A 136,294-nucleotide genomic window follows, 5' to 3' on the forward strand; every position below is an offset into this window, starting at 1 on the left:
CCTTTCTCAAATAAAAGTTTGGTTAATAAATTATTTACCTAACCACACGGACCACTAGATAAAGACAAAATGAGTATGTGTATATCCAAACTGGAATTTAAACAAAAAGTCAATCAGATAAAAATGTGCAATATAAGTGCTGCATAATATTGATTGATGTAGGTTCTCACTGAACTAGAACAGATATTAGAATGAATTGCATTAAATTAATGTGCCAACTCCGTTTTTGAGGGATCCCTTCCCTCCAGAGTAATATCAAACTGTACACTTACAGGGGCTGCGGAACCGTTTTTTTCCAAAACCGTGTACAAAAACGTAAAAATGACCATATGATTGTGATTTTTAGCGTGGTCAGCCCCCCCCCCACTTTGAAAACCGTTAACATTAACAAAATACAAGTAGACCGTTCACATTCACAATCAAGTCTTTTCTCCTTTTTTATTATAATTGAAATGCCATTTTCAACAGTGCTCACAATAAAATTACAGGTGTATTTATTTCAACGCAAAACAATAATAATATAATGACGATACATTTCACATCACGTACAGCATGATCGAACTGCCATTTCCCGGCTTTGAAACAAGGGTAGAATGGCACAAGAAAACCAAAAATATATTGCTATTTTTTACATTAGAAAAAAAAAACCAAACCCCTCCCCCTACCCAAAGTCCAAAAACAATCAAAATCACAAATGCATATTAAGACATAAATACACATGCAAGCTGAAAACAAGGCATGTTACATGTTATATAACAGTTACGCGGATGATATTGGTTGGGTTTTATCTTTCATTTTTGTGCGCGGATCATTCAAATGTTACAGACAATACTCGGTTTGATTGCAAAACGGAACGATTTTGGTTGCATGTTGATACTAAAATATGTACAAATAAAAAAAATGTACCAATGAATGAATCACAATAAGGACAAAAGGGTATGGCTGTTTCTTTCAACATGGACAGGAGACTGGTCTGCTTATTGATTAAGAGTTCACAAGTTGCAGTTACTTTTCATTTTCATGCATGTTAACGACCAATCACATCGCAGATGTAAAGAGGAATGGATGTTAATATAAGCGCTATTAAACAACTTACAAATTTTTATTGCCTAAATAAAACACATTGCATGAATGCAAGTTTGGTGCTGGTGGTAGTTATCAAAAGCTAAGATCAGGCAACCGAATCAAGCTTTAAAAAACTTAAGGGGTTAAGAAAATTATCCCAACACAATAAATAACTAGGGTTTAAAATAACAAACCGATCTCGTACCGTAAGAAAGTATTGAACAAAAGCCCAAGAGTTACAATTTTTTAGTGATCATAGCCATTGTAAATTGCAATCAAATGCAATGAAAATACAACTGAACAGGAGTAGGAAAATTATAAATAAAATCTTTCTTTGAGGGGGTTGCAGGGTATGTACAAGCTACAGGATATTACTATGCATATTTCACATCAAACTATCGTCGGCGCACTCATGGAATTGTTGATGTTACAAGCGCATAGTGAAAAGACACCAGCAAAATACAAAACGGGGTCCTGTATCATCAGGCGCAGTGACTGATCGTGGGGCTCGACTTCAATTACTGATTGCATTGACTATTGTGTACGATCAACTGCAAACATCAGCCTTACGATCAATCACTAAGCTTCATGATACAGGCTCAGGTAAAGAAAAGGCGTAATGTGAATGACAACACATAAATAGCACTGCAACGGCAAAAGAGAGGACAAATAAAGTATACGTTGGTCACTCTGCAACAAAGTATGCCATGTTCACAAGACAATAAAAAGTAAATGCAGCAAAATAATTTAAAAACAAAAACAAGCAGAACTGACACTGTGAGACCAGGTCTAAACATTTCATGTACATGTACAGTAAACTCTTAGTTCGCTGGGGGGAATGTCATGTTATTGTCAGACTCCGAAAAGGCAGCTGATCCAAAGTTATTGTTTCATGATTTTCTTTCCCCTTTTACTGCATCTTTATGGGAAATTGGACAAGGAGCCATCACAAGGTCAAAGCTCATTTTGAAATGGCATGTCAGATTAAGAATCTCTTTCCATTTTTTCTTTCTGGAATTTGTGCACCAATGAAAGAAAAATACTGATTTTCATAAATTGCACGAAACACTGTAAATTTTATATTTCAAGCCATTGGACTCGACATTCTCATTTAAATTTGAGCAACATTAAATTCTATAACACATTCAGTCATAAAACCAATGTAAAAGAATATAGAACAACGAAATAAATCAGAAACCAATATAATAATTTACAAAAGAATTACTAAGTTTGACATTGTTTTGTAAACAGTAATGTTCAAAATACTTTCCATCAACTTTTTGGTAAAGATTTGGCATCTAGACACTTAAATTTAGGGGAATTAACCCCCCCCCCCCCAAAAAAAAAAAAATTGTATAATTGAACAAACTAAAATACAACATAACAAATTTTCAGCAAAAAAAAAAAATCTGTTTCCTTTACAATTGTTTTAACATCTCAGGGAGAGGAGGGGGTCTAAATTAAGCTAAAGCCAGAAATAATAGTATGTTGCAGATGATTATCATTATCATAACTGGAAATGACTACAGATAGATTTACTGTAGTAGGTGAAGCCATAAATTCGAGGAGAAATGAGAGGAATGACTGTCCAAAATAAATCATTTTCGAAGGCTGTCAAATGTCCCATCTGGCTCTTGACAAATGAAATCACATTAACCCCTTCCCTGCCGAAACTTGGTATATTCTATCAAATGTGCATTAAGATTTCAGAATGTTGAAAGTGAACGGATTTAAACAAAACACTGTGAATACACAAGCTTGCACAAGATACACAAATGATGATTTCCACACAAAAGAACCATCACTCATCACTACACAGCGTACATGCGCAGCCATCCAAACACACACACACAGGCAAACATGTACTACATACATGACCAACGAATATATATATATACATATATATCTATATCTCCACTCCTTTATTTCTCCAAAATATATAGTACTTGGAAATATAACTCTCTCCCTCACTTTTTTTTCATCATAGATTTTGCATGCAACTGTACATTATGATAAAATCCTACGAACGACAAAGATCAGACTGCAGCATTTAATAGCACAGATAAACTAAACATGATCCCGGTCAAGCTGACGATCTTTGGTTTTTCGTAGAAGCACAAGTTATCCCAAGGAATAATGCACATCTCTCGTGCGATAAATACTGAGGGAATAGTTTGAAAGTGATCTTTTTCTTTCCACTTTAATATGGGGAAAAGAAGAAAGGTGCAACCTTGTTCATAACATTCACTGTAATAACGATAAAAAGGCATGGAAGTGCAAAGCTGTGATAAGATTTGACCGAGGAAAGGAGCTTTGGCAAATACAACAGAAGGGAAGATCTGCTGTAACTTACTGACAAAATCATTACTTTTTGAATTCCTTAAATTGGCAACTTCAAGATTTCTTTAAGAGATGTTGTACCCGCATTCATCTTTCATAAACATAGATATTTCACTGGCAATGGTACTGACACAGTGCAACTACCATGTAATCACTTGCATTTGATTTACTTCACAAACAGGGGAATTTTTGTCTTTGCGCACATTTTCATTTCCAGGGGTGTGAGTGGTCACAATAAAAAGACCTGAAAAAACTGAAAAGTGTCGAAAAAGTCTAAAATAGAAAGAGCTCCCATACTTTTTGTACAAAGGAAAGCCAAAAATACACTGAAATTAAGCTGAAAATCAAAACAAAACAAAAATCTGAATTAGAGTTGATCTATTGCAACTCTTTGTAAGAAAAGTCACAAGAGTATAGATGAGGTAAAAAAATCAGTTAGCGTTGTTGCTTTTACTTCCACCCCCTTGGACCCTGACAGGTTAGATTTGGGTAAGGGCTCTAAGATTCTCTCAAACTCAAGGCAAATATCTTGTCTGAAACATACCTGTATTAGAACCTCAATTATTTACTTGACGCAGGTGATCTTGGACATGATATCGTCTATTCACTAGCTATTTACCTATAATAAATGCACGATGGGTTTGTACCTTTTATATGTATGCAATATTTGGGTACAATGTTAAACTTTGGGCTCCTATGCAGTGGAATTGAAGTGAATTCTTTTCAAGAATATAATGTCACAGTAATTTTTTAACGTCGTCTTGTGCAGCCCTAGTAAAGATTATGGTAGGTTGATCAGGAAGAGATTCAGTAATAATAGTGATTTGAAGAGCATGAATTACCACAGGTCGTTATTTTGTATTTTTTTCCAAACAAAATTTTAACTTCTCATAATCATCTATTATCCATCAATACAACATGGGTTATTTATTATGAGATAAGACCAAAAACAAAAGGAAAGCCAGCATGATGATCCAGCCCCATCATCTTTTCATCGTTGTTTTGAAATAAATTTTCCCAATTACGTGACTGATGATCATATCCATCCACAACGGAATTAAACAAATACCACATCCAATGGAAATACTTCACGATAAGATCATATGCATTCCATATGTTATTATTTCTTCTCAAAATTTTACTTAGGTAATAACTGCTTAACTTCCCTATTCAACGATGATAGAACACGAGATGAAGAGACTCAAGGTAGATCACCCTCCTGCTGTGTACATGCAAGAGGCATAGATTAGAAAATATATTTGTGCTCTCTCAATGATGATCATATCTCAGAATGTAATTTCCAATGTAGTGTCACTGCGGAAGTTCATCAATCATCGATAAAAAGGATCACCAATCTCTTTGGGTTCATCTCACGGATACAGAATGAAAAGGTTCATCTGCCATACTATGCAAAAAAAAAAATCACTCAAGCATCGTCTCCATTCTTTTCTGGCTGCAGCATTTCTTTTTTATAAAGTCTAGCACCCTCTCGTGGCACAAAATATATAGCTCTCCCTCCTTGTGGTGTACAGGCATTGCAAAGAGGAAGAACCCGGGGGCCGTTTCGTAAAGCTGTTCATAAGTTAAGAGCGATTTTAAGAACGACTGGTGATCCTTTCTTATGCGCTTAACCATCTCCAATGGATATACCACATACCAGAAGAAAGGATTACCAGTCATTCTTAAAGTCGCTCTTAACTTACGAACAGCTTTATGAAACACCCACCTGACATGGAATTATAACCCGTTGACAACTGAATCCTTGGATTCCCATAGGCTTTATACAGGGATCACTCTCTTCCAGCATGCAATGGTTTAGTAGCATATATTAAGTCTATCTAGCACTAAAGCTACGTGGGTAGTTAATATCATGAGTGTTCCGAAGAGGGATTCTCGATCTCCTTCTTGATGATCTCGCGCACTTCCTGCGGCAGCTGGACGGGATTTTGAAGGACCGAGGTCCGGGTGCTGACTTGCCTGACAATAGTGTATACCACTGCAATGACAGAAGATATAAGGGGAAAAGAGAGAAACATTTCATTAATATTGGCACTTGCCCGATGGTCCAGACCGGTAAATATTTCTGTCAGGCCAGTAACTTTTCAGAAATAGCCAGATTTACTGGTCCAACATGACCAATAGTATTATATCTAACTGATACAAAATATATTTTCTTCTATTTAGTAAATTATGAAAATGGCTCTCCTGACCTATGTTGTTGGTGTTTTTTTTTTTTTGGGGGGGGAGGGGGTAACAAAGACAGCAAAATAACTTAAGTCTTTTTCATATTTTTCTTTATTTTGGGGACCAGTGAATTTTAGGTTCGGTCCAGTAAAAAATAGAAAAAATGGGTATGTACTGGTCCGACATGATCAGGTCGAACCAGTAGAAAAAAGGATAAGTGTGAAGCCCTGAATTATTGGTAAAAAGATTTTTGTGAGAAACAAATAAACTTCTCAGTATTGGGGACCCTCGCCGAGTGGTTTGCGATCAAATGCAACTCTAAAAATCCTATGCATCTGACTTTCAACTAATCACATGCCCGCATTTGGGTCTTGTGTTTATTCAATTGCATTTAAATGCAAGTCTTCCTGCACAAGGCCCCAGATAGAACAAATCTAAAGAGGATTTTTTTATCCATTTTTCTCAGGATGTCAAATGATTAATACTCATAATATAGCAAGAAATTTTCTGTAGATTCATTTCGAATTATCCATTACCAAGAACTTGTGGCCATATCAAACAAGTCCTATTGAGGATGGGAAATCCTTTATGGCTCAGTTATAAAGATACAGGTAAGGATCACATGACATGGAAAAGCAGTCATATGATGTTGGTGAGTCACATGACATGGACAAGGAATCACATGATATAGGCAAGAAGTCACATGAAATGGACAAGGAATCACATGATATAGACAAGAAATCACATGGTATAGACAAGGTGTCGCATGATTTTGACAAACACTCACATTTTCTAAGTGGCTTGAGTCGACAACTTTCCTCAACCCAGTCTACAACTTCTTCATCAAAGTTTGCCCCTGGATTGGTGCACACTGCGGCAACGTACGAGACGAACAGTGGTTTAGCTATCATACTGAACTGTAAACAAAGTGCTAAGGAAAAGTAGAACTTCAGATATGGTGCAACAACCATCCTCGACTGTTGATGCACTGCATACTTGCATATTGATTCACGTGTATTTGTGCCAGGCAATCCCCAAAATGACTCCAGTGACAGAATGTTCCTAAGCTTGATTGTACTATGAGATTTGACTTCTCTGACCCAGAAATGGGGATTATTGCATTTTCTGTTGGGTGTGTCGTAAAGCTGCTGGTTAATATCTGCAGGATTTTATGTTTTCTAGGGAGTGTTTCATTAACATTTTTGTCTGACAAGTTGTCAGATCTGACATCTTTCTCTGACTCTGATTGGCTGTGAGGCACTGTTACTATGGTAACTGTCGGATAAAATGGGACTTGTCGGATAAAACGTCCGACAAGTCCTTTCATGAAACGCTCCCCAGGTGATTACCTTGCATTGTGGTTGCATAATTTGTGCCATAATTTTGTATTCATTTGTAACATATTATATATTGTATTTGTTACCATCAATTAGAATATGACTATCATGCCAATATTGATTTATTTTTTTACTTTGTGAATGGTAATCAGATGATTAATATCTGAATATGCATATGTGTGGTTTTACGATACTGGAGAGATTTTGATGAAATATTTTGTCCTTTTCATTTTGTGGATATAAGACCGTTGAAACAGAATGTTTCGATATTATTTGGTTTAATGTTACCAGACAATATAGTGGAGATAAAATCAACCAAAGATCATTCAGAGAAATAAAGATATTGCCTGATGAATTTAACTTTTTACACATGAAGTGGACACGAAAATGTGACATAAAAAACAGAGAGGAATCTGACGGTAATATAAAAAAAACACAAGCAAGTATTCTGTTCAAAGTGTCTATTACAGTACATAAAAATGGTTGCATTATGTGCCTAAACAAGTCTCGGAAATTCATGGAAAAAGCAAACGTGAATACCGATCCACCTAAAGAAAGTATTTTTCAGTCTGCCAAGCAAGGGTCAGTGATGATCTATCTTGCTGATAAATTAGGGTTCAAAATAACAGTACAACAGCAGAAAAAGATGTTAAAATATCTGCTTCATTATTGATATAACAGGGTTTAGTGGACACCAAAGTGATGAATGTTATATATGGCATATTGTGTATTCGGGTATCATTTTTATGTGCTTCGCATGCTTGAACTATCTTCTTGCTTTTGTATGCAATTTTTATGGTATATCAGTACTAAAAAAAGTTGGTTTTGTTTCCCTCAAGTCATTTTTAATTTTTGCCCCTCATGTCACACATTTGGTCACCAGTATTGTGAATAAACACATATCTTTATACCTGAACTGGATTATGTTCTTCAGTGCTATAACACCACTACATATCAATTTGCACAAGAAGGGGTCACCGGTTGTGCATTAAGTCATTTGTAAGTTACTAAGAACAGTTTTCTGAAACACCCACCTGATGTAAATTACTAATTTCTTACAAAGGTGTTTTTTCTTGGTTAAAAATTGGCAAACTTAAAAGAGAAATTACACGAAATAGGCAACAATTTAACAGTTTGTTCATATTTTCTCTCTCAAATGTGAAGCTGCTGTATGAGGACACAATAACACAAGTGCAATTCAATATTAACATAGTGAGGAAATTTCACAATTCCACTTCGGCTAAAACTAATCAAAATGATTATTTATATGATTTTGCATATAAAAAGGATTCAATGATTCATAGTCATGCACAATTTAACAAACATCTTCATGAAAATGCTTGTTCAGGTATACAATTTATTGCATGAATAGGTTTCAGTCACTCATAAACTCATGTCCAATTTACAAACAAATGTTTGAAACAGCTGTAAATTTCCATTTCATTTTGCCACAGAAAGGATACAATCCACCACTTCCAGTTATCTTGCATTTGTTGATTAATATATTCATTGCACATCTGCTGGAGCTGTCTCTCGCTCTGTGAGTTGACTGGTGCTCCGGTATCAGGTAGACTGTCCTGACATTCACTGGAATACAAACACATAGAAAAGGGATACCAGTCTTTAATGGAAAACCCAAGGGGAGCTTATATAATGAAACAAAGAGTTGGTGGTTAAAACTGGACTATTATCATATGCTACTACAAATTTTGCATATGATTGGCTTGAAGACTGGTCAGTAAAAAATCACAGACAAAACTTTTCATGAAACGCTCCTCAGTTGTTGCACAGAAGATAGTGTAGATTGTAAAATTCATTTGAATTTTCATGTAACTTTAGAAAAAGTATGACATACTAAAATGATCAAATGCAATAGTATTTCTTCTCTAAGCAATCGCATTAAAACTATGACAACAGCTAATATCGTTGATTGGCAAACAGAAGGGCATAAAGTTTTGATTTAAATGTGCCTATGAGGCCGGCCTAACTCCATCCCTGTCTTAGAATAGACACTTATTATCATTATTATTATTTATTCGGCATAATCAAACACAATACAACATGTACAAACAATAGGATAAGGAGAGTCACATGGATGCCGGGAAAGGAAAAAGATTAACTAAATAACTATAACCCGAAGGTCTTCCTTTCCAATCCATGTGACTTTACAAAGATAACATGCATGTAACACAAAAATTGTAAAATACAACTGTAGGGGAGACCGGGGCCAGCTGGAACATGGGGCAAGCCGAAACACTGCAACCCTCTCCAAAGCCTGCAAAACTAATTCATGCAACACTGCCCTCAATCTATCCCTATTAACAATACAACAGTGTTGAATTATCACTGCAACAAATTGAGGGCAGCACCGCACAAATCTACTTCACAGGTGCCTATGCCAACAAAGAAGAGAAAATTACCATATTTCATCGTTGACTTTCTGGATCTCCTCTCTCGTTCTGTCCACTTCTTTTCGAAGGTTATTGGTCTCTTCCTTTAGATGTTGGATGTATTCATGGGCTGTAAAGAATGAGAATCGAAGGTGTCAGTCTGGTATTCATCAATTTACATGCATGGTTTACTTATAGCTTACACCTCGGTCACGTAAGAAATGTTAAAACAGCCGTTTTTGACTGGCCGTACGGCCGCCATAGAGCAAATGTGACCGAGGTATTACTGCCTGAGTGTATCATAACCTATCATGTGGGGGCATCGTGGTCTAATGGTCACGACTCTCGTCTCTCAAACTGAGGGACGTGGGTTCGAATTCCAGCCATGGCGTGGTTCCTTCAGCAAGAAATTCATACACATTGTGATTAATTAAAGCTGGGGTAATGATAATAACAATGTGCCCCCGAATAGATTATTTTTAGTTAGATGGCACAATATAATTGTCTACTATTATCATCTTCATCATTATTAAAGGACAAGTCCACTCCCATAAAAGTTGATTTGAATAAAAAGAGAACAAGGCAAACGCCAAGCATTGTCTCGCCTGCATATTGCAGTCATGAAGAGATTGCACGTCAAAACTATAGGTCATGTCATAAGTGGAACAAACAGATGCAAAAAACATCCGAACATCCGAACATACAGTAACAGTCAGATATCTTTAATACCTGTTTTGAAGCTCTAGAAAGTTGTTGTGTGTACAACACAGCACAGTGCCAGTCATGGAAAGTTCATTGACCTTAATCAAATTCAACTTACATTCAAACTTGACATGCACCTTCAAGAGATGGACCTCTTGTATGAATTTGGCAATCCTACCTCGAAGATATAAAAAGCTTTTATGTGTACAACACAGCACAGTGCCAGTCATGGAGAGTTCATTGACCTTTGACCTTAATCAAATTCAACTCACATTCGAACTTGACCTGCACCTTCAAGAGATGGACCTCTATTATGAATTTGGCAATCTCACCTCGAAGCTATAGAAAGTTATTGGGTGTACAACACAGCACAGTGCCAGTCATGGAAAGTTCATTGACCTTTGACCTTCTTCAAATTCAGCTCATATTCGAACTTGACATGTGCCTTCAGGAGATGGACCTCTGGTATGAATTTGGTGATCCCACCTCGAAGCTATAGAAAGTTATTGGGTGTACAACACAATTGTGTCAGTCATGGAAAGTTCATTGACCTTTGACATTATTCAAATTCTTCATTTGCTTTCATCCTTTTAGGCAATTTGCTTCCCTTCCATATATACAGGGTTTTTTTTTCCTACTATATAGTCTTCTGTTTTTTCCCCTCACACCCAGCGGATTACAATATCAGTTACACCATTTGTATAAATATATACATATATATTTTTTTCCTTTTGGATATTTTTTACTTTTATACTTACAGATTTATTTTTACACTTACTTTCTTCTCTTAGTTTGTTTAATGCTCTATCATACATACTTATGTCTTTTGCACATTATCAGTTGTTCCCTTCTCTTTCCCCTTTTCCCCACTCTAAAGCACCAGTTTATTATGCCTTTTTTTGTTACCTGTTTGACCCAGGCACCTCTCACTAATTCTCTTGTTATTCTTCTCTTCCTTATAACCTCTATCACTGTTTTGTTCTAGATCCTGTTTGATGTTGCCTGCCTCATATCTTAATCCCTCCCCGCTTGAGGTCTTTCTTTGGCCTTACTCACACTAACTTCTCTTTGTGTCTGCCTACTCCTTTTCTTTCATCCCCTTCATTAACCTGATTGGTCATCTCTTCTCACTAATGCCCCTTTTGTCTCCTTGCTTCCAGTGTTGCTGTTGAATGTCTGTGGTCTATATTATGGTTGTTCCACCTTATATGTTTGTCATTTTGCCTCTGAAGAAGATTCTGCTAGGATCGAAAGCTTAGGCCCCTTTTGACTCTCTTATTATTCAAATTCGACTCATATTCGAACTTGACCTGTGCCTTCAGGAGATGGACCTCTGGTATGAATTTGGTGATCCAACCTCGAAGCTATATAAAGTTATTGGGTGTACAACACAATTGTGAAAGTCATGGAAAGTTCATTGACCTTTGACCTTATTCCAATTCCACTCATATTCGAACTTGACCTGTGCCTTCAGGAGATGGACCTCTGGTATGAATTTGGTGATCCCACCTCGAAGCTATAGAAAGTTATTGGGCGTACAACACAATTGTTGACGCCGACGCCGGAAATAGTGATACCTATGTCTCGCTGCACTACGCAGGCGAGACAAAAATCAAACATAACACTGAAAATTTCATCAAAATCGGATGTAAAATAAGAAAGTTATGACATCTTAAAGTTTTGCTTAATTTCACAAAACAGTTATATGCACATCCTGGTATATATACAAATGACTGATGACATCATCCACTCACTATTTCTTTTGTATTTTATTGTATGAAATATTCTCATTTTCTCCTCATTGCAAAGTGAAACAACGATTAATTCCTCCCTGGACACGTGGAGTTGGCATTGCTTTGATACTATATGGTTCAGTCAAGTTGGTCCTTATTGTCAAATTTGTAAAAAATGAAATATTGTATAATTAAAACAATAAAAAACAAAAGAAATAGTGAGAAGGGGACATCAGGGGATATCTCATTTGCATGTCACTCAGATGCGCATATCACTGTTTTGTGAAAAATAATCGCAACATTAAAATGTCATAACTTTCTAATTTTATATCCGATTTTGATGAAATTTTCACTGTTATGCTAATTTTATTTTTCTCTATTTATTCAAATCAACGTTTTCCTGGGGTGGACTTACCTTTAACAGAATCAGAACTATTTTCAATGGGGTGTTAAAGCCTTGTAACCACATTTAAAACTTTGGAGAGCTAACAAAAAGCTTAATGTATGATCCTTCTTTGGCCTAAGATGAGTTTTCTACAGCAATTAAAGGACTGTTTTCAGACAATGAGCTAGCCACTATTGCCATTTTTCTAAAATACAGTGTTTTTGAGCTTCCCTTTAAGGCATCAAAATGCTACAAGGGTGTACTGACACCACACCTCAGAAAATAAGAATTTGATATTCAAAGAGGGTTCACTGGAAATTTCAAATGATTATGATAACCCTGAGAAATTCAAGAAAAGAAATCCAATCATTCATGAAATCTGATAGCTGGATAAAGTTTTTTTGCTAAAAAGTATGTAATGTAATGTGGAGCGTTGTGGCCAAGTGGATTAGTCTTCTGACTTTGAAACAGAGGGTCATGTGTTCGAATCCCAGCCATGGCGTAATTTCCTTCAGTAAGAGATTTATCCACATTGTGCTGCACTCAACCCAGGTGAATGGGTACCCGGTCGGAGGAAATTCCTTGAATGCTCGAGCACCTAGGCAGCCCAGCTAAAGCCGGGGTAATTATAATAGGACTGGCTGGGATAACAATTTTCAGGACTGAAGTGGCTTCCCTGGGTAAATACACCTATACTATCATTATTATCATTATCATCATTATTATTACTATTATCATTATTATCATCATTACTATTATCATTATTATCATCATTATCATCATCATCATTATTTTGGCATGTGACAGGTTACTCTACTTCTCATTTGTCAGTGTGGCTTCCTTACCTTTCTGTAACATTGTTGCTGTGCTTATCTTGGAGGCGTTATCACTGCCGCCGTTATTCATCCCGGGTATTAAACTCTGTATCTCATCCAATCCTGTCTGGATGTGGTACCGTCTTTTATGCTCAGAGTGGATGTGCTTTATCCTCCGACGAGCCTCCTGAAATTCAAAACGAAAGTTAGAAATTTCAATTTAGTATAAAATTGACTCATATCCCTAAACAATATTAGTGCTAAGAAGCTCACTCAACTATATGTTCCAACTAATACAGCGGGGAAGATGTATACAATCATCTCAATGGCCATACCAAGCTCAGTAGGGGGAAGAAAGCTGTCCGTTCTCCCCAAAATAATGATAATAATAATACTACTAATAATAAATTTAAAAACAAATAAAGAAAATTAAATCAAAGGACAAGTCCACCCCAACAAAAAATTGATTCGAATAAAAAGAAAAAAAACCAACAAGCATAACATTGAAATTTTTTCAAAATCGGATGTAAAATAAGTTATTACATTTTTAAGTTTCGCTCAATTTCACAATTTTACAGTTATATTCACATCCTTGTCGGTATGCAAATGAGGAGACTGATGACTCACTATTTCTTTTGTATTTTATCATATGAAATATTATAATTTTCTCCCTGTTGTCGTGTGAAACGATGATTAATTCCTCCCTGAACATGTGCAATTAGCATTGTTTAATACTATATGTTTCAATCACGTTTGTCCTTATTGTCAAATCTGTAAAAAATGAAATATTGTATAACTCAAACAATAAAAAACAAAAGGAATAGTGAGTGAGGGACATCATCAACTGTCTAATTTGCATGTCACTGAGTTGTGCATATCACCGTTTTGTGAAAAATAAGCAAAACTGTAAAATGTCATAACTTCTTATTTTAGATCCGATTTTGATGAAATTTTCAGCCTAATACTTGTTTGATTTTCTCTATTTATTCAAATCAACATTTTTCTGGGGTGGATTTGTCCTTTAAAAGAAATACATAATTTTTTTTTAAACAAAAAATTTGAAGAAAATAGTTTCTTAATACCTTAACGCCTCTGACCTGCTAACAAAATTTGTGTATGGCCCTAAATGTAGCCCAAAACTTATAACATGAGCTTTATCTCCCTTACCCCCAATCCACAATTGTGTTCGGTATGCCTGAGGAATAGTCTATAGAAATATTGATAGACTCGAACATTTTTCACTTTAATTCCAAGCAGTCAGTAATAAGTACTATGCCTGCAATTTTTACCAAACACAGGCCTAGAATTTCAATATGCAGTGAATAGTTTAAAAAAAAACCTTGCCTTGTCCTTTGATCCTGACTCGGGTGTCTTCTGCTTCTTGGCTCTGGGTGCATGGAACTGCAATGAAGTTACAAAACAAACATAACTCGTCCATAAATGTATAAAATAAAAGCTATTTCACTGTAAAACGACTACAGATGATTGAAAGAAGAGGATAAGACAACATGAGAATAAAAAGTAGAGAACAAAAAAATGAGGGAAGAAGGAGAAGTCCTGCAGTCTAATCACAAAGCATTTATATTCTAAGTAAACAAGGAAAATATATTTATTTTTCTTTGTGGCTACTTATCTTGCTACATGGTATTACAGTTTATAATGGATCCTATAGGAACTTAAGGGGCTCTTACATTAGTTTTTTCAGGGCCCTCTTGGGTTTTTCGGGTGTGAAAATGTGTCACTTTTTTATGAGTAAATATATAGATTTCAATGCTCTTGAAACTTCCATATTGCAGGAAGTAGGAACCATGTGAATCCCATTCTTTAACACCATGTTGAGCATACAGAAATTATCCAAGTTCAAGAAAAAAAAGTGTATTTTGAAGAAAAAAAAAATCAAGAATTGCTTCGTATTGAAATACATGTAGGAAAGGGAAAGTCTGGAGGAGATTGAAAAAAAGGTTGAGGAAAGAAAGAATAGGGGAAAAAAGAAGAAATTAAAAGAGAAGGGGAAAGAGGAGGGAAAGGGAAAAATAGGACACATTCTTAGGATCACATAGGGCAATGAACTTGGATCTTGAATGGCAAAGTATGCTAATTATAGGAGAGGAGGGGAGAAGGGGAGAGGGAGAGAAGAGGAAGGATGAGGGGGAGGAGAAAGGGAGGAGGGGGGATAAGTAGGGGAAAGGGAGGAAGAGGAGTGGAAGAGGGAGAAGGGGAGATGGAGGCGGAGAAGAGGAAGGATGAGGGGGAGGAAAAAGGGAGGAGGGGAGAGGGAGGAGGGGGGATAAGTAGGGGAAAGGGAGGAAGAGGAGGAGTGGAAGAGGGAGAAGGGGAGAGGGAGGCGGAGAAGAGGAAGGATGAGGGGAGGAGAAAGGGAGGCGACGAGGGGGAGGAGGGGGGATAAGTAGGGGAAAGGGAGGAAGAGGAGTGGAAGAGGGAGAAGGGGAGAGGGAGGCGGAGAAGAGGAAAAAAAAATAAGAAGTCTCCCTTCTGACTAGACATTGAAAGAGGAAGAAATGGAAGAAGATAAATAGGACGCTTTGTTACGACTAGACATTGAAAGAGGAAGAAATGGAAGAAGAGAAATAGGACGCTTTGTTACGATCACACAGGGCAATGAACTTGGGTCCTGAATAACACAGCACGTTATTTATAAAACAATAACTCTTTGAAATATTCTATGTTTACATTGTCAAGGGTGTGCCCGCAACTGTAAAATGCCAACGCTTACAAAAGCCTTATCACATCAGACCAGTTGCTCACACACTCGATGATCATCTTTCTGTTTACTCAGCTTTCGATACATGTCAATCATCACGGATATGTTGACATTAAACGCCAATATAGACAAAACTAGGAATATAAACAATGAGGAATGGGGATGGGGGGGGGGTAGAGGGCATTCATTTAAATCTAAAACAGTTCTCTGTTATCAAGTCTTGAGTCTTATTGGTAATTGCTTGTAATGACTAAATCTGTTTTTACTGTAATAGGGTATAATTTTGGATATTTTTTTAATATCTATTTGCTTATTATTTCTAAACACTCCTTTTTCTCATTTTTAACTTTACAACTAACTTTCTTCAAATACTTAGTCCTGGGCATCAAATGAATAAAAACATTTAGAGTACAAAGTTGTCAGAATTAAGGTTTAAAACTGTTAATTTGTTTTGAAGTCCAACAAAAGTGTGGGAAAATAAGGATAGCACCCTTTAAGAAGAGGTTATTGACAGATTGTCCTATGACAGAATACATATATTTGATAATACTGTAAGTAACACTCAATGAAGAGCTGGGGCAAAGTTCGTCTTAGGATAAAGCCCTCTTGAATGGACTTTGAACCACCCGTAATTTCATAACAAGATGATTGAAGATAATATTTAAGTCTGAAATGGCCTTGTACATAATTTGGGCGAACATATATATATTACCCAACTCAAGTCTACCAATCTATTGTATTCTCCATTATTTCACGTATATTCTGACTGGTGAAAGGTGTGGCATGTCAAAAGTGAAGAAACGTTTGCTTTTATTACTAGTGACACTGAGGTGATATATAAAAGAGGCCAGGGCCCTGAAGCAGAGAGAGTTGCATTTAAAGGCAACTAAATAAAAACAAAACAAATAATGCACAAGTCCCTGATAAGCCCATTTCATTGGTTGAAAGTCAAGACGCATTTGATATTCGGAGTCGAGTTTGATTGCAACTTTTGGCACCTAGGCCCCGTAGCACAAACATTAGCATTTAATCGTTAATTTGAAAGAACAATTCTGATTGGTCCCTAGTCAGTTTACTGAGCAAAATACGCATGCAACGATGATCGAGATAGGTCATTTCATTCAGCGATTAATCGCTGACCTTTGTGTTACGGGGCCAGATCAATAAAAAAAATTAAAAACAAAACTAAAAATGTACTGAAATAGTATACATACATCTCATAAATGTTATCTAGTAAAACCTCTTTCATAATGAATAAATAAACAAGTGGCAGAAAACCAACCTCGAACTCTCGCATACTGGTGGGAGTTTCGGGATACTCTATCTGGCTGCCAGGCGATGAAGCCGCACCTGGAATATTCATGAAGAATCACAGAAAAGGGAGGAAGGACGAAAGAAGGTAAGAGGAACGGGAAGAAAATGGCGGAAAAACTTGTTATAACAGAGGAATCCTCTGAGATACCATACATGCTAAAATAGATACATTTAACATAAAGTAATGCAGGGATATTATGCTGATCTGAAATGTATGTGACATTGGATTTATGTGCCTTTGATAGAGGGAAGTACAAAATGATTGAATTGAGTGGGGAAAGATATGTTCTCGAATTACTTTCCATCATGTAACGTAACGTTTGTGATGAGTATATGGAAGATTGCCATTTGGTCTAATAGTGCTTTTTGGTCTAATTCCCGGCTGTCTTATTCAACATGGTCTTATCTGATTTCTTCAGTACATTGATAGTTTACCTAATAGCCAGCTGTTCTAGTTACAACCACAGACATTTTGAACAGTGTTTAAATTCATATTGGAAGACGTCCTGTTCTCCAATTCCCACTTGGTCTAATACCACTTGGTCTAATTGATTATGCAAACTGGTAATGGACCAAATAGTCATTAGATGATGCAGGGAAATGTCTGCGGACCAATGTCAATTAGATGAATTATTATTTATAGAAAATAGGTAATAAGCCAAGGTATAAGCCGATCGAAATGAAAGGACCATGTGGCAATTGAACCAATATTAGCCCACTGAAATAGTCACCCCAGTAAGCAATTTCTTAGTTGCCTTAGACAGTTGGGAATTAGACCAACCAGTTTTAGACCAAAAGAATATAACCCAAACATTTGGGCTCATAAAAACAGAGGAAAATGGAAATGGTTGTGTGTGAAAAATGTCGAAAATTATGTATATGTTGGCTTTTAGGTCCTGAAAAGCAATCAAAATATAGGAATCAATCTGAAATTTAGAGTATGTCTTAATAATAAAGTATAATTTTTCCTGTTGATGCAAAAAAGATATTCGGTTAGTGGGTTTTAAAACCTGTGAAGATGAACAATTAAAGAAGCATAGATATTAATGATTGTCATTAAAAGCTCACAGCAAACTTACTGTAGAGTGATGGGAGAACGTCATACTGAATCAGATCATCTGATCAACAGTTTTTTATAAGGTTTTACCCTTTTTGTCTTTGTAGCAGTAATTTTTATTCATTGATAAATGTAACAAAAATCTTTTTTGCAAGGCATTTCAATTACTTCTGCTGATGCCTCGGAATAAGCAAAAATCATAGTGTCATTTAATTACCAAAAAAAATGACTCTTCAATTTTATTTTTTAACCTTTCACATTGTTTCTGTGGCTTAAATATGAATAGGTTAGGGTTTATAAGTTGGAAAATGTTTGGAAAACAGCAAGTCAGTATACACTGTTTTTAAAGGAAAATGAATTCCAATTTTATTTTCATGATTTATTTCTGATCAAATATTGACAATAAGGAACTATATCTATACCATTGGCTTTGGTTGAACTGAAATTAAGCACGTCTCAACATTGCAATGCATACTCCATAAAACTCTTCCATCACTTTACAGACTGTGATAAAACAAAGGGAGTGCCACGGCGTCGACACTACGCCGCAGCTATACTTGCCGCAGAGCGAACATTTCAACGATAAACATCTTGCATATTAATCATAGGAGTACTGAATGCCGCCCCGAGCGAGGGTTGGCCAAGCGAGGGCCGGCCTGACTGACGGGACCGAGGTGAAGGGCTCCCCCATCTTCCCAAACATGGCAGCCTGTACTATGGGAGGACCGCCCCCTCTCGCTCAAATTTCTTTTGTTTTACTCACTAGATGCGGCGGAGGCCTGGCAGGATGACGGGACTGATATGGTGAGATCACGGTCGGTGGAGGGACTACGCAACAAGCCAGGCTCTTTCACTTCAGACTATAGATCATAAAACATACATCACAATAGAAGGGGGAAGGACATAACCTTGTATTAGAACTCACAAGAAAGGGAAGAAGCGACAAGGGGATCGAGGCCACGCCCTTTACCTACCTAACCACACCCTTAGATTGGCCAACAACCCTTCGAGAAAGGAAATGTTGGTGGAGTTTCCAAGAGATTTTTTAGAGGGATTCAAGAGGTTTTGTCGGAAAGAGGTTTAATGTTTGCAGAATTGGGATGAGGGCAGGCCAAGATCCCCACTTACAACTACTTACCCTAAAAGCTTACCAAATAAAAGCATCCCCTTCTGTGTGGTTAAATCAACCATCAACGCAACTCTGGCTATACGCCATGATGGCTTGCCTCTCATGTGAGAAAAACAATAAAACAGAGAATCTCGAGACGTAAAAAAAAAGGAAGAAGAAAGTACGTAAAATACCCATCTGTTTTTACAGTGCAGAGATGAAACAAACTCCGCAATGATGGTATGTTTTCTCATCAAAACATTATGGTAAATAACCTTTCAAATCTATCTTACAGACCACTAAAATGAACATCACTTCTTCATGTCTGTTCTTTCTATCCTTGCAAGTGTGTGTTGTAATTTAAATGTATTTTCAAAGGTTTTTTTCTTGAAAGCAAAATTGCTGGTAGTGACTAGGTACAAGATACTCAAAGATGTGTCTATCATTGTAAAATGTTTTACAGTCTTAATTTCAATCAGAAGTTGTTATGTCTAATTCTGTAATGATGTTCCTGACCCTAACTAACCTCAAATGGTATTTCTTTTTTTTTTGGGGGGGAGGGGGGTAGGGTAAGAGGGATAGCTGCGGAGAGCAACATGAACTTATGAGGTACAAGCCAAAGATTCTTCTCTCATGCCAATTAATAGGCTTCTGGAATATCAACAAGCATTTTGTCAATGTACTGATTTTCATTGTACAACAAGTGTAAATTGTATTTCTAGATGACCTATATCTCCAGGTCCCTGCAATGATCATCGTTATTTTAGGAAATAAACCTGATTTTCAATTTTTTAAAAGAGAAATATGCGATGTGACATCTGGGTTCAAAGGTCATATTGCTCTCAGTACATCCCTCTTTATCTTTTCTCATAAGAAGTACGAAGAAACCCAAGAGTCAGGTCCCTCTTTCCTGAGGCACACAACACCTACCTTCCCTTGCAGTGCAGCCTGGAGAGAGTCCTGGAAGTGGCCCGGCAAACCAGCATAACTAGCCCTGGGGCTATTAGCCCTACTGCTAGCCCTGCTGTTGCCCCGGCTGCTGGGGCGGCTGCTAGGACGACTGTTGGCTCGGCTGTTGGCTTTGCTGTTACTCCGACTGTTGGTCTGGCTGCTATGGGTGACTTCTGCTGGGAGGGTGGGAGAGAAATTTGCAGTCCCAAAAACAATTTAAATGATGAGAGTTCCAAAGTTTAGCATTAGCATGGTCTGACAGGTAGAAAACAATGAAAAATTTTAAATCTGAAAACATGCCTTTAAAAAAGAGAGGTACAATCTAGTATTAAACAATCTCTGTGCAGATTTCAGCAAAAGAAAATTTATACACACTTTGATAGGACACATCATCAAGTTATTTTTCATAATTTTTTTTTTATAAACTCAAAATTTTCTGTTAAGATCAAAACACATCTACAACACAGGTAAATGATAATTCTTAGAAGATTGTTGGACGACTATACCCATCATTATCATGTTAACAATATGATATCATAACAGAAAATAAGTATGTCAACCCTTTGGTGACTCTTTCAAATCAAACCTCTTTTAGGCTGGCGATAGGCATTCAGTCCGGACACTCCCACAACATTCAAGGCAGAATACTGCTCGAAGTCCATCAGCTCTTCCTGGGGCTGCGGAGATGCCACTTGATGCGATTGCGGAGACACTATCGAATGTTGCTGCGGGGATGGCACTGAATACTGGGGGGATGCAACGGAATGCTGTTGCGGGGACGCTACGGAATACTGTTTGGGCGACGGGACCTGATGCGGCTGCCCGGGTGATGGCACCTGATGTTGTTGCTGATGATGTTGATGTGGTTGCCCTGACGACATGTTTCCGCCATACAAACTATGACCCAAGACCGTACTCTGGTCCATTTGGGCCATCGGGTCCATGGTGCAGCTGAGATCTGTCTGTATCTGCTGGTAGGTTAGAAACGTTGCATCAGAAAGGGACGTCTTCAGCTGTTCAGTAATGTCCACATTACTTTGGCTAGTTGGTGCCCAGGACGTCGTGCTCATGGGATGGCTGTACTGTGTGGTCCAGTCTGGGAGGATCTTGGACGGGGAAGAGGTCATCTGACTGGACAGGAGGTCGATAGCTTCGTTTATGACACCCATCGTTGTTGCATTGGGACCTTGGTTCATTGGTACATTCTGGATGCAAGCTGGGGGAGATGTTGGAGTAGGGCTTTGTGCTCCAAGTTTGGTGTGAGAAGAGGGATAGACCTTGACAAAAGAGAGAAAACCAGAGAGGCTAGCTGCAATTTGTTAATTAAAAACAAAATGAACAGCACTCCAATGACTATACATTCCAAGGTCAATAAAAAATTCAAAAGGACTTGAAAAAGAGGGATGGATTCCCATATTTTTAAAAGGAAAAACCGATTCCAAATAAAACACCTTCAGTCGTCAGAGGCATAGAAATACTGCATTTGAATAGCAAATCATATGAGAGTGGCAACAGAAAAGTAATACTCAGTACATGAGTGAACCTTGATGCATCTAAAGCAAAGAATGTACACTCAACATTTCAACAAATGAAATTCTCTACTACAGCTCACTCCTACCTGGTTACTTGCCAGTGAGGTGGTTAGATGAGAAGAAGTGTTGGGTTGTTGATAGGACAACGATGCCATTGGCATGGACTGCTGGCTGGAATGCTGCCCTCTACTGCTGACACTGCAAGTCACGCCCTGCATTGGAATGTGGCCCTTGGAAAGGTCTGGCAGTTGCATGTTTCTCCTACCGGCAGAAGACTGACTAGGGCTCTGTCCCTGGATCTGTCTGGGAGCCTGCCCAGACACTTGACCTGAAGACACTTGTCCTGCAGCTTGGCTGTAGGTCTGGTTAAGGTGTGACTGGGAGAAGTCTGATAGGGGTACGCTGCTGACCATAGGGTCATACTGGCAGGAGACGATGGTGGGTGGGGCCGTTGCAAAGGTCACACTGCGTTGGTTGAGCACTTGCTTGCTGTTGTTGCCACTGCTTCCAATGATGGCGATGGGATAGGCATTCAGCAAAGACTGCAGGGAAGAGAAATGACTTTCCGGCTTATGCACGTTTAAATAAAAGGAAAGCAATGGTTCCGAGTTCTTTACAATATGTCATCGCCCTGGGCAATGGATACCACTTCAAACTTCACTTTGCCGTGAAATTGTATGCACTATATAGCTCATTACTGCACTGGTCAGGTCATCATAGTTAGTCCACTGATTTGAATCAGCATCTTAAGTTAGTACATATTTGTGGAAATGGGGCCATGGGGGTTATGTCAAAAGACCAACTGCATCTAAGGGCACCGTTTCATGACGCATCTAGAAAATTACTTCCACTGATTGGCTCTTAACCAATCAGAGACAAGGATTTCAGCAGCTTGTAACAGCTACCACTGAAAATCATCAAAAAATTGTGACCTTATGAGCTATTAGCCTGAAGAACCCACACTGAACCTGTCTGGGATATCCTGAAGTAGCCGTTGAAAATCATCAAAAAATTGTGACCTTATGAGCTATTAGCCTGAAGAACCTACACTAACCCTGTCTGGGATATCCTGAAGTAGCCAATCAAACTAATGATTCCTGCCTCTTCTCTCCTATTTGCTGCTATACAGACTAATGACATAAGCTACAGAAATCCTGCAATTTGATTGGCTAAGTGTAACTTTATCACAGCATTTCTCTTAGAGAACAAGTTTCATGAAAGAGGGTCCAGTTGTTACTATATTCCCAGGTTCAAATGAGATTAACTACCAAGGCAGCCAACAGCATGTTTGCATATCTACAGATTTAAAGTTTTCCTATATGACTCAATAATTTCCACATCTTCCTGTTCCCATATATGTAGAGCTTTATTTTTATGACCTCAATAGTTGCACAAATTGTATGTCTATTAGGAAAAGAAGAGGAAAAGGGAATTCCAGTCTGGCCATCGATAAGGATTTATAATGGTCTATTGGCCAACTAGAATGCAAGTTATGATCTGAGGAGGTGAGGATGAGTGGTCTAAAGTGACTAACTAGGCACATGACAGTCTGGGGTTCAATCCCTGGTAAAACATACCCTTGAGCAAGGTATTGCATCTACACCTCAATGAAAACACTACTTAAGGAGATAATAAACCTTCAGTAAGTTGGGATTAGGTCATTTTTCTCTGGCTACTAAGTATGAATGCTTTTAAGCAAGGAACAAGGAACTTCACACTTCTCAAGTGGATAAATAGTGTACCTAATGGCACGAGCACATTTTGTTTGTTTGCCCCCCTCCCCCATCATAGAATCATGATACAAATGCACCATCAATTTTGCTTTATCACACTTTCTATAACTTGCAGAGGCAGATCAAGGCAGGAAAGCATTGAAAACGTGCCCCCTCTCTATTTCAAGAATCAGTCACTGAACACACATATCTATAGCCAAATCTAATACAACTGTCATCTGCACCCCTGTCTAATATCATCAAATTTGCTCTTTGTGCCCCCTCTACCTAAAAACCCAGGGGCCCATCTTACAAAGAGTTGTGATTGACCCAATCAATCGTATCTCGATAAGAATCCATCAGTGTCATGATTTTTTTTACAGGAAAACTGCAAAATGTCCCTTGTAAACAAGGGAGAACACACCACATTGTCAAGAAATCAATGAATTTATGGATATACATTCATTTATAAACACGAAAATTCAAAAAACAAACATGCATTTTAGATGTTGACTTTGCTAGCTTTCCATAGTAGCGATTGATTGGATCAATCGCAACTCTTTGTGAGACTGGGCCCAGATCTACCACTGATTTGGCAGACAGAATGAGAGATGTCCACAGAAGTGAATGGATGCCTAACCTTGGTCGGGTCTGTAATCTCCATGGCTTCGCTCAGTGAACCTATAGAGGTGTCGGAGAGGAAGTTTGGTGGTAGACTGTAGTTCATCCCCAGGCTATCCGTGTCTTGTTTGGTAGGAGTCTTTGCCAAGATATCTGCTTGGAAACGAGAGCAAAGAAAATGATTCTTTTTTGAGAGGGTATCGACATGCAGTAAAACATGCTTGCCAAGATATCTGCTTGGAAACGAGGGCAAAGGAAAATGATTCTTTTTTGAGAGGGTATCGACATGCAGTAAAACATGCTTGCCAAGATATCTGCTTGGAAACGAGGGCAAAGAAAATGATTCTTTTTTGAGAGGGTATCGACATGCAGTAAGACATGCTTCACAAGATATCTGCTAGGAGTTGAGGGCAAAGTGATTCTTTTTTTTTTCCTGAAAAGGTATCATCAAGCAGTTAACCATGCTTCACAGGATCCTATGGGCTTGTTGCATGCAAGTCAGGTCAGATGAATATTACACCCTTCACATTTCATAAGCTGTACAAGCAAAAACTATTCAAATCAGGGGCATCTTCCATAAAGAGTTACAACAATTACAACTTTGCCAAATATGGTGACTACCATAGTAACAGGGCTCTGCTGCAAGTTATATAATCAAAGATTTTCATGGAAGTATAATACGCTGATGCAGGGCGCGACAAACCCGCTTGCCCGGGGCAAGTGAAAATGACGTGCGGGCAAGCACTTCTCGAAGTCAATTGCCCGATCGGGCAAGTGGTTGTTGCGTCTTTTTTTCTGCACGGTACTGGTACCTCGTTTTTCCATAAATCATCCAAAATCCACACTCAAAATCATGAATAAGCCTTAAAAAATAGCGAGTAGCGCAGTTTCAAATTCCAAAATTGCGTTATTTTTTCTGTACCACGTATTTCCATACATGGTACGGTACCAGGTATGAAAAAAATCAACGCAATGGCCGGGAAACAGTTGAATGTAGTATAGGGGTCCATTATGACTACCACCATGTGCAATTTCTAATGCACATTTTCCCCCTTCCGATATCACGATTCTGTGATAAAATAATTAGAATTACACAGGAAATAAATCACAGAGTCTAGTAACCTCGCATTGGTGAGTTGTCATTCGGCTTTGCTTTTCAAAACGGCCTATTAACATCCAAAATAACTTGCCGTATTTGTTAATTATAACTTAAAATTCATTTGTTTCCCTTTTTGAGGGGATGAGGTAAATATCAGACAATAAATCATCAAACAAAGCTCCATCTATTTTACAAGGCCGGCGGGAGGCTCACACACGTGCGCATACTAGCTAGCCAGTCTGAGCTCTGTCTCTCTGCCAGAGCTCTGGGGGACAATTCGCTCAGTAAAGGCCTCAATGATGGTGATTTTCTGTTTCAGACAGAGTTTACATTTCGGGTATATTATTCAAAACTTCCAATAAAGTTTGATGATTTCTTCATTGTCATGTATATTTAAGTTATTAATGAATACATTCTCACCGAATTTAGACTCCCCCATAGAGAAATGCAATTTTCGTAGAAGTCTGCATTTTCAAAGAACTTCAGGAAAAGTTAGGGTATGTGGGCCTTTATTACATGGCCGAGTACAGGTTATTGTACTGGAAAAGGCGAAGTAGAAATTAGATATTGAATTCATTTATATCAAAGTTCAACTCACAGTCACACCCACACAAACACACGCACACACACACCCAAGATTCTAAGCATAGTGAAAAAAATTACTTAAAAATCATACAATATTAAACAATGTTAGTAATAATTCATTAATAAGTGAACAGGTATTCCTCAAAATAGAAAAAAAAGTAGCATGTGAAAACATGTAGATAAAAATTATTGACCGAGTGCAACATCATAAAATGATGAAGAAAAGACTTTATGGTTTCCAACTAATTTTTTTTTTTTAAATCAAGGAAATATGGAAAATAAATGACCATTTCATGGATTTAAAGATGCAAAATGTGAAATTTTAGCCACTCCACTTTTGATGATAAAACAATTTTTTCCGAGTCAATAAAGAGCTGAACATTTTTCACTGGCTTTCTTTATAGTTTCCAACTACGGTAAATGAAAGCAATTCTAAGGAAATATGGTAAGCAGGTAGCCATTTCGTGGATTTAAAGATGCAAAATATGAAATTTTAGCAACTTTTGTTGAAGGGTTTTTTAAAACCTTAAATGCCCATAAAATATCGATTTTTTATCTCCAAAATAAACGTAAAGACTCAGGCCTACGTTGCTGAAAATATCCTTTTCAATGTGTTCTTTTATACTGGACATGATTCTCAATTGTTATTTTGTATACCTTAATAAAAATAAGAGTAGTGCCGTCATAATGAAACAAGTGGAATGCCTCTGGCCGTCTCACCTGCATCACGCGGTTCAATATAGCAGCAGTGCTGACTTTGAATACTACTCTAACTCGCACAAGATGTTCAGTGATACATGGTTACTCTTATGTCCACTTTTTATGAACGAGACCAATAAACTTACAGAGATATGATGGTTATTCAACAAAAAACCCCAACATAGCCAAAGTTCATTGACCTTACATGACCTTTGACCTTGATCATGTGACCTGAAACTCGCACAGGATGTTCAGTGATACTTGATTACTCTTATGTACAAGTTTCATGAATCAGATCCATAAACTTTCAAAGTTATGATGGTAATTCAACAGATACACCCAATTTGGCCAAAGTTCATTGACCTTTGACCTTGGTCATGTGACCTGAAACGCGCACAGGATGTTCAGTGATATTTGATTACTCATATGTCCAAGTTTAATGAACTAGACTAATAAACTTTCAAAGTTATGATGGTAATTCAACAGATACCCCCCGATTCGGCCAAAGTTCATTGACCCTAAATGACCTTTGACCTTAATCATGAGACCTGAAACTTGCACAAAATATTCAGTGATGCTTGATTACTATTATGTCCAAGTTTCATGAATCAGATCCATAAACTTTCAAAGTTATGATGGGAATTCAACAGATATCCCCAATTCGGCCAAAGTTCATTGACCCTAAATGACCTTTGACCTTGGTCATGTGACGTCTATAGTCTCACTCTGCTTCGCAGGTGAGACAAAAATTATTTAAAAAATTGGGCAAGCAGTTTTTTCTATCGGGCAAGCAAATTTTTTCATCACTTGCCCGACAGGGCAAGTGAAGAACAAATTTTTTGTAGAGGCCTGTCAGATGGCTATTAAATTTACGATAGTGGTAAAGTAAGATTTTATGAAAGAGCCCTGATCATCAACATGAATGTAAGTTAGGGATGTACATTAAGGTTTCATTTGAAAAAAATCTAACTTGCTGAAGGCAGGATATGCAAAATTATCAGTTGTTGAGAACAACTCATGAGAAAATTTGAATAGAATTCAAAATGGGTTCGTCGAAGAGTGAAATATCAGCAGCACATGCAAACTGATAGAAAGCACAGATAGAATACACAAGCTCTGATTGGACAATCTAGTCTAGTCACAAGACTTGATCCCGGGGGGGCCACTTACATTGACGAGTGGATACCATGCGCGACCAAAAAAACACGTAAAAAGGATGTCCTTTTCACGATAAGGCACGTTACGTACGTAACGTGAAAAGGGTGTCAAAAACACAAAAATAATGAAAAAAGGGTATCTATTTCGTTAGGAAAATTACGTGTTTAGGGTCGAATTTGCGGGGATGATAAAACAAAATTAAAATGTTTTATAAAGGATGTCCTTTTTGCCCCAACACTACGTGTTTAGAGTCCTATTTGCGCGAGGTGTAGAAGGTGGGGTCGTACTAAACCAAATGAGGTAAAGCCGACAACCAAAGGACCCGTAACAATAAAACATTCCTGTACCGTGTTTAGGGGTTCATTTCAGGGAATATTTGCCAATAGTATCGTTTTGCTTTAAGGGTAGGGTTTCACACGCCAATACTTGTTAAGGGGTGCATTTTCAGAATATGGAAATTACGTGTTTAGGGTGCTTTTCGAGACCCCATGGTCGCGCATGGTATCCACTCGTGAATGGAAGTGGCCCCCCCGGGGACTTGATACAACAAATAGGAACACACAGAAATACAAGTATACAAATGCACGGATTAGATGATCTAGTCTATAGTTCCCAGACTCGATACATACCTTGAAGAGAATCCAGGGTTTCCATGAAATCTTCATCAAAATCAGGCTCCAGCTGCATAAGTCCGGGCTGTATGATATCACTGTTGTATACATGGCGAGCTGAAGAAAATTAAATCATTTAAGAAAATTAGAGAGTTTGGTAAAATTCTTGTCTGATCACGTGATTGCCATGCTAAGGAAACAGGTTACATGAACATATACTTACGTGTAGCTAAAGGAAACTGCTTTGAACTTAACTGGGAATGTAACCTTTTTTGACACACAGATACAAGTGTGATGCTTGAATTATAAAAAACCAAACTCACTTTCAACTAAAGGCACTGTGCTGTAAAGTTCTAACAAATATGGGACTACACATAACTCTGCATGTACACTTTAAAGCTCAAAATGTTCAGATCCCTTTGTTTTTCATGCATCATTTAAGTACATGTAACATTACATTCATAACGAATAGCATGAAATGATCTGTAAAATCCAATGGTTTTGAACAATAGCATTCTAATTTGCACCAGCCAGTACTGTTTTTAAAGGGGAAGTTCACCCTGACAAGCAGCAAAAATAGCTCAGAAAAAATCATTAAAAAAATATTGAAGGTGCGAGAAAATTCATCAAAGATTAAGAAAGTTATCTAATTTATTTTCACTTTTTGATTTGTGATGTCATATGCAAGCACCTCCCCAATATAAAATAGACGAAAATGTCATTTTTGAAAATAGTTAGGTGGTCAGTCTATGGTAGATCACCTATTGATTTTTATTTTACTGTCAGTTTATTAACAAACAACTCATTTCACATCTACTCCTGAAACGGAAAAAATAAGGTTTGTCGTAATAGAAATTCAAAAATGGAAATATTTGCATTTTATGTTACATAACATATGGGGCAGCTGTTCGTATTTAACAACACAAATAAAAAGATTACAATTCTAATATAGTAAACTTTCTTAACATTTTACAGATTTTCCTCAAACTTTCACCGGTATTTTAAAATGATTTTTTCTGGTATTTTTCCACAAACTTTTCTACAACACAAAAATTCCCCTTCAATGCCAATTACCTTCTCCAATTTTCAACTGTACATTTGAAATCAAATTGAATGCAATGCAATCCCATTGACTTCCAGATACAGTACACGTAGAATCAATCATATTCCAGTTCAACACAATACAAAATACTTAATTTCATTCCAACTCTTGAGGGTATCACATTCCGATAATCCCAAATGCAATTCAAGGGTGTATTTTCCTTGCGGAGACACAACACTATCAAAATCTGGCTTTTTCATAGGAGAGCACCACAAAGCTAGTCTACAGTCGCAGACCCTGATTGATACTTGATCATTAAGAGGGTCTGGAAACTAGAATAGCATAAGTAAGTACAACTGGACATTGTAGCATGTGCTTGTAATACTAACTACATTGCGGAACTACAAATTGATGCAGAGGGTCAAGGTTCAAGCTCTGGTCACATCTTACAGATCGTGACATGAAAGTTCTGTCCCAAATGTAAATAATCATGTCTGATTAACAAACATCAGTAAAAGCTTGATCACAAACACAACAAGTCCCTGCTAACGACCTAACGCTGCATATTAAGACCACTTTCCTTGCGCAAATGGTTGGCACAGCAAACTAACATGAAGCAATCATCTCAATTTCTATCAGGTTTTCATTGGGAAGTGATCCCCTACTAGGTTCCAACTGAATTTTGGTACATGAATTTGCTTCATGTACATTCAAATGTTTTTTTTTTTTCAAAGTTGATGACAGGAAACAAAACATCAAACTACCTCCTGTCAAATCTAGGTAAGCATTGGAAAAACAAATGACTTCATATCAAGGTTATTCCGTACAAATACCATGATACATGGGCATATTATTGGAATGTTTTGATCTTTAATTACATATCGAAGAACATGAATTGGGTTGTATTTTTAAATTTATTTCTAAAGAAGGCCTTCTTGTCTCAACAGTATTTCAATTTTGTTTCTTAACCATGTTCTACTACCCACTGTAAGAAACAATCAATTGCAAGTAACTTTGAGATCCTTGAATCAATTTGATTCTTGGAACTGAATGCTGCGCTTCCTTGTACAACAGTATAAAGGCCTAACGCTGCATACTAAGACCACTTTCCTTGCGCAAATGGTTGGCACAGCAAACTAACATGAAGCAATCATCTCAATTTCTATCAGGTTTTCATTGGGAAGTGATCCCCTACTAGGTTCCAACTGAATTTTGGTACATGAATTTGCTTCATGTACATTCAAATGTTTTTTTTTTCAAAGTTGATGACAGGAAACAAAACATCAAACTACCTCCTGTCAAATCTAGGTAAGCATTGGAAAAACAAATGACTTCATATCAAGGTTATTCCGTACAAATACCATGATACATGGGCATATTATTGGAATGTTTTGATCTTTAATTACATATCGAAGAACATGAATTGGGTTGTATTTTTAAATTTATTTCTAAAGAAGGCCTTCTTGTCTCAACAGTATTTCAATTTTGTTTCTAAACCATGTTCTACTACCCACTGTAAGAAACAATCAATTGCAAGTAACTTTGAGATCCTTGAATAAATTTGATTCTTGGAACTGACTGCTGCGCTTCCTTGTGCAACAGTATAAAGTGGAAATCAACTTCTAAATGATATTTGCAACTGATAGAAAGGAAGCTTCCTGGAACAACCTGTAAGACTTACTGATCTTCCTGGGTGCAGGGACGGTGAAGTTCTTCCTCTCTGTGCTGATAAAGAGGGTGTCTGAGAAGTCTTTGAGGGTGTCATCGTTCATCAGCTTCTGAGCCGACATCGGGGAGAGGGGAGGGTGGGGCATGTCCAGGTTGATGGCATGGTCTTCCACTGTCCTTTGGGCACTTTCCCCCTGTACAGAGAAGCAACATCATTGACAAAGATTGATTAAGAGTTCTTTAAAGATACTGTTCTTTGCTGGCTTTGAAGCCAAGCCAACATGGGGTAAGGGACGGTGGGGCATGTCCAGGTTGATGGCATGGTCTTCCACTGTCCTTTGGGCACTTTCCCCCTGTACAGATTTAACGTCATTGACAAAGATTGATTAAGAGTTCTTTAAAGATACTGTTCTTTGTTGGCTTTGAAGCCAACATAGGGTAAAGGGATGGTGGGGCATGGTCTTCCACTGTCTTTTGGGCACTTTCCCCCTGTACAGAGAAGTAACATCATTGACAAAGATTGATCAAGAGTTCTTTAGGGATACTGTCCTTCGTTGGCTTTGAAGCCTACATGGGGTAAGGGGACGGTGGGGCATGTCCAGGTTGATGGCATGGTCTGCCACTGTTCTTGGGGCACTGTCCCTCTGTGTAAAGAAAATGAACATTGATATAGGGAAATTCTTTCAGGATGTCTTTGGGAAGATGGGGAGGAGGTTGGGGCATGTCAAAGTTGATAGCCTCAAGTCAGTTGTTTGTATTGATTCTGTTTGGGCTATTGAATTCCAATGTGTGTTGAATTTCCTATATTCTTTTCAAATCATTTACAACAAATATGGCTTCATGCAATTACTGAACTCAAGAATTTTTATTTTAGTGATCACACTATTTCATTTAATCTGCTTGCCATGAGAACCATATGGTCTATGTGCTAATCCTAAAGGCCTGGTCACACCGCCCGAGCGTTGTTGGAGCGGTCGTGGAGCGGAGAGAAAAAAATCATCACCGCCTGCTACCGTTCACCATTTTCGATTTCAATTGTTTTGGGGTTTTTTTCCCCCAATATTGTGAGCGAAAATCGACCCTTTCTCCCTACCGCTCCAACAACCCTCGGGCAGCGTGACCAGGCCTTAAAGGATAAAAAATTTATTAAGTAGCCAAATGATTTATAACAAACTGGCTTCGGTTAATCCTGATCATTCCGCATTCCACAACTAGGCTTTCAAAAGTACTTCAACTTCAGGATATCCTAATGAAGGAAACCCCTAGGCTTCCGAGACCTGTACTCTACATGGCAGGAGTTGACAGAATTTTATATGCAATGTGACTGCAAAAATAGGTGACCTTTTTGTAAATTGATCGAGGTTACACCAACCAACCCTGGCAATCCAAATAATAAGGACATATATGATTGTATAAAATAGGACTATTTTGTAAATTCTAGCAGATGATTACACCCTTTTGAATGCTCTATAGGCAGTGCTGCAACAGCCCGAGTTTGCTAAATCTTGAGATTTTAGCCCGATCGGCCCTCTTCACGATTAATCTCGAGATTAAAAAAACCCCGTCTCCACCATGACAAGAGCGATCCTGCTCGAGCAAGGCACTGATACATTATGGTCTGACGCCATGAATAAATAATCCTGAGTGCATCTGCACCTGCGAATTCGTGGGATAATTTGTAAAATAGCGTGCTATTTTGCAAATAATCCCAAGTTGACTAGGGATTGCAATCTTGAGATTAATCTTACAAACTACATGTACATGTAGCATGATAATTGCGTCTCCATTACCAATAATCTCAAGATTTTTCAGATAGGGATAATTTGTCGGATTAGAAAGAGCGCCCTAATTTGAAAACTCGGCCCTGATCTACTGCAGTAGATATCGTTGTCAACCAATTAGAGGTGAGGATTTCAGTAGCTTATAAAATCTACAGTGTACCATTGAAAATCGCTGTCAAAATGCTACATGTGCATGTAATTCTTGGGCAATAATTGATTGAACTATTTAAGCAGGACCAAGTATTTGTGGGGGCTCTTATGAAACTTTTCATTTAAAAAAAAGGGTATTTATTATAATTTCAACATTTTTCAGTGTCAAATCACCTTTTATGCATTTTCCTCTGATTAATGATAGTATTTAGTACTATTAATGATCCTAATATAAAGATTATATCAAAAAGATATTTCCAAAAAAAATTCATAAAAATTATGAGAGGGTGTCGTATGCCAAATGAACAATTAAGTAGGCTATGAGCATGTACATGTACACGTAGCATGAGCAGTCTTGAAGACGTGCATGTGGGTCTATATGTGACCCGATAGATATTACCTTGACTTATGAATAAACCCCGGAGGATAAATAGGACACAGCAGGCAACCCAAGATGGTAATCAAAGACATCTCTAATGATGTCATAGCCAACTCTAATAGTCTAAGCACTTAATATTCTACGACGTGACAGGCTTGGGGCACCAGACGGCAGCTTCTGATTTATACCAGGGCGTATTAGATTAATATTTTACAATCTATTTTCACTTTTTTGTACATAGTTGCTATAGAAGAACAGTTGCATAATAATTGTACAATAGATTTTGCATGAAGGGCCCATGACGTGTAACTAACATTTACAATCAATTGTAACTTTTTTGTACATGGTTGCTAATTATATAGAGCCCACGAGGTGTGACATAAAGAAATGCAATTACAATCAATGGTTGGTAATTTTTAGAGCATGGTTTATGCAATTAAAGTTACACATAATTGTAGATTAAAATTGCCTACATGTACACAGGTACACACGAACATGTAAATTATGAATTGTGAGCAATATCTCGATCTTGCATGTTTCTGTTGAAGGTTCTTTAATAATTTCAGAAGAAAATAATCCAATTAAACCAATATTGTGATATGTAAAAGTTATTAATGCCTTTGTTAACACAAGTTTCAACATGGAAACACATATCGAATTCAGAACCTCAATGAAGTTTAATTAGGAACACTGCAGTTTATAATGAACATGTTTAATAACAGGTTTGGAACCTGAAGACTTTTTAATCAAGACGTGCTAATCGCAGACCAAAGAGCCCCCCTGGATGAAAACAAATATGACGTCAAAACCAACGAGGACAGCAGACATGAAAGTGTTGATGGATTGATAATACACTATAGGCCTGCAAGTGAGACTAAGATATCAACAGCATACCGGGGATGTCACAGAGATCATAACAAAGTATTTCATTTTGTTATCTGACAGTTACATAGCATTCACAGAGTACTGCAATCTATTTGCTCTTTGACATCACATTTCTGTCACAGATAACACTGCCAAATTGTGACCAACCAGCTCAAAGCCAAAATAACGGTTTGTTTTTGCTTTCTATTTCCAGGCCTAAATCGGGCTTTTATTAAAGGTAAAAGAAAGTACATAATTGCAGCAAACAATTATTTCATGAGAAAGTCTTTAAAATCAAGGTTAATTACCACCACTAGTATCTAGATCAGCTACATTGAAATCAACTCATTTTTGTGAAATCATGAAATCTTAGCTGAAAACTGATAATTCTGATGATAACTATTAACACAAAAAGGCTTATGTGGGACAGTGTATTAATATTGCTTGGAAAAATATCCAAAATTTTATGGAATTTCGTGCTTATTTTGCTAATTCCTCGGCAATTACACTTTTTTTCTAGAGCAAAATGCCACATTGTTTTAAATTTATAACGCTTGGGTGGTCATCAAGGTAGCCGTGCTAAAGCCGGGGTAATAATAACAGGGCCCGCTGGGAGAACAGTTTTCGGAACTGAAGTGGCTACCCTGGGTAAATATGCCGCTATTATTATTATTATTGTCATTTTATTGGATTCTGTTCGAACTCATTTTGAAATCGAACGTAATCCATTTTTAAATTATGACCGCAACTGGTATTTATCTTTATGTTATATCACTTCAATGTTCAGGGTATGCTTTTTAATACTTCATCATGAAAGAACCTTAATATTCTTTTTGACTGATTTAGTGTTGACTTCGAGCTGGTTGGTATTAACACAATACTTTCTGATATCACATCAGAAGGCTCTGAATGTGTGCACTCGCATGTTGCATGGACAGTATCTGCTTACAAAGCAATAATACTTAACAATACAAATTGACTTTGAGTATTTTTTGAAATGGAGAAGCATTATTTGTAAAGAACATTGACCTGGCATCTTTTTATTCCTACGCAGACATCAACGTTGATTTCTTCACCCCTGCCAGACAGTGCCCTACTATCAGACTCAATTCAAAAGGCCAGCAATAACTTTGTCCCAGACGATGAATACATACCATTTTAATAACTTGAACATTTGAACCCAAGTTTGCTTCAGGGGGACCTGTTTCAGGCAACTTATTACAATTGTTTAATACAAGCTGGTAGAGGGAGCTTAATAGAAAGAGTATAATTTGACTGGTCGAGAGCATATCTGCCACAGACATTGAACTTCATGAAACTAGTTCCATATCGATGACAAGCTACATTACCTCTTCATGTACATGTAGCATTCTACTTTTCATGTATATTCTCATGGAACTCCTGAAACTTGACTCACATGTAGCATTCTACTTTTCATGTATATTCTCATGGAACTCCTGAAACTTGACTCACATGTAGCATTCTACTTTTCATGTATATTCTCATGGAACTCCTGAAACTTGACTCCAAAACAAATTTTGTTCGACAATTACATGTACATGTATGAATTGATAATGGTCAAATTTAAATCAATATCTACATGTAGGCCCTGCAAAGTGCTTAGCAGTTGATTTGTAATTTAGTAGTCACACCTGATTTGTAAGATCAATGTCAGACAGTTTATTACTTTATGATAGTTACATTGAACATCATGAGTAATCATGAGTAATCAATCATAAATAAACTGTCTGAATAAAAGCTTTCTTATGGTGGCCTATTTATTTAGATGTGATAAAATCTAATTACGAATCACTTGGGTTTAATATTTCAATCGATCAAAATCATTGGTAACTTTACAAATCAAATTTCGATCTTATGTAAATTTTTGGTGGAATCGATTGCATCTTGACAATTAGTTTTATGAAACCCCTTCCTGGGGTCCGAACCGCAAAGCTCTTCTATGATTGAATTGCATAGACGAAAATCGAGCAAATGATTAATCGCTAACATTTGTGTTACAGACCCAGGACCCTGTAACATCAAAGATCAATTATTAATCTTACAATGAAGCATAACTTGAAGACTTTGACAAACCATGTACAAAAAGTTAAAATCAATTGTAAATATTATAGGTATCGCCTTTTGAAATCCCTCCTCCCCCCCCCCATCTACTTCTACTACCTCCTTACCATGAACAAATCCCTGCCGAAGACCCTCCATTTGTGATAGTCCCTGACAGCCGAGCCAAGCTGAGATGGATTCCATTGCTTATTGATGGGTCTCCCCTGGATAACATCAGCCTAAAGAATAAACAATGGTGCAAAAGAAGAATATTGTTATGGGTGATGATGATGATGTGAAGGCCTGGTCCCACTGCCCGACGGGCACAAAACATATTCATAACGGATACAGCGGACAAGCAAAATTGGGGTGGCTCCATCCGTTCTTATCCGATCCAGACAATGGAAAAATTGATGAATAATGAAATCACAGTGGACGGATACTTGATAGATATAGTGTATGAAACACGTATGCAAAGATGGCAAATTTTTCCGTCTTACATCCTCTCCACATCTGTAAGTGCAGTGGGACCAAGCCTTTAGAGGCAGTGCAGTGATTGATATATGATGTCATTCTTCTTTCATGTTCCATTCAATCAACACTTTTTAACCCTAAATAGATGTTGGTCTGTATTCTTAAGTCTGGTTTAACTAAGAGTTAGAACATTGCACTAACTTTGCACTGACATTACAGGAAATTGAAAATGTAATAATACATATATATATGTTTTATCAATATAATACATACATTGTATGTTTCCTTGATATATTTCATATTTTGATTTCCTATGCTTTAATGAAGAAAACTATTTCAGTTCTTATTCCAAGTAGGGGGGAATCAAAATGTTGCAGCAATGATCAAACAACCGTTAGCTATATAACGTTTCCCAATTTTCACAACAGTTTGATTATATGGTAAAAAATAAATAAAAAATGTTGCTATAACAACAATTTTGTTTAATAGTGAAACAAATATGAACCTTTTTTAAATCAAACTAGAACATGAAATGCTAAAAATTTGTGCTTTGTCTTCTTTAAAACAAAGAAATCTCCTTCAAATAAATGAATTGTATTGACAGATATGCTATAAGCAATGTAATTTACACAACAAAAGCTATGAAAATGCATATGCGCTATTGACAAAAATAATGATGACTTTAAGATTAATACCAGTATAAGGAGTAGGCATTAATAGGTAGAAAACTACTACTATATAATCAAAATATTATTTTTCTTACAAGTAGCAATAAATTCCCCCCCTATACTTCCTGGAAATCTAAAATGAAGGTCTCCATATTTTCATGATACACAATAGGTCCAACGTACATTCAGGGACTGTACAGAGACATGTACATGTACAAATGCCTGTAATATATGTATATTAATCTGAATTGGCAGACTATAAACCACAGTGTTGACTACCGTGCTTTTATTAAATTGGAAGACCGCACTGAGGTCAACTTGGTAATAACTTTTTAAACGACTCAAAGAGAAATGTACAGTGCATCAATAAAAATGGCTAAATTCCATTACATTTTGGATTGATTTTGTGTTCAAGTGTATAGGCCTACATTGTAATTGGGCACCAGTAGACAAATGTACGCTTACATGTATATTTTACTGGAAATACATTTCATCATCATCAGCCTTCATGATAAACTAGTCCAATTCATGGAATTTTTTATGACAGATACAGGGTGCGACATAACTTTTTAGAAGCACTTGTCCAATCGGGCAAGTAAATTTCTAAATACCGTAAGTAACGGTGTATTAACCGCACCTTTTTCTCGGCGGGATAGAAGCAAAAGTCGGGGGTGCGGTTTATACACGGTGACGGGTCTGAGCCAGCCCGCCGTAACCCCTCCCGTACAGTTCACAACACATCGAGTGGCCGGGCGTAGCCGCCCAGGCAATGTCGTTTAGAGGGGTATGAGCCGCGGGTAATGGGAAGCGAATTACGATCTTAATTAAATGTTGTCCATAACAAACGCACCCACCTTCATGACACTAATTTTGACTTTATTCTCGATTCAAAGTAGTGAAGTTCCCTGGCTAATTTGAAAGAAACGCCAAGCACACTCGGTAATATTTTGTGAGCGAGAGTTGAATGAGCTTAGATATTGCGTTGTAATGTAAATAGTGCGACTTAAGCTGGCGCTATTCAAAGTCCCATTTCGCGCCGGCGCGCCAGCTTGTTTTTTTCCTTCCTGTTTGCTTTTCAGATGATACCATGTAAACTACGCACGAGAGAGACAGCACGAAGCCGTAAAAACAACTGGAAAAAATGTCAATTTCTTTGTTTCTTGAACCTTCCTATAATTCCGTATCCAAAATTCATGCTAAGACATCAAATTTCTGAAAGTGATTGTGAGGTTACGATGCAAGAAATGTGAATGTTTGTTCCTCCTACGCTGGGAAAGACAGATCATAATTTGATAAGATGTACTGGCATGACTGGGTACTGTATCGTAGTTTGCAATGTAATGGCAGTGCTGTGTGTGTGTACACTGTGACTGTGAGGTGAGTGAGTGTGTAAATTGCCAATATTGTCGGGACCGTTCTTTCTTTCTAACATTTGTAGATGAATTGATCAAGAACAGCAGATTCCGCGTGCCGGTAATCTCTTTGGATACTTTGAATTTTAAAATGTAAATGTGAGATTTTTTTTTTTTTTTTTTTTTTAGTCCAAAGTTGGGGGTGCGGTTAATACACCGTTACTTACGGTAGTTGAAATATACTTCCCAAAAATCTATTTCACTTGCCCAATAAAATCCTTCAAAAAAAAGTTTTACCTCTTCTAAGGAAAGTTTTGCAATTATTTAACCATTGACCTTTTTCTCTCCTTTTACATGAACTTATATCTACCTTGATATTGCATTTCATTTCCAAAGTGACTTTGCCATGCCTGCCATGACCAACATTAGGGTCAATATCATATCGACCCTAATTTTGGTCATTCTACTGTGAGAATTTTGCTAGCCCAATTTGGGCAAGTAGTTATGGCCTTCACTTCAAAAACACCTGCCCGACTCTAACTTTTACTTGCCCCGGGCATTCGGGCAAGTGCTTATGTAGCACCCTGCAGATGAGACCTTCTTGTACACTATGCGATGTCACAGACATGTTTGAAAATAAACTGCCAAAACCTTCACTTATATTTCCTTTTTTTTCTTTATTTTCTTTTTACTCCCTTTGAAAATGCCTACTGGATATTAAAATTCCCACTACATAAAACCAGACTGCCAAGAAGGAACATAATTTCAAGGCATTGTGCATGCATCAAATCCGGTCCCTCGTTCGTCCACTATCAACATCAAGAATGCGTACGTGTAAATTGAGATCTCAGTTCTCCGAAATAGGACGATGTGCAGATCTTTGTGATGAGCGTAATCTCAAAGGTTTTATCTGGAGTGGATTGGGCCATTCATAAGTCCATTCAACTACATGTACATGTACACGATAAATGTAGGTCAGCATATGACAAAGCCAAAGTCCAACAGCAAATCCTTATTGACCATCTACTGACCTGCCTTATTTTTAGAATGAACACCATTTAAAGGTATTGTTTAACTTTGTGAGCAGCCGATTTAAAAAATTCTCAAACCACGATGAAACATGTGTACAAGTGCATGTATTAGAACTAATAAACCCTGAAAACAACTATTATTGAGAATGAAAAGCCAAAACTACAAGGCAAACCTTGATTTTGTCAATAGGTGTCTTATAGAATCCTAAATAGTACACATAAGTGTATGGGATGAAATTAAGATGGTGTTGCCAGTCACTTTATATTTCAATTTTTGAAGCACTAAATAATCATTTTCGAACACAATTTTTTCTGGGCTTCATTTTTGTAACATATCACAGACACAGGTGACAAGTGTGACCTTCTTGCTCAGATTTTTTAAAAGTCAAACCAATGTTAACCAATCACTTTAAAGGCATTTATATATAGTTATCATATCAGCAGTCATTTTACATGCTGCTTTACTTTTGTATTTGAAGAACTGCCAAGGTAAATATACAATTAAGCTGCCTATGTTTAACTATTGGAGTATAGTGCCTAATAAAATGAGGATACGTGAATAAATACAATTAATTGATACTGATCGATTGTAAATATCAACCCCTGGATCAATAGCTATAAAACTTTGACTTATGAAGCCAAGACGTTAAAAGACCTGGGGCCTGTTGCAGAAAGAGTTGCAATCAATCGCAACTCCAAAAATCATGCGCAACTTGATTTTCAACCAATCAACAGCGCGCATTTGGGACTTGCAATTGATTTTTGGGCTTTCGTTTAAATGCAACTCTTTCTGCAACGGGCCCCTGGGCCCTGTCTGACAAAGAGTTGCAATTGTTCCAATCAGCCATAACTATCGACGGCCTGCAAACTCAACATCTAAAATGCATACATGTTTGTTCAAAATATTTTCTAGATTTAAATGATGTGTACATTCATTGTTCTCGTGAAGATTCAGTGTGATTCTATTTGTTTACTATTAGAGATTGTGCAAATTTCCTGTAGAAAAAATGTGGTATGCATGGATTTCCATACAGTTGAGAATGATTGGATCAATTGCAACTATGGACTATAGAATGCATGTTTGTAAAAAAAAAAATTGAGATATAAAATGTATATCCATATAAAATTCATTGATTTCTTGACAATTTGGTGTGTTCTCCTTTGCTTACAAAGGATATTTTGCAAATTTTCTGTAGAAAAAACTATGACACTGATGGATTTCCATAGACTTACGATTGATCGGATCAAGCGTAACTCTTTGTGTAAGACGGGGCCCAGGTGTGCATTGTCGTTCAACTACAGGTACCATCTGGGAACAGAGTGATGTTTTCTTTCTTATAGGGGGGGGGTAATGTAACATACATGTAAATATTATTTATAGTAATTGATCGCAGAGCTAATTTCTACAATTGATTGGAATGATTATTGTGCATGATCAATCATAGAAATCAGATATGCAATCAATCGTCAAGCTTTATGTTAATGGGCCCTTGGGGAAGGACAGATATTAACCCTAGCTTTTCTTTAATTTGAAAATATTAAAAATGGACTTCAACTCTTTGTGCGCTGAGCCATAAATCACTCTGCGCTGAATTGTTTTCAGGGAGCTGGTGAAACAATGCATCAATTGTTTCTTTGAGCATAAAATGCGCAGTTTGCGCGGCACTGAGTGTGCATTGGTGCGAAGTACGCGTGGAAAGAGTTAAGCCGGTCTGATGCCGCATGACAAAAAGAAAGAGATCATAGGCAGTATGTTTGACAGCAATATAATATAGGTGACAGCCTGGTCTCTGAATGTTTTTTTTTTCAATCGGATTCAAGCCTGAATTTAAATTCTAATATCATATCCATTACATGTAGATATCAATCGAAGCGACGTTTTAGTAATTTACAAACATTAACACTAAAACTAGTATAAATTTGAAAGGCAATCATACAGAAATACAATCATCTATAATGCTGAAAATGGGTGTTTAAAAGGGAAATTCCAAACAAACATGGCACAGACAAAGAAGGCCGAAAAGGAGTAATACAAAAAGGCAATTCGCAGAAAAATTCCTGCAGAATTGCTTTCAAAACATTCTTTTCAGTGTGTTTTTATGACTTTATTTTTGCTTTGCACGCTAAAATTGGATGAATAAATGAAAATATTACATTCATGAGACTTTTTTCATTTTCAGAAACTTGTGTGTATGAGACAAACAGGTACGTGCACATTGAAGACCTACATTGTGTTACTGCTGTTTTTATCTCTAGTTTCCTCTTTTTCTGATCGTATCCAAACAATCTGATTCATATCCTTTGACTATTCTTCTGAGGTCGTATGATTAATAGATAGAGGCCACATAGATGGGTTTAATATGACAATTGATACAACCAATATGTGCGACTCATTTTTGGCAACTGGCTGGAATACTCCCCAAGGAGTGAAGGATGTGCATTTTTTGTTTGCGGGGAAAGGCTGATTGAATCCAATGACATGGTGATTAAATCTGTAGCGCCTAGATATGCACTACCGGGGTAAGTGCATTACAAAACCACATCATTATTTTGATGTAGAGCGCCCCATAAAATTCAGAGGAAAACTATTAACAGTTTCTTTGCATTCTGATTCCGCTATTGTACTACTGACAGGTACAGTACTTATCATAAATGCTATAAATTTTACATTATCACTCCAGCCTTTTAATATTTTACTAATACTACTACTATACTAATTCCACTACTGCACTACTGATAGAATTGTAATGCAAGAAATTTTACATTATCACGTTAACCATGTTTAAAAGTGAGGGCAAAAAATTATCGTCAAGTTCATTGTGTGAATAAGATTTTTGCAACAAATTTGTGCCAAGATTTTTTACCAAACAGTTCAAGTGGAACATAAATAATGCCAATTAGGGTTTTGGATGATTGTACTTAAATCAGGACTTCAACCATGACTTGTCAAATGTTTGCTAATGAAAAGTAAATTTTCAGCTGATTCAACATGTACGGTGCATACTACATGTACCTTTCGGTGTAGTGTGCTAATTACCAGTAAATTTGTAAATGAGAATGCTAAAACGTGGGGGATATTAGTCTGGATTTTCTATCAAGTGAAGCAGAAATTTTTTGATGGTCACTTCACTGGACTATTTTGGAGTGTGCAGAGGGCTTTAATTAAACACAATATCATTATCATAGAAATATATCACACCCCATCAATGTAGCTTAAAGCGAAGGGAGGTCCAGTAAAAATGCAATTCTACTTTAATTCAAGAGGATTTCGACAGATGGCTATGATTGAGAATTACATGTAATTTTATATATCTCAATTCCCATACTATGATTTGATAAAATCCAAATGAAAAAAAAATGTGAAAGAGTTTACAAATAAAAATGCAATTAAAATGTGAAAATCTGTGTAATTTATAAGTTTATAAATTACACAGATTTTCACATTTTAATTGCATTTTTTGTTGTATTGCATATTGTTCTTACACTACAATCTGATATCCCTATATTTACTGTAAATCGAGATATCAGAACATAATAAAGGTGATATGTTTTCAAATACAGCCATATGAAAAATAAAGGGACTTCCCATATGTTGTGGATTTGCCAAAAAGCGCTGTACATAGCTCATCTACATGTACATGTAACCCACAATTCCACTATGCACAGTCCAAAGCTGTGTAATTAGGCCTACCTGGAAAGGGCAATCTTGAGATCTGAACAAGCTCTTTAAAATTCAATGAAGATGTAAGTCAAGTGCATGGTTGCTCATGGTTGAATGCTATTAACAATTTACGTGTACTGCATGAATGATTGCCTGAACGGATAACAACACAAATCTTAGGAGTTTCTCTGAGCAGTACTGCATCACTGCCCTTGGGGATCCTATCTCCAGACGCAAGTTATTACGTGGTGCCCGATGAAAAGAGAATAATACTGCTCATAACAATGGGCGAAGGTTGCAAGGGCATAATTTATGTCAAAGAATTCAACAAGCTGTAATCACCCCCCCCTCCCCATTTTTTTATGCATATTGTTTATGTTTTTAATAATCATTTCAGCCCTGTCAGCCTGACATGAACTGAATATATTGCGATTGATGGAAATTCAGTTTTAAATTTATACCAAAATAATTAAAAAAATTACTTTACTTGAACTTTTGGAAGCCCACCCCCTCTTGCCCCTCCCCACAAAAAAGCACACCAAAATGCACTGAATGTACCTCATCCAAACTTGATAGATTCAGTTTAATATCTTTGGCATTTTTTTCATGTATAAAGGAGCCTACTTTAGACATAAACCCATTGATTAACAAGTGTTGCTAAGGCGAGCACATACATGTAATACGCCCACCTGTAACGCAGAAAATGGAGTTATTGGTCAAGCAAGAAAAGTGGAAGGTGGCGACTTAACCTTTGACCTTCTGACCGCAAAATCAATAGAATTCCTGAGATCCATGCTAGTATCATACACACAAAATTATATGAGCCTAGATTTTGTTAAACTAAGTTATTGTGTTTTCAAGCAAAAGTTAACAGACGGACAGAGGACAGGCAGAAGGACGGACACAGAACGTGATACGTAGGACGTGTTATGATCATTTATGTAGTTACATGTATACTGTATTTTGAGCTTGACAAAGAAAGAGAGAGATAACAAGTCTTCATGGAGTGAGAAGAGTAAAAAGGGAGACTAAACAAGAGAAAGAGAGGGGGCAGGAAATGAGCAAGAGAGAGCTATGAAGGATAATTCAAAGGAAGAGATACATGTAGAAAACAAAAACAAATAAAAGGAAAATATTATCACCATAAAAAGACATAAAGAAAACAAGGCACAAACGATTTTGTGTCTCGCCCATTTATGAAAATAACCAGAAATATTGCAATTTGCAAGGGCACACAACAGAATTGTATCAAAACTTCATTGTGAAATAACTGGGATGGAATAACATTTGTCATAAGAGTCTTGCATGTATACTTTAATGTTGACCTCAAAATGAAGTTTGACCTCACCATGTGATCTCCGAACACAATAGCATGCAGGTCTCTTATAAACCTACAACCCAAGTTTGGTTTAAAAGTGACTTACTGTTGCAGAGTTATGTGTCATAAGAAAGTCTTGCATGTAAACTTAACGTTGACCTAAAATGACCTTGGACCTTAAGATAGTCTTGCAAGTAAACTTTAACATTGACCTGAAAATGACCTTTGACCTTAACATGTGACATCTGACTGCAGCATAACATGCAGGTCCCCTTAGTACATCTACCATCCAAGTTTGGTTGAAAATTGACTTACGGTAGCGGAGTTATGTGTCATAATATTTGTGACGGACGGATGACATTTGGATCCCTAAGTCTCGCCTTCACCTCTAATGGGCGAGACAAAAAGTACGGACAAGATTGAAGAAGACAAGTAGGAAAAGTGTTCGAGAATATTTTTAAGGATCATCAACAGACATGCATTAGGTATACCAGTAAAAAAAGAAGTTTGGTAGCACTGGCTACCGGTAATATAGGAAGAATCCCAGAGAACAGGGAGAGGAAATGCCTCAGTCACATCAATGAAATGGACTCCAAACCGACCGACAGTATAATGTTATTTCTAATGACATAACATCAGTCGGAGTCGAAGTCGGTCTGACCAATGTGACTGCAGCAAAAGCAAAGAAAGACGAAGACAGACAGAGAGGGCGAGACGGTGAGAGGAAATGCAGCAAATTACGGACAGGTAAAAAGAAATCCATTAGAGGAATTTCATCCCATTACAGCAGTAGTGCAAAAATAATCATCCTCTCTCCAATGCCATTATCAAGGGAAATCTATGTACATCCGCGACCCAGTCTTAAAGGATCGCAATTATCTCCTTTCTACTTTATGCTCCCACTTCAGGCTCTGCACCACATTGCTTGATAAGCCAAGCAAATCTCTTCGACTTATCTTCTGAATATAAAGTATTCAAGGAGGCACAATAGGTCAGTTGGTCAAGCACACTGGTCTTGTTATCAGGTAAATCAAGTTCAAAGTCAAATTAATGCATCAGTGCCACATGGCAATTAATAATTCTCATTGTGAAGTCCCCACAGTGGATCTAAATCTGTAGGTCCCTTGTCTGCTTCAAGGTGGAGTTAAAATAAAAACAAACAACGCCCAGGCAAGTGATGAAATCATATCTCCTACATGTACCAACAACAGTTGATGCATCTAATGCACTAGCCCTGAAATCGTGTCCCTTGGATGGGGCATGCCCAGGGTCCCCGTTTCATAAAGCCTTTCTCTTTCTACATGGAATGGCAAATTGAAAACTTGCTACATGTATCATAAGATGAATCCCCTAGATTGGTTTAATGTTTCAGATATACGAACCTGCAATCTCGGTCTTGAATCTGGAGCGGGAGCGGAGAACTGACAGATAACTGGCTTTTTTCCTTTCACATCTGAATCAAAATATAAAGGAATAGAATAGATAAAAACATTCCATTCACCTTTCGTTTTAGGCATGTGACCTTCACATTTTTTTTTTCTTTAAACCCATTTTAAACTTTGCAATGCGACCGGGTGGGTGTTTCATAAAGCCGTTTGTAACATACATGTAAGCAACTTTACGAACAACTGGTGATCCTTTCTTTGGATCTAAATCAATGCCTATGAAAGTCTGGGTGTATCACCAGTCATTTTTAAAGTTAATACAAAATCTTTATGAAACACCCACCAGGTACCACAAAACCCACAAAAGTTTCCCTAGGACCTCTAACATAAAGGAAATTGATGATCATGACTCATTGCATTGATTATGTATGATCAATCGCCAAAACATAGTTTGACTTACATTGCATGTGCCAGCTCCTCCAAATGGCATGGTTGATCCTCACTCTCTCCTGCCAACTCCATTTCGGATGACGCAAGGGGCGTGGCTTCGGGGAGAACAGATGAATACCTTGTCCAGTTCCTTCACTTCTGAAATTTTAGATGAAATAAAGAATAAATGTGATGATCGGAATAATCCACTATACTCATGACAAATAAGAAAGTAAGTATAAACAAAATAAATAATTCACATTCTGCCAAGTCATTCCACTTTCAGACATTATCATCAATCAAACTCAAGTTCAATGCACTTTTACAAGATTTTGGGTGCTGAAACTGATCATGTACAATGTACATACCGGTATATATGCCTGCGAGGGCGTATATACAGCATGCTATGAATGAGCAATCATCTCTTCAGTTTCTTGGAGATGTCCTTCACAGCTTTACTTGTAGCGCACATGGATGTTTTGTTCACGCATGCACCTACATGTATTTGAGTACTGGAATTGGTCTACAGGTATATGTATGGTGATGTGACCATAATTTCCATGTTACCATATTCTCCGCACTGTCAAATATCTCAATATCTAATCAATAAGTTGAAAAACGAATATCATCAACAGAAAAAGCGACCCCAAAATACTCAGAAAGGTACATGTAACTTTCTTCAAGATAATTCAGCATTTGTGAAAATATACTTGGCAAAACATCCGCACATTTTGTTACCTTTTTTGCGTCCGATCTGAGAAAATCTGAACTTCTCCACAAGCATCAGAAAGTCGCCAGTTTGCAAGCAGAGCTCTCCAAACAAGAACAATTGTATAAAGTAAACTGTGATACCAACTAATTTTATGGCTCCTCCTGATACACTTATATACCTTAGTTTGCTTTACTTCTTTTCTAAAGCATTGCAAAACTATCATGTATAAACTAAAGTCAAACTTTTTATGACCCCTTTTCACTCAAGCATGCATTAGTCGATCGCCATAGAACTTTGAGATCGCCATATCCCTCGACCTACTTTATAATTTCGTCAAGCCATTTTGACTCTCGGATCTTGCCTTCCATTTGGTATTCATTTTAGTCGATTTTGTATTTATGAACTGTGAGAAATTTGATTGAAAATCAACTTCATGATAATTTTCATAATGTGTGCAATTTAAACCCCAATCTACATGTGCACCTGAATGTAGGAGTTAAATGCACATGTATGGTTGGAACTACCCCTTATCGACCACCTATCTTCTAAGCATCGTATCTGCGAAAATATTCATCAATTTTACCCAGTATTCATCTCATTTGTGCAGAAAATTGAGCAGAGCAGATTCCCATGTTTCACACGGCGACTCTGATTCAATCCGCATATATATATACGAACAACGAATACGACGATTTTACATTTGCTCATTTGCACTCATCTTTTGAAACCGACCACCCGCAATACACTAAGTTTACGGCCGATTCTTGTCGCGGTGGCGAAATATTTTTACTCTTCCAAATCAGTTCTATGATGTCAACATGTTAAATGATCGTCTCACTACTTCCATTGCGAGCTCCGGCACATGATTCGATGATTGACGGATATTTGTTCTACAGCCGTTTCCTGTCGGATTTCTTGGTTTTTCAGCGGGGTTTGGGTCTGGTCAATACGATTTTGATTAATTCTATTAAATTTTTACTTTTTGTTGCTTTTTTTTTTCTCGTAAAATCGATTCTTACCGTTTCTATTGACACTGCACCTACTCTCCCATGCCACGTATTTTAATAATTTTAACGCGCACGAGGTGGTCGGTTTCAAAAGAGGAGATAGATATGTGGTAGTCTCACCATATGTATTAAAGCCTTATTCAGCCAAATGGTAGCATGTCCATGCTATGGACAATGGGGGAAACCGCCAAGTGATGCACATGCCAACTGCATACTTATAAAACTGATTTACTATAAGTTTTTTTTTTTTGCTATTTGTTTAGACTCTATCATTGACTGTGCATAATGTGTTCATTGTTGTTTACATGTTTGATTGTGTTTTGATGATCAGGGGTGGTATTCTGAGATCCATTTTATCTCAGATAAAATAAAATATTTTATCTCCGTTAAAATCAGAGAGATAAAATACCCTTAAAGTACACACCCGAAGAATCAGAAGTATTTTATGACTTTTTGTGATCATTGTAAAGGGGATGTATTACTAATCAGATATATAACTTCACTTTTTAAAATAGTGATTAGAGTTTGCAGAAATCAGCTCTCAAAAATGACTTATTTTAATGGCATATTTCTGCCTTCGTCCGTCCTCTGGCGAGCTCCAGTTGAGTGACGTCACACCAAGAGCAGTGAGCAGCTGAGCTGCATGGTTGAAGACTATCTTTCCAATCAGCGTTTTTTGCTCTTAGAATTGTTTATTCCTCTAAAGATTGGTCTTATTACATAGATAAAAGTTTGAATTTTCTGAACAGTAAAATGTAATGCACATTAAACATATTTTGGTAACCGATATTTAGCTTAGAAAAATTTATTTGTTTTCAAGAAATATACGTGAATAAACAAACCATATTTTCACTTAGAAATCACGCTTGCACCACATTGATATTATTATCAATATAAAGCATAGACATTCTTCTTCACGACTGAACAAAAATTATGAAATTGAATTACGAAGCAGGTTCAGGAACCACAAAAAACACAGCAATATCCATTGCGAAATGATTGGAATTGCAGTTGGATTGCCGAAGATTGCGAGGCAACAGCAGCGAACGCACTTTGTTTGATATATCATAATGAACCCGGACGGAGAAAAGATACGGTCTATGGACAAATCTGTAAAGACGTTGTTTTTTTTTTTGAGTGTGGGGATCCTGGTTCGAACCTCTTGATTTTTGTGGGGGTTCCGTGCGGGATTTTTTTTTATTGTATTCCTTCCCCGTTCCTACCAGCTCTTTTTTCTTTTTATTTTCATGTGAGATTTATTAATTCTTACTTCTTAATTGCTGCTTTTGATTTTCAAGTTCTTGATTAGATTCTTATTTGGGCAGGGACTCACTAACTCCCTGACTGGAGCAACACAACGACGACTGCAGTGGACAAAATCGGCCTTTACAGTTCACAATTCAATAAAAACGGGCAAAGGAACACAGTTCTGATTCACTTTTGGTCTGAAGTTGTCGTAAACAGAAATTGAATATCACATTACATGAAGAAAACGGTAAATTCGGAAGATATTCAACAGGTCAGTAAGGTGATTCAGTGCATGATGCACAGAGAGATGATGAGCTCGTCGATTGTGTGACGTCATTATTCTCGACTGTTTTCGGCTGCGTGATTGTTGGTCTGAAGGGCTGAGAAGGGTGTCTAATAATTTCATTTCTTGCACATCCACGACATTTATAAGACTTTTTAGTGACATATTTGTGTATAAAAAGACAATACCTTTCCATCCATATTTGTCTATAATCATCACTTTCGTGAATTTTCTTCATGCGTGTATTCTAAAATACCTCTGAATTGGTATTCTGAGAACAATTTTATATTCATTTTATCTCCGTAAGAACACACCTATTTTTAAAAATCAATATCCAATTAGAAACATGCTTTTATAGCTCTCTCACATCACTCAACCAATAGAAATCCATTCCGCCAGGTGTGGCGAAGGAGTGAAATTGCGTCAATTTATTGACTTCAAATAGACTTGCAATATGCGCTTGCGCATCTTTGCAGAGATTTCTCTTTAAAAATGACAATACTCTAAATTTTTTTCGAAGTCTATATCCCATCTTTTCAAGCATCATTTCAAAGACAACATTAGTCAAGAAAAGTCTTATGAAATACTTCCTGATTGTACGGGAGTAACGTTAAGGTGCTATTCTCAATAAATAAATATTTTTTCGTCAATTTTATGTCAACATTTGGAGTTTAAAAATTCACATAGAAATAATGACGAAATCAACGTCGCGGAGATAAAATAGCCCCTACCCTCTTTTAAGTTTATTTTATTTTTTCTTTAAAGTAACATGGGCGCAAGCACATCATCAGCGTTGCAATGGCAAGATACGCGATGGGTGTCTATGCAGGCATTGTTCTGTTGCATATCATCTGTAGATACGCAAGATAAAATTAAAAATTTTATCTGAGAGATAAAATGTCATCTCAGAATACCAATTTTATTTTAAGAGATAAAATAAAATATTTTAAAGATAAAATGACCTCTGAATACGGCCCCTAATTTTTAGAAAAATTATAACCTATACATTATCCAAGCCAGTCAGTTTGAAAAGTGCATGCCTGCATGTCGTGGTTTCTACTGCCCCGAGCAAGTGGGCCAAGAGGAACAAGTTCTCAGAGAAATAAAAAAAATTTTTTTGGGGGGGCCTACTTTTCACAACTTACTGTCTGAATCTGCAACAAGGGATAGATTGGGATTTTTCAGGGCTATTTAAAGCATTTTGAGGTTGAAATCGTCCGAGCCCCCATGTAATTTTTTCCTTCTCCGAGAGGGCACTGGTAAACATGTAATAGTGTTTACGGGTAAAATGAAGGCAACGTCAAATGTTCAAATAAATGTGAGTGTAAACTGTTAACATGTAAAGAAATATAAATACCTGGCAGTGGTACTTGTAGATGAACACATTTCCGTATCCAATGTCAAACTCCTGACATGTATTTTCTCTAGGACATGCATAGATAGCAACCTTTCGATATACATGTAGACAGTTGCCCAACTACAATTGGGTATCTTAAAAAATTGTGGATTTCTTGAATTCCAATGGTGCAAAATTACTGTTATATTCTTAATATGGGAACATGAAAAACGGCCTTTTAGAATTATATTGTTGAAGCTCTGATCATGCAGCAGCATAGTTAACAAGATTATTAAAGTACATGTATGTAGTTCATGAAAATAACATTCATGTGTGTGTTTGCTACCATGAATTTCATAACTAAAAAAGGGCTCATGATCCAAGGGGAAAATTTTGAACTTAAAAAAAGAAAACAACTACATGTAGTCTTGTAGGGAGACAGACTTGGCCTTGTCATCAATGAACTTGTAAAAAATAAAATTCTTCGATTTTCATTTCCAGTAATAATCCATACACTTCTTTTTTATTTTAAAAAATACTCCATTCGAATGTTGACCGAATCTGCAAACACAAAGAAAATTCCTTACCAAATTCAAACAAAAACGCAAAAAAAGAAAGATGTTTGGTTGCATAGACTAGCCTGCCGTATAGCACGGTGGTGCCCTCTTCCCCACATTTGACAAGTGGCTGTGCGCATGTGAACATCATGTGAAAAAGACTGTCCCTGATAATATTGTTTGCTATAGAAAATATCAGACAAACACATGCTAGTGTTTAAATACATGCACGTCATGAATATTCATACATGGAAATCGTCACGGAAACAGGTCAATTCCTCTGCTCCTCCTCTTTCTGAGCTACATCTTTTTTTTTTCACACTCCAAATGATTGCGCTTTTTTGCGTGTTTTGATCTTGAACACTAATAGCATATGTAACATCCCCATATTGGGATGCAATTATCATTTGGTGCAAATATAGTCCATCAATTTCATTACTGAAGTGTTTGGATAATAAAAACTTTTCAAATACACTGTACTGGCAGTGACCTTGCAATTCAGGGTATATGTTCTTGCAATACATATAGGCCTCTATTCGTTTTTTTCTCTATGATGCTGTTTTAACTCGATCATTTCCTTCACTGGTAATTTTCAGTCTTGTCAACACGCTAGATAACTAGTCTAAAAGCACAGACCCTGATTGAAACTTTAATCAACAAGTGGGTCTTAAGCAAGTCTGGCACAAATGTATATGTATTTTTTTTTTTTAGATTTCTTGGCCTTTTGTTTTTTGAGGAAGACAGAGGCCTACATTATCATACACATTTGTTATGATTTGTATAAAAAAATGAAGACTATTTTTAGCCTGAGTCTGGGCTGAAACTTACGCTGAAAATATCTACATGTTTCTCTAAAAAAATAGAGTAAAATTCACATAGCAAAATGCTTAAAATTCATCAAAATCTGGTAACAAATAACGAAGTTAACAAATTTTGAAGTTTATCAATGTTTTGTGAAATCAGTTATGTACGGTTATGCACATCGTCATAAAAATTCATTAGGTGGCTGATGATGTCACATCCCCACTTTCCTTTTTCTTATGTTATTACATGTACATGAAATAATGCTGCAATAAATAACTACTGCCTTTAATCAGTTGTCAATCCAATTGTTTTAGTTCTTGGTAGAAAATTTTTGAATAAACCTAATTTCATAGAATAAAAAACAAGAGAACAAGTGGGGATATGACATCATAAGCCCACCTAATGAATATTCATAAAGACATTCCTAGAACTGTTTCACCGGAATAATGCAAATTTTTAAAATTCCAAAACTGTTATTTGTTATTATCCGAGTTTGATCCAATTTTCAGCATTTTGCTTTGTGAATTTTACTCTATTTATTGAGAAATAAATATCTCAAGCCTGGACCCCTGGGCCCCCCGGGCCTGGACCATCCCTTTAAGTTCAAGAGCCACCAATTAGGAAGCATTTTAGTCATAAAGACTAAGAGTATACCTATCGCAACACTCAATGGTCTTGTTAGCCTTTAGACAAGGCTCCATGTCTGTTGTTAAGTGTTATGATACATCAAATTCCTATTGTCTGAAAAAGACTTTCCCGAATGAACGGGTGAATGCGAGCTCTCATCCCACTGAACTACATGTAGTGGCTCAGCCACAGTCTTTTAGGAATCTGACCTGGATTTCTTATTTCAACCCTCATGATTGCTGTCTGAGATGTAGCGGAAAATCAACAAGCATATCGTTCGCATGTATCGCAAAAGCGAGCGTACCTGATCCCATGATGTCATCAGCATTGAATCGGTGGATTGACAGACCTGCCAACCTCTGGAAATGAAAAATTGTATTCTGTGATAAGAAAAGTGTTTTTTCCCCAAAAAAGTGTATTTCATAATACAATGCATGGCGCACTTGCTAATCGCGGCGCTCAAGCTGCATGCAAGCTAAAATGCGCACTGCTATTGCAGATGAAAAAAAAATTTAAACGTGTATCTCACCCTGGTTTTAATAAAATGATTGAAAAAAGTTTTATGAAATAGAGGCATATAGAGATGATTTTTCTCAAGAAATTACTATTTTGTAAAAAAAAATGTACTGGTTGGCAGGTCTGGATTGGCACATCGGCATGCTCATGAATAATATTCATGTTTCCGCGAAAATCATAAAGGCCTCAGTGACATGACTCTGCAAACCATGTACTTTGGGCTTCTCCCTTCATGAATATTACATGTAAAATGGATGTAACTTTGAAGTGATCGGGTACATTATAAAGTTCGTTTGAAAGGGGTACCACTTTATCAAACTCCCTCTGTGTGAGCATGTCATTTGACACAACCATTGTCAATTTAATCAAAGTTGCACTCCATCACATAGCAAGCATGGATCATGTACATGTATTTGTGGTCACAGAGGGTAGATAATATATCTATACCATGTAAAACCTACACACTGTACGAGGAAAATAGTTTGTGCAACCGTTAAAGGGAGGGGTCTTTGTATATTATATACAGTACTCTATTAAAATCAAATATCCAGGGACATTGACCACAACTTGTTTTCTATAAAATATTCTACAATTAACAAAGGGAATGCAGCAGTGCTGACTTTGAAAACTACTATAACTCGCACAAGATGTTCAGTGATACTTGATTACTCTTATTTCCTTGTTTTATGAACTAGACCAATACACTTACAGAGATATGATGGTAATTCAACAAATACCCCCAACGTGGCCAAAGTTCATTGACCTTACATGACCTTTGACCTTGCTCATGTGACCTGAAACTCTCACAGGATGTTCAGTGATACTTGATTACTCTTAGTATGTCCAAGTTTCATGAGTCAGATCCATAAACTTTCAAAGTTATGATGGTAATTCAACAGATACCCCCATTATAGCCAAAGTTCATTGACCTTTGACCTTGGTCATGTGACCTAAAATGCGCACAGGATGTTTAATGATACTTGATTACTCTTATGTCCAGATTTTATGAACTAGACCAACATACTTTCAAAGTTATAATGGTAATTCAACAAAGACCCCCAATTTGACCAAAGTTTGTTGACCCTAAATGACCTTTGACCTTGATCATGTGACCTGAAACTTGCACAGGATGTTGAGTGATACTTTATTAATATTATGTCCAAGTTTCATGAATCAGATCCATAAACTTTCAAAGTTAAGATGGTAATTCAACAGATACCCCCATTCGGCCAAAGTTCATTGACCCTAAATTACCTTTGACCTTGGTCATGTGACGTGAAACTCACGCAGGATGTTCAGTGATACTTGACTAACCTTATGTCCAAGCTTCATGAACTAGGTCCATATACTTTCTACGTTATGCTTTCATTTCAAAAACTTAACCTTGGGTTAAGATTTGATGTTGACGCGCCGTCGCCGTCAAAAAAGCGGCGCCTATAGTCTCAATCTGCTATGCAGGTGAGACAAAAATATCACTTTTCAAAAAAATCAAACAATTCTTTGAGGTGCTTCTGTAAGTTCTGTTATTACAGTTTGGGAGAAATATCTGCCATCTCTTAAAATCTGTGTGTGCTTTTAATAGAGATTTGAAATTATTTACTCCTAATCAATATGCATTTTGGGTAATTGTATTATTTTGCATATATTTTTTGTGGTTTTGGCCCTGCAAGACCTGCAATAAAGTTCCAAATTATTTCCTACAGGTACATGTACATCCAAAGAGGTGATAGCTCCTTGGTACATCCAGCCTACAAGTACGAATGACAATACACAAGGGCAAACACATTAAACAAAGACTGTCTTTTACGTCTTGGGAAGAGTTGCATACAAATCTGCACAAGTTGAATATCGAGAGAAGAGTGTTTTGTCCTCTACACTTTTGTAATACTACTGAAGCATCCTTTTAGAACCCAATGAACCACTGAAGTTTATTTGGCCATGCAATCAATGTCTTCATGAAGTTCAGTGCTGAGGAACAAGGGAAAATATACTGTAAACAGGCCTAGTGTATAGCACAACTTCAAAGGCATGACCATTGTCTGAATGACACACCTCACTGTTCAAGCAATTATGCAACATGAAATAGAAAAGGACCCAAGTTCTAGTGATGTACAGTGCAGGTCTCGAATGTCACCAGTTTTAGGGACAGGCAATTTGGGGGTTTGGGAGGCACTTTCTCTCAATATTTTTTAGGGGCAGCAAGGCAAGTTAGTTACTTCAGAGGGGCACCAAGGCAAAATCAAAGAAATATGAGAGGGCACTCTGAAAGATTTTTCAATACTGGTATTAATATCACATTCAAAACTGTTCTAGCCTACCGACTAATACCATCTCTATTTCAGAGATGATTGTTTACAAGCTGCAGAGGGGCACCAGCAGCTGATCTTTCATTTTTTTTATTGCTTGAACATATTTTTCAATAAGTTACCAAAACTCCAAGATCCTAGTTTTGGAAAAAAATCACAAGGAGTGAAATTTTTTTTTTTAAGAATACAGTTTTGCTACTCACAGGATCTTTTCAAATTATTTACCATGATATTCATCACAATAAAATTTGTTTCCATGGCAATGACTGCTCCGTGCTGTGACGGACCGCGACCCGGAGGAGACAAAGCATTGGAGGGGCACAGCATTGTTCACAAACAATACAGTGCCCCTCCAATCCTTTATCACGTTCCGCCACTGGCTCCGTGAACATGTCATGAGTCTGGCTCATGCTAGCGAGGAGATACATGTACATCTCATCCCTTCATTTTTAGCGCTCCTTCCGCGCTCCTAAAAAAAATAAGGAGAGCAAAAAATCACGCTCAAAAAAAAAAAAATTCACATTTTACATCTTTAAATCCATGAAATGGCCATCTATTTTCCATAATTCCTTGAAATTATTTTGATTTAGTTGAAAACAATCAGAAAAATGAGGAATATTCACCTCTTTCCAGACTCTGATTTGAATTTGAACTTGGTAAATATTGTAGTCCCATATGTAGATTTTTATGGCAACACCATTGAAGTCTACACTTGGGACTACAATATTTACTAAGAGTAAGTTCAAATCAGAGTCGGGAAAGAAATGAATATTCTTCATTTTTCTGATAGTTTTCAGCTAAATCAAAATAAATTCAAGGAATTATGGAAAATAGATGGCCATTTCATGGATTTTATGATATAAAATGTGAAATTTTAGCAATTTCTTTTTTTTTAGCAGGAGCGATATTTGTAAACGCATTGACCCAGGCCTAGTTTCACCACAGATTAATAGCTACACATCTATTGCATATACAATGTTACGAAAAATCCACAATTTATCATGTGTATTGTATTGAACTGATTTGAGCTCCTCAAGAAGAGTGATTCTGAGGAGCTCAATTGAGCTCCTCAAAAATTAAGAAGAGTGATTTATTGAGCTCCACAAAATTATAAACGTTAAGGACTGACATCTGCGCCATACACAATGCCCGATGCAATCAATTTGCAAGAGATCTGGGCCCCGTTGTACGATTGATCCAATCAATTGCAACTACGGACGGCCAGCAACATCAACATCTATTAGGCATGTTTGTTCAAAATATTTTCTAGCTGTGACGTATATTCATGCATTCATGTTTTCTTAAAAATTCACTGCGCTTCTCTTTGCTTAAAAGGGACATTGTGCAAATTTTTTGTAGAAAAAATGATGACACTAATAGATTTCCATAGAGTTACCATTGATTGGATCAATCGCAACTCTTTCTACAACAGGGCCCTGGGCCCCTTATTACGCAAAGGCACGTGATAAATTGATTACGCAAATGAGGGTGATCCCAAATGCATGTGCCGACCTACATGTAGCTTCATGTGTGAGAGGGGTTATGCATTTCTAGTCAGTGTGTTGTGCAGAGGTGTAAAACATGGTGCAAGATTTAAAATTTTTTCTCTTGTGCACCAAAGCTCATCACCAAGCCATTGATACAACTATATTTGCTGTTTTGTGTAAGTTTTTATAGGTGAAAGGGCATTATGGCAAACTGAAAAGAAGGGACGGCAACAAGCTGCCATAAAGCATCGTAATTTTGAGAGCTGGGCCTCGCGGCAAGTTGGGTGGGCATTGCGGCAAATTGCCAGCCGGTTAATTCCAGCCCTGACATTGTCAATCATGGTAGAGCTGCACACATTTGTTGGGGTTTGTTGGAACACTGGGTAAAAATGAAACATTGTAATAATGCCTATGAATAAATCAGCAATCCACCATACTACAGACAACATATGTGCAACAAGCCTGTTGAAGTTAGAAAGAAATTAATTTTCCTTTTTTTCACCTTCTGAGTAATTTTTTTTTTCTTTCAGAAATGTTTTATTATCTCAGAGAAGTTTATAGATCAAGTTGGCCAGTTTGGGAGTATAAAACATACATGTAGGGTGTGTTTATGCTTCCATTGCGAGGACAGAATCAGCGTTTTCAAACGTCTTTTCAGAGAACGCCGATCGTAAAAGTGGCTCTAGGAGTGCTGTTTATACTTAACTTTTCAGAGGCAAAATCACAACTCTCCAGCTGGCTTCACATTGTAATTTTTGTTGAGCATGAAAGCGAGGTCAAATTGGGTGCGCCCTTTTTCAAAAGTTTTTTTTCCAAGTTTTGTTATGGTCGACTATTATTTAAACATCGAACAATTTCTGATATTTTAGTAATTTCATTGAGCTACTTGATATAGCAATAGAATTTCCACCATGGTGATAATAATAGCGAGACAAAATAAAGAATGTATCAAAGTATACATAAGAAAATAATAAGACATCTATTTTGTTATGCTACTGGGGCTTCTGGCTCGGCAATGTTTCCTCATCATAACTCATGTTCCGCATTTTTTTTTTAAGGACAACAAATGAGAAGAGTAGTACAAGTGATAGTACTTAAATTAATAATTACACAGGTATGCAAATGTACATAGGTCAGATGAGAGGTAACATACATGTATGTAAGTCCCCGTTAGAAGAACCATGCGACTGTATTTGCCCACGGATTTTTAGCTCACCGGAAGCATACACCAAATGATGTCAATAAACACGTTTACGATCGTGGTTCTGTTTATACTTCCGAGAAACCCAGATTCTGGTCAAACGACGTTTTGAAACACATCCTTTTGTGAGTTTACGATCGGCGTTCTGAAACGTTGTTTAAATGAAAGTAAGCATGGATGCAACCGTGTTTTGGACTAATCACGTATGGAAACGCTGATTGTTGCCTGAAAAGTGGAAGTATAAACACGCCCTTAGCCACCTGTACCAAGCTACAAAATAATGTGCCATGGTGAAGCCCCTTGTTTGTGCTGTAAGCTTACATGTCACATGGGCCTCTGGGGTTAGTTGGAACAATATTGAAGGGGCAATTTGGAACATGTTCCAACTTTATACCCAATGTATGTATTGTAAAGCATGCTTGTTTTTTTACTCAGTTAGGTCTGAGTGTGCATTTAAGGTCTATTGTAGGCTCCGAAAGCAATATTAACCCTCATCAAACTGGAGGGGGGGGGGTTAATTTGATTATTTCTACTTTTGTTAGTTCAAATGGATTTATTTTATGCTATTCATGATCGCAAAAGGGTCCCCAAAGTTCATTGGAAAAACAATAAAAAAAAACAAAGAAATACAAATTTAACCCCCCCAAAAAAAAAAAACACATAATTTTGCAATTTTTTTCATAGGTCTAGGCCTACATTTGTTAGAAATGTACGAATTGATACTTTCACCAAAAATTAGCATTCTTCTAGCTAAATAAATTAAGTTAAAGGGGAATGAAACCTTTGGAACAAGTACATGTAGGTTTGTGTCGAAACAGAAAAATCAAAGAATAAGAACAAAGAAAGTTTGAGAAAAATCAGACAACCAATAAGAAAGTTCTGAGCATTTGAATATTGCAATCACTAATCCTGGCTATGGAGATCCTTCCATCGGCAATGCGACAAGGATGTGTGGTGTCACCCTTGAACAACTTTCCCTTTGATGGACTATATAAATACCCCCAATATGCCTCTTTTTGCGTTTTCTTATGGTGATACAAACTTTTTCTCCATGATGTATTAATCTACATATTACATGCCCTCCTATAGAAAGAGTACCGGTACATGATCTACTGATAGATGTGATAAAAGAGGCAGTTTAAGTGAAATATATACTAAAGTATGGAAAGAGTTGTTCACAAGTGACATCACACATCTTTGTAACATTGCCAATGTGAGGATCTCCATAGCATTAGCGATCGCAATATTCAAATGCTCATAACTTTCTCATCGTTTGTCAGATTTTTCTCAAACTTTTGTTGATCTGTTTTCACACAAGCTATCTTGTTCCGAATGTTTCATTCTCCTTTTAAAGGCAAAAGCATGTATACACACTAAAAAAAACTAATTTAGGGAAAATTTGCTTATTTGCATAATCAATTCACTACAAATATAAACAACTAATTTTTGTCAAGTAAATTTTGAAGAAGTTCATGAAATTGCGGATGTACACTAAATTGCATGTAAAGTAAAATGCACACAAAAAATATACAGAATTCTACTACACGTACACAGTCGGCTTGTGAGTGTGGCTGTATAATTAATAAGTTTGCTCTAAAGATACGTATCAAGCTCCCGTGGAGTTTGAAAGATATTTTACTATTTGAGGATATTAAATTGTTTGATTTTATCACGTCTCATATTTTCTTTTATTATATGGGATAGCTGTTCATCTCAATCTTTAAAGAAATTGTTCGTATTGCAACAACGTGCAATATAAAGCTAATTATTCAGCACACACTCAACCGTTATCCACAAAATTAAATATATTGAATATTTATATTACATGTTCGTGTAAATAAATTACAACTTGCACATTTTATGATTTCTCTTTCTATCTTTCTTTAGTTATTCCTTCCTTCCTTTTCTTTCTTTCCCTTTCTCTCTATTTCTTTTTCTTTCTTTCCTTCTTTCTTCCTTTCATTCTTTCTTTATTTCTTTCATTCATTCTTTCTTTCTTTTTTTATTTCTTTCTTTTTTTCTTTAGAACTTTCTTTCAATCTCTCTTTCTTTCTTTCTTTTTTCTCCCTTCCTTCTTTCTTTCTTTCTGTCTGTCTGACCACACATAAAATAAATTTCTTCTCTGTTTTCATACTTTTCTCTGTACAAAACTACAACTACAAAATTCTTCTTTCTAATAATTATTAATCAATTAATGCTGCAGTGCTGTGGGATTGGCCTTTATAATAACTAGATAAGAACTTACATTGTTTGACCAAACTGCAGGGTCATTGAATCAAATAGGTCGATGATAGATTCCTGGCTGTTTGACCTTGACGCCAGTCTCGACCCAGGAGTGGAACCGCATCGTGAACCAGGCAAGGAGCTCGGTGCAGATCGGGGAGAATCGCGGAAACTGCTGGCTGAGAACTCACTAAAGCTCCCGCTGCTCGATTGTCTCGTCCCCGTGCTCTTGCCCGGACTATGGACACGCACGTCCGAATTGTTGGCATTTTCATTACAATTTTCTGTCCTTTGCAGCAATTTCGTCTCACAATTCTCGATCTGATCCATTTTAGTCATTTTGTCAAGAGGACAGCCATCTCGCTTTGTCATAATGGTTCCGTTTTGATGATAATTTCCACAAAATAGTGCGGATGCACATGCAGGATGGTCATGTCCACACCGGAGTCCGCCATGAAGATGGCGATAACGTCACGGCAGCAAATTCCATTTTTCGAAAGGGGTATAATTTGGTGATAAGATATTAGTGTGAAAATTAAATGTTTCTTACACCAGAAAAGAAACATATACATTCTAAAATAAGAATCGAATGGGTTTTTACCCATGATAAACTTGTTATCAAAACAAAAGAATCTGGCTTTGAAAAATAAATTAAAAATGATTTACTTTCCCAGTGAAGAATGGAATAAACCACTAAAATCGATCGATCGTTGACATCGTGAGCCTCTTTCTTTCTTCTTTTTTTTACTTTCTTTCTTTCTCTCTCTCTCTCTCTCTTTCTTTCTTTCTTTCTTCCTTCCTTCCTTCACCTTCCTTCATATCTGTCTTTCTTCCTTCCCTTTTTCTTTCTTTCTTTCTTTCTTTCTTTCTTTCTGTCTTTCTTTCTTTCTTTTTTCTAACCCAGCTTTCTGACCAGACGTAAATATCTTGAACTTTTCTCTGTACAAAAATTAAAGTAAATTCTTCTTACTATAATCATCATTAATAGGCATATATTAGGCATTCCTGTGTCAACGCAGCTCAATATGGGGGGGTGTGGAATCACCTATACCGACAAGGGAGTGGTAGGGGGTGGTAGGCCTTGACTGACCACAAAGTAAAAAGAAATATAAGTGTACGCGTATGTACTGATTTCTAACTTGTAAGTAAATGCTGACATCCTAGACGTAATCCAGGTTGAAAATAATCACATCCAATTAAATAGAGTAAAATTCACTGAGTAAAATGATGAAATTTCATCAAAATTTGTTTAAAAAATAACAAAGTTATTGAATTTTAAACTTTAGCAATATTTTTGTGAGAGTTATATGCACGTCGTTATGATTATTCATTACCGTTGGTTGATGATGTCATATCCACACTTTTCCCTTTTCTTATGTATATGAAATAACAAAAAAAAAATCTTATTTTCTTACAAGTCAAGTGTGCATGAATAAGTTGCATCACAGAATATCTAATGCATTAAATCTATCAATTTTTTAGTTCTTGGAGGACAACAATTTAATAAACACAATATAATGAAATATAAAGAAACAAATGGGTAATGGGATATGACACCATTTTGCTCACTGAATATTCATAAAGACATTCAAAGAACTTTTTCACAGAAATAATACAAATCATGAAAATATCATAACTTTGCCATTCCTTGTCCAATTTTGATGAAATTTTCATTATCGCGTTTGTCTGATTTTTTTAATCTTTCTAAATCATAATATTTTCAGCCTGGAGTACCCATTTAAACTAATGCTCTAAAATGAAAAAATCACTCTTCAAAACTTTACACTTTCTGGGTTGCTGTTAGTTCCATCAGCACCACATCAGGGTTGACGTCACATGGGGGGCAGAGCACTGAACTCTAGGGGCGGGGAAGAGCCCCCCCCCCCCCCCCCCATTATTCTTCATGTCGTATCACAGAAGAAAGAAGGATAAACAAATCAAAAGAATGGGAAAAGGGGGCGGGAGTTTGATAATCAGTTCGATATAACGTCACCTTCATTTTGCCCCATAGGCATGATAGGGGCCGACCCTGAAGCCTACATTGCTTGGTTTTCATATTTGCTTCGGGAGAGACATGCTTTTTACCAACACTTAGATGATAGCTTTATCAAAATGATAAGTATCGGCAGACATTTTCAAATATAGGGATGTGCGTAGTCTAGTTAATAGCAATAGGCATATCACCAGTGGCGTTACAGGTTGGGGGCTTGCCCCCCCCCCTCCACCAATTTTTCACGACCAAGAAAAATAAAGAGAAAGGAAAAGAGAGAAGGGTGAATTATTATATAATTTTTTTAATTATGCCAAGATCTATCTCAATCACAAGAGTGGATTAATGTAATAAAGATATCAGAATTTTTGCTCGCTCATTTCGGTCACTCACAACTTTTTATAAATTTTACTGTACATCGCCATAATGATGTAGATTGGCTATAAACATCAACTTGATTTCATAAAATGGATGTTAGAGGTTTCAGGGGCAGCGGAAGCGGGGGGGCTGACCATGCTCCCCCACTTTGAAAACCGTTCCGCGGCCCCTGGGTTTATCAATTAAGAGTGCACCTTGCAATGATAGAAAATTCGTGATGGAATTGAAATAACTGGATAAACACACACACACATACAAAAATATTTTTAATATTCCGAAGAAAATAACGAAATTCTTCTATTTCAATTTTTTATATGAATATATAAAAGTATAGCAATATATCAAACAAATTACTGAGAATTCCATCGAAATCGGATTAAAAAAAAAGAAATTCCTGAACAGAAGGGTTCTTGGTACCCGTTCGATATTTATTGATGGCGCTCTTCACTATCCAATGCAGCTGTGCTGTTACAACACAGCTGTATTCACAGGTGCATTGGAGAGATATACTTTTTCCACCCATCTAGCTGTTACAAGATCCATGTCATTTTAAATAAAAAAATAGTTTTGGGGGTTTTTTCTTCCCTTTTCTCTTTCTCCCCGGCCGTTTCCTTGTTTTTCCCCAACTGAATACAAAGCTTCTATATACCTGCAGACTAATTTGGGGCTGTTGCTCCCATGCCCCCGGAGTGCTCCTCCCTAACTGGGTAGCCAAGATAGGGGTAACTTATCAGAATAGAAAAGCTTCCAGTCGATTTAATAAAGAATCGAGCATAAAAATACAACCACAAGGGATTGCCCCTTTTTATTCCTCTTACCCCCCCCCCCCCACTACTTGATAAACAATCGCGGGGAGGGCAGTCCGCCCCTATACACTCACATAATAATAGCTGCCCACTTACTCCGGTTCTGCACTGAAATAGGTCGACCATCAGTCTCCGCAACGCATGTAATATAGAACTAGAATAAAAAAACAAGATCGAAATTAATTCGAATGATTTTTTTCATTTTTTGATAAAATTTGCGTGGGCATGGGGTTGAGAACTTTAAGTAGTTCAACTGACACCCTGCCCCTCAACCTGAAGCAAAATACAAAAAAGGGGGGGTGCAGAGCCAGCCTGCCGGCGAGCGCTTGCCAAAATAAGAAGGGGGGGGCAAACTGTGTTATTAACTCCTGCCGCGCCCATAATTCCTCCATATAAATTAGGATGGGGTTTCCGGGCATTATTTTATAGAGCAGGAAATCAATACATGTATTGCTGGCGCACACAACCATGTCCGCCGTTGTAGTGAAACAAGGGAAAAGCGAGGGGATCGGAGAGTGATGATCAATTTCAAGTTGTTGCTGTATCAGGAAAGGCTTCCACATGTAACTATATATTAAACCGGAACAGTAAATTAATCCAACTTCTTGACTTTTTCTCAATAAAAAGTCCTTCTTCCCCTTCGTTCTTTTATTTTTCCCGTGCCCTGAGCATGGACTCGGGACTGCTCGAGTAAGCTCATTCCTTCCATGCACAGGTATTTTATTGTATTATCAACTTATTGTCATTTAACAAAAAAGAAAGAAAAAAGATGCAGTCCTATTACACTCTTCTCTCATTTGATGACTAAACGTAGGTCCATGTCCATCAACCACTTGCTGGACAAGAATAATATAGGCCTATATTACTCGACCTCAGTAGGTGCAGGGCCTATAGGCTGTGGGGGCGCGGCGATTATATACACCGATGTTTTTTTTACCTGCACTGCTAAGAAAGCAAGAATGCCTGTGAGCAAGCAACCAGGGTACTAACAGCTTAAGGTCCTCTCCGAGGGACTTGCCTGGTAATGAGTATGCAGCATAATATTAATAAAGCAATGCAACATCATATAAAGCAACATTGATAATAAAGTTTGAGAGAAAAAATCTCTCGTTCATTTTCTGTACTACATAGGGAAGAAAAAACACACAAACCTATCGTTCTTCCCTTTTGGCCCTTCAAAATCTTTATTTTGTATTATTATTTTTTTTTTGGGGGGGGGTGTACACCGCTCGGCCCACCGCCCCAGCTGCCTGGCTTTATCGGGGTCTGAAAAAAATATATGGGGTTGCCCCTCCTCCTCTTAAGCTGCTGGATAAGGACTTTAGAGTACAGGCCTAGGCTAGGGGAGGGGGCGCGGCCATACATGCAGCATAAAAGCAACGCAGCATAATAAAGCAACATTAATAATAAAATTTGAGAGACAAGATCTCTCGTTTCATTTTCTGTGGATGAAATAGGAAGAAAAAACACAGGAACCTATTCCCTTTTCTCCATTGATGTCTCGCCCGGACCCCCCCTCCCCTCCTGTTGATTTTGTAAAAAAAATTTTTATTTTCTTCTCAATTATTATTCCTTTTTTTTTGGGGGGGGTGGTACACCACTCGGCCCACCGCCCTGGCTGCCTGGCTCCTGCATGGGTCTGGGGGGAAAAATGTATGGGGTTGAAGCCCCGTGGGCCCATGCACACCCCGGACCCAAACTTGGAAATTTGATAGTTGCACCCCTTGCAGTTTGCCCATTTATGATGCTCAATATCAAACAAAACGTACGAGAAACGGGGAAGTACCCCGGGGAAGTACAAGGAGTTGGATTAGATACAAAAAATAAAAAAGACAAAAGTTGAAAAGAATAGACTTCCAAGTATTTTCTAGATTCTTGATGCATGTACACCACTATATCCCACCGTGGCTAAGAAAACGTTTTCTTATTGGTCAATGTAATAATACCTATTCATGTGTTTTACATTTAGAAATTAAGGATAAGGGAGAATGAATATAAAAAGATGTATCAAAATTTAAAACAATTTGATTTATTTTATATAGATATACTAACAAAAATAATTGTTGCTAAATAAGAAAGAAAAAACTTATAACTATTTTAAGGATGGATTTTTCAATCAGCCAATCACTTTTATTCTTTCATTTTACAAGAAATGAGCAATACGTCTATGACGTCATAGTGAGGCCGGCATTTTGGAAGTGAATGCGATTGCCGGTATTATTCTCTCAAACTCGAACGCGAACTACCGTCAAATACAGTGAAAATGTCGCATTTGTCAATAAATGATCCGGCAATGGCCAGTAGGCTGAAGAGTTTCAAGAATAAAGGAAGAGATCAAGAGGTTCGTATATATCTTTGATGCAGTTTTAGCCTGAAATTTTGCTTCCGTGAAAGAAATGTCATTCACTAGAAAAGTATCGTCATCAAGTTGAATGTGCAGTGGAGAGTGTGTTGCCAATGCGGGAATGCGCATTGTGTGTGTGTTGGCATGCGATTACGAATTCACGTCGTTGTTGCATTGGACTTAGGACAGGAGAAGAATGAATGAACAGTGCAGTGCGAGGTAATGAGAAGCAAAATTAAAGTGGGCTTTCATATGAACTCATAGCCTGAATGAGTGTGTGACTGGAGTTTTCGGCACTAAACACAAACAGTTAATAAAGTAATAGTTAGCAATTGCACTGGCCGACTTTGAGCAAATGAATTTCCCCACCAGACATTGCTCGCAAATTTTAGCAAATCTCTCCACATCGAAAATCGAAATGTTGCCCACTCACTGAGTAGCCCAAACTGCCAGGCTCCGCACAGATCATTGAAGCGATTTTGAAGTCAAGACCGCTGACATGTTCATCGTGCAGATCACGTCAAAAAAATAATTTGGCCGAAAAATTATTCAAAATTATTGATGGCGATATGCAGCCTCGTACAGTAGCAGAGGTGCAAGGCCAATATTGGAGACTCCAATATTGGAGACTTGCTTTGCAAAAGGACAAAAGAAACAACAGCAACAAAAGCATGATTTTTTCAACCATAAATTTTGTCTCACTGAGGTCAGAAGCCCATTTGTTTTTGTGTGTGATTGACAACAAAAATCCTTATTAAAACAAAAGTAGACGGTGAATTTTCAAAGTAGACGGTGAAAAGGGGTAATTTTTCATGAGGAATCTGCTTATCACATTTTCATTTGCCTCCAAGGTAATCCTTTTGCAGCAAATGTAAACAAAGGAAATTGGTCTCCAAAACTGGAGACTCTCTGAAATTGGATACCCAAATTCTTTATAAAAGTCTCTGATATTGGAGATAATCTCCCACATTGGAGACAGTCTCCAATATTGGCCGTGCGCCTCTACTGTCGTAAAGCCTTTTTCTTATAACATGCAAATCAGTTGGCTCGTGATCGGATCGCTCAAGTATTGTTCGAAAATTCATCGAGATTTGGCAATTACTTGCAAATTCCTTTAAAAATAAGAGTAGTGCCATCATAATAAAAAAAAATTATAAAACAAACAGGGCAAGCAGTATTTTCTATCGGGCAAGCAAATTTTTTCATCACTTGCCCTGTCGGGAAAGTGACGAAAATTTTTTTGTAGAGGCCTGCCCCAATAATTTCTAAATTTCTCAATTTATAATAAATACTACATCAAAATAGTCCTCAGCATCTACTAAAACATGAAAATTACTTTAAAAGTTATAGACAGTCAATAATTACTTCTGAAAAGGAGCAAAATAGATCGTCTTTATGTGCTGAAAAATGTCTATAAACATTGCAGGACCTCAGCTGATAAAAAAATCAGTAAACTTTCGAAAATCATACCATTAAAAATGATCAAGGAATGTAGACAAACTTGAAATGAGCTTTCAAAGTCTTTGAATTATCAACAGATCTGAGCTCATTTTGAGCAGATTTTGTTGGATTTTGGAGCTACATTTAAATGTGATATCTTATTCTGTCCGTAATCCAGCTGGATTCGATGCTGTCGTATTCACCTCACAGGGTTATAATCACAAAGGGGAATACAAAATTCTGTCCTGCCATAGACACAATCAGCAACGCATTGAAAATCAGGCCAACATGCACATTCCAATTTCATGCACATCTGCAAAAGCACCATCTAGTGCTCATGAGCATGCCTACATTGGCAAATGCAAGGTTGCTCTCCTACCATGTAGATGTAAAAAAATTAACTGCACGTAATGTCTGTAAAACTGTTTCCTGCTAGCAGATGGTAAACTTTGATTTGTAACTTCAAAAACACTATAATAATCATTCTGCGTGTTGGCCAGACCAAAAGTTATTCATTGTACATGACTGCAAGAAAACTTTGCCAATGGTTATGCTGGCATCCTGGCCATTGTCATGGAAAAAGTTGTGCAAAGTCAACGGGCCGATCCACCAGCGGGATGATTTCAAACACTGCATGTCAATTGTCTGGCTGGAAATCAGCCAAGATCATACAATAGCTGGCTATATTTTACGAATATAGATAACAAAAATTCCTCAAAATGGAAAGAATCCTTCCTAGCCTTATGACAAAAATATAATATTGCTGTGGGGATGAAAGATTTATAGAGCAGAGTTATAATTCCTTTTGAACACCACGTGCATGTAGATTCTACCTCACATTTGAGTGGTCTTAGGAGATACCAGGTTAAAGTTCTTGGATGTGCTGTTTTAGCATGGATTCAAATTCTACTCTTTATGGCTAATCTTTTAAAAAAGGAGTATTTGAGTTATAAATTAATTACAAGAACATTAATTCTACTGAAATCCAGACTTAAAAAAAAAAGAAAATTGACATGGGCCTGAAATAACTAAATATTCACTTGGTCTGGTTAATTTAATGGCTACTGGGCATAATAGTAAATTGGGCTTAATAGCCGAGGTTATTTAATGAAAGACTAATCATAAATGGATGCTATTTTTTTTGGGGGGGGGGGCATTACAATAATATTTTTTTAAAGAACTTTTTTGTGCATTGTCACTTTTGTGTGTTGCATAGACTCAACGCAGACAGGATGGTTGTAGACTGCAAGTGGTAATGCTGACAGATGACATTCATATGTACCAGACACATGACCATAGAGCTAGTTGAAGATATTTCAACCTGGAAACGACTATTATCAAACTTATAAACATAATTGATAAAACTATCCACTTTCATCACCCAATTTAATTGGATGGGGAGTTTTCCTCATTTGTGGAATGCAAGATTTAGACGTGGAAGAGGTTGAGACCATCTTTGAAATGATTTTCAATTCTGCTTACATTTTTCCTTTATCTACAGGAGATGAGAAGACGGCGGACAGAGACCACGGTGGAACTTAGAAAGAACAAGAGGGAAGAAACTGTTCTAAAGAGGAGAAATGTACCCAACCTTGAAAGTACCGACTCGGAAGAAGAGTCGCCTCTTGTAAGTTATACTATTGCATGATAAACTGATATTAAAATACATATGGCATGACATTTAAGCTTCAATGAACTAGACAATATTGGCCAGAGAAACTGTACAAAATAATGCACAGGTGCTTTGTAGCCTTTGATTGCAATGACTGCCAATTTCATAGAACTGAAATGGGATATGTGCTTAAAATAGATGTTTGGGAATATTTCCCAATTCATTTGACTACAAATATATATGAAAGCCATATTTTGTGTTCAAATTTGGCCTAATACATATTTTACGAGAACAGTTTCAATACTTGAATGAGGAAAAACCCATACCATTTGAACATGTTTAAAAAACAATGTTTAGACAAACTTCTAACAGACAAAATCTGAATATAAGATTGTTGGATTAACATGTATTTGTGATAATGCATGTTATACATGTAGTTATGGTGACTTGCTGTCAGTCGTGTCATTTCAAATTATAAGCAATAAGTATTGTTCATTTGATCTGACCAGAGGTAGCAAAAAAAGTCATTTCAAAAGCATAAATCCTTTTTGCAAGTGGTTAGTAATTCTGTAATTATGCAGGAATGTTTTCCACAATGTGCAAAAAAATAGAGAAAGAAGATCCCAATGAAGCAAGATGCCTAACATATTTTATCCTTGTGGCATCCAACATGGGTTCAAAAGATATATGTTGTACGGTACTCCATGTATAAGGCTCCTTGATCTTTTTTTCTTGTAGATGAACAAATCTATATCAGAAATTGTCGTGAATGCTGCCAACGCTCAAGAACCCAACATACAACTCGATGCAGTCCAGGCAGCCAGGAAACTCTTGTCCAGCGATCGCAATCCTCCCATAGATGGTTTAATAGAATCTGGCATCCTCCCTGTTCTAGTAGAATGTTTAGCAAGAGATGACAAGTAAGCAATTACTGAGTTTGTAATGCATTTTATGCTTGAGACGTTGATTAATTATAATGTAATTCGGTTAAAAGTCAGATGTCCAGAAGTGACATCACTTGGGAAATGTACATGTATTTCTGCTCTTTGATTCATGTATAGCTTCAATATTATACTATTTAGGTAATTATAACCCTTTAGACATATCTTGGCCAGTGGTGATTCTTTCTGTATGTTGATTGGCACATATATCAAATGTACTTTTCATTTTAAGAAATATATCGGCATGAAACGAAATCAGTCATGATATGAAAATAATCATCTCTGCTAGCCAATTTTTTTGTCTCACCTGCGAAGCAAAGTGAGACTATACATGTAGGCGCCGCTTTTCCGACGGCGGCGGCGGCGTCAACATCAAATCTTAACCTGAGGTTGAGTTTTTGAAATGACGTCATAACTTAGAAAGTATATGGACCTAGTTAATAAAACTTGGCCATAAGGTTAATCAAGTATTACTGAACATCCTATCAGAGTTTCATGTCACACGACCAAGTTCAAAGGTCATTTAGGGTCAATGAACTTAGACCATGTTGGTGGAATCAACATCGAAATATTAACCTGAGGTTAAGTTTTTGAAATGTCATCATAACGTAGAAAATATATGGACCTAGTTCATGAAACTTGGACATAAGGTTAATCAAGTATCACTGAACATCCTGCATGAGTTTCACGTCACATGAACAAGGTCAAAGGTCATTTAGGGTCAATGAACTTTGGCCAAATTGGGGATATCTGTTGAATTCCCATCATAACTTTGAAAGTTTATGGATTTAATTCATGAAACTTGGACATAATAGTAATCAAGCATCACTGAACATTTTGTGCAAGTTTCAGGTCTCATGATTAAGGTCAAAGGTCATTTAGGGTCAATGAACTTTGGCCGAATCGGGGGTATCTGTTGAATTACCATCATAACTTTGAAAGTTTATTGGTCTAGTTCATTAAACTTGGACATTAGAGTAATCAAGTATCACTGAACATCCTGTGCGCGTTTCAGGTCACATGATCAAGGTCAAAGGTCATGTAAGGTCAATGAACTTTGGCCATGTTGGGGTTTTTTGTTGAATAACCATCATATCTCTGTAAGTTTATTGGTCTAGTTCATAAAAAGTGGACATAAGAGTAACCAAGTACATCTTGTGCGAGTTAGAGTAGTATTCAAAGTCAGCACTGCTGCTATATTGAACCGCGTGATGCAGGTGAGACGGCCAGAGGCATTCCACTTGTCATAAATACATGTAGATGTATATTGTGATACATACATTGTGGGTATCATTGAAATAGATTTTTGTCTCATCTGCATAGCCAGAGCGAGACTACATGTATATGCGTCACTATTCCAACGGCGGCAGCGTTGTCAACATTGAAATCTTAACCAAGGTCAAGTTTTTGAAATGTCATAGTTCATGAAACTTGGACATAAGAGTAATCAAGTATTAATGAACATCCTGCCTGAGTTTCAGGTCACATGAGCAAGGTCAAAGAGGTCATTTAGAGTCAATGAACTTAGACCATACTGGGGTAATCAACATTGGAATCTTAACCAAGGTTAAGATTTTGAAATGTTGTCATAACCTTGAAAAGTTTATGGATCAAATTCATGCAACTTGACCATAAGAGCAATCAAGTATCACTGAACATCCTGTGCAAGTTTCAGGTCACATGACCCCAATGTCAATGGTCATATTTAGGGGCAACAAACTGGCCATGTTTGGGGTACTTTTTGAATCGCTGTCATAACTTTGAAAGTATATGGATCTAGTTCATGAAACTTTGACATAGAGTAATCAATCAAGTATCACTGAACATGCTACATGAGTTTCAGGACACATGGCCACGGTCAAAGGTCATTTAACTCTCAAAATGTCGGGGGTATTTGTTGAATTTCCATTATAACATTGAAAGTTTATGAATCTACATGTACATGTAGTTCATGAAACGTGGTAATAAGGGTAATCAAGTACCACCGATTGTTATGCACGAATGTTAGGTCACATGATCAAGGCTAACTTACAATGTAGGTCATTTATGATCAATGAACATAATATTGTATTATATGAATTGTGAATAATTTATTTTAAGTCAGCACTGCTGCAATATTGAATTCCGTAATGCAGGCGGGACTGCCAGAAACGTTCCAATCATTTTAAAAAATCGCTCACTTTTGTAATTCATGATTTGAGATCAATCTCACTTCCAGTATGATTAATCTACATGTATCACTGATCAATCATAAATTAATAAAACTCTTGAATGATATGAAATTCCTTTAATTTATAGAAGCAGCTCTGTTTTGAAATAAACACACAGACATGCTATATCAATCAATTAAATCCCTTTCTATTTCTTTTCTTTCTCTCACCCAGTCATTTATTACAATTTGAAGCTGCATGGGCCCTCACAAATATCGCGTCTGGAACGTCTAAACAAACGATAGAAGTAGTAGAAGCAGGAGCGGTACCTTATTTCCTAAAGCTCCTTAGGTCTCAACAACACAATGTAGCTGAGCAGGCAGTATGGGCCTTAGGAAATATTATAGGTAAGTAGTCTGGAGAATTTTTTTAATCATTGTAGCACATACATGTATCTCTTGAATGTAATCAAGTAAGTGCTTTTGCCTTTTGAGTGTTGAATAATTCAGTGAAACTGTATAGACCACCAAAGGCAGTCATGAAAGTGGTCTGTTTTAGGCCCGTTTCGGGTACACGTGTACACGCACGGTCAAGTCAGTGCACGTGTACTAAATTCCATCACCGTGTACACGGTAGCATCTGCATAAACAAGCTCACAGCCTCACATTAAATCTTAGTTCTCAGACACTGCACATGTTTTAATTACTAATATGTCAACATATTTCAATTAATCCAGAGTGAGTTCACTTCCAAAATCACCAATTTAATCCACATTCTTTCTGGAGACTCACGTTTTTGTACCACGAAATTGGCACGAAATGGGTCTGCTCCGGTCTCAAAAGCTCGAAAGCGTTGCTCAATCACACTCAGAGTCAATTTGAGAATCACCAATTGCGATATCGATCATCGCTACAACTTACGTGTTATACGCTCGCACACAAGCCTACAAACAAACGCTCTTCAAATTGGCAACATAATGAAAATTAATCGATAACTTCAGTTACACTTATTCTGCAGCGATCTGTGCATGCATGTACGGTACAGTATACAAAATGCGCATCCACCGAGCGTCGGCGATAGCTAGGGCCCTGCACTGATTTTCTTTTGCATTCTTTATTAATTTAATGCGCTGCTAAGCCGAGTAAACTTTTAATTTGCACCAATTTTTGTGGATTGATACTTCAAACTTCTCAGGTAAGCTTTAAAACAGTGACTTAGGCTATATAGACCCCTTTTTATGACATATTGATGCGGGTCCGTGTCGACATGAAAACAGAACTCGCTCTCACAGTGTTTACAACGTGTACACGTGTACACGACCGAAAAACACGCCGTGTACACGTGCATCAAAAATGGACTTTCAAAACGGGCCTAGTCTGTTTATGCAGGTTTCGATGATACATGTTTCAATAATACATGTTTCAATAGACTATTCAAAGGAAACCAAACTTGTGGGCCCAGATTTTAAAGTTGGGTTTGTGCTAAAATTATGAGAAGCCAAACATGTCAAACTTTGTTTACATTGTGTGCTTCATATGTTCACTGTGCTCTTCCCCAATTCTTACATAGTCAAGAAAAATCTTATTTTATCTTCCCAGACAGTTAAGAATGAATTGAGAGTCAAATGAGCGGATTCGTTGACCCTCTACTATTAGAGATTTATGTCACTATTGGCTATCCATAGTTAGTGCAACTTTATACCAAAGTTGAAATTAAACATAGTCTCATTAAATAGTCTCAATGAAGCAGGTTCTACTGTACATGTAGTACAGTGTTATAGACAATATTTTGCCTTTAACAAAGCATTTGAATCAATTACAACTTGATTTTTTATGTACATGAATGTTTTTGGCTAGAGTAGGACCTTTGGCTGTATCTGTGGTTGTTAACGTGTACTGAAATTCCAATTTATGCATACTCTGTCTATTGATTTTAAAACCCAATTGAATTTGAAAGACAGGTTTTTGCATTGCATGTACATGTATATGGTAAATGCAATTCAGTTTATACTGAAACCCTTCCATCATTACTGTACAGGTGATGGACCAAGGTGTCGAGACTATTGCATAAAGGAAGGAGTTGTGGGACCCCTTCTTAAATTCATCAATCCCAATATTCCGTTGTCCTTCCTGAGGAACGTCACGTGGGTAATAGTCAACCTTTGCAGGAACAAGGACCCACCCCCGCATTCGGACACAATCAAACAGATTCTACCAGCGCTCCTCGTATTAATACACCATTCAGACACCAATGTGAGTACAAATAAATGACTGAATAGGTGGTATTCTCATAGCCATGGTATAGAGTTAAACTTGAGTTAACTGAGACCATAATTTTATGGAGTGCCAGTTGTCAATTCATTCACCAGTTAAGAAAATGATTCTTATCCTGCTGCCTAAAATTGTCAAAAATTGATCGAGTCCTGAAATTAGAAGGATAGATATAATGAATTTTGATAAATAATTGATGAATTATAATTGCCATTAAAATATAGAAGAACTTTGATGATGCTCAGCATTCCATAGGAGGGTGGTTTAAATTTCTATTTTAGTCAAATGTAGGGTTAAACCTAGATTTAATAATCAGATGACTACCCAATGAGTTAATTACCGAAAGCAAGCAAGATTATTACATGTACATATAACACATCTACAAATTTAAGAGCATTACGACTTCATGTGAATTAGAAAACAGAAGAATCATTCAGGAATACCTCGCGTGCAGGGGGAATTCGGTGGATTCATGATACTGTGCGCCAGCTATCGGTTGCAAAATGGCGACACGTGACCGCCATTTTGCATAAAATTATGCTGTTTACCATGGTCCAGAAGGTAGGAGAGAAATTTGCTGTGTATTTCTTTGTGATTTTTTGACTGTTTTCGGGGAATTCATCCACCGGCTAATGGTGTTCATTTTTGAAGCATCACAGTCACATTACTGTACAACTAGCACTGGGCGCAGCCTGTGCGTTATGTCGACCCCAAAGTTTAATATTAGCCTGTCCGCTGCAACAGATATATGGCTCCTCGTAATGTGAATTCACCAAATTGCCTGTTGAGAAAGAGTAAAAAAATGCAAGTTTGTTACTACTAAGCTTGCATCATTAATAAGCCTTTTGTTATTTTAAACAGTTTAAATGTACATAAGAAGAGGACTCAGTAGTTTAAAACAGGTGGCATGTTAATGATGTGATCTGTCTTGATTTTCAAAAGGTGTATAATTATCTGTAAATGTTTTTTCAATAATAATGATAGTAATGATAATAACAGCAAATGCTTATCTCTGCACTCTTTGAAGAAGACAGAATATTCAATAGTTTTAAAAAAGATGAAAGGAAAGCACCAGCAGTCATTATACTAACTGATTCAAAACACTTTTTTTATAAGTATTGTTTAAAGGTGGATCTAAACGTGGGTAATAGTGAACAGGCAGAATGGGCAAAGGATCCTTCTCTTTAAAACTTGGTCGGAAAAATTAGGACAATGTAAATGTTCCTTCCAAACTGATCTACTAATGTGAGGTAGTACACACTTAATCCAAACATTCACTGAGAATGTCTTGAGCCATTGCCTGGAGACATTGGTAGGTAAGAAGTATTATCTTGAGCATTCCATGTGACTGGACTGGCAATCAATGTAGTGATGATTTTATGCCTTTTTGCGTCTTCTCTACAGATACTAGTAGATACAGTGTGGGCCCTATCGTACCTGACAGATGGCGGTAACTCACAAATTCAGTTGGTCATAGAGTCAGGAATTGTCAACACACTAGTTCCATTATTAAGCAGTAAAGAAGTTAAAGTTCAGGTAGGTGTTTAGTTTCCAGTTCTGTTAACATTTGATATATTGCCATTGAATGTATTTGAAATATACTATATTGATACATTTGTTTTTATCATGTTGAAATTTCTATTTGACCATGTTATATTAATGATTTATGCTATGATTTGCAATGGATTGAACTTCGGAAGAATAGTGCAAGAAGCGCTTGGGAAATGTAGGTGATAATGCTGTTAACATATGCTGTAAGATTTTTTAATTGCTAGCTAGAAGCAATTGAACCCGTATTTTGCTGTGAGTCACACTACACAGGGATGCATGTTTTGGGGACTAAAGTTAACTCTTTTGCTCAAGCGTCTTTCCATAATATTCTTTAAATATCATATCTCATAAAGCTTTTTTTTCATCTGTAAAGACATTGAATTAAGACAAATAGAAATACAACTCTCTTGTTGCAATGTTTCGCCAATTATCAATTAGCCACTTTAGGCTCATGACAAATCTGTTGATAGGAAGGTCCTTGTAATGTATGAGGTTGTGCAGATTCTGTGCATTATGGACCATGTTCAGGTGCAGATCTAGGGGGGAGGGGATGGAATGTTGGGGCACGCCGTTTTGAATTTGAAAATGTAATGGACAGCATGTAGAATGCATTATTTGTACACACAGTAAAGGAGTATCATCTTTTAAGTCTGGCTCTGGATCCATGCCTGATGTTCAGCACACATTTTTAAATCTCCCACAATTTTTTATTAGTCTGAAGGCATCTTGTATTGTAATTGTATTTATTTTTTACAGACGGCAGCATTAAGGGCAGTAGGCAACATAGTAACCGGTACAGACGAGCAAACACAAGTGGTCTTGGATCACCATGCTTTAGAACACTTCCCAGCTCTCCTAGATCATAGTAAGGACAAGATCAATAAGGTAGGTTCCCTCATATTAGATTGTGTCCAGTATTGTGTTTAGTGTTGGTGTTAGGTGTTTAGAGACACAAGTAGTCTTGGATCACCATGCTTTAGATCACTTCCCAGCTCTCCTAGATCATAGTAAGGACAAGATCAATAAGGTAGGTGCCCTCATATCAGATGGTGTCAAGTATTGTGTTGAGTGTTGGTGTTAGGTGTTTAGAGATGCAAGTAGTCTTGGATCACCATGCTTAGGAACACTTTCCAGATCTCCTAGATCATAATAAGGACGATCAATAAGGTAGGTTCCCTGATATCGCATGGTGTCAGTATTGTGTTGAGTGTTGGTGTTACGTGTTGACACAAGTAGTCTTGGATCACCATGCTTTAGATCACTTCCCAGCTCTCCTAGATCATAGTAAGGACAAGATCAATAAGGTAGGTGCCCTCATATCAGATGGTGTCAAGTATTGTGTTGAGTGTTGGTGTTAGGTGTTTAGAGATGCAAGTAGTCTTGGATCACCATGCTTAGGAACACTTTCCAGATCTCCTAGATCATGATAAAGGACAATGTAAATAAGGTCGGTTCCCCTCATATCGGATGGTATCCAGTATGTATTGTTGGTGTTAGGTGTTTAGAGACAAAAGTGGGCTTGGATCACCATGCTTAAGAACATATCCCAGCTCTCCTAGATCATAATTCAATTCAATTCATTTATTTTCTCTTTCAATCTTTTTACATTTACAATGATAGTTCAATAGACATATTTACAAAATATAATATATAAATCATTTCTATAATACAATAATGTTATGAAATCAAAAGAGGAGACCAACTAAAAAGCAGAGCTTGTAGGGTGAAGGCCCCCTTTCATAAGTACATTTTATGAATAATAATAAGGACAAGCTCAATAAGGTAGGTTCCCTCATATCGGATGGTGGCCAGTATTGTGTTTGGTGTTGGTGTTAGGTGTTTAGAGACACAAGTGGTCTTGGATCACCATGCTTTAGAACACATCCCAGCTCTCCTGGATCATAATAAGGACAAGGTCAATGAGGAAGGTTCCCTCGTATAGGATGGTGTCCAGTATGGTGTTGGTGTTAGGTGTTAAGATACGCAAGTCGTCTTGGATCACCATGCTTAAGAACACTTCCCAGGTCTCTAGAAAAGCAAAATTCTACATACAGCAACATAATGAGATATGCTTTCACAGCATTGTGGCTTTTTTGACCAAAAAATAAAGAAAAAGTAATAATAGCCCTTCAAATGAAAGAGATAGCCCCCAAAACTCATCAGTTGCTCCATGTGGCGAAAAATACCCCCTGAAAATAAAAATTATTTGCTTTTATTTCAATTTTGGGTTTGAAAAAATTGTTACTCATTTCTGTATTTGAAAGCTCAGCACTAAGTGATATTAACCCTAATGCCAGTCTTGCTTTTAAGGTGACACTAGAATGTTATCAACATTTGTCACCTGACATGTTGGATCTGACAACTTTCTTTGATTTTGATTGCCTTAGAAGTACAAGTGGTAACTGTTGGATGAAACAGGCTTTTTGGATATAACAAATGCAGTTGTCAGTTAATGTATTTTTAAATCACATCAATGAGGGAAATAAATGGCCAGTGTCTGATCTTAAGTGTGAATGTGGTATAATGTAACATAGTTTAATTTATGTTAATGTAAAGTAAAACTTAAGGTTAGGGGTGTGTTTGAGTAGGTCCACTTTCCCAGTGAAGGCATACGGCGCAGGGCTGAATCAAGCCAACAGATGTGGCTTTGCTGATAAAGGAGTGCATCTGAGACTCGCAGATGTATGGACAAGCAATTAAAAAAAAGAATAAATACAATATTATTGAATAAAAAGGTTTGATTCAAAATCTTTACCAACCATGATATATTCCGGTTATACATTCTTGAAGTGATGAAACAAGGTGTTCTGTCTGATCTTAAGTGTGAATGTGGTATAATGTAACATAGTTTAATTTATGTTAATGTAAAGTAAAACTTAAGGTTAGGGGTGTGTTTGAGTAGGTCCACTTTCCCAGTGAAGGCATACGGCGCAGGGCTGAATCAAGCCAACAGATGTGGCTTTGCTGATAAAGGAGTGCATCTGAGACTCGCAGTCTATATTTTCAAGCTATCCCATCGTGTGTACGGGGCTGTTGGCAGTCAATGATGATGGTAGCAATTACCCCTGACGGTATGCCTTCGTCCCTTCAAGACAGGACACCTTAACAAACCATGTAAGATATGCATGGTTTGTACACTTCTGATCAAGAATTCAGGCTCTTTAGGGATAATGATATATCTGTAAAGAGCTTAGACATGTTATATAAAAACAGAATATTATTATTATTATTATTCCTGTGATTATTATTAGATGTTTAGAATTATGTGTTGTGTTGATAGTGCTCTGAAGATGAAGATATATTGAATGCAGAAATAAAAGCAATCAATCAGTGGATATTGTGTAATATAAGCCCATTCTATTGCTAATGATTTTATTTCTTGTTTTATTTTTTGTTTCCAGGAGGCAGTATGGTTCCTATCAAACATTACAGCAGGTTCCCAAACCCAAGTCCAAGAGGTTATTGATGCTGGTCTAATACCCCAGATTATCAGACATCTTGACACGGTAATTTATACATGATCGATTCTTTTGATATTGCACCAGTAGGGAGGGAGTTTTCAAGTTTGCAAGTTCTTTTATTTTAGGATAACTGTTGTGGTAACATAAATACATAGAGGTACTGTATAAGCTATTATTTTCACGAGGGTTTTATTTTCATGAATTTTGGGAATTGCCGCTAATTTATCAACATGGCAAAATTAGGCTATTTACCAAGTGTAACATCTTAAAACGATCTTCCAGAGTCAAGGAAGAGGTGGATATTGTTAATTTTTTTTTGGTAGTTTCCATCTATATCAAAACATTTTCAAGGGAATGTGGAAAGTAGATGGCCATTTCAGGAATATAAAGATGCTAAATGTAAAATTTCAGCAACTTTTTGGGAAGGTTTTTTTCCCCTCCTTGGGCTCTAGATCTATCTATGGTTCAACGGTTGTCAAAATAGGTAAACCTTTACTCTTTAAACGGTTGTTTGGACTGTTTTAACGTTTTGACTCGGCCCTAGTGAAAATGTTGACACATTTGGGAATTTATGCCTACGTCCCAACCAGCAAGGCTTAGCTATGTGAAGGAAAATGAAACCCTTGAAACAGGATAACTTTTGCGAAAACAGAAGAATCAAACAAACAGATAAATGAAAATTTGATGAATAATGGAATGTTATGAGGATTTGAAGTTTAGATCACTATTGTAATATAGATCCTCCCATTTGCAATGCGACAAAGATGTGATGTCACATGTGAACAACTTTCCCATTATTTTTCTGTATATTTCACTTAAAATGCCTCTTTTATCACATCTATCAGTAGATCATGTATTCTTCCTATAGGAGGGCATGTAATACAGATTTCTAAAGACTACATCATGGATAAAGAGTTTGTATCACCGTAGGAAAGAGCAAAAATAAACAACTTTGTGGTATTTTGTAGTCCATCAAAGGGAAAGTTGTTCACAAGTGACATCACAAATATTTGTCGCATTGCTAATGGGAGGATCTCCATAGCATCAATGATCGCAATATTCAAATGCTTATAACTTTCTCATTATTTGTCCGATTTTTCTCAAACTTGCTTTGAACTTATTCTTTGATTTTTCTGTTTTCACAAAAGCCAACTCATTCCAAAGGTTTAATTCCCCTTTAAAGGCTTAACTAATAACTCCATTTTCCGTGTTACAGGCGGGCGAATTTTGCGCTTGCCTTTGCGACACTCTTGTCATTATTTTTCTCAATATTGTTCCATAGAGTGACTTTCAGACGCAGAAGGAAGCGGCCTGGGCAGTGAGCAACTTGACCATCAGTGGTAACAAGAAGCAGGTCGGTGTGTTGGTAGACGAGGGCGTGGTCCCACCCCTATGTAAGCTTCTGAAGGCCAAAGATCCCCAGGTGGTCCAGGTGTGCATCGATGGAATCAACAACATCCTCAAGCTGGCAGGAGAGAACTACCATGACATCGCGGTCAGCATCGAGCTCTGCGGAGGTAAGTCGATGTCGCGCACTTTAAAAACGGTCCACAGTTTTGGTAGGTGAATTCAGAGGATTTTGGATTATGTGCGGTTCAGAAGAGCAATGCTGCGTGTTTCATGCTATAAATGATTTCTAGTGGGCATTCCTGATTCTGATGCCCCACCCAATCTTCACCATGGCTTTAATTGCATTGATCAAACACTGATTTTAAAATCAATTGGACCCTGGCTTATTTTGTATGTGGTTTTATTGTAGTTAATATTTTCTTTTTTCTTCTCCCTCATCTTCATGTAGGTTTGGATAACATTGAGTTCCTCCAGAACAGTGAAATTGAAGAAATCTATAAGCTAGCCTTTGAGATCATTGACCAATACTTTTCAGAGGTAAGAAAAAATAAACTGAGAGGAAGCACATTCGCTGAATGGGTGAAAATAGCCTATAGAAAATAGTTTTGTTGACTGTATACACAAAAGGGACATTTCACCATTTTGTGGCATTGGGTAGGGGAATTTGAATCTTGATGTCATGAACTATTTTTATTAAAGATTTTACAATAATGAGATTCTGATTGGATGGATGTGCAGTCCAACCTCTCTTATCTGGACACGTTGGAACCAGCACCAATACGGATAAGGGATTTATCCGTATCTGGGAGACCCAATATTAAATACACATAGCTGCCTCCCCAATGCACAGTAGCTACATGTAATCTATTGTAGTTTGCGTACACAGACAGCATTCACTGCAGTGTCGGTGCAAACTATAGGCGTTTTTTACGGAAATGCAATTAATTGGTTACCAAAACTCTTGGATAATTTACCTGCTGAAATGATTTAGGTATACATCAAGCATACCTGGCAAAAAAAAGAGAATGACTCAATGAAACTAAGTTTTAAAATTGGATCATCGCGGCGAGCATCGCAAAGTCTGCCATTGTGACTGTAGGCGCAAACATGATAGATGGCGCTGTCTGTATCGAGGCCCAGCGCTAGCTGGTGAGACGTGTTGTTTTTTCCCCTGGAAAACAACAGAACGTGATAAAATGTTGCGTTGCGCCTTGATTTACTGGAAAATTATCTTGTCCAAGTTCTTCTGGTGATTTGGGTAAGATGTTTTCATAAAAGATAATGTGCTTGTAGGCAGACTACATTGGAAAAATTGAAGCAATCAAAGTGAGTTTGTGTGTTGGAATTTTGAGTTTAGATTGAAAATTTCATTTCCCCAAGTATTAACTAAGATTAAAGGGGAATCCAACCCAAATAAAAACTTGTTTTTATAAGGACAAGAAAAATCAGACAAGTTGATAGGTGAAAGTTTGAACAATATTGGACAAACAACAAGAAAGTTATGAATTTTTAAAAGTTGTAAATATTGGTAATCACTATACCCATGGAGACTTCAAATTGGCCACATATGGGATGTCATAGTGATGTAAGGCAAGGACTACTCTTCCATGTACTCCAATACATATTATGGCTAAAATGTCATTTTTTCCAAAAAAGTTTTATTTCAAATTATATTTTTCTTTCATGAGGACATACTACAATATACTACCTGGGTTATATTTAGATTACTGCCCCAGGGGAATGGGTACTTAGGAGAAAACCACAAATCCCTGATAATAAAGTACATGGCCTATGGGAAAGTTGTCCTTGCCCCTTGTCATAATTTACTTACACAGTTGCCAATTTGAAATCTACATAGTATTAGTGATCTCAATTTTAAAGCAGCTATAACTTTCTCAATACTTGTCCGATTTCTTTCAAACTTTCACCATTCTGTTTAATTTATTTTTCTCCTTCCCAACATAACATTTTATGGCCAAGGCTGGATTCCCCTTTAAAAAAAAAATCTCAGCAAGTGTGAGTCCGGATAATAGAGAGATCCAGATTAGAGAGGTCGGACTGTATTCTTACCAGGCTACTTGCATATCAACATGGCATCTCCCCTAAATTCCTTGCGCACTCTAGCCCTAATCCAAGCAAAGTCCCATTTAAATTTTGTTTGCCTCACCAGAAGTGAGTCACATGGGTGCTTCTCTTTTTCATACGACATTTACTAACAAGCGTGATAATTTTATTAAAAAGGAAGCATCAAATTATGTTAGCAGCGCGGAATAGGCACCCTTGGAAATCCTCACTACTTCAGCAATTGCAGATCACATATTTTGATTGTACATAGTGTTCCTGATTATCTTTCCTTGTTCATTATTTCTCTCTGCATCTGTCTATTGGGGTGTTGCTAGAAACTTGTGATCAATTTATTGGATTCACAATACGGTGCCCCATCTATTGGTTGGCAGCGGACAGGCCAATTCGTAACTTTTGGGTCGACATCAGGCGCAGCCAGCGCATAGTTCTGGTGTGAAGATGTTACAAAATGAAGACCATGTGATAAACAGAGGAAGAATTCACCCAAACGGTCTAAATTTCCCAAAGAAGTCTGCAGCAAATTTCTCTCCCACCTCCTAGACCCTGGAAAACAGCATAATTTTATGCAAACTGGCCGAGCTGCGTCAGTCATACAGCAGAATGCACCTACGCGCTCAGAAGATATTGACTTTTCCCATGAAGCATTGCAAAGTTCAGCCTATCCGCTGCACCGTACTGTGAATCTACCAAATTGAGAGTAATTCAATTCATTGCAAATTTGTAATTCATTAATTGTCTGTTTCTTGCATCAACGAGTATAGATGGATTTGCTTTTGTTAAAATTTATCAATCACTTGTAAATTTGCATTTGAAATTTGCAATGGATTGCAAATATATTCCTGCAACACCCCCTATGTTTCTCTCTTTTCTTTTTATCTCCCTTTGTTTCTTTCTATCGTTTTCTCTTCTTCATCTCTATCTCTTTCTCTCTCGGTCTCTATACCTGTGCCTGTGAGGATGTGTGTGTGTCTCTGTCTCTCTCCCACTCACTCTCCCTTTCTTTCTTTCTCTCTCTTTCTCTCTTACTCTACAGATTGATGATGAAGAAGATGCTGCTCTGGCCCCTCAAGCCAACGAAGAGGAATTCCAGTACAATACCAACACCAACATTCAAACCGATGGCTTCCAGTTCTAAGATCACCCGACCCTGCCCCCCCAACCACCCATCCATCCACCAAAGTCTACTTGACCCTCACATTCACCGATCTGATAAAGTCATCGCAAAGTCATTCCCCTTCAACCCGGAGATGCGGTATTCGGATTCACGTAACGCAAAACTGATAAGTGGTGAAGAAGGATAAGCGGAATGTGGTAGTATGGATGTGCTAACCATGAAGAAGTCGGATAGACGAATGCCCGTACGGATGTTGATCACCCCTGCCATAGGAATGTTACATGACCTAGCAGCCTGGGAAGTTCTTTGTTCATACCTAAGTTACTTCAGCATTGGGGGAAAGATTGATGAGGTGTATCAATCCCAAGGCTGTTAAGTTTTTCATTCCTGGATGCATGCAAACTGTAATTCCCATTGCTCATCAAAAACAATCAAGAAATTGTAATGCTTTACTGACCCACACACTGGCTTAGCGGATATGGAATATGCCATCGCTACATTGACAAATTTCAAGTGCACAATGAAGATTGTTGTTGTTTTGGTTGGTTCCCATCGCTTGGAGACTAGTTTGTTTTGGAATAGTGTATTGTGTGCCTTTGTGAAGTGAACATTCTAAGAAGGCTTTTCTTTTGTGTGTGCGTGTGTCTGGTTTGTCATGACATGTGTCTTGCACAGTTGACAGTGCCATATAAATAACTACCGGTACCACAGTGCATGTTTGTGTAATAGAACTATAATTCATATTATTAGACATGATTTTTGGATGGACAGTTCAATACTTATGTACTCTCTTGCTGCCATGTTGTGGCCTGTGTAATCAGGTTCTTGTTTTAAGTAGGTCCCTAATCTTCTCTCCTAGGTTTCAAAGAGACCTTTCATAAATAAATGTAGGGAAAGAAAGACAAATAATTGTGTATTCCACAAAGGCGGCCATGCCCATGCCCTGGTTCTGTATATACTTGATAATATTGCAAGCATACATGTTTTTATGAATTGTTATTTGAGGGGGCAAAATGCATTTGACAATTTCAAAGGAATTTAAAGAAAACCAAGTACCTCCTTTAATATCCAGTACGAAATGTTTAATTGAAACGGAAAAAAAATGTGCCAACTGAAATAATTATACAGACAAATTGAAAGTAAAATGTATTTCTCTATGTCACGTTGATTTACATAATTTTGTGTTCTTTTACCTTTTCCACGTGCTTTGTCCATTTTTTAACAGCAAATCTTTAACATTTATCCTATTTATTACAATTTTGTGAGTTTGTATTTTTTTTCCTTTGGTACCGATCTCTATTTGATTGTTGTATTTTACTAAACTTTACGAAACCTCCACCAGTTGGCGAGGATGTTTTTTTTTTCTATGATGCAAATTTGATAAAAGAATCTTTCAAGGAAATGCAATAGAAGCCATATATGAGGCTCATGTGTGATTATGTAAACATTTTTTGACATGTAAGAAGAAATAAATATGATATTTAGACATGCTATGATTCAAAGAAAAGCATTTTTGTTATTTGAAAGTATTGTACTAAGTTTTTTTTGGACAGATTAATTGTATTTCAAGATGTGACAATTGTCAGCGACTGCTCATTTTATTTTTACTTTCTGCTGGACAGATTAACTGATCAAAAAAAAAGTTGAGAATTTGTTGTTTTAAGTTCTAATTTCTGATAGCCCTTGCCAACTTACATAGATTCAAATTATTGGCACATTTCTGGGTGAAAACAATTTTTGTTACATGTTGCATTTTGTAATTTAAGAATTTATTGCTTTATTACTTTTCTCGGTCAACATTTTTTTTTGTATGCTGAATTGATGATGAGATACACAGGATTTTTGTAACTTGATATATATAAATCTGTACATATGTACAAAAGGCAGATAGTGTTATGGACGGAATGGAGCACATACAATTATTAGTTTATCGAGTCTAGACGGATATGTAGAAATGCTTATCACATTACCTAAACATGTATTTTTTTTTACCAACTTTCTCAAAATGTATATGGAAATATTGGTTGGGGGATGTTGTTTTTATGAATAAAATGAGGAGTTTGCACCAAGGTTTTTTTTTACGTGTAATAGATATCAAAATAGAAGGCATATTGTTCAAGGTTGGATGTGGGTAGTCCATATCTATTAGTTTTTTAGAAAAAAGTGTCTCTGCTTCATTATCTTTGGTGAAGTTCTTATGTTGAATTAGACAGATACGTTTCAGCAGATTTTGATGTTATTCTGAATACTGACATAATATTGTGATGACAGATAATGATAAGCATACAAATATTATTCAAGAAATAAAGTTGGTGTCATGGTGTGTAATAGAATAGCATCATTTACATTGAGAAATTGTTGATAGATTCCTCCATCTTTAAATATGTATCAAATTATTGTGTTTTGCTCTTCTTCGAGAAGTCTGTAGGATTAGCAACTTGTAGAACGACAATAGAATAGTTTAGAGATATATTTATGCAGGAAGGTCTGTTCATACGTACCATAGGCGGAGGTCTGTGTACATTTTCTGGAATGGATGCAAAACAAACTTTACAATGTGACTTCCCAAACCATATAAACTTAAAGGTTCTTGACTCAAAGCATATACATGTATAACCATGCCTGTTCGGGATCCATTAGGGTCAAGATTTGCCATTTGGTACTTTTCTGGGTATTTTTTATTATTATTTTGACTTTAGTGGAGTGTTTCCTTGCCAAGGGCAAGCATGGTCTTTTATAGATTTTTTTCAGTGCGAGTATTGATGACAAATTACGAATGTCCCACAGAATTGCATCGTGGTTGTATTATATGTATAATTGGTTGCCTCAGCGTAATTGTATTATTCATTTGCAGCTAAATTTTACATGACATTGGTCCAAAGATATGAATTACACTTCATATTAGCTAATAAACTACGTATTTCAGGTCTTCGTTCTGTTTCTTCTGGTCAATACTCCACCACAAAATTTACCTTGTTTTACAAGGCACTCGACGCGCATCAAATAATGTGCAGGAGCAAGTTATGTATCGCAAGGAAACTCCCATTCTAACGTAGAACAAAGTACCTTTTTTAAAGTAAAAACTTGCAGCAAAATGTTATTCTTGTATGAAAATGTGTGATATAAAGTTGTATTTCCTTTTTTTTTCTTTTTAAGTATATTTGTTATTGATGTATTATATTTTCATGATAATGTACAGCATGTAGATGATACAAGACATGCAGCTTTTATTATCCATTTTACACAGTGAGAACAGCTGAAGGTTTCATTTTGTAGTTTTTGAAATTTTCTCAACCACGTTGTTAGCATGAATTTGTAAGCGAAATCACTTTATTTAATCCTCACAAGTTGTTCCATTTCATGATTTTTGCAGATGTACGCTTAACGCAAGTGAGTGCATGTCAATTTTTACTCGAATATAGAGTCAAAGGAATACTGTAACACGATTCGGTGTATGAAGTTACGAGCATTTTCACATTTTTGCTGTACAAAATATTGCTCCACAATTTTGTCAACTGCATATCTTGGATTGCCATATTAGCTTTTCTGGTTTGCTTTGTAAATTTCTTCTTTAGGATTGTTTTGCTGTCAAATTGTATATATTTGCAAATTTTCCAGTAGAAAGTAATGTGAATGTTCAGTTTGATGTGGAAATGTACATTGGAAGGTTAGAATTACTTCCTGATTGGCAAAGATCTCGCCTATTTCTACATGAAATAGTTCTTCATGTACTAAATCAGTGGAACTCTTCTCGTTCATTTTATCAAGAAAACCGTTGACCCTTGATTGTAGCTTCACATTTCAGACATTTTTGTTTTGTTTTTCTTTTGAAGAATAGTGTGTTTAGAGATTTGGTTCTTTTGTTGTAGTTGATATATCAGAAGTGAAATACATCTTTTTTTAGACCAAAGAAATTAAGAAATGTAAAATAAGTGACAGAAATAAAAATGGTCTTGTGTGATTAATTGTATCAGTGGATTTGAAAGAGAAAAATACTTGCGTAACCCACAAATGAAATAGTTAATGTTTAGTTATTTACATGTATGTCACTACTACTCATTTTTTAAAAGAAATTGTTTCATTAGTTTAAGAAAATATAATAGAAAATGATATGAATTGCTTTGTTCATTGTTTATATTTCCTATTCATTATCAAAAGTTGTCATTTCATTATGTATGGTTTTGGTCCCACATTATAACGGCTGTAAAATTAAGATGATACATTAAATTGAAATTGCAAATGTTATATATATTGCATTTTTTTTACAAATACTTTTTGATAGAATCTATTTAGCTATTGACATTATTTATTTTTATTAAGCTCTTTAAAAAGTGTTGTATTGAGACATTGCTTGTGTTTTATGAATGTTGGGATACAAAGCTATGACAAAATGAAATGATTTCTTTCTTTGGTATGTTATCATAACTAGACTTGTTAGATTTGCATTACTATGTATATGCTTTTATGCTTATTGGATTGTCGGAATTGTTATAAAATAGTTAATTCTGCATTTCCTTTTTTTATATTATTATTAATGTTTAATACACTTTCTAAGACATTTGGTGTATGAATGCAAGCTTTTTAAAACTGTTGAAGTTGTCATCCTTATACATAATTATCGAATGATGATGCTCCTATTTGCATACAAAAGAAATATTCAGATTGAACGGTGTGCTGTCTTTTGCCTAGGTAAATGCTTTTATCTATATTTAAGAATGAAAGAAAACAAATTGTCTTAGACTTACAGAAAATAATATTGGATGCCTTTCAACGTCTAGGCAAGCGATGAATTCAAGAAAATGGATACCAAGACTGCATTGTAAATAATATACTCGCGGTCAGAATCTTGTTCCATCTCAGGAACGCATTCAGTGCTTTGGTGCAGTTTATTAAGACGGAAAAAAAATTAATGTAATACTTTGAATGTTCTTCCAAACAAAATGTACTGTTAACAAACAAAAGATTGATAAAGAAAAAAAATCAAGGTATCGGCCTTGCTATGATGTATTGCAATATAGTAGACAATTCATGGTACTTATTCATGTTTTATTATTAAGTGATATCAGATGAAAACATATATATTGTGTGTACTTTCTCTCATCTTTTAGTCACTCTTCGGTACTCTTGTTAGTCAAACTTTGTTTAGTCTGTACAATATCTGTTATTACTGTTAGCTGCTTGTACACTTATCTCTCGTAAGAGGAGAAACAAAGAAAAAAAAAGCTTAACAATGACTTTTTATGAGAAAAAAATGTGTGAAAAATACAAATACAAAAATAATATGTAAAAAAACATTGAGACTGCTTATGTCACATGCTTCAATGATTTTTTTTTGTATTTACTTATGTAAGAAAACAAATCCCATGAGAAGACAATTTTTGTGTGGTAAAAAAACTTTCCAATTTGAGGATATTTAAGACATCTAAATGAAATGCATATTATTATTGTTATTACTATGAAAAATGTGTATCTGAAGTGTAAGATTATTCCATTGTATTTGGCCATGAGAATGGAGTAATCTTGCAACGAAAACAAGAAATAAAATATTGAGCCTTTCTGGAAATTTGATTGTGTATTACATGTATATGTCTCATGTTATGTGTGAATGAGATGTACAAGTATATCAATAAATGGGTGAGATTATTTAGGAGAGAAATTTTGGCTAGTGGAGAAATTACTCTTGCTTTGCAACCCTTCACTCGAGTTAAGAGGTCTGAATGCGCAGCCTACACGGACTTTTGTACTGAAGCCCCCCCCCCCCTCTTGAACTTCACGTTTTCTTTGTGCTAGTCTTGTTTGGAGACCCACCTGTTGATCCAGGGTCTGTGCCTGCAGACTAGGGTGAGGTTTGTTCGGGAAAGAGCTTTGGAGATGAAGACATAGAGGACAATATTTACAACAAAAATGTTCAGATCATGGAATATTTCATGTGTTATACCTCAGTCACATTGCTCAACGGTGGTCTTGCGGTGATTTTAAAACAGCCGTGTTAACATGTTATGTATACCAGATAGGGAATAGAACGGATCGCCGTACGGCCGCCGTATTAATGGGAAATGTTACTGAGGTAGTATGTGCTCCTGAGAGCCAATGATTGAGAATGGCTCTTGTGCTGGTTCTATGACATATGCTCCGGTGACAATTGATCTGCTGAAAATTCCATACAGTCATAAGTAATGACCATAATTTGGTGGGCGCGTCGTGGTCTAGTGGTTCTGACTCGCCTTTCAAACAGAGGGTCGTGGGTTTGAATCCTAGCCATGGCGTGTTTTCCTTCAGCAAGAAATGTATCCACACTGTGCTGCACTCGAATGGGTACCGGCAGGAAGTAATTCCTCAAAAAGCTGTGCGCGCCAGAATCGGTAGAGTAGCTCAGCCGGGGTAATATAGGAGCGCCCTGAGGACCTGGCAAGGAGGATACGTGCGCTATACAAATCCTATATTATTATAACCCTGGATTTAACACTACACTCTATCCAAGACCTAACATAAAATCAGAGCTCTATGATAAAACACTACTGCAATCTTTACCTGATATCTTAATAGATGAAGTAAAGCCCGGAGCAATTGTCGCCGGAGCAAAATGTCGTGTCACCCTGGTGCTCCCGTCTTACGTTCCAACAAGAAGGTCAGGGGTTCGAATACTGTAACCGTCTGGCAGCTACATGGGTAACTGTCAAATAAAACGGCCTTCATCGGATAAAACGTCCTTTAATGAAACACTCCCCATGATTAGGGGTTTAGTTCTTTTCACTTTTTTTAGAGTCAGGGATAGAATAATACGACCATGTTTTGCGTGATAACATGCACCTTTTAAAATTACCTGAACCCCCCCCCCCCCGCCTTAAAATTGTTATTCGGGATTCTTTTCAAATTTGCATTTGAAATGAATTGTTAAACCAGTTGTGAGGTAGGGGTTCGTTTCTCAACACGCATACCGATAATCGCTTGTTTTATGTGAATAGCCATCGTCCCCAAACACGCTCTATGTATGCGCTTTATCCAATTAAACCTTAACAATAGTAACTATTGTCCTCATTACCCTCCCAAACTCAACTATCGATTTCATTTCCGTCGTAAAACGTCTGGAAGGACGTCCTCCCCTATATTACATTCAATTTTCAAACAGTTTTTGGTCCAATGCCAATTCGTCCAATTGCCAACTTGTTAACGGCAATGATTTGGTCTAATTGCCATTTCGTCTAATAACCAGTTGGTCTAATACCCATTTAGTCCATATACCATTTGGTCTATATAGACTCAGTGTTAATTGGGCAAAATAAATGAAATAAACGAGTATTAGACCAACTGGTTATGAGACGGAATGGTCATTGACCAATTGGTGATTAGACGAAGTGATGATTGGACTGAATGATTATTGGACAAAATGGATGTTAGACGAAATGTTGATGGACGGAATGGCATAAGACTAAATGAAGGTAGACCATGTGGTGAGTGGGCGAATTGGCAATTTACCGTTTTATTAGGACTATTGATAATGATGTTCCTATTATAAAAATAATCAATGTATGCGCCAGTTTGATTGTAAATTATATTTTTATATTTTATGTGAAATATATATCAATGGACAAACCTTATGAGGTTAATAGATCATTATGATCCATGATATCTTTTCATTGATACTGAGTTAATGGAAATTGACCACTCCCAATGACGTATCTGAATTTGGGTTTTTTTTTCTGGGGGGAGGGGGTGCCAGGTAAGTCTTCCGAGACTGGGATGTACCCGCCAAACATGACGTCATAAATTCCGTAACGAAATGCCGTGGGGGGATTCAACCTGTTATGACGTCTATAAAATAAAACTAGAATATGACTAGCTAAAATAAAAACGAGGTCAACATTTTTTGGAATTGTAATGTTTTGCTATCAAGATTTGAAAATAAAAACCCATGAAAATGACGAAGGTTCCCTGTTTTCTTCATCTTGGAATTTCATGAAAAATCAAAAAATCAAAATCAAAAAATCAAAATCAACATCAAAAGTATGATACCAATACATCGCCCTTGGCGACCCCCTTACTTGGGCCAACCCGTCACACCCAACTAAATCGACCGACGATATGTCATTGGTAATAACGTAATAGCTTAGATCGGTTTGGAATCGAATACGAAGGTGTGACTATGGTATCACTTCTTGATGGAAAACAAAAAAAAGTGGAAACATAGTGGATTCCCCTGGGTGGGACAACATCACAATGGATCAAGGTTTCGATCGATCTCAGACGATTATTTGACCCCCTTTCTGCTTATCCCTTCAATCATTTAAGCTAATAACACACGAGCTACCAGAAAGAAAATTCGATACGTCGACACCTGTAGTTTGTCTTTATGTACGCTGTGTGTTCTATTGTATTCTGTCAAAGCAGCATTATGTCCTCATGACAGATAATGATCAAAGGACAGTGGTTTTCTTCTTCTTCTTTCATTTACTTCTTCATCTTCTTCTCCTCCTTCTTCTTCTTCTTCTTCTCCTCCTCCTCCTTCTTCTTTTTCTTTTTCTTCTTCTTCTTCTGCTTCTACTTCTTCTTCTTTCCCTTCATTTTCCTCCTCCTCCTCCTCCTCTTCTTTTTGCTAATCGAATGCAGAATTATTTCATTCGTACAGATTTGACAATAAGGAAGTTCTTCATCACATTATAATTTATAGCTTGTAACAAAAGAAATCAAAGACATGCTCTTGGAAGAATTAATAATTATAAGCAAAATTTATAAGATTCCTTATTTCATTAAATAAGAAATAAAGAAAGAAATAGTGACTGGAATATGGATAATGTAAACGGTTCTCTCGGGTTTATACCTGTCCAGGATAAACATATCATTATTTGAAATGTCATAACTTTCTTATTTTACATTCAATTTTGATGAAAATGTCACTATTATGCTTGTTTGATTTTTAACTGTTTGCTGAAAAAAAATTGATAAAGCAACCCTTTACTGAAGCATTATCTCTATGTTCATTGAAAATTAATCGCCGCGTGTTTTTTTTTATACTTTATGTCAGTTTTCGCGTAAACTATTTTTTTTGCATTTTTTTTCCAACGTGTCTATATATCTTTACTATTCAAAATTAGAATGATTACTCCTCGATCTCATTCTCCCTCCCTCTTCCTTTATCCACTTTTTAAAATTTTATTTTTTTCAGTTTTCGCTTAAAGTGATTGGTTATCATTGGTTTGACTTTTAAAAAATCTGAGCTAGAAGGTCACGCTTGTCACCTGTGTCTGTGATATGTTACAAAAATAAAGCCCAGAAAAATTTGCGTTCGAAAATAATTATTTAGTGCTTCAAAATTGAAATATAAAGTGACCGGAAACACCATCTTAATTTCATCCCATACACTTATGTGTACTATCTAGGTGTCTATAAGACGCCTATTTACAAAATCGGGGTTTGCCTTGTAGTTTTAGCTTTTCATTCTCAATAATGGTTGTTTTCAGGGTTTATTAGTTCTAATACATGCACTTGTACACATGTTTCATCTTGGTTTGAGAATTTTCAAATCGGCTGCTCACAAAGTTAAACAATACCTTTAACTTCACAAACAGCTATGCACATCGTGGTCAGTATGAAAAGAATGGAACTAATGACGTCGCCCATTCGCTATTTCTTTTTTTTTCTTCTTCTGTTTCTTCTCCTCATCCCCCCCCCCCCTGCTGATCACTCTGTTCCTCGTTTTTCTTCTTACTAATTATCTTGAAATTCCATTTCTCGTTTACTTGTTTTCCTCGCTTTTGGCGGGGAGGGGATATTCATTTTCGTTAATTATCTAACCCAACTGCATAGAAATGATCGTCCTTGCGGAATAAACGTTCTTTTATGTTTAAAAATACTTAATAACCCCATCGTCGGCTTTTTTTTCTTTCGTCGCATTCTTATTTTTCTCTAATATATAGATTTCATCATATCAAGATCCATTTAAGGACATGACATTTCATCTCGCTTGTACATTTAGTCGATGATACTACTTTAAAGCGAAACGAGCATATATTTCAAAATCATCAAACATTTATAAACGTATCCTCCTCAGGGTCAACGTGCATGCTAATAACGACATGAGTCTAATTAATGTTCTCTAAGAAAAATGGATATCCTTGGATAATAATTGCGATCTGAGTAGGGTAAGAATGATTAGAATATTCAGAAAACGTTTTCATTTAAGATTCTTTTGGCACCTATCGATCTTCAGGAGAGTAATTGACGGGTTATTACCGTATTAGGGCGCGTTTCCTATTTACAACTCGACAAGTGACCTTCTTACGAAAAAGACCCCATAGATTAAAACGAAATAGCTGTTAATTCTATTTCAAATGATTGTATAAAAAGATTGCTAAATACAAGGGGCTGAAGAGTAATGACAAACCGATCTATTTCAACACAGTATCATCATTGTTGTAAAAGGGGGCGTTGATGTGCCATCAGTCTTACAATGATAAACAAAAAAGGCCATCACTCCCTTGACGTAAGCAGGGTAAAGTAGTAGGTAATAAAATAATTTTTAAAAATCCTATATGACAGGCAAATCCAGCTTAGCTTCACAATAATTGCATTAATTCTAATACAGTATATGAGCTTTATAATGTGTTGCATTGGTACCAGGTGCGAATGCATTGTGCATAAAAGGAAGGGTAGGCTTACTACAAATTGAAAAAAAATCTAATGAAAATTTACTGTTCTGTGAAACAAAACTTTAAAAAAGAATTTTCTAGCACGTAAAGAAATTGTGATAATTAAAAAAAAAAAGCTCTGGAAGCGGGGACAGTCACCCCTTCCATAAAAGAGGTAGGGGAATCACATTTTTTCTTCTCCCTCCCCTAAATGGGCGAAAAAGACTGAGCCGGAGAAGAAGATTTGGGAAGAAAATCTATTTTTTGCGGCGCGCTTCGCGCGTGGAAATATTATCTCAATTGACAATCCATATAAAGCACCAAATATTATTGAAGCTTTCCAAACGCTATGTGAAAAGGCCAAGCCCATTAAGCAAATGAGTCCGCAGCATAACCTCCAGAAGGCGAAGGGGAAGGCATATTGGCTCGGAAACAAGAACTTGAATTTATGAGTGAGGAGGGAGCAGGATCAGTCCCAAATACTGTACTAAAATGGATATACAAGTGGGATTAACCCCTGCTTTTTAATGCAAATTTTATGCAAATATCGGGTCACCTCCATGAGTACATGGCAGCATGCCATCCAGTATTGGTAAGGAGAAGAGGAACGTGTTCCACCCCTCCCCCCCTCATAAAAGGGGGATTTCACCTTTTAAAAAGGGGTAAAAGTTCTGTCCTCTTGCCTCTGAAAATTTGAAGCATGATCCCCTGGGATTTTTGCCCAGCCCCCATCCAGAAAAGTTATTGTTTCCTGCTCCCCTGAATGTTAATAGTCCTTATCCCTATTTATGTTTATTTTCCTGAATTGACTAGTTTGCCCGAATCAACATTTGTCGTTCCAAATTTAAATTACTATTTGTACTTATTTTTACGAGAAATGTTCAAAATTATTTTAATTCATAATTTCACTTTCTCCAGTTCTTAGATTTCGGAACTTTGCAATCGTGACAATAGACTTTTGATTCAATAACAATTTTCATGATTATTGTTGATGATTTTAACAAATAGATGTAAATGCAGACAAAGGAAATATCCTACTGTATTTCTTATCAATGCCTCCTTTGTTCTTCTTTATATTCCTCTTCGTTTGACTATACAGACCTCTATTTTACATAGTCATGATAGTTAGTCGTCCCTCTTCAAATCAACCGATAGCAGACGACGGCGATTGCCTTCGTAAGGAGAGATCGATACGATGCCATTGTACCGCCTAAATCAAATTAATTGCCACATTATCTCCAACTGGGGCGGTTTGTACACGTTGAATGGCAGGCAGAAATTGAAAACGTGAGTTTCAGACAAGTGTTGAATGCTTCGTCGAGGAATTGTTATCGATTTCAACTTCTTTTACTGACAAGAAAGCAAGAAGTGGGCAATGTTGGCTTGGCAGGAATAATGCGAAAGGGGAGGGGACATTTTTTTATGTAGTGTTATTGAAGCATCGCTTTCCGCCAGCAAGGTGCGATGTTTGAGTATCCCTCGCGTCAAATGCAGTTCCAGGTGTCATTTTACCGATTTTGTGCCAATTTGTTTTTAATGAAAATTTGCTTAAGTTTTTTGTTCTTTGCTGCTGCTTATATCATTTATGGAATGGGTAAATCGACCAATGTAATGAGCGTCATTAAGGTGACCATTTGTTCCCGCATTTGAAACTAGCCGTAATGAACCAAGATGAAAATGCAAATATTGCCATTATTTAAAGGAATGTTTGAGTAGTAATATCCATCGATGGCATGACAAATATTTTTAGCAATTCAATTAGGAAAATTGAAAGTCACCACGATGCGTCAGCACGCCCAAATGGCGGAGATAATTCTACTTATTGCTTAAATTTGAAAAGGCCCAAAGCCAAAAACGACAACAACGCCAAAATTGTTTTACTGACTTCTGTTCTAAAGGGGACTTTGTGGCCTGAATGTATACCATCCCTAAACCTCCCCAGCATAAATAAGTCTAATTAAACCTGTTAAACGCCATTCCGAAAAGGGTGGATAAATACAACGGTTTTATGTGTCCAGTGAAATATGATAGGTCCTATTTACATATCTCTTTTTTTTTCACTAAAAAAGTAATACTTACGAAGTAATACTTACAAAGATTAAATTAAAGCTACAGTGGGTATAGCTTCCAACTACACACAATTTCCAAGAAAAAAAGATAAATAAACATTATTGCAATTATTATTACCCGGTCATCGGATCCTGGCATGCCCGCAGGTGTCAATATATGCACTTCATCCACTCTATTTCTGAAACCATTGAATACAGGGTTCGGTTCTGGAACAAAATATTTAGGGGTGGGACGAGGGGAGGAGGGAGGGGGGGGGGGTCTTGGCATAAACGAAAAAGTAAAGGAAATACCTACACTGCAAAAAGTCCGGTGTTGATTTAAGTATACTACCTATACCCGGAATGTGCATGCACAGTCCACACCAGAGAAGAATATTGAAACAGCACCAGTTTGGAATCAAACCGATGCTGTTTTAATACTAATTGGTGTTGTAACAACTATCGGGTGTTAGACCAAAATCAAACTGGTGTTGTTTAAAGGTCAAGACCACCTCAGAAAAATGTTGATTTGAATCAATAGAGAAAAATCAGACAAGCACAATGCTGAAAATTTCATCAAAATCGGATGTAAAATAAGAAAGTTAAGACATTTCAAAGTTTCGCTTATTCTTAACAAAATAGTTATATGAACGAGCCAGTTACATCCAAATGAGAGAGTCGATGATGTCACTCACTCACTATTTCTTTTGTTTTTTATTGTTTGAATTACACAATATTTCCATTTTTACGAATTTGATCATTAGGACCTCCTTGCCTGAAGCACAAAATGTTAAAATAATGGAATTCCACGTGTTCAGGGAGGAATGAAACTTCATTTCACATGAGAATGACGAGAAAATCAAAATATTTTATATTTCATATAATAAAAAACAAAAGAAATAGTGAGTGAATTATGTCATTAGTTCCCTCATTTGCATACCGACCGAGATCTGCATATAACTGTTTTATAAAATGAAGCGAAACTTTGAAATGTCATAACTTTCTTATTTTACACCCGATTTCGATGAAATTTTAAGTGTTATGCTTGTTGATTTTTTCTCTTTTTATTCAAATCAAGTTTTTGTTGGGGTGGACTTGTCCTTTAACACTTTGCTGATGTGGAAATATTCCGGGCTGGTGGTTAATCAACACCAGAGTTTTTGCAGTGTATCACGGGAGAAGGGTTTGGATAAGGCAAGAAATGCAGAATGTGACCACTGATATTTCTAACCGAATACATTTGTTTCCAAAATCACCATAAAATTTGTGATCGACCAAGATACCTAATATTTCTGATGATTGTTATCGTGGTTAGTGTCGAATATTTGCCATCCAAAACATTTTCGCTTTTATTATAGTGAGCAAATCGGCCCACCGAAAACTTAAAATTTTTATTTTCTATATACATGCATCCGAAAATATAAATAAAAAGTCTACATATAGGAAGCAACTTAAAAACGACATCGAAAAAGAAAAGCAAACAAGAAACATTAAAAGTTAGCACAGTAAAATGAATAAAAAGGGACAATAGATAAAATTGGACGAAAACAATAGCTCAAGAAAAGAGAAAAAGGGGAAGGATGGAAGAAGAAGATCAATAGATGTGAAGAAACAAGAAGCAAAAGAGATTGATGGAGTATTTGATAAACATTTTAATTCGTCCACCTAACCTGTGTAAGGTATACACTTCGAAATGAAATGTGGACCGCTAATGTTTGCAATTGGCGTCGTAATTGATTTACCGAAAGCGAACACTGTTAATTTAGTGATATTTTGCACGCCTTCTCCCATGAAAATCAACCACGTTTCGGTCTATACCGTTCCCTGAACTAATTACGCGACATTAGACAAATAATGTCAATTGAAGGGACTAATAAGATTCGCATTGCTAAACCTGATAGGGAATTGTATCCCGAATGAACGGTTTTAACAAAGTTGTCGGCGTCAACGAAATACATGGAGGAGGGCCCGAGGACATGACAAATGTATACTCAAATACCCGAATTGGCGGGAAATATTAAGGGCGGGAAAAGAAGACGTTATCTCGCTGAAATTTCGCGAGTTTTCTTCCCCATCCGCGGGCTATAATTTTGTTGTTGAAATTTGTGGATTGATGAGAAATCTTTAGCTGTCTTAGATCTGTTTTGGGGGAGTAAGAGAATGACCTTTTCTCTTACAAAATAGCGGATCGGTTACGTGAATTAGTCTTGGCCTTCAAACACAAAAACCTGCCTCTAGTGATTCTGAAAGTATAGTGGTTCTTTACGGTGTGGTTATCATCGAAGAAAAAATAGAAGAAGTTTGGTTTAGGACACTCGTCACGTCTGGTAAATAAAAATGTCGGCCATGGAGAATTCTATAGTCTTGAAACACATTTTACCATAATTTCAGATTTACTAATGATGTGGCACTGACAGACTTTAAAACGTCGCAGAAGTGAAACCTAACAGCTTGATACTCCCATTCACAAAACTCATTTCAGAGTATCGTTTGCAAACCAAGATCACCCACCTTAAAGTTGACGTGTACCGTCCAAAGACGGTACCGCCTTTTTAAGTCAGGACCTGTCAGAAAGAGTCATTTTGGCTACATTTTTGTTATAGCCTGTGAATTCTACTCGATTTATTTCGATATAAATATTTTCACATATTTTCAGCCGGGACTATCCCTTTAAAGTTGGCGTGTACCGTCCAAAGACTGCACGGCCATTTTTATTTTTATTTTCTTTAATCACGACTAGAAAGAGTCATTTTGGTTACATTGTTATGAATAATAGCCTGTTGTAACATATCTTTACATACAGGAGGTACCATGTTTTTTTTTTTTTGAGAGAGAGAGAAGTTGGCAAGATGACATAAATGATTATGATGTCATACTGGTCATAACGATGTGCTTGCTCGGTTGGTATATAGAGCGTCCACCTCACAACCGGTAGGTCGGGAGTTCAAACCCCGTCCCCGGCCGAAAGACAGAAAGACGTACCGGCATATACCCTGTTTGACGTTCATTGATGTAAGGAATAGAGCAACGGCGCGATCTGGCTGCTGGAACCATTATTGGGCAAAATGAATTTTCAGAGGATTTCTTTCTGATTTCTCTTTAGGGAAATATGGACATGATGGATTTTCCATTTCCATTTTGCTGTCTTATTAAAAACAGAGACCTTATACATCATTTTCAACATTTTCTTCTTCTTCTCCTACTTCTTTCTACCTTCTTATTCTTCTTCTTTTTCTTCTTCATCTTTTTCTTCTTTCTCCATCTTCATTCTTCCTTGTTAGAAAAAACCTTTCCTCTTTTTTTATCACTTGAAAAGGACATTAAATAATCCCTACTGCATATTGTTCTGTTTTGTTTCTCTTCCATGCATTCTTTGAAATTAAATTATTTCATTTTCAAAAAAGAACTTTTTTCTGTCCAGAAAGGGTAAAACTCTCACGATAAGTTGGTTTTCAAATATGAAAAAAATGGAGAAACAAAAAGAAGATGGTGATATATTCACAAAAATAACATAGTTATGATTTTTTATTTGATTTTGTTAATCACGTGTAATATACATTTTTATATAATTATTTCTTCTTAGAAAACTGAAAATATATGTTCCAAATAACATTCGGTCTTAAGTCCGTTGCATTATACAAGTTCAGCGTTTTGTTACCATCCTATATTCCATAATTATTTGTTAAACGTTACTTTGGCAATGTTGTTAGGCATATATAGGCCTATTATAAAGCCCCTTCTCACTTTTTGAGTAATTACATACAAAAATGTGAAAATGACGATCTAACTGATTTTATGCACGTTCATCCCCCCCCCCAACTTTCGGCTCCTCTCACTTTTAAAGCCGAACCGATACAAAACAAACTATCTTATAAAACCAATCCATATTTTGCATTTCCTAATCTTAGAACTAACTTAAAAACCAGAATTTCCGGAAGTTTTCTTTTCACAATAACATCGTCCAAACCCGTTGAACTCTATCCATTGAATATAGCTCTATATCTATTCAGTGGGATATTCTACTTGGTACATTCATGAGCGCATAAAATCAATTTCCCGGGAATTTCCCAGATCAATTTAGAGTGTATAGGTCTACACTGTCGTTTTTCAGAAAATAGTGATCGAATGATTTTTGTATGTTTGTTTCTTATTCCCACCCCCACTGTGAAAAACGTTGCACGTCCCCTCTTCTGATGGCATTCTATTTCATTACGTATATTCATTTCGTAAATAAATGGAATAAAAAAAATATTTTGAAGAAAAATGTATGCCTACTCTATATGCCCATTGCATTGAGTCGAATTTTACAATTTATCTCATTCGCTAACCAAGGTGCCGTGGCCGAGAGGTCTAGGGCGCCTGGCTATACATAGAAAGTCCGGGATTCGATCCCCGACAGCGGCACCTATGCCCGTGAGCAAGACATTTAATCTACAATTCTCTTTTATATCTTGCGTTCAAATAAATGGAAATGCTATATGCATTATCGGTAACTTGGTGTGCACTTGTTCTAAAACAAAACAACAACAACCGGGCAACAAATACGCATTCAATTATGGGTAGGTCATATGGGTCAGATATTTGCAAATCATTTATGCAAACGATAATGTATGAATAAAATGAGGCATTTTTCTGCTGCTTTTTTAATATATATATGTATATATTGACCACCATTTTTCCGGTTTCCGGTTTACCGCCAAATTCAGTTTGCGCGCGCTAATAAGTGATACATGAACTGTGTGAGAGAATAGAGTGATCAGGTATTAAAAGAAGGCGAGAGGTGCGGTGATGACACTCTGAGAAACCCAACTCATTATTAGCGACAAACACAGCATTTTATCGGGCCGTTGCTGATCTAATGGAAGATCCGTTGTCTCAAATTGATACAAAGAAAAGTAATAGGTGCTGGGAGAATCTACCTAATTTCGATTGATGTTTGAGGGATAACATGGCCTCCAGTGTGAAGTTGAACCGTGGTTGGAGAGAAAGAGAGTGAGAAAAAATAGAGGGGGAGAGGAAGAGAGAGAAAGAAAAAGAGTGCATAGAGGAAGAAGAAAAAGAGAGATTATTAGAGAGAGAGAGAAAAAAAAAATAGAGGGGGAGAGGAAGAGAGAGAAAGAAAAAGAGTGCATAGAGGAAGAAGAAAAAGAGAGAGCATTAGAGCTGTTGGAATTAATCCAGGGATCTTCTGAAAAAAATTACATTGGAATCGAACCTTTCATTGTCAAGGATGTCTTTTTTTTATACCCAATAATCTCAGTGAAGGGGGGGGGAGGCGAACCTCTAGATCTTTTTTTTTAGAAAATGGGTATTTCCATTAGTTTTTAAATTCAACACCAAGACCAGAGGCCGAGGAACAGGGGGGGGGGGGGGGTTGAAGCTTCCCCACCTTTTTTTCTCAACAAAGGAGTCGTTGTCGAGTGGTCTAAGGCGCCTGACTATATAGGCCCTACATGGCAAGTCCGGGGTTCAATCCCCAGCCGCGACTATGCCCACGAGCAAGGCATTTTAATCGATAATGCTCTTTTGTCCTGCATTCAAAATAATAAATGGAAATGCTTTATGAATTCCAAGTAACAAGAACGCACTTTAACCCCCCCCCCCCCCCCCCAAAAAAAAAAAGAGAGAGAAAACTTATAGGCATATACACTCTAAAAATTCGGTAAAAGTGCTCCATGAGGGTAATTACGTGTCCACCCAACACTGTGCATTTCTTTCGGGCATTTTCATTTATCCAGTGTGATGAAAATTTTGCCCATTCTAAAGTAATTGCTGCTTATTTATAACATTACTGGACAATATGCATCCCGTATTTGGTAAAATACTGCCTCCAATTAATGGTTGGACACATAATTACCCTCGTGGTGGTAACATTTTTACACAATATTATCTTTACAGTGTAGATGGCCATCTGATTGTTCCTTTTTGCATGGTCTGGGGCCCGTTGCAGAAAGAGTTGCAATCGATCGCAACTCTAAAAATCATGCGTAACTTGATTTTCAACCAATCAACAGCGCGCATTTGGGACTTGAGATTGATTTTTTGACTTGCGTTTAAACGCAACTCTTTCTGCAACTGGCCCCTGCCCCACCTTCAATTTTCAAATCGTTCTACAACCCCTGCAAGACGACCTAAGGGTATGTTAGTCTTTTAAATTCACTCAATCACCACTCTCTCGCTTAATCATTATGATTATTAACGATCAATCAATATTAATTGATCAATATTCACGATATTAGTCCAATATTAGTCAACCAAACAAGTCAACCAATCAATCAAACAATGAATAAATTAACCTATCAATAAGAAATCAATCAGTCAATCAATCCGTCAATCAATCAATCAACAAACAATTTAAACAACCAACTTACCAACCAACCAAACAAACGACCAATCAAACAACCAACCAACCAATCAACCAATCAATCAGTCAACCAACCGATCAATCAATCAATTACAAACGAACCAACCAACCAACCAATCAATCAATCAATCATTTATTCATTCATTCATTCAACCAACCAATCAAGCAACCAACCAACCAATCAATCAATCAACCAACCAACCAATCAACCAACCAACCAACCAACCAATCAATTAACCAATCAATCAATCAATCACAAACGAACCAACCAACCAATCAATCAATCATTTATTCATTCTTTCATTCATTCATTCATTCAACCCACCAACTAACCAACCAATCAAGCAACCAACCAATCAACCAACTAACCAATCAACCAACCAACCAATCAAGCAACCAACCAACCAACCAATCAATTAACCAATTGATCAATCATTCAATCAATCAATCAATCAATCAATCAACCAACCGACCAATCAACCAACAAACCAACCAATCAATCAACCAATATCATTAATCAATCTATTATTGATCAATCAAATGCATGCAGGAAATCGAATGGTCATTCAATGCATCGCCTAAAATCATCGATCATTTGGGTTGTCACATTGAATTTAACAATAAAAGGGTAATCTGTGAAGCAATCAAATTCGAAAAATTCAATCAAATTAAAATCATTTATTCAATTCTATATATAAATATTTGCAAGAAATTCAAGCTTTGTGAAAAGTAGAAAATATTCAGAAACTTGGTTCATCGAATTAGACAGGGTAATTATATAGGGGAACATCGAATATTAGTGACAACGCAGGCGCGGCTCCAGGATATATTTTTAAGGGGTGCACTCAATAATATGAAGGTCATTTTGTGATGGGGGGGGGTCTGCTAGCTTCCAAAGCTCACATTAGGTTCTTGTGGAAAATGGGAAATTCATTGGCGATGGTTAAGCGCGGAAGGTTTACCAGTCGTTCTTAAGTCGCTCTTAACTTACGGACAGCTTTATGAAACATCCACCAGGTGTGTAAAAGATTACTATAGGCCCTAGGCTGGTCATTGTCAATGTATTAATGCTCAACAGCGAGGATCAAAATCGAGGATTTCAATGGTAAAGTTAACTTCAATGACTAGGTATTGTATGCACATATATTTTGCTTTCCAGGTGGATTCTTCACTCAGAATTGAAAAGGATCAAACCGCCATGATATGGGTTCATGGGGACACCTTTGCGTTCGACAGGTTCGACACCCGCTGCGTGTTGACGAGCTTTCAATCGAAGTGCCGCGATGCTTAACGCTCGTCGTTCGCTCCTTAACCAAAGATCTTGCTTGAGTCCCTTCTTAGAACTCGGTCCCAACGGGTCCAGGCCCAGGCTACCTCGGCTGATGAGTCCAGGACTCGCTGGCATTGACGGGTCGTGGTCCTGGTACTTCCGTGGGACCGGAAAACACGGTGTGAGCAGTGCAGGGCCGAGATGAGCGAGGTTTGATTGTGAGTTCCTCGTGGAAGCGAGACTCGCCTGCTTGGACCAAAAATCACAAAATGGCGTCGGATACAACATGTTTGCCGCGGCGACTGGTGAAGCATGATGCAGTGGTAGCAGTCCATGAGCGGGAAGCTGGTAAGTAGGCCTCGGTAGGGACCCCGATAAGACGGTTGTCGACGTTGCCGTCGGCAAACATGAGGTTGTAAATTGTTGAAGAGGAGGCGGTGGTGGTTGTGCTGGCGGCGGCGGTGACGCCAGTAACCCTTGCCGTTGGGCGCGGTCGATGCAAGCAAGACGGCATAAATGAGTAGATACAAGATTCGAATCTGTGATCGGACCACCGAGGATAGGGCAAAACGATGGATGTGGATGGAGTCGTGGTTGTATGCCAAGTTTCTCTCTTTTTCTCCACTTCGCTCGCCGATTCTGGAACCAGACCTACATCAGATCAAATCAAATCAAGATTCAGAATACTTAATTTATTGGAAATTGCTATACTGTTCTTGAATGTATTATTAATATCAAAGACTGGAGGTGCAGTAGGGGCGCCGGGCTACGCTATTCACATGAAAGTTCGAGGTTCGAATCCCGAGAACACTGCAATTATTCCCCGAGGAAATGAGTTTTATCTTCATTCTTCGTTTTCAAAGGCACGCGAATGATTGATGAAAACACCATGCAAAACCTATACAATATGTTGTTAATCTTGTTAGATTTCCAGACTTTTTAACAAAGACAATTCAATGGATAAACATGGTCTTTATTCCAGATTTACAATGAAATAACGCTACTGGCATACTTTATAACCATATCAAATCGTCTAGCAGTAATCAAGCACATTTATGTTATAGAGGGGACGGGGTAACTTTAAAAATATATTCTATGCAACATAAAGTTTATACCAACTGAAAAGTAGCCGTATATACACACCCGCTGTTTCTGCCGGACGTTTATTTTCAAAATGTTGTATAATTATATTTAATGCCATATAAAAATGATAATATATCTGTAATCACTGTGAGACCCGTGGAAGACCACTAATTATTGGCAAATACCCTGAGAGATATGTATTCAGAATGAATGAATAAGTAAATCGTAAATGAATAAATTCATAATGGATGAATAACTAAACAAATAAAATAATGAATGAATGAATAAATGGATGAATGAATGGAAGAATCAATGAATGGATAAATGAATGAATGAATAAGTGAATGAATGAATATTAAGTGAATGAATAACTAAACGAATAAATCAAGGAGTAAATGAATAAATTTATAGATTAATAAATGATATATAAATAAATCAATGTATAAATTAGTAGATTAATAAATAAATTAAAAACGATTCTCACCTGAACTCTTGCTTCGGTCAAGTCTACTCTCATGGCTAATTCTTCTCTAAAAATGCAAAATTGAAAATAGATAAAAAATAACGATAAATGAAATGTATTTGAAAAAAAGATCGAGTTGTTTACCAACAATGAATTCCATATTCGTCTATTAAATATCTCATGTTTCCCCATTCAGCTTTTTAATTAAATTCTAGATTTTCATATTAGGGTTATATACTATAAGTAAATGTTTCGAAATATTTGAACTTTACAATATTCATATTACAATTCACAGTTCAAGGAAAGAACATAATGGACCCAAAGCTACAATGAAGGTATACTTTTGTCCGTTCAATGAGGTTTTTCCATATAATTATTCATGCAGATTCAACAGTTGAATGTAATTTTGCCATAAATTACTTATATTAATACTATATACTACTACTACTAATAATAATAATTAACATTATTTGTATCGCGCTTATCACAAAACATGTCTATAGCGCTTAGGAAAAAATAGAAAAAGAGAAGGAATTTCAGCAAAAAACTAAAGCAATTGTATAGTTCACAGTAGACTGTAGACAGTTGAGGGGCTGCACATGCGAAGGGAAAGGCTATTTAAAAAAAAGTAGGTTTTAACATGGATTTGAATTTCTCTGTTGAATCTGCTTGTTTTATACTTTGTGGTAGATCGTTCCAGAGATGAGGGGATGCGGAATAAAAAGATCGTGAACCATAAGACTGGGGTACTGGTGGCAGGAATTAAGAGTGATTTGTTTATTGAGCGCAAGTTGCAGGGGTTTACCGTTGCAGGAGGGTGAATATTCTGATATCAACTCTTGAAAATAGACTGGAGCTGATTTCTTCAAACATTGGAATCAATGGAATGTCCGCAAAAATATCTTAAAATCAATTCGTTCACGTACAAATTGATATATACTGGACATACAAAATTGACCCGTTGCCGAACAAGCTTATTTTTAACATTGTCAACTTTTAGTGAGAAGTAAAAATCTTCAGCACAGTCATTCTTAATTCATATTTGCTGCAGCCATCATGAATTCAAATGAGGTCAGGAAAATGCTTCTATTTTAATGCTTGTTTAAATGATTGCCGAGTGTTTTCATTTTTTTTAAACACGAAAAATACTGCTATAATAAAAGTGAATGAAAATATATCCCCTTCTTCCTTGTGTTGATTGCTATAGCAAACATGTTCAGAGATGAGCAATTCAGCAAATTTACCACCCCCCCCCCGAAAAAAATATGTAACATTTGAAGCTTGTGGGGGTTCTTCTTGTTTATTTTGTATAATTAATGATCAAGTCCCTGCATTCTGAAAAAAAAAAATCGGGTCAGATTGATTTGGAAATCAGGTTGTTTTAATTGCATAAGGAGAGAATGCATCATAGGTTATTACATTTATTTTCTAAATATCCAATGCAATAACTTTCATTTTTCAATACAACATTTTGGTCAAAACCTTGGTCTTTATAATGGGGTTATAATGCGACAAAACATATTTTTTTGAATACGTGTAACTATAACAGTTTAAGCAAATTGCTTGATAATTCAAATTAATGTTGATCTGATACCTTTTGGTAAACGTGTCATGGTAAAGTGAGATTCCTATATTTTTACATGATGCGCATATATTATAAAAGTCAATCTTGTTTTAATGTTGGCGTAATATAAACACAATTAGCTTATTCAGAATGGTAGGATTATGCAGAATGATTATAGCTTCGCTCAGAATTGTTTTTTTTCTTTCTTTTCACATTCATCTAGTATAGAGGAAAAGAATACCTTTTTAATTAATGAAGAGTGTTTTTTTTTTAAATGCAACAATCACAATTTAATGTGCAAAACACAAATTGAATGTAAAAAGGGAGGGGGAATGCTTACCTCGTAAACACATCAGGATAATGGGTCTTACAGAAGGCGCGTTCCAATTCTTCTAGTTGAAAACTGGTAAAGGTGGTACGATATCGACGTTGCTTTCTCTTTGTCGGTTGGTCTCCGACATCGTTTCTGAATTCATCTTGATTCTCGTCATCATCACTTTCAAAGTCGTCGCCGTCGAACCGTGATGAACCTTGCTCTACGAGCTGATGGTCATTGGGTCTCCAAATTCTAGCAGCGTTTGAGACTGATTTGTCAACGTCTTTCGACGTTTTCCTGTCATTTTCGTCCATTGCAGGTCTCCAAATGTGGCCACTAAATCTCACTGGTTTATCTGTCTGTTCATCACTGTTAAGAACGTGTGTCTTGAGCAAGCTTGTGAGATCTTGCTCCTTGTTTTTCGACCTGGCGTCATCTGCTCTCGAAATGCTCACCCAAGAGCCAGAATTCATCGCACCGCTGCATTTCTCTACACTCCCAGCAGCGGAGGACTCTCGGCTCGTCGGAGAGTCATCTCGAGGCCGCTCAGGAGGAGGGACGCTCGCATCCCACCTGTTGTCCACATCCATTGTTCGCGGCGTCACCGGCGTGCAACACACAGCGGATTCCATCGCAAACTGTGGCGCCTCCAAAATTTTCTTCATTCCGATCCGCGCGCCACTTCCGAAATAGTCGACTCCGTGTCGTCTGCTCAATGATTGACGTTCAAAATGGCCTTAACTTAAAGGTTCGCTCCACCTCGCGTCGGTTTTTGTTTCCTTGATACGTGTCAAATGGTTCGATTATCAACACCTCTTCGATTGCATCTCAACACGTTGAAGAGATTACCAATGTCCCGAGTTTGATTGTCAATGATAGATCTCTTTGACAATTTTTGAAGCGTGCTTTTGTTTCCTTAATTTGATTTCGATTGACTGCGACTAAACCTCGATTTCGACTGCAAAGGCAGTAGACTTTGCTTGAATTAAATTCGACTGGGAAGTTCCGTTTTCTTTTGTTTCACTTATTGAGGCAGACTCTTTGCGGTGACAGCGTCAGTGTTTTCAATTCCTGTAGGAAATTGGGAAATAGATTAAACAAGTTGATTACAAAATATTCAATAATGAAAGAAAGCAGTTTGGATAAAATATATTAGCCAAAAGGAAACAATATGATCGACGTATGTAAAAACAAAAATAAAATACAAAAAAAAACATTCAAAAGTCAGAGTAGCGTATATAATTGGCACGATTGCCTAAGTTATATCAATTTTATCTATGTATACTTGATTACATTTGATTTTATTTATCTATGTATCAGCAATTATAAATTTTTTACAGGTTATACTGGAACATTTTGTACAAAGTTACACATTATTAAACATAACTTTAGACAGTTACGGAAGCATTAGTGTAGACAATATTTTTCTTTATTGCAATGAAAAACACTGTTAAAATAATTTTGCTAAGAAAATAAGCAATTTTATATAAAATATATACATTGTCATGCAATCAATACTGAAGTATTATTTGACAGTGAATGACCAATTGCGGACCGATGAACATTATTTCTCATTTGAAAATTCTTAACAAAAAAAAAACACAAACAAACATGACGAGCAGTTAGACTATTCTTATATTATATGAGTAGAATGTAGATGACGTATATTAAAATAATATTAGTGAAACTTATTCCTCTGTCATGTCTGTCATAATTATATTATATGACAGATAATTAAGATAATTTCAATTATACCATATCGGATGACTATATGAATATGTATATAGGATACTATGTTTTCTATCGTACTGTATATATACTTCAAAATATCATGTTAATACATATGCAGGGGCTAAGCCAGGGAATTTCGGTGGAAGTGGCGGACAAGGGAACTAAAATATTAATAACTTCTTATTTTCGTGTATGATCGCATCTTTAGAGATAATGTTCATATTGATGACCAAATTAACATTCCCTTAATGATAACGTCCTTTATTCTCATTTCTCTTTTGGTCCCCTTTTTTCATAATTTTCCTTTTGATTTTTTATTATGGGGTTGCCGCTCCTTGCCCCGCCCTGCCCTTTTTCTCATAAGTTTTTTTTACACTCGATAACAAGCACAGTGTATGCAGGTTTAAAAACGAAATATAGAACAGATGTTTATAGAAATGAGCTTAAAACAATATTATTTTGAATCAAGCGGGGAATCAAGTCAAATTGCAATAATCAACGAAGCCATGGGGTTTTATTTACAGGGCGGTTCCATGACATTTGCTCTGGCGACAATTGCTCCGCTTGTTTTTTCACACACTAATCGAATGACCAACTTCAACCCTGAGTTATACCCTACCCTAAACCTAGCATAAAACCCTATCATGCCTATTGCAACCCTAACCCTACATCTTAGACGAGATTAAGCCCGGAGCAATTGTCGCAGGATTAAATGTCGTGTCGCCTATAGGGCCGGTGCTATAAGGAGCGACAGCCACTGATCTGAATACAAATTAGTGCTGATAGCCCTTGTGATTTACAAGAACCAAGTGGGGAAAAGGCAAATCAAAAGATATTAATAAAAGTAAAAGAACGAATAAAAGAGCGATAAAGGAGGTGAAATTCTATCATCTGAAAAAAAAACGTGAAAATAGGCAACAACCCCAGTGATTTTCATGGAGCAAAAAAAATGCTATAAAAAGAGAGCAACTGTCCCTTGTAATTTCAAGGAGCGAAAAAAAGGGAAAAGATGAATTCAATTCAATTTATTTAGCAAAATAAAACAAGAAATAAAGTAAGAGTAAAGAAAGATTATGATAAAACGAGAGGTAAGGACTTGCAAATCTATAATACCCATAAATCTTGTATCTATTTGATGGATTTCTATCAAACCTTCAAATTCCTTTTTTTATTAAAATGAACTCATCGCCAGGATGCATAGTAAAGACAATCTAGTCAAACTTTTATTTTATAACTTATCGGGAAAAGTCTATTGTAAAACTAAATTTTGAATCATTTTTGTTTATTTTTTGTGTCGTGAATATGGGTAGAATATAATATATCAACAATCTATAAACATGTTTTCAACTGGAAGGAATTTCATCGTTTCATTGAGTTTCAAAATGAATTATCATAGCATTAAAGAAATAACACTTGTTTCAAAATTGATGATTGAAGAATAATGCCACTCAACAAAGCTTGTGCTACTTGATGTGTGAATGCAAGCAATCAAAATGAAGAGGAAAGTAAGTTACCTTGAGTTTGATATAAGGTTCTGCTTTCTTGAAGAAACTGATAACTCAGGTATCGTTGCCGATAAGTGATGATAGACCAATCCTAGATCTGGTATGTTCTTCGACTGATCTTTCCAGACGTAGACTACTTCTGGGCCAAGTTCTCGTGTGACATATTCTTTTATGCGACACGAGAGCCACAGGGTCGAAAGGGGTCTGGTAAAAAATGACGGAAAATATGGGGTGGTCCTTCTCCCCCTTCCCTTTGAAAAAAAACTTTCAACAAGTCTCATCCGTACACCCAAACACCTTTTCATTCACAATATTTGGCACAAAAAACTCACCAATAAGCGTCAATCTCCCCTAATTCTTATGACAATGTCCTTGCTACTATTGTGGAATACACCGCGAGCTTATAATTGGATATGCAAAGCCTCGCGGCACGACATCAAAGGCGAGCGCGTTCCTTCAAAGGTAGTTTTGTAGTCTAAAAACGATTACCAAATACCGAAAGTGTCAACAGGTGAATTTTCGTAGCAATTGGCAGGAGGGGGGCTGCTCGCCCTGTCCGCATTACCGCGATTAGTTCGTTTGAAGAGGGTAAATAAGCAAGTTTCTCCTTCACTTTCTCTTTAACGAATTCCCACTAAGATGCGGCACATAACCACTTAACACCCATATCAGAAAGCCTCAAAACACGTCAACAATGGCGCCCATTGAGATGACAGGGTTTGATTATTGGGCAACAAATAGAAGCTACATTTTGCAATTGTTTGCGATATGGCGTGTATGTTTGCTCAATTAATTATTGACGTGCCCGCTGGCCGGTCTTCTCGCCTCGCTCTCCGGCTAGGTCGGGCGGGGTGGATTGGCGTCGGGGTGTGAATTGAAAACGGCCGACAACTCGTAAGTGTCGGGCATATTCCTGAAAAGGTAAACCGGAGTTATCGTGTGCCGAGGAATGTTAGTCCTGTTAGTATTATGAATTAGAACTAATCAGCTGTAGGAATAGTTTCTGCAGTCTTTTCTTGGTTTTTCGCATGGCACCGTTTGTTCTCCCTAAATTGGAACTTAATTATCGCAGAGATGTGATGGGCCCCAAATCGAGGAGGAAACGGAATGGCAGGGAAGAAAGAGACGGAGAAAGAGAAAGAAATGAGAAGAGGGAGAAAAATTGACAGAGAAAGAAAAGATTTGAGAAAGGGGATGATTATTTCATATCCTCATATACCGTTCATATAAGACGGGAACACTCCCGGGAACACTATTGTAAGTGCCAAAAATATGTTTGATTAAAAAATTATATAATTCAGTTTGCATTACTTTTCCCTTTCCCGTTTTGAAAATGTTTATGTTCATAGACTTAATTTAAAGTTTATTTTAAATTATTTAAGGTCGAATATATAAAATGATGTATGAATGAAATTATTTATATTTCGATTGCTGTATGGCAGGATTTTTTAATCTGTACAATCAAATCTGATTTTAATTTTCTTTGGTGGTACAATTGATGTCAAAATGAAGAGATGAAATATAATCTAAAATAATATTGGCCAGTAAGAGCATACAGTATACCGGAAAGCATGCAGGGACAGACATGCAGATTTGGAATTTACTAGTGGAGGGGGAGCCGGGGGGAGGGGCAGTGGTGTAACGATACAACTCTGCCAAGCAAAAATAAAGAGATCAAACGTGAACACCGCAGAAGTAATTGGAAATGCCGATCATGATGATGATGATGATGATAATGATGATGAGAATAAAAATGATGATGATAAAGATGGTGATAAAAATAAAAGTAATAAGAATAATGATGATAATAATAATGAAATAATAATAATATTGATAGTCGACAAGAAAAGAGAGAATATTGAGCCAGCAATCAACACCTTGCGAATTCCTCAAAGAAGAGATTATTTCTCCTCCCAAATCAAGGCAATTTTTGAAAAAGATGGGAACAAAAATGCCCCTTTTTTTGGGGGGGACCTAGCTTTTTGGTAAAGGGTTGGGTACCATTGACCAGTCACCATGCAGTTGGTTTGACCTTATGACGATGAGCTGCGACATACGGGTCGTGTGGTCCAGTGGATAGAGCATCGGACTCAAGGTTGTGAGTTCGAATCCCAACTCTGCCATTGTCTCCACTTTGATAAAAAAAAGGCCAGAGAGTGATATCTGTCGTCTATAACGTCAGCCACTATGACTGATTAGCCTAGACGTAAAATGTTTCATAGGTAATTGTTTATATACCAGCTTGGCGTTTACCAGCAAAATGCTGTCCTGTCGAGTTCCTACGGGGGTTACCAGAAACAGAAACATATTCCGTCTTACATTCTCATCCCTCCCGTAGATCCGACTCTGTTCTGCTTGCGCGACCCTCGTCAGCAGGAAAGGGGTAATGGAATTCCACAGTTGCCTTAGTTTTTTTATTCCCGCCGTTCAATGTTTCACATTCCGTCATTTAAAAAGTCATTTAGGTAAATAATTCACAAAAACGAATCCGGACGGGTAGAGTAAATTTGAAAGAAATCTACATACCAGTGTACGGAGAAAAAGTTGAACTATGTTGGAACTAGGGAGATTAAATAGTTTTATAGACTTAATATAATGAAAATATCCAACCGAGCTTGGGGTCTGTGACGATTATGTACTGTTACACAGATACAGTGATCAAGAAAATATAATGCGTTATTTTTTAAAGTGAAATTTTGCGTTGTTGACTTCACTTGTATGTTTAAAAATTATGCAATGGTCTATAAATTGCAGTGTATCGGGAAACGTAGTAAAGAGACAGCATAGCGACGGAGCGGGAAAATTTCCTATTCCTTTTCGTGAAATCATGGAGCAATTAACAACCGTGTGTGCGTGTGTGTGTATTTGAGTTTTGTCAGACGTGTATCAATCAGATATGATTATTTACGTCTGGGACCGACCTTTAACGTCACCATCCGAAAGACGTGACCAGGGCTCGAACCTCTGCATCAATAACTTCCCCACTTTGCTTGGATAACAGGCGCACGCCACAACGCCCAGTTACAACCGATGTTGTAGAAACATAGTTGACGAGATGGCGCTGTTTAAATATTGCCACTGTCATGATGAAGCTCTACAAAGCAAAGTGGTTAAAAATCGAATCTGAAAAGTGCATCTCGATGATGAGATTTTTCATGCACTGGCGGATCCAGGGGGGCACAGCCGGCCCGAGCCCCCCTTTTTGGGAGGCACAATTAAAATTGATTGAAAACCTTTTTTTTCTTGTCAAATTTTTCCTCGGGGAAACGTGCCCCCCCCCCTGGAAAATCGTTGATCCGCCCTGATTTCATGAGTACATTTCAGAAAAAAGGAAGAAGGAGGTGGAAGAGGCGGAGGAGAAGAAGTAGTAGAAGTAGAAGGAGGAGGAGAACTACTAGCGTGGCTCAGTCTGCCTTCTGGCATGGTATTTTCGTACGATAATTAAAAGTGGAGACTAATTTTCCGCTGTATGGACTTTAGACACTGTCCAAAGGTCACTTGGCGGGAGCGCCGTCGCGTCGGACTAACGCGCGTAGTAACGGCACAGTGAGTAACGACTTTCTTTTTGGAAGTTAGGACCATACTCAGTCGACGTAGAATGGATGTAGCGGACACATGAATTATGTAGCAACACCTCCGTCCATGTCTACAGTGCATACCCAGTTACCACTCTGTCCAAATAGATGTGAGTACAACGAGACTCAATCTGCAAGAACATAGCGAATTAGCGAGGATTAGCGGGAACCGTTTCGGTGCCGCATGGATCGCTTCTGCCCGCACAATGAACTCAGTGGAAGCACTACCAACGCAGCACGAACGTCGCCAAGGCGTGGCGGGGACGTACACCGTGCACGAGACGATTTTATGCCTGTTCGTTGTTGTTGTTAAAAAAAACTAAGTTTTCGCATCGTCCTAGCCTAGGGTACACTCATCATGCTTATTCTTAGAATAGAGGGATATGAAAGAAATTCTTGTATGGTATTCAGCCAAGACAAGAGCCAAAAAAGTCTTGTCTTCTATTTATACCATTTTTAAATTATAATTGTGACAATTTCGGGTCGACATAATGAAAACCACATCTTGCCGTCCACTTGTTGACTCGTCTCATCCATGGCAAATTGCCAATTCGTCTAGTGCAAACTCATCCACTCGTCACATTGTCTCCCTTAATTTAGTCTAATGCCTTTCCGTCCATCAACATTTCGTCTAACAACCATTTTGTCCAATAACCATTTGGTCCAACAATTACTTCGTCTAATCACCAGTTGGTCTATAACCATTTCGTCTCATAACCAGTTGGTCTAATACCTATTTTCGTTTCATTCATTTCGCCCAATTAACACTTAGTCCAATTAGACCAAATGGTATGTAGACTAAATGGCTATTGGACCAACTGGTTATTAGACGAAATGGAAATTGGATGATGTTGAGAGTGGACGAACTGATTGTAGACAATATGGTAGTAGACGAGTTGGAAGTTGGACGAATCGGCATTATACCAATTGAAAATAAACCTCATCCATCAGGTCAACTTGACTTGATAATAGCTGTGTTTTCATTTGTTTTTCTTTTACACTTTCTTTCTTTCTACCCTTCCTTGTTTTCTTTACTCAATTCCTCTCCATTCCTCTAATGCTCTTGACGAGAATTTCGATCGGGAGTTGCTACGTCCCTCTACTACCTTGTCGCATGTGAGATTGTGCATGTAGGCCTAACTGATTTGTATTATATTTATACACATTTAAAAAAAAATCAATATCTTTGTCTGGTGTGGTTTCCCTTTGAACGTATTCTGTCATTGCTTTTTTATTGCATTTTGTTTTAAAGACCCCTACTGCGTCTCAAAACAGTTTTAAGAACCTTTCGTTTATTTGGTCACTACAAAGCTTCCTTATATCCCTTTTGAATGGCGGTAGGGGCCCATTTCATAAAGCGTTTCACGTTTAACATGACTTTACGGACAAATGGATGGTAACACTTTCTTGCGTTGAGAGAGATGTCCAGATTTCGTTTCGTGATGGGTTTGAGGGTGAATTCCATACAACCATTGTCAAATTTTGACAATTTATAAACATTACATTCGGTTGCTTGTGACCACCCCCCCCCCAAAAAAAAAATATTACAAAGACCATATTTCAACTTTTCTGATGTGATTCAAAACGAAGGGTACCCAAAGAAAGGGCCACAACTCGTTCGTAAAACCACGCGTAACTTACGAACAGCTTTGTGAAATCGGGTCCTCATTAGGGGCATTATGGAGGGACTATTCTTTGGAATATAGAGACGTCGGATCTAAGAGCTCGCAAGGTAAAGCGGGGTAGGGGGGCTAAGCTATTGAATACATTCCTTTTTTACTTTCTCCTTTCTTCTTTGAAGCAAGGATTTGTAGACGAGTTCTCATCATGCTTGATTACACGAGAAGCAAAAATCCAAGTCCCCTTCACTGTCCCATGGTGTATTTTTCAGTCACCTTACGTAAATAGGCTTTAAAGTTTCAAGGTTAATTTCATGTGAATATATGAATATCAGTAATGATCATTTTTTACCGTTTCACATTTATTTAAATGTCAACATGATGTAGCTTGTCACGTGATATATAATTGAATATCAACATAATTTTCGAAAGAACAATGACAATGTCTCATTGAAAAATTAAAAACTAACATAATCACAATATTTGAATATATGTATAAAAAATACATTACCCTTGTAACGTAATAAGCTACAGCGATGTAATCTAAGACATACATACATAAAAGACAGTAGTCGATCCTATATCTACCCTAAAAAGTACGACACTATATAGTGAGGGTTGGGAGGGGGCATTTTAAGTAAAATAATCTTCTTTTGCCAGACACTTTCTTTGTTTTCTATGTATTATAAATTTTTGGCTGGTTTTGTTGTCATGAATGTTAATCACAATGTGTTCATTTATTCATATGAGCAGTACTAATGTTTCATTTCCTGGCATTTTTAATATTTGCTGTGTAAAATTCTATCAGATCGACAGTAAAACTGTTTTTTAAGCACGTTGTTTAATCCAATCACTGTAAAAACAACTATTCAAAGTTTTAAACAAGTTGTTTGGAGTTTGAATAAGTTGAAATAAGTTAAACTATTTCAAAATAGTTTTAAGGATTGTTTTAAAGTTTAAACAACTTTTCTTATAGAGTGACAGGATCAAACAACGTGCTAAAATGTGTGTACTGCTAATGCGTGATACGTGGAATCTTCGTGATTCGTGATTTTTGTTTTTTTAATCATGGAGATGATCATCCTACACAGTAAAAAAAAATAAAAAACAGCACATTGCTGAAGCTTGTCACACTAAAAACAAGTTGTTTAAACTTTTTGGTAAATGTTTAAACTTTTTAAACAACTTGTTTAAAAATTTAAACAGTTGTTTAAAAGTTTAAACAGCTGTTTTTAGAATTTAAACAGTTGTTTTAAAAGTTTAAACGGTAGTTGTTAGAATGACGGGCTTAAACAACGCGCTTAAAATTTTAAACAGCATTTCTACAGCGTGTTTTGTATTGTGGAATTGTACTTATCGTGTCACAGTCACACAAAAGGAATCGACTCCAAACCGACCGATATAACTTCATTCGAAAAACATGCATGTCACAGATTTGGTCGGCCTCGAGTAGGCCTGGGCGCTATTGCATAAAAGTTATCATATGATAACTTTGCCATCCAATGGTAACTACCATGGTAACGCTTTTTAACAGTTAATCAAAATCAAAGATTCTATGCAAGTTACCATCGCATCATGCAATGGTAAGCCATGTCAAAGATGCAATGGGGCCTTGGCCAGTGTGACCAGTGTGACTGTGACACCAAAAACCAGCATGGGGCGAGTTTAACAATTATCATACTCTCAATAGATTCATCCCCAGTATCTATGACCTCACTTGGTTTTTTCTTTTTCTTTTTTTTTATTCCCCCAAGGAGATATAAAAGCTTAGCTGGTGTACCGCATTTGAGTTTTTAATAAAACGTTTAAAACGCGTCAATAACACGATTATCTATTTTCTGTTTAGGCACGTACCCTCCCTTTGAAACCAGAGAAATTACCTTTAAATTATATTTTGACATCTGACGGAAAGACACAACCCTGCCCCACCCAAGGTTAGTGATGAGAATAATGACAGTGGTAGAAGTAAAAAGAAAAAAAAAGATTTTGGTCATTTAACTAAAAAACAATCTTCTAGTATTCATTAAAGCCAAAGAAAAATGATGTAATCATAAGGGCCTTTATACCCCCCCCCCATTCTCGACAAACACTGGCGTCCCCTACGGCTATAGTCTACATACACACTGACGTTATGATATTGTGTCATTTTTTTATTTTTTTTCTGTACCCCCCCCCAAATAAAAAATCGAGTTAGCCCCCTCCCGTGTTTGATGAATTGCATCGAAGGAGGTCAGTGAGAGGGGGGAAGGGAGGGGGCCATGCCAATGTCTAAAGTGACCTATCGTTTAAGCTTATCCTAATCATCTGCTTATGCTGCTTCGAGAGGGAGTGCGGTCGAAACAGTAATGAGACGGCGATTCTTCGGGAATACCTCATTCTGTGGAACACCGCGGTGGACGACTTGCTTGCTTTTTACGGGTGAGTTTAAGCTTGTTTGCGGGTTCGTGTCGGTTTTCTAGTGGATGTTCGTGTGGTGTGTGTGGGTGTGCGATGTGTATGCGCGTGTGTGTTTATTTTAATAGTTCAATAATAAACTTTATTAAAGTTTATACAAAAATTATTTCGTGGACTTTGGGATAAGTATGAGTATTGGAAAACAGGAAACAGCTTTTGAGGTAAATAAATAAAAAACAATTTATCACTTGTTTATTACCAATCTACAAGAATTACACAAATTAACACTCATGGATGGTCACAGTGACTTTAATTTTACTGATGTAGAAATTTGTAAATTATTTGGATATATCAGGAGTACGACTCTTATTAGAAAACAAAGGGGATTTCAGTTTATGCTTTTACATGGAGCAATATATACAAAAGAACATTCGATGAGATTTGGTTTTGTGGGAGATAATTACTGTTCGTGAAAACTGAATCGTACTTTCATATACTAATGGATTGCATAAAAGTTAAACCTCTGTGGCAATTTTGTATTGATCATTTTTGTTTAGTTGAATTCAGAACTTTGAATTGGAGGGAAATTTTCTTAGGATTACTTGGAAATTCTTGTGGAATTGAGTGTGTCAATTCTGTATACTCTTTTGATTGCATATGCAATTATCTGATTCATGAAACTTGGACATAATTAATAGTAATCAAGTATCACTGAACATTCTGTGCAAGTTTCAGGTCACATGATCAAGGTCATTTAGGGTCAATGAACTTTGGCCGAATTGAGGGTATTTGTTGAATTACCATCATAACTTTGAAAGTATGTTGGTCTAGTTCATAAAACTTGGACATAAGAGTAATCAAGTATCACTGAACATCCTGTGCGCATTTTAGGTCACATGACCAAGGTCAAAGGTCAATGAACTTTGGCTATAATGGGGGTATCTGTTGAATTACCATCATAACTTTGCAAGTTTATTGATCTGACTTTTGAAACTTAAACATTAGAGTAATCAAGTATCACTGAATATCCTGTGCAAGTTTCAGGTCACATGATCAAGGTCAAAGGTCATGTGAGGTCAATGAATTTTGGCCACATTGGGGGTATTTGTTGAATTACCATCCTATCTCTGTAAGTGTATTGGTCTAGTTCATAAAACGTGGAAATAAGAGTAACCAAGTATCACTGAACATCGTGGGCGAGTTATAGTAGATTTCAAAGTCAGCACTGCATGCTGCTATGTTGAATCGCGTGTTGCAGGTGAGACGGCCAGAGGCATTCCACTTGTTTTATTATCTTCAGTTTATGTAATCCATTTGAATGAAATCCTTAATAAAAACATGTTGAAAAAAGGTTTATTTATCGATGTTTTGCTTTTCGACGTCCTGTGGTCGAGTTGTGCATCTGACGAGACACGTGCAAGTCTGGGGTTCGATTCCCAGCATGAGTAAGCATCTCTTTATACACTCCTCTTTCATCACACATTTAAATGAATAGCACGAGCATTATTGATATAAACCTAATATATAGGCCTACATGTTAAAATATATGTATATAGGCCTATAATTGTGTTGTCGTTAATTATTTTTAAAAAATGATGATAAGTCGATAAGACAAAAAAAAAGAGTGAATATGGTTACGCAAATCAGCGTAGGCTAAATATAAAATTGATAGGCTTATAAGCCCGTGGCTGGTCTCTTCTTATCGATTCTCTCTCTCAGAAATAGTTCATATGATAGGATATATATATATATTTATATATATAAATATATATTTATATTTATTTATGTCTTTCTTTTTTATTCTTTTTTATTTATATATATATATATATATATATATATATATATATATATATATATATATATATATATATATACATATATGAAGTTATATTTATTGTTCCCAAAGTATCGATATTGCCCAAAGAGTCTTTCAACTAAAAATCAAGGAGGTGCTTTTCATCAAAATGGGGAAAGTCCCAACGCAACTAACAGGTGTATAATTCAAATTCAACTTTATTTCCACAATTAGGCAAAAAAAATATGCAAATCATAGATTGACATTAAAAGATATTTCAAATTTGGAGGGGTTAAACGAAGTACAATGTCTTGTATTCATTATGTAAATTAGCCCCATACTAATAACAAAAAAAAAATCATATTTAAATCAGCACTTGAACGACAACCATACAATCAGAATATAATTACGAATAATTCCAAGAAAGAGAGGGGGTCAAAGCAAATCATTACAATGAAAGAAAAGCTGTGTTAAGAAGTGTTCCGTCCCGGAGACATGCACGCTTAAACTGATTAAGAGTTTTATATAATTCAACAAAATTAGGTAATATATATATATTATATACCCATATAATTTGGTTAGAACTGTACCTGGCAAAGGAGAGTTTGAAATGAATACTACAAACTATTCATTTTAACATAATCTTGGATAAACTTTGGTAACATCTGATTGTGACATTGGTTTATGAATAAACAGGTTTGTTAGTAATGAAATGAATATCTGAATCGGTAAGATATTATTTCATTGGAATAACGGTGCACTTTCAGATAAGTAATGAGTTATAAGACGGGTTGCTCGTTTGTTTTTTTTTAAGAAAAAAACTGTATAATTCAGTTGTGAATACAATCACTCGATTGTTAATGGTAGATATAATAAAAGCACGATATGACATTTTAATAACTGAAATGAGGAAACATTTAAGTTTAGTTATTACTCCAATATTTTTGGCAATTTAATTACAGACCAGTATGAAAGTTCCAAGACAAATTATCATCCATATAAATACCTAATAAATTTACATAGTGAAGTTGAATAATATCGAAGATATTATTGCTACCAGACATAGTGACACACGTATCATCTGCGATTAAAACAAAATTAAGCACATTTGAACGTTGGAGTAAATCGTTTATAAATAATTTTAAAAATGGAGGGGCCGAGGACTGAACTCTGGGGCACTCCAGATCTCACTGTTCTGGAGCTTAATTCACATTTATTAGATATAGTAATTTATTCACGATCGGTTAAAATAATCTGATCAATTTAATTGGCAAGCCTCTAATTCCATGATGATCCATTTTAAAACAAAATAGAATGGTCAACAATGGTCAAGGCTTTAAAGCCCCCTCACACCTGACCGAATGTAGGCGGAAGAAGGGTGACAAATACGAAAATAGACGATATGCACGTGAATTCAACGAAAATTTCCGTCAAATCATGCGATCAGTAACTATTGTCAAATTTTATCAACGAACGGTAAGCGAAGGATAAATATGACAGGCAAAGGATATCGATTTTTCGGTTCACCTCTTTGAGAAAATAGGCACCTTTCGCAAACCTCTACAACGCGAGATTAGAGTCGGGTAACCCAAAAGTTAACGATTAATCATAGACTCGATTTTCGAGATTGATTGTACATTACAGTCAATACAATCAAACGTAAAAAACTGTTCTACAATCATTGCCAAGCTTTGTGTTACAGGCCCTATAGATCTTGCTTTTCGTGTGCAAAGCTCTTTCATACGATACCAGCATGCCATGCCATGCCATTTGCCTGCCTGAGCTCGCGGCGGGACTGTACATGTATCATGGCTATGACTCCAGCTGGCTGGAGACATGCGAAATGTAGATTATGACATGGATAAGAAAGTGGTTTTTCAAACAAATCGAGTACATATTAAGTAAGGAAAACTTACCGAATTAAGGCTTAGATATAGATCATTACAGTCCATCGAATCGATATTGCATTTTATTGTGCATTATATGTGGATCACTGGCAATTGATTCCATGGGTCAGATCACCTCTCAAGCCGAATCATTTCGCATGCGTTGACATGTACACAGCATGCAACAGGCCATAAACCGTCTAAATTTGCGGAATTTTTTCTTTTGCCTGCACCTTCTACACAAACGATATGCCTTTAGCACACAATGTAATGGGCAGTATGTTTTACTTTTCCGCAGAAATGGGGGGTTTGCCGGGGGGTACTCCATTGATGAGTGGATACCAGGCGCGACCATGGGGTTTTGAAAAGCACCCTAACGAGGGAAGTAAGGTCTTTTCCAGATGATGAAAATGCATCTCTCAACAAGTATTTGGGTTGTGACACCCTACAAGTAGTGGAAATATATCCCTTTTTTCCATTATTTTAATCATCGTTTTTCACACCCTTGTAACGCTACATAGGCCTATATGTAACGTACTTACCCACTCTTTCCCTTTTTACGTGTGGTCGCGCCTGGTATTCACCATTCAATGGAAGTGGGTCCCCGGGCGGCCTCTCGAGCTCTGGGAGGAACCAAATTTGGATTTGGAAAGTCGTCCTAAATCGGATATATCGCTGTTACCATATAATATAGCAACCAGAATTTTGCACACGAAACGCAAATTGAATGTTTCCGTTCCAGATGCGAAACGAAAAAAAAAATCTCATGTCACACAATTTGCATTACAGGACGGAGTTTTACGACCTTGACGACGGGCCCAAAAGTCTCTTCCAAAATGAAATACCGTCGTAAATAAGCGTGCGCGTCCTCAAACGAAAGGTCGGGAATTGCTGCCGAATGCGAACGAAGGGTTGATATAACCCAATAAGACGAACGAACAGTTAGCAATGGTTTGATATGGCGCGCGATTAGAAACGAAGACAGGGAATAGATCAGGCAACCTTGTTCGTTGTGTCATCGTGTTGCTTCGTTACGGGTTCTTGTGAGATCGGTCCACTTTGGCAAAAGCGCGATGAGGGATTATGCGCGACATAAACACACGAACGATAAACGAACGATTACCGCAGACTAAATAAGAGATGCGAACTCAAACAGATGACCAACGATTTTTTTTTCAATTCGTCGGGAAATTTTAAACATATTCAATTTCCGCGCATTCTAATCGCAGCTGTTAGTTCAGAAGATGTGCGAACCCAAACACGAAGGGTAAATATGATTTACTATCAGTTACCTTTGAACACGATTTTAAAAAAATGCCTTTCGCCAGCCATCGCAAGGCATATTTCAGGCAATTCGGTTAGGTGTGAGGGGGCCTTTAGTTAGATAAACGAATATTGCAAGAGTATGCCGTTTACCATAGAGTTATGTATCCATGTGTGAGCTCCAAACAATGCTTTCTATTTATCAATCTCACCCATGCTCACCTATCACCGACACAATTTTATTATCACTCCTAATTCTTTTAAATTAAGTTCGCCTTGTTCCACATATTTTTAACTACATTCTTCAAATTTTTCCTGATCTATAATGACGCTGTTTATGATTTTAGGCTGAAGATGAGGTGTGAACCTTGAACCATGTTCCGTTTTGTCTTTTCATTATATTTATAACATTTATTAATCTTTTACTTCTCTATTTTATACAGATATACCAGTGGTACATCGTGTAACTACAGAACGTAACTGCTCAAACTGTAAGTGGATAGCACGTGGTGATCTAGTTATTCACCATGGCATGCACTTCTCTGCAATCACTGATGATAGTGCTCATCACGTTGGCAAGTGGCGTCACCGCATGTCCGGAGAACTGCAATTGTTACAGGAATCGCCTGACATGGACCAACACAATGGACTGTTCCGACGGCGGATTCCACGATATCCCCTCTCAGCTGCACCCAAGCATCGGTGAGGTCAGGATGAATAACAATTTCATCAGAGAAATAAAGCCGGGTAGCTTTGCCGGGGCTAGCTATGTTCAAGTCCTCAGCCTTGCGACTAACCTGATCGAGCGTGTGGATCCTCAAGGACTGTCCGGACTGTCAAACCTGAGGGAGCTTACCTTTGCGGCGAACAGAATCAAAGACATCAGCTTCTTGTCTGGAACTTTCCTCCCAGCATTAGACAGTTTGATCCTGGGTCGAAATCCAATTTCCATCATCCCTCCGTCAGTTTTCGAATATTTACCCAACCTTAGAGACTTTTCCCTTAACAAGGCTAACCTTCAAGATCTTACCGATGCCCGTATTACGGCACAGCGCATTTCCGTCTCGGAAAATGATATTTGGCGTTTTGGGCGTGACGCCTTCGCCAGGCCTCACGAAGTTCGAGCCATTGTTTGTAACGAATGTGCCTTTCGTCATCTACCCTACATGGGAAACCTGACAGCTTTACAAGTCATCACCCTGCAGAACAATCGCATCGCTACCATTGATAATGCAGCTTTCGCGTCCTTTCAGAGCATTGAAACGCTAGATCTTTCTGGAAACAAAATCACGCAGGTCTCTGCCTTCAGAAACCTGCCCACATTGCATCATCTGGATCTTACTGAGAATGTTATTTCCCACATTCCCTCTGACTCCTTCGAGAACATTCCTAAATTTGAAAGTCTCAATCTAAGATTCAACCATCTCACCTCGTATTCTTGTCCTGTTTTTATCCGCCAATCCTTGCTACTCAATAACAATGATTTAAAAGAGTTCAGTGGGGAAAACCTTGACCTCACTACACTGATAATTATCAATCTGATGAACAATCAAAATCTCCGAAATGTTACGATAGCAAACGCGACTTCTCTTCAGTACTTGTATTTTGATGACTGCGCGATTCGAAACATTGAACTCACTGACTGTCCCATTCTGAACTATGTGAATGCCGAAACCAACGATCTTCGTAGTCTATCAGCATTTCATGATCTACCCAAAATGCGCTATCTTATGCTTAAAAACAACTTTATTGATTCCATCGGGGAGAATGGGCTGGATGGTCTTCCCGAACTACACACACTCGATCTATCTGACAACCGATTCTCCGCCATTCCCTTGCTTCCAGAACTGCCACTGCTGACAGATCTCGACCTTTCCTACAACAAAATTGAAAGCTTGACATTTGAATTCGTTGTCAATCTACCAAACCTAAAAGAGCTGATCCTGACGGGTAACAGATTAAAAACCATTCCGGTGTTCCCAAACATACCTTTTCTTGAAACACTGAGTCTCAGCGAAAATAGCATTACATACATTGAAGAAAGTCCATTTGATGATTTGCCAACATTGACCAGACTCGAAATGACCGATTGCAATCTGACATCCATGGCTTCACTGGGACCGATTCCATCTTTGCATCTTTTGATACTGAATCGAAATCAAATCAGAGAGGTCGACGTTGGCTTTTTGAGCAGTGTACCAAATATGAAGCTCTTGAATCTGGCTAACAACGAGATCGCATTTCTTCCAGCGGCTTTACCTACCCCGAGTATCAATAACCTCAACTTCACCAATAATGCCATATCAGTCATTGATAATTTTGCATTCATTCAGTGTGCAAAAATGAGCTCTTTAGACATATCGAACAACTTGGTAGAAACTTTAGATTTCATGATTTATATCTCGTCCCAGTCACTCTGGATTAGTGTTAATTACAATAAGGTCAGAGGGTTTCCCGTCACAGGTATTCCTGACAATGTTGCATATCTGTCATTAGAAGGGAACCAAATAGAAACTATATCGCCCATATCATTTGCCTTCTCAAGTCGATTGTTTTCGTTGTCATTGGCCAAAAATAACATAAAGCACATATCTAGTCACTCCTTCGTTGGTTGTTCCTTACTCAGTAGTATTAATTTGGGAGGAAATCCTCTGGAGTCAATAGCTGGAGATGCATTTATGGGACTGACAGAACTTAAATTCCTCGTGATGGAGAACATCCCTCTCCCGACATTTCCAGAAACCCTTTTCGCTACGCTTCCCAACGTCATATATATTCACTTTAGGAATACGTCAGCTGTCAGTACATCCTTACTCCAATTTCCAAAAATTCTTTCTTTAACGCTAGGTAATCAGCAAATGAATTCAGTGCCTAACATCACGGCCCCAAGACTCCAATCCTTAGACGTCTCGCACAGCACCCTCACTCGCATCCCAACGAAAGTGTTTACCAACCATCGTTATGTCTCTGTCCTCCGACTCTCCTACAACCATATCGCAAACATCAATGAAGGGGATTTCGAAAATGCTTACAAACTCTTTGAGGTCAGTCTCGACAACAATCGCATCGTGTCAGTCGCACCAGGATCTTTCGGACCATTCATAGCTATACATGCTATAGATCTGCAGGGAAACGAACTTACTCATTTAGACCTTGGGTTGTCCTTCACGAATACCTTCCAGGATATAGATCTGTCTGGTAATCCCTGGCACTGTGGCTGTCACATTGAGGAGCTGAAAGAGGTCTTAATGAAGCAAAGAGCCCACATGGATCCTGTATATTGCGCATCACCTCCGGAACTTGCACATCAAAAAATCACATCCCTTGATATCTCCGATCTAGGTTGCCTGAATGATAATGAAACCGAGACAAGTGGTGATCTCGATAATGAAACGATTATCGATGTCGTTACCGAAACAGTTTACGATATCGTGACAGAGATGGAATATGAACTCATGACAGAAGTCATTGATGAGGTGGTAACTGAGGAGGTCGTTGACTTGGTTACATTCGTCTTCATTGAGGATCCAGACAGAGGGATCGATCGTTCAGGCGACAGGGATGAGGTTGGGCCTTCGTACGAAGAGGATGGTGATACTGGCGACGATGGGGATGATGACGACGGTAGTAAACTTAGCGAAGTTACGACCATCCCGCCAGCGGTTAATGTCACAATTGGTGCATCAGAGGACGGTGAATCAGAGGAAACGGATGACTGGTACCCACCGTGTCCCATGGGACTTCCGGTTTGCTCTGGTCAGGTCTACAAACCGAGCATCTACACCATCATAGTATTGATATTTTCAGCACTTGGAGCTTCCTGCGTAATCATTTGAGTGCTTCACGTCCATGTTCACGGGATTCGTACCGAAATGGATTTCCTAATAAAATATATTGACAGCAGGTGGAGAAATTGAAAAAAACAAAACAGTTAATGTGATTAAGCTAGGACGGATCCAGGATCTTCAAGGGCCTTAGCAAATTTCTCGTATTAATTATGAACTTTAAGCTATCCATTATGCACCTGCAGTACTAAAGCTAGTCACACCAATGAAATCGACTCCTACCCGATCGATGGTGTGCCATTGAATAAAACGAATTATATCCTACATAAATTAAATCCTAGATAAATTAAATCCTGTATAGTGATTGGTTCAAATAGCATCACGTGACCAAATATATTCTAGCTGTGCTGCTGAAACAAAACGCCCACTAAAGAAAATTTCGCTTTTTTCTTAAATTTGAAACCGTCGTCGATACCTGGCAATTGGTTATGGTATCCTGCGATCTAAATACTTGTTGTTTGTAGGCCTAATTAAAACTTCCGCATACTATTTCATGACTAGAATTCAAATTTTGCGACTTGAAATTATGCTGTTATGTTTTTTTCTATGTGTAACGAGAGAAGAGAAGAGAGATGTAAAGAGAAGTATCGGAGTTATTTAGTAACATCCAGGCCATGGGAACGATTTTTTGATGAGTGGTGGTTCGGAGGCAAATTTGACAAGTAAAAATAAAAAGGTTTTCACTACAAAATGACGATGACTTGGTCTAAATTTTTGCTTACTAGCATACCAACCTGTTTACGGGGGGGGGTTGCCTATGGTGTATAACACACGCAGCTCCTCCGCTTCACTGGGCCATGGTAACGTCGCGTCGGTTTCTTAACAAAAACATTATGCTATTCAGTCCCTTATACCACCTCGTTTAAATAAACTATTGTGTCAACTTTTGGGTATTCACGGTAAGAATCACGTTTTACATACTTCACTTTAAGTTAAGTATGTATATAGACTGTAACAAGGTGCGAATGAAATTTTGTCTAAAAAAATACAAGCGAAAAGGCAGGAAGTAATTCCTCAAAAGCTGTGCGCACCAGAATCGGTAGACTAGCTTAGCCGGGATAATATAGGAGCGCCTTGGGCACCTAGCAAGGTGGATACGAGCGCTCTACAAATCCTATATATTTTTATTATCTCCATATGCTTAAAGTAAACTAAAACTTAAGGAGAGATTAATCTGAGGATTATGGAAAGTATAATCCAAATCTGATATGTTAAGGAGGAGACAACAAAAATCTGTAAAATAGAGGGTTAAAATCTGAAAATTGTGTAAAGATAGAAGGAGAGCATATTCAACGAAATCAGCAATTTAGAAAACATGTTCGCCTATTTGAGGAACCCTTTTTATGTAAGAAGTGTTGCAAGACTTTTCAAACTTCCATAACTCTCTTATTGTACAACTTATTTTGATGAAACTTAATTATATTGGTCCTCTAATTTTACCATTTCCAATAAGATTTCTTATCTCATTAGGTTATGGTTTCCTTTTATTACAAAGTCCCTATGGACATCATTCATGCCATGCCACTATTCTTGAACTCAAACATCTTTTATTTACACGTTTCTTATACGTGTTCTTTTGTATAGATATTTTCTGCTTTTACGAAACTTGTTGCAAGGGTCAGTTCTTTAACAATCTGGATTTTTTTATCATATTTTTGTCATGTTTTTATTCTTTAAGTCGCACAATCAATTGATTATATATTTTAATCGTTAATTGTTTAATTGTATAGTTTTGGGGTAATAACATTTTATTCTTACGAGGTCTTTTATGTATCGATATTACCATTTTAATTAATTATGTATATTCATTGATAGTACTCTTTTATTTGTATATGTTAAAAAAATCGACCAAAAACGAAATAAATTCATGTTTTTGTACATATTGTAACGCGAGTTTAGCTTAGATAATAGACAATTCAAATTTTTTGTCATATTTGTATGTCAATCGGAATTTGGTACACGCTACAAGTTTTGTCTTGTGGGTATATTTACAATATATACTTAACCATCGTGTTTGACATCTAACAAAATCTAGACTGGCTTTTTAATAGAGTAATGAGTCCACACTTTCAGATCTCGAAGTGTATAGACTAGAACAATTAGAATAAATGAAATTCCGATAAACATGATAAAAGGTTGCCCTTTTGGGTGTCTTTAATTGTATTTGGCCAAAACCCAGTTCATAATATAGTAAACGACAAAATTGATAAAAGTTTCTGCAAATATTAAATTCGACTTTATAGGAAAATTCTGCGATCCATGTTCAAATTTCACTGGAATTCTGACATATTTTACGTCACGTGATAATATGCAGATTATAATTATGATGTTGTAATATTTTAATCAATATCCTGATTTTAATAGTTGCAGTTAAAAAACAAAAACAGAATAAAGTTGAACTTCCAGTGTAAAAACGCTTTACACACTATACGCTGTTTGCGAAATAAAACTTTACAGTATTTTTTTTGAAAGGTTTAAGTTTTAAAGTGTATAACATATGAAACATCAAAGTTGAACTTTTAATATTTAATCTTCAATAAACTAAGCATTGTTGCTTAAACTGTTAAACAACAACTGTTAAGTTCATATGTGATAAAGAGTGTTGCATACATTTTTAAACAACGTTTTAACAGTGTACAGTCACCCCAAAGGAACCGACTCCACGGCCCTGTCTTACTAAGAGTTACAATGATTGATCCGATCAATCGCAAATATGGACGGCCAGCAACGTCAACATCTATTATTTGTTCAAAATATTTTCTAGCTATGATGTTTCTAGCAACAGCGAGTTTTCTGTCAGTGTCATGGAATGAATCCTACTAAGCAGCAAATGCATTGAAAATGCAAGTCAAATCACAACGAAGTCTTTGTCGAGGGATCGTGAATCGGAACAGCAGTTTCGTCCGACTTTTCAGAGCTGACGGAAAATCGCCAACATGTCGTTGGTCAAGAGTTACGGACGAAACTGTTGTTTCGACTCACCGACCCTCGACAAAGACTTCATTGTCATGAAGGGGAATTGACAATAGGTTGTCTACGTTACACAAAGCGTCTGCGTATAGCTGTTTCGAAAACTCCTGATTGATAGTGAGCTTAGACCATTTCTTGAAGTATTTAGCAATCGAATTGCAAGTCCTGAGTTGAATAATTAAATATATATATATACTCGGTGGGATTATGTACGTATGGTTCTGTGATCGTCTTCATAGTCATGAATCAGCAATATCAATCGTGACTTGTTGCAATGTTCCCGTGGTCGATGAAGTGCTGCGCGATGTGGAGCGGCTATCCGTTCCAACTTGCCTGATCACGTCCCGGAAAAGGCTGTCGATGGATCCTATCCCAGAACTCCGTGTTTCTTCCGAGCTGTTCGTTCTCGTTCTCGATGTTGTCTGAAGCTGCTTTCGCTTGCGCCGTTTGTCGTCCGATTTCGGCTTCGAAGGCGTCGATGATGACGAAAGCGGCACCAATGCCATGGAGGTCGTCGGCTTGTTGTTTGTTGGTTTTTTGAAGGATTTCTTGAAGATAATCGCTTCAACCTTCAAGTATAGATAGTTTAGAATCTCCTCCTGCAACTGGACAATGGAAAATGCCGATTTGGTGATTTAAACCTTAGATCTAGAACTTTTAGTAATGATAGCTCATACAAAAAAAAAACGGAAATGACATTCAGGATTTGATTTTTCAAGTAGAATTTTTTTTTTTTTTTTTTTTGGGGGGGGGTAAAGCTCATGTAGAACGCGTAAATGTCATTTATGATAATCCATTACTGGACAAGCTTAAAATTTCCTTTGTCTTTATTTGAGATATTGTTTGGTATCAAGAGCTAATATAATGTGTTTACAGATACTCCGATAGATAAGCAATTAAAAACATTCACAACCACTGTTTTGTGATTATTATTTAAAAAGCTCAGAGCAAAAGATAATGCTTTTATCCGTTCAAGTACCCGGACATCGGACCCCATCGAGCTGCAAGTCTAAGTACCTCTCTTGGTCATCGATGTTGATGCTGGAATAAACTTTCACATACTAATTGATTTTTAATCTTTCGAACAGGTACTCAATATTTCGAAACACTTGTAGGCATTTCTCAAGTAAAATACATCATTAAAGGTCAAGTCCACTTGAGAAAAAAAAAGTTGTTTTGAATCAACAGAGAACAATCAGACAAGCATAATGCTGAAAATTTCATCAAAATCAGATGTAAAATAAGAAAGTTATGACAGTTTGAAATTTCGCTTATTTTTCACAAAATATAATGCACAATTTATTCACATGCATATGAGAGAATCGATGATGTCCCTACCTCACTATTTCTTTTGTTTTTTATTGTTTGACTTTTACAATATTTCAATTTTTACAGATTTGACACATTAGGACCAACTTGACTGAACCATAATGTTAAGCAATGGTATCTCCACATGTTCAGTGAGAAATTAAACTTTGTTTCACAGGACAATGAGGAGAAAATAAGATCATTTCATATTTCAAATAATAAAATACATAAGAAAAAGTGAGTGATGTTACAGTTCCCTCATTTGCATACCGACCAGGATGTGCATATACCTATTATGTGAAATTAAGCGAAACTTAAAAATGTCATAACTTTTTTATTTTACATCCGATTTTGATGAAATATTCAGTGTTATGCTCGTTGGATATTTCTTTTTTTATTCAAATCAACTTTTTGTTTGGGTGGACTTGTCCTTTAAAAGGCTCACTTTGATGTCTTCCTGAAGTCTAACCGCTTCGTCATTATTCGCGAGGTTCCGACATCGATCGCGGAGTTTCGGAAAATGTTTGCGAACCCGATCTTCGAGCATGACATTCGCCTGAAATTTCCTACCGGAATCGAGCTCCGAGGTCGACGCCGCCGATGATTTCGAATTGTTATTTTTGTCGACGTCGAGTAAAGATTCCATACTCAATGATTCCAGAGGGGCTTTGATGTATAAAGAAAATAAAGCACACAGAAAACGACTGGTAATTTTTTTTATATAAACATGAGCGTTTACGATGACAATATAAAAAGCGTTTTGTTTTGTTATTTATTTTTGAGAAAAAATCACGTCTGCACGATGTGTTTACAGAATTTCCCACTGACTGAAAATCGAAAGAATGTACCCATTATGAACTAGGCTTAAAGGGATGCGCAGATATTTAGGAATAATAATTTCATCATAAGAATGTGGGACAGCAAGAGTGAGAGAAAAATAGGGATCGAAGGGTGTTGTATAGAATGACAGACGAAGACAGACATTATAGATAAGAACGGCAGAGACAGGCAGAGAAAGACAGGCAAACATAGACAGAAACACAGAAAGAGAGAGCAAAACACACTCACCCACGCACACACCCACGTATAATTTGAATAGATAGACATGTAGACATACATAGAGAAGGTGAAGGCAGTCAGACCTACGGGCATGACATATAGGTCTGACTGCCTTCTCTACGTATGTCTACATGTCGAAATTTGGGGAATCAAAACAGCCGTTTCGTCCTGGACTCTGGGCAAAAGGCATAATTGCAACATCTCTTCAGCTCAGAATCCTACGACGATCAGCTGCTGTCCCGGGTTCGCCGATTTTTCGACAAAGACCTTTCAGCAATCCATTGTGATTTGACGGGCGTTTACAATAGATTTACTACGTTGTAGCATCCATCCCCGTTGCAATCGCGAAAATCGCTATTAATAGAGACAGGGAGCGAGAGAGAATTCGTATCAACATAGTAAACTTGCCATCCGTCCTCCTCATCCTTCTCGATTCAAATCTTTATACAATGTAGTTTCAGTGCTCCTAAGATTTTTACCTCCTCCTCCTTCTCTTTCTTCTTGTGTTAGTGGTGATTGTGTTTGTGTTGTTGATGATGACATGTCGATGGTGGTAATATTGTTGTAAGCTTCGTGATTGTGTGGGTGATGTCATAGGACATGTTGCTGGTGATGCATGTAATGTCGATGATGATGTTCATAACGATGTTGCCTTGTTGATGGTAGAGCTGCCGGTTATGATGGTCAGATGGTGATGTTGACGTGTTGATGATGGCGCTGTTGATAGTGGATTCAAAGATGACACGAGTTGACAATGGTGTTTGAGATATATTGATGTAATGATGTTGACAAATTAATTCTTATTGGCGAACTTACAGGTTTGGGATTTTAGTTCCATTCACAAAATACGATCAAAGTGAATTGCAGAGTCAAAATACCATGGCCCGTATTCTGATAGCAGGTTTAACTTAAACTCAGGTTTAAATTTGTGGTTTAAGTATGGGAAGCCAAAAGTGTCCAAATTTTTATTAAGTTGTATGTTTCGTATGTTTGCTGTGCTCTTTCCTGATTCATCGATGGTAAAGACAATCATTTATTTATTCTTCCTAGACAATTATGAATGATTTGAGAGCCAAACGGAGCTGAAGTATGATAGATCTACTGTTAGTGATTTATGTAACAATTGGCTTCCCATACTTAAACCACAACTTTAAACCTGAGTTTAAGTTAAACCTACTATCAGAATACGGGCCCATGAGTTCAACATGCTAAATGTCGACCATGATTATGCATAAAATTGAGGGTAAACGGGAACTGAGGTGAACAAAAATGAATTTGGTTAAGATAAGTATAGGACCTTTAAAGATAAAGATATTGATATTTGTCTGGGTGACATTTCTTGTAAATTTTGTGGTAGCATTTGATGATGGTGTATGATATCGATAATGATGTCGATATTTTGATGACGGTATCAGTCTATTGATGGTATTTAAGATTAATGGTGGTGTTAATGTGTTTGTTGATGGTGTTTGTGCTGATGATGGCGATTGTGTTGTTGATGATGACGATGGTAACAACGACACCTACAGCAGCAATAAGGAGACAAAATAACATTTAACTTATTTCCCTTAACAAAGAGTGCTCCTCCCTCTTTCACTGACATTCACCTTTGAACTTTGACCTGATGAGTCCTCTCAGACAACTAGATGATGACACTATCTCTTTCTTCGTTCTCATCCTCTCCTTGGTTACCGCCAACAGATGGCGCTCTAGCATCAGATTGGCGCGGTCTGTCGCCAGTTGTTCGATCGCCAAGTTTAGCTCCTCTGTCAAATATCTGCAGTGTAAATCGAGTTCAAAGTGTTTTTATCGTAAAGAGGAGAAATTAAAATAAAAGAAGATGAATAAAAAGGAGGAAGGGATAGAAGGGTGTCAGAAGAGGAACCTGGGTCATGAATTTAATTTAATTTAGTTTATTTGGCATCCCAATAATTTTTGCATCTGCCAAATATTCTGTTCGAAACAAAAATACAAAGTAGTACAAAAAAAAAAACAATTTGAGGAACAAAGGAAAAGCAAACTAACAAGGTATAACAAGATATAACAAATTATTTAATACAAGTAATTTTGAATGTATAGACATCTACAAAATATGATTCTCATTTCGTATAATATCGATAAACGTTATTATTCCTATTTAGGCTCTGCCCATTTAATCGAATATTCACTAGTTTTAAGCCATCTTACTTAATACGATTAGATGAACTGTTTGATGACCAAATTATCATAATTTGACAAAGTAAAAAATAATGGACAGACAAAGTGGAAATCGAAGCATCTGGGGTCCAGATGCTTCAATTCTGGGCAATAGACATAATGGGAAGTTTCTAACGAAGTGGGTATTATTAGACGAAGTTACACCAAACTTGAATTGCACCGAGTCAATAGTAGACCAAACGGGTTTAGCCCAACTGGTATTAGACTACCTGAGAAGCAAACCAACTGCTTGTAATTTGCATCTAATGGTTTTGCCAAAGAATCAAAGAAATCTTCAAAATCGGGAATTTCCATTTCGATCTACCTGTGTTTGTTGAAAGCCTTTCCCATCTTTTCTCTTCGCTCATCTATTTTTCGAATCATTTCTCTCTGATCCCCATGGGGATCAAAGTTATTTCTATGATAGCTTGCTGGGCAACCATGGTCATCGTCGTCGTTGTCGATGAATAGGTCAACAACGGTGGGCACGGAAAATCTGAAAGAATAAGAAACAGATAAGAAAGACTGCATTGAAATTCAAAAGCAAATAATTTTGGTCAAACTGGACTAGACTCTACAGAGGAAGGGGGCAAAAATAATTTAGGTCTAATCATTTAGAAACTGACAAAAATAATCCACAAATCGTCACGATCCTTCGCACTTTGAAAAAGATTTTGATGGTGATGGTGCACCAGGAGTTGGTATTAGTGATGATGATGATGATGACGGTGGTGGTGGTGGTGGTGATGATGATGATGATGATGATGATGACGATGATGATGATGATGGTGGTGGTGATGTTGATGATTATGATGATGGTGATGAAGATGATGATGGTGATGGTCATGGTCATGAATGATGATGGTGGTGGTCAGTGGTGGTGTTGGTAGTGATGATAAAAATAATGATGAAGAAGAAGGAGGAGGAGGAGAAGAAGAAGGAGGAGGAGAAGAAGAAGGAGGAGAAGAAGAAGAAAAAAAAGAAGAAGAAGAATGAGTCACATATCCTACCTACTGTCTGTCCTCTTCTTGTATAGATAAAACTGTTGAATTTGATCCACAGCTAACATGATTTCTTGAAAAAGTAATATAATATTTTTTTTTTAAACTTGATCTATATTATCTTCAGCATTTCGTGTACAAGTTCGTTTTGAAGAAAAATATTTTCTATAGTCAGATCGTCAAAATTTAGCCCCTCTTATCTCTTCTCGCTGCATGCTTTCCAAATTTTACC

At 37.0% G+C, this 136,294-nt stretch overlaps 4 protein-coding genes and 1 long non-coding RNA gene across 9 annotated transcripts; 3 read left to right on the forward strand and 2 right to left on the reverse strand.

Annotated features, from left to right (window-relative positions):
- Positions 1–419: 419 nt before the first annotated feature.
- LOC121429763 (MLX-interacting protein-like) lies at positions 420–61,154 on the reverse strand. Of its 5 annotated transcripts, none has more exons than XM_041626970.1 (18): positions 60,713–61,154; positions 46,415–46,539; positions 45,952–46,022; positions 36,194–36,304; positions 30,844–31,024; positions 28,139–28,237; positions 23,988–24,124; positions 21,722–22,177; positions 20,690–21,380; positions 20,083–20,279; positions 18,808–18,904; positions 16,956–17,023; positions 14,296–14,352; positions 12,982–13,138; positions 9,347–9,446; positions 8,390–8,513; positions 6,377–6,506; positions 420–5,401 (listed from the first exon to the last, which is right to left on the reverse strand). In XM_041626970.1, exons 1-18 carry the CDS (start codon positions 61,060–61,062, stop codon positions 5,274–5,276), a joined length of 3,279 nt encoding a protein of 1,092 aa, XP_041482904.1. In that variant the 5' UTR covers positions 61,063–61,154; the 3' UTR covers positions 420–5,273. The 5 variants fall into 5 exon arrangements, with proteins under 5 accessions (XP_041482904.1, XP_041482905.1, XP_041482903.1 ...); XM_041626971.1 differs by having other exon boundaries at positions 20,083–20,276; positions 23,988–24,121; positions 46,415–46,542; XM_041626969.1 differs by having other exon boundaries at positions 23,988–24,121; positions 46,415–46,542.
- Positions 61,155–66,032: 4,878 nt separating this feature from the next.
- Positions 66,033–89,745, forward strand: LOC121429708 (importin subunit alpha-3-like). Its single transcript, XM_041626879.1, has 11 exons — positions 66,033–66,205; positions 69,150–69,275; positions 69,999–70,180; positions 72,586–72,758; positions 74,389–74,603; positions 76,026–76,157; positions 76,929–77,057; positions 79,574–79,678; positions 80,916–81,150; positions 81,432–81,520; positions 84,102–89,745. The coding sequence occupies exons 1-11, from the start codon at positions 66,128–66,130 to the stop codon at positions 84,201–84,203; spliced, it is 1,566 nt and encodes a 521-aa protein (XP_041482813.1). The 5' UTR covers positions 66,033–66,127; the 3' UTR covers positions 84,204–89,745.
- LOC121429709 lies at positions 77,483–78,384 on the forward strand. The gene is made up of 2 exons (XR_005971959.1): positions 77,483–77,669; positions 78,009–78,384. It is a non-coding gene; the product is annotated as an uncharacterized LOC121429709 (long non-coding RNA).
- A 14,155-nt stretch (positions 89,746–103,900) lies between the features above and the next one.
- On the reverse strand, positions 103,901–112,230 carry LOC121430097 (aristaless homeobox protein-like). The gene is made up of 4 exons (XM_041627371.1): positions 111,161–112,230; positions 107,940–108,986; positions 106,057–106,102; positions 103,901–105,140 (listed from the first exon to the last, which is right to left on the reverse strand). The coding sequence occupies exons 2-4, from the start codon at positions 108,578–108,580 to the stop codon at positions 104,388–104,390; spliced, it is 1,440 nt and encodes a 479-aa protein (XP_041483305.1). The 5' UTR covers positions 108,581–108,986; positions 111,161–112,230; the 3' UTR covers positions 103,901–104,387.
- Positions 112,231–118,636: 6,406 nt separating this feature from the next.
- Positions 118,637–128,057, forward strand: LOC121429968 (toll-like receptor 6). The gene is made up of 2 exons (XM_041627237.1): positions 118,637–118,763; positions 124,127–128,057. Exon 2 carries the CDS (start codon positions 124,211–124,213, stop codon positions 127,517–127,519), a length of 3,309 nt encoding a protein of 1,102 aa, XP_041483171.1. The 5' UTR covers positions 118,637–118,763; positions 124,127–124,210; the 3' UTR covers positions 127,520–128,057.
- The last annotated feature ends 8,237 nt before the right edge of the window (positions 128,058–136,294 follow it).

This window comes from Lytechinus variegatus, chromosome 16, assembly GCF_018143015.1.
Source record: "Lytechinus variegatus isolate NC3 chromosome 16, Lvar_3.0, whole genome shotgun sequence".
In the NCBI taxonomy this organism is placed as follows: Eukaryota; Metazoa; Echinodermata; class Echinoidea; order Temnopleuroida; family Toxopneustidae; genus Lytechinus; species Lytechinus variegatus.

What these genes read in the sequence shown, in the direction of transcription:
- LOC121429763 (XM_041626967.1), bottom strand. Translation starts at nt 61,062, where the DNA reads ATGACAAAGCGAGATGGCTGTCCTCTTGACAAAATGACTAAAATGGAT. An exon ending in GAGGAGCTGGCACATGCAAT is followed by an intron (nt 46,023 to 46,414) that starts GTAAGTCAAACT and finishes ATTTTGATTCAG; the next exon opens with ATGTGAAAGGAAAAAAGCCA. An exon ending in AAAGTCAACGATGAAATATG is followed by an intron (nt 8,514 to 9,346) that starts GTAATTTTCTCT and finishes TTTGTATTCCAG; the next exon opens with TGAATGTCAGGACAGTCTAC.
- LOC121429708 (XM_041626879.1), top strand. Translation starts at nt 66,128, where the DNA reads ATGTCGCATTTGTCAATAAATGATCCGGCAATGGCCAGTAGGCTGAAG. An exon ending in GTAAAGAAGTTAAAGTTCAG is followed by an intron (nt 76,158 to 76,928) that starts GTAGGTGTTTAG and finishes TATTTTTTACAG; the next exon opens with ACGGCAGCATTAAGGGCAGT. An exon ending in TTATCAGACATCTTGACACG is followed by an intron (nt 79,679 to 80,915) that starts GTAATTTATACA and finishes ATTGTTCCATAG; the next exon opens with AGTGACTTTCAGACGCAGAA.
- LOC121430097 (XM_041627371.1), bottom strand. Translation starts at nt 108,580, where the DNA reads ATGAAGAAAATTTTGGAGGCGCCACAGTTTGCGATGGAATCCGCTGTG. An exon ending in TATCCTGATGTGTTTACGAG is followed by an intron (nt 106,103 to 107,939) that starts GTAAGCATTCCC and finishes TTGCATTTTTAG; the next exon opens with AGAAGAATTAGCCATGAGAG. An exon ending in TGACCGAAGCAAGAGTTCAG is followed by an intron (nt 105,141 to 106,056) that starts GTGAGAATCGTT and finishes GATCTGATGTAG; the next exon opens with GTCTGGTTCCAGAATCGGCG.
- LOC121429968 (XM_041627237.1), top strand. Translation starts at nt 124,211, where the DNA reads ATGGCATGCACTTCTCTGCAATCACTGATGATAGTGCTCATCACGTTG.